The sequence below is a fragment of the Pyrus communis genome, chromosome 14, assembly GCF_963583255.1.
Source record: "Pyrus communis chromosome 14, drPyrComm1.1, whole genome shotgun sequence".
In the NCBI taxonomy this organism is placed as follows: Eukaryota; Viridiplantae; Streptophyta; class Magnoliopsida; order Rosales; family Rosaceae; genus Pyrus; species Pyrus communis.
In genome coordinates, this window is record NC_084816.1 from 7,928,241 (window position 1) to 8,071,452 (window position 143,212).

At 36.8% G+C, this 143,212-nt stretch overlaps 10 protein-coding genes, 1 non-coding gene and 1 pseudogene across 14 annotated transcripts in view; 10 read left to right on the forward strand and 2 right to left on the reverse strand.

Moving 5' to 3' along the window:
• Window positions 1-529: 529 nt before the first annotated feature.
• Window positions 530-6,308, forward strand: LOC137716488 (MLO-like protein 3). Its single transcript, XM_068455944.1, has 15 exons — window positions 530-749; window positions 875-932; window positions 1,098-1,309; window positions 1,438-1,554; window positions 3,388-3,448; window positions 3,623-3,717; window positions 3,821-3,895; window positions 4,031-4,122; window positions 4,412-4,461; window positions 4,551-4,591; window positions 4,689-4,862; window positions 4,971-5,006; window positions 5,256-5,323; window positions 5,471-5,531; window positions 5,747-6,308. Exons 1-15 carry the CDS (start codon window positions 621-623, stop codon window positions 6,122-6,124), a joined length of 1,647 nt encoding a protein of 548 aa, XP_068312045.1. The 5' UTR covers window positions 530-620; the 3' UTR covers window positions 6,125-6,308.
• A 36,874-nt stretch (window positions 6,309-43,182) lies between these two features.
• Window positions 43,183-48,407, forward strand: LOC137714902 (auxin response factor 4-like). Of its 2 annotated transcripts, none has more exons than XM_068454058.1 (12): window positions 43,183-44,058; window positions 44,147-44,203; window positions 44,380-44,562; window positions 44,655-44,739; window positions 44,816-44,906; window positions 45,406-45,570; window positions 45,926-46,045; window positions 46,133-46,208; window positions 46,534-46,696; window positions 46,773-47,518; window positions 47,605-47,795; window positions 47,943-48,407. In XM_068454058.1, exons 1-12 carry the CDS (start codon window positions 43,720-43,722, stop codon window positions 48,124-48,126), a joined length of 2,400 nt encoding a protein of 799 aa, XP_068310159.1. In that variant the 5' UTR covers window positions 43,183-43,719; the 3' UTR covers window positions 48,127-48,407. The 2 variants fall into 2 exon arrangements, with proteins under 2 accessions (XP_068310159.1, XP_068310160.1); XM_068454059.1 differs by having other exon boundaries at window positions 46,139-46,208.
• Window positions 48,408-48,532: 125 nt separating this feature from the next.
• LOC137714904 (isovaleryl-CoA dehydrogenase, mitochondrial) lies at window positions 48,533-54,506 on the reverse strand. The gene is made up of 14 exons (XM_068454060.1): window positions 54,195-54,506; window positions 53,453-53,594; window positions 52,639-52,763; window positions 52,495-52,539; window positions 51,907-51,955; window positions 51,684-51,793; window positions 50,954-51,030; window positions 50,642-50,692; window positions 50,471-50,535; window positions 49,718-49,872; window positions 49,587-49,627; window positions 49,428-49,482; window positions 49,247-49,303; window positions 48,533-48,984 (listed from the first exon to the last, which is right to left on the reverse strand). The coding sequence occupies exons 1-14, from the start codon at window positions 54,300-54,302 to the stop codon at window positions 48,838-48,840; spliced, it is 1,227 nt and encodes a 408-aa protein (XP_068310161.1). The 5' UTR covers window positions 54,303-54,506; the 3' UTR covers window positions 48,533-48,837.
• Window positions 54,507-63,390: 8,884 nt separating this feature from the next.
• On the forward strand, window positions 63,391-67,758 carry LOC137715702 (uncharacterized). Its single transcript, XM_068455043.1, has 7 exons — window positions 63,391-63,706; window positions 64,152-64,207; window positions 64,303-65,192; window positions 65,394-65,589; window positions 65,692-65,874; window positions 66,509-66,885; window positions 67,132-67,758. The coding sequence occupies exons 1-7, from the start codon at window positions 63,528-63,530 to the stop codon at window positions 67,270-67,272; spliced, it is 2,022 nt and encodes a 673-aa protein (XP_068311144.1). The 5' UTR covers window positions 63,391-63,527; the 3' UTR covers window positions 67,273-67,758.
• Window positions 67,759-68,329: 571 nt separating this feature from the next.
• Window positions 68,330-69,610, forward strand: LOC137714313 (pentatricopeptide repeat-containing protein At1g09220, mitochondrial-like; annotated as a pseudogene).
• TRNAK-CUU (transfer RNA lysine (anticodon CUU)) lies at window positions 68,357-68,429 on the forward strand. The gene has a single exon. It is a non-coding gene; the product is annotated as a tRNA-Lys (tRNA).
• Window positions 69,611-74,536: 4,926 nt separating the features above from the next.
• Window positions 74,537-81,011, forward strand: LOC137715758 (serine/threonine-protein kinase GRIK2-like). Its single transcript, XM_068455104.1, has 13 exons — window positions 74,537-74,628; window positions 75,084-75,292; window positions 75,665-76,049; window positions 76,127-76,201; window positions 76,291-76,335; window positions 76,581-76,655; window positions 76,989-77,076; window positions 78,155-78,279; window positions 79,005-79,100; window positions 79,626-79,692; window positions 80,137-80,252; window positions 80,365-80,443; window positions 80,592-81,011. Exons 3-13 carry the CDS (start codon window positions 75,729-75,731, stop codon window positions 80,750-80,752), a joined length of 1,248 nt encoding a protein of 415 aa, XP_068311205.1. The 5' UTR covers window positions 74,537-74,628; window positions 75,084-75,292; window positions 75,665-75,728; the 3' UTR covers window positions 80,753-81,011.
• Window positions 81,012-99,092: 18,081 nt separating this feature from the next.
• LOC137715109 (F-box/kelch-repeat protein At5g60570-like) lies at window positions 99,093-101,941 on the forward strand. Of its 3 annotated transcripts, XR_011065518.1 has the most exons (4): window positions 99,093-99,250; window positions 99,523-101,295; window positions 101,512-101,670; window positions 101,758-101,941. XR_011065518.1 is itself a non-coding variant. In XM_068454334.1 (2 exons), exon 2 carries the CDS (start codon window positions 99,882-99,884, stop codon window positions 101,049-101,051), a length of 1,170 nt encoding a protein of 389 aa, XP_068310435.1. In that variant the 5' UTR covers window positions 99,093-99,250; window positions 99,523-99,881; the 3' UTR covers window positions 101,052-101,435. The 3 variants fall into 3 exon arrangements, 1 of the variants encoding a protein (XP_068310435.1); XR_011065517.1 differs by having other exon boundaries at window positions 101,512-101,941; XM_068454334.1 differs by lacking the exons at window positions 101,512-101,670; window positions 101,758-101,941 and having other exon boundaries at window positions 99,523-101,435.
• Window positions 101,942-103,730: 1,789 nt separating this feature from the next.
• On the forward strand, window positions 103,731-106,731 carry LOC137716097 (probable E3 ubiquitin-protein ligase LUL2). Its single transcript, XM_068455492.1, has 4 exons — window positions 103,731-103,871; window positions 104,045-104,630; window positions 105,330-105,825; window positions 106,284-106,731. Exons 2-4 carry the CDS (start codon window positions 104,149-104,151, stop codon window positions 106,404-106,406), a joined length of 1,101 nt encoding a protein of 366 aa, XP_068311593.1. The 5' UTR covers window positions 103,731-103,871; window positions 104,045-104,148; the 3' UTR covers window positions 106,407-106,731.
• Window positions 106,732-107,288: 557 nt separating this feature from the next.
• LOC137714314 (uncharacterized acetyltransferase At3g50280-like) lies at window positions 107,289-108,665 on the reverse strand. The gene has a single exon (XM_068453554.1). It carries the CDS (start codon window positions 108,663-108,665, stop codon window positions 107,289-107,291), a length of 1,377 nt encoding a protein of 458 aa, XP_068309655.1.
• Window positions 108,666-124,861: 16,196 nt separating this feature from the next.
• LOC137715540 (zinc finger CCCH domain-containing protein 24) lies at window positions 124,862-130,324 on the forward strand. Its single transcript, XM_068454888.1, has 14 exons — window positions 124,862-125,427; window positions 125,512-125,604; window positions 125,695-125,976; window positions 126,103-126,175; window positions 126,330-126,462; window positions 126,539-126,692; window positions 126,856-126,939; window positions 127,134-127,256; window positions 127,506-127,679; window positions 127,769-127,903; window positions 128,351-128,446; window positions 128,671-128,997; window positions 129,706-129,749; window positions 129,833-130,324. The coding sequence occupies exons 1-14, from the start codon at window positions 124,897-124,899 to the stop codon at window positions 130,074-130,076; spliced, it is 2,493 nt and encodes an 830-aa protein (XP_068310989.1). The 5' UTR covers window positions 124,862-124,896; the 3' UTR covers window positions 130,077-130,324.
• An 8,439-nt stretch (window positions 130,325-138,763) lies between these two features.
• LOC137715946 (uncharacterized) overlaps window positions 138,764-143,212 on the forward strand; it is a 5,031-nt gene continuing 582 nt past the window's right edge. Inside the window, exons 1-7 of the mRNA XM_068455311.1 lie at window positions 138,764-139,206; window positions 140,851-141,345; window positions 141,509-141,671; window positions 141,818-142,115; window positions 142,281-142,353; window positions 142,433-142,523; window positions 142,793-142,872. Coding sequence (XP_068311412.1) covers window positions 139,126-139,206; window positions 140,851-141,345; window positions 141,509-141,671; window positions 141,818-142,115; window positions 142,281-142,353; window positions 142,433-142,523; window positions 142,793-142,872 — 1,281 coding nt within the window. The 5' untranslated portion in view covers window positions 138,764-139,125. The remainder of the gene's footprint in view (window positions 139,207-140,850; window positions 141,346-141,508; window positions 141,672-141,817; window positions 142,116-142,280; window positions 142,354-142,432; window positions 142,524-142,792; window positions 142,873-143,212) is intronic.

Below are 143,212 nucleotides of genomic sequence, written 5' to 3' on the forward strand. Positions count from 1 at the left end.
TAAAAAGTCTAAACATGTGACTTACACAGTTTTGTTTAGAAAGTATTTTTAGTAGGGCGATAGTGTTAGCACAGTTTTGTTTAAAAACGTATTTTTGGTAGAGCAATAGTGTTAGCGAATAAGACAGTTATAATTGTTAGGGGAGAGATGAATCAATGAGGACCAAACCAACACTAGTGCATAGACATGTAAATGTTTTCTGCCACATCAACTTGCTAGGAAGACAGGAATCAGCAAGCAAAAATGCACCCACAGGAAAAATATGGTTCCCAAATGGGACTTAACAACAACAACAAAGCCTTTTCCCACTAAATGGGACCTAAGATCCAATAAAAAAATATGGGACCGGAAACCCCCTTCAAACAAACCTTCATTATATATATATAAACTAAACCAACCGTGTCAAACCAAGTTTCATGGATACGACCTTCACAGGGTGCGGCTTTGTTTGGACTTGAAAGTCATTGCAGCATACATGCTTTGAACATTTCATCCCCTTCTTCTTCTCTATTTGTTTGGAGTATTTAAATTAACAAATTTTCTCTGTGCTTTCTTTCATCTCTTTCATTAATTCCTCCATTGATGCTGATCCATTTTCCCCCCAAGAAAACATAGAAATTATGGCTTCTGGAGGATCAGCATCCAGCCGTTCACTTCAAGACACACCCACCTGGGCTTTGGCAGCAGTTTGCTTTGTGTTCATATTTCTCTCTCTATTTATAGAGCACTTGATCCATCTCATTAGCAAAGTATGTACATATTACCCTTCGTAAGATATTACCATCAAATTTGTTGAAAAGAGTCATATGGTTTTTGAAAGTGGTTTCACTGATTTCAAAATTTCTTTAATTTGATCATACGTATTTTGGTGCAGTGGCTCAAAACTCACAGAAAGACAGCCTTGTTCGAGGCCGTAGAGAAGCTCAAATCAGGTAAGTTATTTCAGTTTGTTGGTATATTCATTGAAAAATGATCGAACTCGCCTATCCTAATTATTCTGACTATTCATTCAACGTCGGCAGTTTAATGCAGAATGTATGTTCTAGTTGATAATTTATAGAATTTGCTGAATCAAATTTTTATTTTTTTTGGTGCAGTGCTTATACTCCTGGGATTTATGTCACTAATTTTGACAGTATCACAAAGATCCATATCCAAAATATGCATACCCACAAAAGTTGCATATACCATGCTTCCCTGCAGAAAAAAAGCACCAACAAAAACCACCAAAGCACTTGGTTTTGAGCAAATATCAGTAGAAAGAATGCTTGCAGCAGCTGATACCAGTGAGGATCACTGTGAAACCCAGGTATGCTAATTATTAAGTATTTTGTTTTGATTTATATTTATATTTATATTTTTAGGATGAAAATTAAGGGTAGTTGTATTTTCTCCTTTAATTTAGTTTTATTTAATTAAAAAAATTTGGGTTTGCAGGGAAAGACCTCGTTTATATCTCAAGGGGGCCTCAATCAGCTCAACAATTTCATCTTTGTTTTGGCAGTTATGCAGATTGTGTATAGTGTTCTCACCATGGCTTTAGGAAGGGCCAAGGTATGCTACGCACCTTTATATATATACATACATATATATATATATATTTATTATTATTATTATTATTATTTTGCTATAATGCCTCTGACATTTGTAAGGATAAGGGAAAAAGTTTGATAGCTCTTACGGTCTTACCCCACAAAATTGATATAAATGTTTTAACTTAGGTGTATGGTACTTTTAGAATTGTCTTTATCTACACATGCAAGAGCTCAACACATCCACCACTGTGGAAAAGACCACTTGCAAGAGTTGTCATTTTTTGTTTTTTTTTTTTTTTTGTAAATATAATTTTTGTCCAATAAAGGCATCCTGCTAGACCAACGACGTTGAGAGTAAAAACCGTGTAACATGCACAACAATTGATCGTTCAATAATTGTCTACGAACAACAGTTTGGATGTTTATAGATCGCACCCAATGTTCTTCTAACCACACCCCCCATTAACAATGACCTCACCTTCAAGGAGCAGGTTTGAGAATCTGGTTGTTAAAAATAGTAAATCTTATTTAAATTTTTACACATTGACTTTTTTAAGATTTTGAGAATGCATCCCAACATGAAACTCAAAAGAATTAGGGAACGAAGTCCTTGTTGTACATGGAAAATTTTGCACTTTTGGGTGTGTGAAGTCAATTGCATGTACCCCATGAGGCAGTTGGGGAAGCTTTGAGAATTGAAAAGCAGAAAAAATGCATTAAGATTCGGATCACACACATTCCCCTCCAATTTTAAATTAATCATACGTCATTTCATAGTTAAAGGAAGAGTATATAGTTTTTCAATATTATTCTAATCCTATTTGTGTTACATATATATTATGTTACTACATGTTAATTAATTATAAAAATATTGTGGTAGCAAGTACACAAGTCGGCGGGCACTTCAATTTGTTGTGTTCTAAATCGTTCATCGAAAAATCATTAAAAACATATATTCTAGACTTGCAATCCGAGTAGCAGATCAAAATGTTTAGCTATCAGTAGCATTCGAGTCAGATCTAACCAATAGATCCTGTAGCTTTCCTGTTTTCTCTATTCCGGCATTAGAATGTTCTGATCCCTGAATGAATTTCTTAGTTCAACATTGAGCCAGCCCCGCTTTCCTCTCCCGCGGCATGAGCTCATTCACCAATTCCGAACTCCCATCCTGCCACTTAAGCACCTTGTGATTGTTGAGAAGATCATTACGAGCCTTTTCCTAGAATGTTTTTGTAGACATCGAAATTTTCATGGTGGATCAGGACGAGAATGAATCCGGGAATCCAGGGCATACTAATCCTGAAGCTTCCGCTCTCCTCTGGGAGGCTTTTGTTAGAATTTGAATTTAAATGGGAGATTTGTGTGCAATGACCTCACAACTTCTTCAAGAAGAAGTTACAGTACAGAGAATGAAGAATGATGAAAGAGAGAGAGACTGCAAGCAGAGAATGTGACTGCAAATTTTCATTCACACGCACAACATGAGCTTGCTAGCAAGAGTGTGAAGAATCCCACACACTTCGAACGGTGACATAGTTTTGGCAGTATTCAAGTTTACATGAAAGCAATTTCAGTCTTCCATCTTACATCCTATATAAGATGAAGATACATGGCACCTCACTTACTTAAGACCTATAAGACTTAAATAAGTAAAATTACATTTAAACCTGAGCTAATTACTCCAGCAATGTAAGCTAGGATTAATACAAACACTTAGCACATCAGTTCACGATTTATGCTTCAACAGCATTTAGTTAAATGACAGAGCACTTTTTTTACAACTATTATTAATTTAGGGGTTTTTTTTTTTGGCTACTTGGGTAACTGGTTTTGTGTTCAAATAAACTAATAGATGAGGCGTTGGGAGGCATGGGAAAAAGAAACTCAGACAGTGGAATACCAGATGGCAAATGGTAAGATAAACAATGACACAAATTCTTAATTTGATTCTTTAGGTGTAGTCTTAATTCGTTTTTGTGTAAACTAATCTAGCTTAATTTGTTTAATTTATGCCATGATCCGATTTCAATAAAATACAGCAGCTAATCCAACCCTGTTTTATTTCAATACTCAACTTTTGGGTGTAGATCCTAATCGGTTTAGGTTTACAAGGCAGACAACATTTGCTCTTAGACATATGAGTTCCTGTACAGGAAGTGGAACATCTGTTGGATTGTGGATTGTGAGTTGATTTCTTTTCACTTTAGGGGTTAATTAGGAACGGAGAGGAGGCACCTCTTAACTATTTATTAAATTTTGATTATTTTATTCTGGTTTTTCTGCAGAGGTGCTTCTTCCGGCAGTTTTTCCATTCAGTGGAAAAAGTTGATTACCTCACTCTGCGTCATGGTTTCGTTTCCGTGAGTATAATTAAATGCATAAACAAATAACTAAATAAGACACAAAACCATATCATTCAGTTCACTGTTATTTAGTTATCGTTTCTCACATTTCAGTAGTTCATATCTAAACTATGTTTTTCACAAATTTTGCAGACTCATTTTCCAACAAACAACAATGCATTCGATTTCCAAAAGTATATACAACGATCACTGGAGGATGATTTTAGAGCTGTCGTCGGAATCAGGTTGCCAACTGTTAATTTTTTTAATTTTTAATTTTTCATCAATTTTTTTGCTATTATTATCTACAATTAAAATACTGATAACATACAATCATATCTTTCACATCCATACATATATACATACATACATACATACATATATATATCACCTATGTAACCGGTATGTTCATATTCCATTTATGTGAGATATTCAATCAACGACTCCTTTTATAACAACTTCCTAAATATTGTGCGACTCCTTTTATAACAACTTCCTAAATATTGTGTGTTTGTGAAATGCATCGCTTGGCAGCCCTTTCATGTGGTTTATGGTCGTCATCTTCATCCTCCTCGACGTGCATGGTAATTAAGCAGCAACCAGTTTAATATACTTATTCAACATAGAAGTTTCAATTCTGGTTGGTATTAATTAATTTTATGAACTTAAACAGGTTGGCAGGTGTATCTCTGGGTATCATTTGTGCCACTGATTGTATGTACTAATTCTTAAACTAGCTCTTTCTAATCGTGGGTTTATTTTACTAATTCTTGTATGAATTAAGGGCTAATTAAGGATTATGTGCTCGTAGATAGTGCTAGTTCTTGGAACCAAACTTGAAGTAGTAGTGGCAAACATGGCTCATCAACTTCATGACCAGCATAATGTGATTCAAGGAGCTCCTCTAGTACAACCAAAGGACAGTCACTTCTGGTTCAATCAACCGCGGTTCGTCTTGACTCTTGTACATCTCACATTGTTTATGGTAAATATTGATCTTCTTTCTTAATTCCGGATGAGTACGTACTAATGCCTAATTAATCACTTCAGTTATTACTATGATCAAATCAACTGACATGATTCAACTTTTCAGAATGCTTTTGAACTTGCTTTCTTCATATGGGTCACGGTATGTCGTATTAATCCTCACTTGTTCGTTTTATTTAGTTAGAAATGTGAACAATTGACAAACAACTTCTTATGTTATACCATATATATATTATTCTTGACAATGTGACAATATAACATGTCAGACTGTTTAGTAAAACTACAGTATTCCTGTTTAGTCGACTGAACTAGTACTCAAGATAAAAGTCTTAGAGTTTCAATGAAAATTAAGATAAAACTAACTTACCTCTCCTTTCTTAATTATTTTCAGGTGCAATTTGGGATACACTCCTGCTACCATGAACACATACATATTATAATTGTACGAGCGGTTTTAGCGTGAGTACCAACGCTCATCTTCCTCTACTTTTATTCTCTTCATCTACATATTCACACTCAATTTTGCACATATGTGTGTCATTGTACAAATCAGGATGCTACTTAGTATTGTTCCACTAAAAGTAAATTGTTCACAAATTTCTGTAGGGTGACGGTTCAAGTGATGTGCAGTTACATTACTCTTCCTCTCTATGCTCTAGTGACCCAGGTAATGCATGCCTTTACGTGCATATGCGCATATATTTGCTTTCTCTTGTCAGATACATGTTTTGTTTCAAGCTATCAAACTGAATCACAGATTCGAATGCAAATCTAATTCATCAGCAGTTGAAGTTAACAGTTTGATAGCAGAACATATCGTTTGAGATCAGTAGAAAATATAACCCTCGTTAATGTACACCTAAACTCGGGTTATGCATGCAGATGGGATCAAATTTCAAGAGTGCAGCAGTGCTTGAAGAGCAAACAACAAATGTTATAAAGCAGTGGCATGCTGATGTGAAGAGAAAGAGGAAAAATAAATCACACTATACACAATCTGGTCATTACGAAGATTCATCTACGGTGGGAAGCAGCTGGGAAATCATGAATACCCCAGATTTTTCTTCTCATCGTCCCCAACTTTCTTTCCCTGAAATGAACCACAGTCACCCTAGAGAAACTGAGAATTTTTATGGTAACGAAGAAATTGTTGAGGATCATCAAGAAAGGGTTGGACAAAATGAAATTGAACTAGCTAGTAATGCTTCATCTACTGAGGTACATATAGGAATGCCGGAGGTCACCAGAACACAAACTTAAACATTTTATTGGCAAAAAAGAAAAAAAAAAAAAAAAGCAAGTATGATAAATAGGTTAGCCCATTAGAGGATTGGAGTTTCTCTAATCAATTTTAGCATATCTGTATAATTGGTAGTTTACATTTCTCTTTTTTTTTTCCCTCAAGTTTAATAAGCCTTTAAATTGTAACTTCCAATCTTATGATGAGCTCCAGATTTTAATTTTTGAATGCTTTGGTATCCCTATGTATCCATTAATTAACGTAAAATATTTGGCTCTTTACATGAGTAATAAGAATTTATCATTGCAGATAAATTACAGCATGATATGTGGGTAAAACCTTTTTCTTTTGCATATTTTACTAAGTTATTTTACATGTGTCAGACTGTGATTTGTATATAAGAAGGAATGCCTCCTTATATAAACGATTCAAGAACAATCCTTATCCTTAATTAACAGCTTATAAGGTAAAATTTTAAGTTTTGCTGGGAACAACGGAATTGGCTTGCAACTCTAGAAGTTGAGCTCGTTTGAATTTACTTTTAAAATGACTGAAAGTGCTTTTCGTGAAAATGTTTTTGGAACCAATTCTTAGTAAAAATGCAAGTAAATTTTGAAAAAACACTTTGTGTTTTTTGAACCAAAAAACATTTTCTCTAAAAGTACTTTCAATCATTTTAGAAGTACATCCAAATGAGTTCGTAGCTTTGTTTGCCCAATTCCCTAATTTAAAGACTAAAAATGAACATAGATTACAGGAAATCTCGTTTCTCTCCACTTTGGTGAGAGACTCTCTCTGTGACATTTTTCTCACCATGGTGTGAGTGGTTACCCTTTCGTCAATTTCCTATGCTACCGGCCCTAGCTATGGCCAGGGTCGCTGGTTGTCCCTTCTTTTACTCTTTTCTTTTTCCTTCCTATTGCTGTTTTCCCCTGGCTATCCTTCCCAACCAATAGTTGCTGTTTTCCCCTTACTTTATGGTTGCTGTTTTCCTTCCTTACCAATAGTTGTTGATCTTACTCGACTAAGCCCTCAAATCCGTTCTTTTCCTTCTTCTAATCCTTGCTATCCATCCATCTTCACGTCCTTTATCCATCCTCCCAATCCAATCTATCCCTTCACTCACTTCGTTCTCACCTACTTGGCTATGTCTTTCATCAATTCTATCTCAACTCAAGTCTGCAATCATTATTGACTAGGATTTGTTGCCGTCCATTAGAAAGGTGTGTACAGTTCTCGTATCCACACCGGCTCGAGTGTTCACACCGCCACAACCGTCTCTCTGCCTTTGTTGGCAGTTTCGCTCGTGGGAATCCCACTGCTTCTTTGGCTTCTTTTAATTGGTGGCTGCGATCAGAGAGGTGCTCTTTACTGGATGATAGAGTGAGAGTCTTCCTTCCTTCTATCTCTAGCGTTGTTTGGTTGGATTTATGGCGTTTGTTGGGTCTGTGGTTCGTGCTGGTAGTGAGGTGCTGTTGCGACGACGGTGGTGGCAGTCTGGTTTTGGGCCTCAACTCTTATTGGGCTCTTTGTGTTTCGCTTGGAAGGTCCACTTTTTCATTGTGTTTACTTTGTTTTGAGCCTTTGTGTAAATTTTGCTGTTGGATAAAGATTACCCTAGTCCAAACAAAGCAATGGCATTGCATAAGAGGAATTTGGCATTTTAAACTAATTCATTGCCAAGCCGGTCGACCCCAAGAATCATACGGTTTGGTTTAAGGATTTGAGCCTATAAGACTGAGACGGAACAAATTTTAAATGGCCCAACTAATTGTTACATGTGAACACATCTGCTAATGGTTTGACAAAAAAAATAAAAATAAAACACACATCTACGAATGGTGTACTTTCGTTGATGCCAATTTGACAAAAGGAGAAAGTTTTGTTCGGGAGAAGGACTTGCATGAATCGGGCTAAGTTGTTCTCTTAGGCCAGTGCCGACACATAGAGCAGCCTTCCCACGGAGCTGGACACAATATGTGGCGTCTCATTGAGAGTGATGCCTTATACATCAACGTCATATAAGAATTTCTTCCAAAAGCGTTCCATACAATTAAAAAAATAAAAGACAAAAGAAAAATCATTACTAATATAGTCTAGTGTTATTCCTTGTTACATATAGATGAGAAATCTCAAATTCGAGTTTCATAAATGAGAGAGTCGTTGCTTAACTTTTGATGTCCCTTTGTTTGGCTTTGTCCAAATCATCTTCTCTCAGTATCGTTGTATTACAATACAGGAAACAGAAGACAAACCTTATACAAAATTATTGACTTTAAAAATGCATCAGGGCAAGAAACATCAATCAGCTCCAAGATGTCCAATCATAAGATAAAAAACTACGGCAAGAAAGAAACCTTTGCTAGAAGAATCAAACATGTCGTGCTAGATAAGAGACAAGGGCAATGGCCCCTTGCCAATTTACGACAATTAATACAAAGGCCCACAGGCCCAAAGGCAGACCGAAAACACCAACCATTTTGGTGTAGAAATTGGAATCAATCAATCAAATCTTGGTGCGACAAAACATATGGTTAAAGTTGGAGACCCACTTGTGAAAGAAAATTATTAAAAACATGTTGGAGATTAGCTTTCAGCCTTGTTTGACTCGGATTGTTGCTATTGGGCCACTGGGACATCACATGAAGTTTATCAAGTATTTACATCACTCTCTCATGTTTATGAAATTACACATGTAGCCCTAAGGTTTAAAATCACTTTCACGCAACCGCTTTCGTCAAAACTCCAGTGAAAGTTGCTTGATTTAGTATTAAAAAAATACCTTTTAGGGTGTGTTTGGGTGAGAGACTTCCAAATTGCAAGGCAATTAGAAAAAGAAAGAAGAAATGGATCACAAAAAGTAAGATGGGTGGAATCGGAAAATACATTCATGAACATTAATTACAAAGACATATGATAGGGATTTGTAAATGGCTCCTTCAAAGTAATCATTTGCAGATCTCTTTATCATACGTTTTGTAATGTTTGTATGGTACATTTTTAATCCCCTCATATTAAACTTTTTGTGATCCAAAAATTTAAAAGTTTCTTACCCAAACATACCCTTAAGTACAAACGTACCCTTGTATTTATAAGTTTGATGTTTTCTATTTTCAAAATTGGTGATGAGTTTTAGTTATGAAATGAATGGGTTTTTTTTCAACTAAGGACGAATTGTAGTTGGCTTGTTTAATTTTTTACGAGTTCGACTTGCGTTAGGTTTTGCTTATTTATATATTATACGAACCGAGTTTAAGTGAGTTTAAAATTTTCAAATACTTTTTCTTTATATAAACATTACAAGAGTTGAGGATTTGACTAAGCCAGACAGTAATGACTTCTGAAGACAAGAGTTTAATGGTTTCACATATTGAACGAAGAATTAGTAGCTATCGAGAAAATAATAGAAATTGTTCTACATCAGCCCTTAAAAAGTCCGTCTCAAATGAGCTTAATTTTTGTAGTGAGTACTTTAAGAGTCACAAAAACGTCTTTTTTCTCATTAGATTGATGACTGGAACTTAGGGGGAGGTTAGGTTATCATACTTGTAGTTTCTTTAGAAATTAAAGAAGATGGAGGACATGATCTCAATCTCTATCTTAAAAAGTAAAGTCAACTTGAAGATGGCCAATCTAAACTTGGTAAAATTACCTAAACGCAATATGTCTAAAACAAAATCTCAAACATGCCCTTTTATTGTAAACAAACTTCTTAAATGTATTTTAGTTCTAGTTGTTTCATGAAAAATATGAGATGCTCACAAGTTTTACAAGCCAAACACACCAATATCATTCAAACTTGATTTGTTTCTTATCGAGCTGAACATAGACTTTATTTGTTTCTTTCGCAAACCAAATTTCACAAGCCAAACAAGATCCAAAATGCCAAAAATCCAATACAAACTCTGAAGTCATTTCAAACCAATTTACAGCCCTAGTTAAAAAGGCCATATTATTAGTTTTGGCACTGTGCCCCGTAATATAAATGTCCCTGCATGGATGACTCGGTCTCCTTTATATACACACACCCTCCCACGCATCTCCCAAATCATGGTCGCCTAAAAGGGCTCAATGGTTCCTACATGTTTGTCGAGTACCACAGCATCTATCCATTGCATTCACACTCCTACATTTAACTATTTGCGTGATGAACAAAAGTTGGTTGCACAAAGTGTATCCTTGTTACACAAATGTTCGAGCGACGGAAACTTCATCACGCAGAATTCGTCGAGCAAAGATTGTGAAGAAAAACTTTGCACGACGTAATAGCATTGGTCGCAAGAATGCGGCGCAACGATTTAGCCTTCGTCGCACAAAATTTTTAGAAACGAATGTGTTCGTCGCACAAAATACCAGGATACAAATGCGGGACAACTAATATTCGTCTCTCGAAACTTTGTGCGAAAACATTGTTACTTGCTAAAATTTTGCAAGATGAAGGTATTTGTCGTGCAAAAAGAAATATATATTTTTAATTTAATTTTTTGTTCTATTTTTTTTTAATTTTGTAATAAAATTAAATTGCAATTAAAAAATGTAATGAAGAGAAAAATAATTTATTTAAATGAATATAAAATGTATGTACAAGGAAAATAATTTGGCGTAATTTACAGGGTCGTCATTCGGAGGCAGCTGGAAGGTCTCGAGGTTGGGGACGGACTCAGAGGTCGAAGGGACAGAGTTATGGGCATGCTTGGGTTGGAGGGGCTCAGATGTCGACGGGGGACGAAGATTCGGGAGACGAATGCCGGACTGACTAAAGGCCTGTACAATCAGTGACATCTGGCTCTTATACGAGGAGAGCTCAGTCTTAAGGTCGGCCATCTCTGCTGTCAAAGCTGTCACCTCAATCTTTGACTGGGATAATGAAGAGGCTCAAGGTTCCTGCCGCCAGGCATTCCCCATCCCCTACAATACGTCACCGGCCTCTGCTCAAGAGTCTAACCCAAGGTCTCTGTAAGGATATGAAACCCCGTATCCTTTGGGGGATCCACAGACTTGAGCGGAGTCTTGGGAGGAAGCTGGGAGGCGGACTCCTAAAAAACCAATTGCCTCTTCTCCATCATCGTTGCATGTGTAATATAACATGAAATATTATTAATAACATTCAAATAATAACCATGATACTTAAATGCGTAGGATAGTAATTACAATTGAAGAATACTTACATAAAGGGACTCGGCCAACTCATCCCCAGGTCGAACATAAACGTTGCTAAAGACATCGATCTCTGGAAATTTTGAACCCCTCTAAATAGAACAAGAGAAGAAAAATGTTAGTACGAAAAAAAAAATTTAACATTATTGCATATTAAAAATTGAATATGAAAAACTTTATTGTTACCTGTCGCCGCGCCTCCATCCTATATGAGAAGGGTCTCGAACCGGAATGGTGGAAAATAGTATTCTTCTCCCAATTGCTCTTGTTGGCTTTCGCCTTCTTCTATTATACAAAAAATAAACGTATTAGTTCTAATTTAAATGAAATATAAAAAAAAATCAATAAACATTAATAAAAAAACCTATAATACTTTTAAACTTAATATAAAAAACGTACCACATAGCTAGGCTCTTGAAAATAACTGCAGAGCCACACCCAATTATCTTCCCAGTCCTCAAACTCCTTCGGGCAACTCTCCTCAAAAGCGACTTGCGGATCATCAAATGTCCCAAAATATTGGTGCAGGTCGCTCTACCACTGCTTATACCGTTCGGCGAAAAGCCTGTTGACGTACGCCAACATATCGTTGCTAATGTGGTCGAAATTGTAGTTCGTCTGCAATGTAACAAATTAATTACATACATTAAGTAATATAAATATATAAAATTTAAAAGGAAAAACAATTAAAAAGTAGGATACTTACCAACAACTGTGCGCGCACCTTCGTCCGCACGTCATCTGGCATTGCCTTCCAAGACTTCCATTACATAGGGCAATAAGTTCAAATGACATGACCAATGTCTCGGGCCAAAGTGCTATGCTGCTCCGCTGTTGATGCAGCCCGATGTCGGTTGTTGTATCCGATTATGATACGTTTGTTGCTCACCCAGGTGACCTTCGCTGTCTTCAATTGGCGACAAGGTCCCCGGGTATTTTTCTTTACTGAAAAAAAAAAAACAGTGAAACAAACACAACAAATTCAACCGAAATTTCAGCAAAACCTCCCCTAAAGTTATAGCAATGCCCAAACCCTGGACAATGTAATGAATAATATATGATATCCAACAACAATCACAACATTTGAATGCTTGAAGGCCAAGTGAAATATTACATAGAGTATATCTAGTTTGTAATCTATCCAGAATCAAAAGCCAACTAAAATTTTTAATCACATGAGAAACATTTAACTTCCACATTCTATTTAGCAACTCAGTTTTTAAGTTATTTGTTGTTACATTATTTTGAATTCAAGTCGCAGGTTTGACAGTAAATCGACCATTGGCATTCATGCTCCAACAAATAGAATCATTTATATCAAACACTGATAATAGAATATGGCAAATTTTATTAGCAATATAAATATTGACAAAATTTAGCATCAGAGATTTATTCGAATAGTTATTGGAAATAAAATGACAAACTCTCAGGTTGCAAAGCTTAATTGATCTTCCTGTATGAGATGGAATAGTCTATATGGAGAAATCACCAAGGCACTATAGAAAAATTCAGTTCTCAGCGTTTATCACATGTTTACCTTTTTGGGACCCCGAGGCATCAATATTGGATGCCGATATGTCAGGCGTGGGGAAGCGGTGACCACGCTTGGCGCTAACAAGTTGTGCCACTAAAGAGGTTGATGACGCTGACACCTGGGAGACCCCAGGACCAACCGGATCAACAGGATCGATCAAATTAACCGACTTGTGGTCCATTTCTGTTGGAGCAGTGGCGGCAGAAGTAGGAGACGAGGGAATCGAACGGGCAACAATCGACACCGTCTTACGACTTCTAATTAGATGTGACATTTGCACAATGAGAAGAAAATAAATTGCTCTCTGGACTGTTGGTTGTACAAGCAGCCAGTCATAATCTTTCTAAAACTTCTATAGTATTTATCAGATTAATCATATAAGCTTCTCCCATTTATATTAGAAACTTTAAAAATAATAAATAAAAAGAATAACACTGAATCAAGGACATAAGAAAAATTCTAGTTCTATTGGAAATTTGTGCAATAAAGTTTTGTGTTAAAGAAGAAAAACAGTGTATCAATTATGAAAGAAAGTAGACACACAGGATTTAAGCCACAAAAGCCTACTTACTAGATGCATCCAAGTAAATAAACCATTTATACCTTGAGGAGGTTTTTAGGGGAAATGCTTTTACAAGACTTTGAAACCTAGCATCATAGTTGTTTGAATTAAAATCAAGCAATTACAATAGTAAAAACGCAGCAGACTAAACCATTAACTCATTAAATTAAAATCAACATAGTAGTTTGAATCTTAGCATAAGAAAGATGAAATTTCAGATGGCTAACTAAACGGACTATATTAACTGGAAAATCCCCAACTCAAAGGACCATATTAACTGAAAAATCGCCAACAAAAAGTAGCAAGGACTTCCCTTTATTCCCAATGTAGAGCAGTATGCTTCATGTATGACAATAAGTTGGATAAAGTTGATATAAGTGTAATGGATGCTCTGATTACAATTCTAGTTCTAAAGCCTCAAGATGAAATTCGTATACAATTGGGAGAGTTCCACTTAGGTAGACATACCTAATAAACACAAGTGAGAAAGAAGAAAGCTCACCTTATACTTTTTATCTCTTTTTTTTTTTTTTTTGTTAGGGAAAAATGTGCATAACACCGTTGTGTGTGACCATATAACAATGCATGAATATAACAAATGATGAGGAATAAAGCAACACGAAACTTTATTAAAGAAAGCAACACAAATATGAACATGTATTTCATCCTTGTGTTCAATCAGTTAGTAGTATTCTTTGCCCAGGTGTTCAATCAGTTAACCTGAAAATATAACAATGCACGGATATAACAACTTGTAAAACATGTATTTCATTCTTCTTGTTAGGATAGTAAACCTTATTAAAGAAAGCAATTGCAATAAGAATTAGTTCGGAATCAAATCAACACAATACAAACATAGCATCCTTATCTTTACCCCAATATACCTAAACACTAAAGCAGCCCTCTATAATTATAGTGCATAATGTAGTGGGACTACACACATGTTTGTACAATTCATACACAAATGAACATAATGACTCAATCACTAGTGAAAAAATCATAACCATGGAAGAGCTTTGACCATGCTTAATAGTAGTAGCATCTACTATATTGATTTCAGAATTAGTGACAGGCTTAAACTTTAACTCATCCAATCAACATTTACATTCCCAACAGTCGACATCAAGATTTTAACACAACTTATACTTATTTACAATTTCAAAATCCTTTGGTAAGTTAGATAGTGATTGAACCATAAAAGATCATTGAACTATACAACAAACATCACCCAATGTCCACCTTAAAACAGGCAAGTTGAACTGTAGCTCAAATATAACAATGTTATCGATGTTATCTTCACCCAATCTCCACTTTACTTGACAAACAAAAAAATTATTCTACCCAAACTACTGTCGAGAAGACAAAATTTAAAAGAAAACTGAAATAAACCCATTGAATGCAAAAAAGTCAAGATGAACCAAGGTGGAAAATAAAAGTGTAGTTAAATAGATTCAACTGTTTCGCAAAAAATAACTCAACAACAGATTGCAGTCAAAGAAAAATTAGTACCGTCCTCAGACCAACTGCTAATGTTGACATGACTAGATTACAATTAAATATGTTTGTTGAAATGACCTCAAACAACTCAAAGGAAACCTTTCTCTGACCAATTGCTAATGTTGACATTTTTAACATGAATAGAAAAGCAATTAAGCATTTCATCCTATTGCTTTGTAGTTAATAGTCACATGGTAAGAGATTCGATCACCCTTCTATACTATCAGATTCCAGAGATGTTACCTAATTTTCCCTCGACTGCATGTTCATATATATATATATATATATATATATATGGTTTCCTAGGCCTTACTAAAGCATGTCGTTGATAATTGATTAAATTGTTGTAGGTATTCAATCCGTAAATTTGTCACACCCTCTTTCGATAGTAATAGAGTATAGCTCTTCAACAAGCACAACCCATTAATTTAAATTTCTAAACAACAGAGTGTAACTCTTCAACAAGCAGATGTTATAAATGGCACTGACATACTACCTTATCCCACCTACCATGAATTTGTAGTCGACATATTACGTGTATAAACATAAATTATAAAAATCCAAGCAATTATTAAAGCAGATTAGAACCCATATTCAAAGCAATAGATTTCGAGCAACCAGAAATCAATTAATTATAAAAATCGAAGGACATTAGAACCCTAAATCCTAAATTTACTAGAGTTAAGTAAATTGAAAATTACCTCAAAGAGAGAGGGTTGTCATCGGAGGAAGATAGAGGGATGTCGGAGTAGGAAGAGAGAAGGTTGTCGAATGAGGAAGAGAGAGTGTGAATGAGAGTTGAGGGCGATGGTTGTCGAAGGGAGAGAGTTTACAGAGATGAAGAGGTGAAAGGAAAGTGTTTGCAATTTCAGTTTCATCCCGAGGTTCTTGCACGGCGAACAGAAGATATTCGTCGCGCAAAACATTCAAATTTTCACAAAATTATTTTCGTGCCCGCTAGAAAGTCAAAATTTTCAACTCATTTCGCAATGAAAGGGAAATTAATCGTCGCGCAATGAGCTGAAAATTTAATTTGTTGGAGTAAAATTTTTTTTTTAATTTATATTTATGAAAATAAAAATAATTTATTTATAACATAAGATAATTAAATTACAAAAAAATTCCTTTAATATATTTTACATAGCAAGTCACAAATAAATTGCATTATTCATCATCTGAACTATAATAACTTTCGCTGTCATCACTTTCGGTCTCCCAATCCTCCTCCTCGATAGGTACGTCATCGTCGTCGTTCGGGCCCACTGCACCATCGTATCATGGAATATTACTGAGGTCAATTGTAATTAACTGAATCAGTATTTCAATTAAAACCACTCCTTGTATCTAAAACGGTTCTTGGATAAGATTTGTATCTCGAAGTGTTTCTGCATCATTTTTCATTGAAGATTCTAAACGTTGGTCAACGACGTTGTTGACATCGTCATTAGTAGGTCTTGTTCTAGTATAGCATACACGTTCCTCTAATCCATCTTTTGAACAACTTTCCAACCTCCCACGGCTTTAGGGTCATCTAAATACACAATCTGTTTTGCCATGTTTGCCAAAATGTAAGGAGTCCTCATCGTACCAAGTTCTATTAATGTTCACAAATAGTAAGCCATGGTTGATTTTAACACTTCCCTACCTATTTGGGTTTGTATTAAACTATTGACACTTAAACATGATCACTTGGTATCAGTTTCTGTAAAGCAATTGCATGACAGTTGTTAGTTTGCCATAGAAATCAATATACGTACTTTCACCTCCACATGGGACATGGACACCACTGTTTTGCGTACATAACTTGTAATCTCGTGCAGTCCCAAAAAACTTGACGCCGTTAACATGGCAACCTAAGAACAATTCAGCGCGAATCGGGTCGAACGCCAAGTTATATAACTCTTCACTGTAAGTGGGGGAATTTGATGCTTTCAATTTATTCACCTAATATTAAACAAAAACATACACATGTTAGTTTGAAAAAAATTAAATACTACTATATATATCACAAATACAAAACACTTATAAATTACATATTCGAGAAACCATTGTGGAAACAATTCTCGGTGTTTCTTGGCATACAAATAAGATGGATGTTCTTGCTTCATCATTTCTTCATGCTCATCTAGGTATGCCATTATCTCGTCACAATTGTTTAGTACGAACCAATGCACTACCTCCATTCATTTTTGGAAAACGACTTGCCTCGTACAAGATCTCCAAAAGGTCGTGTGCATTAGGCAAAAACAGAGTTTCTCCTTTCTCACACCCCCCCCCCGGTCATTATTGCACTGAGGACGATTGAAAGTCATCTCTGCATCTTTTAAATACATTCCACAAAAAGTAAGCAACTCATATTGAACCCAAGCCTCTATATTTGATCCTTTAGGCTTCGCCTTATTGCATACATTTTTTTTTCCACTCCCCCAGAAGCCTACCAAAATAAATTAGTAAACATGGGTTAATGATGCATAAACAAATGATAAGGCTGATATACCTTTTTATTGGATACATCCAACAATAGTTGACAAGACCAGCAAGCGATGCCTCTTCCGGTAAGTGAACCATCACGTGGATCATACTTGTGAAGAAAGCTGGAGGGAAAATCATCTCAAAATTGCATAGGACTTGGAAAATGTCATGGCGCAACTAATTAACGTTCATCTTTCGCAACGTTCTTGATGTCAATTAGGAAAAAAAATCTGGACAACAACATGATTAGCTTCACAACATCTTCCGGCAATAGTTGTCGAATACCCACAGGAAATAGGCGTTGCATAAACACATGGCAACCATGGCTCTTTAGTCCAGCAAATTTACCCTCATCAACATTCACGCAACGCGCGATATTAAAAGCATACCCATCAGGAAACTTTACAGACGATATAAACTTTAAAAACTCTTTTTTGTTATTCGGTTTCATGGAAAAAAAAAAAAAGCAAGATCCCTTCTGGCTTTATCACTGTCCCTATTCATCCATAAACCCCTCCGTATGCCCATTCTTTCCAAATCAAGTCGAGCTTTGATCGTGTCCTTTGTCTTACCCTCGATATCTGGAATGGTGCCCACCAATGTGTCAAATACATTTTTCTCAACATTCATAAAGTTGAGGTTGTGTCTCAATTTTGTTTTCGACCAATACGGGAGCTCAAAAAACATATGCTTGTGCGTCCAGTTCACATGTGTAGAAGGTCTGGTCCTACTCACTATTTTCCCAAACAAAGCAAAATCCAAATGGTTAAGCTGTTCTAAAATCTGATCATCGGCCATATTCTAGGTCTAAGGCGATGCTCTGTCTTTCCATCGAACTCTTTATCCTTTTCTCGCCACTTGTGGTCCCATGGAAACTATCTTCGATGACTAAGGTAACAAACTTTTCTGATGTGCCAACCAGATGTTACATCATCCGTGCATACAGGGTATGCCATATAACCCTTAGTGCTCTACCCAGAAACCATTGCATATGTGGGAAAATCGTTCACAGTCCACATAATTGCTGCATGCAAAGTGAACATCTTCCCAGGGCACTTATCATATATGCGCACACCGTTTTTCCATAAATCATTTAGCTCATCAACCAACAGCCTTATGTAAACATCGATTGACCTACCATGATCCTCAGTTATCAAAAGAGTCATCATCATGTATTCTTTTTTCATGCATTTCCAAGGCGGCAAATTATATGGGAATACGAAAATCGACCAAGTGTTGTGGTGTTGGTTTAGAACCCCGAATGGATTGAATCCGTCAGTCGCAAGTCCCAATCTAACATTCCATGAATTAGCAATAAACTCAGGGAACATTTGATCGAACTCTTTTCATGCCTCCCCATCTACAGGATGCCTCATCACATCGTCGTCTACTAGTTTTTCCTTATGCCATCTCATGTCGGTGGCAGTATTCGTCGACATATACAATTGATGCAACCTAGGTTTCAAGGGCAGATAACGCATGACTTTTTGTGGGATCTTAGTCGTTTTATTCTGAGATGTCATTTTGAACATCGACTTATTGCATACAGGGCATTTATCCAATGCTTTATTCTCTTTGTAGAATAAAATACAATTGTTTTTGTAAGCGTGAATTTTTTCATAACCCAATCCAAGACCATTCAACACCTTTTGCGCATGTCTATGGTCTTTCGACAAACAATTGTCCTTTGAAAGCATTCTCTTGAAAACCCCCAAAAAGTAATCAAAACATTGGTTCGACATACGATACTTTATTTTTCCGTGCATTAGTTCCACAAGGGCCGTGATAACCAAAAAGCTTTTGCACCCCGAGTATAACTCTTGGTTGACATTTTTTAATAGTTTTTCATATTGTTTGAACTCTGCACTATCCATTGGTGTAGGCACGTCATCTTCCCCTTCCTGATTGGTGTTTGTTGATGCAAATGGAAAAACATCATTTATAATATCCATGACTTGTTCATAAAGATCCACAATAGTTTAAACATTATCCACTCTTGTGGCGTTTGAAGACGAAGCATTGTCTAATTGTTCCCCATGATGGTTCTAAGTATTATATGTCTCAATCATTCCATTCCTTTCTAAATGAAATCGAACATTTTCAATTGTCTCCCTTAACATGTTGTTACAACTCCTACAAGTACACTAGATTCTACTTGCACCCGAGTTGTGTGTACATGCAAAGTCAATAAAATCCTTGATTCCATCCAAGTATTCGGGTTCCGTATCCACGTCTTGTCCATAATTCCTGGAGCCACAATAACAATACAACAATCATAACAACTTCATACAAAATGATAATGTCATCTTATGCCTCCGGTAAGGGTCCTATCCCATTCGAGAATGCATAGTCATGTCACATAATTTATGGCTACATCAGATTAAATTTCGACATGGATAAATTTCAGCAGCATCTTGATACAGTTTTTCAAGTGTACAATGTAGATATAAAATACCTATGTACCATGCAAATAACGTACAGAGACGACATCGAAATCTCCACAACAGAAACCTAATCCTTTAACCATAAACTACGCGTCATAACTGTGCATTCCTAAACTGTCCAAATAATGGGACAATTCAAGAATTAATTGGACCGTAGTCATGCTTTTGCATCCATGCGTGAAATCCAACTAATCCTCAAATGGGAAACTAAGTTTTACTAAAAATAATAAAACGAGTACAAAGATAATTTCAATTAACTTCGTACATCACAACACATATTTTTACGTCACATACAAATTTCACAACATAATATAAATATAATTTCACAACACAATATAAACATAGCAACATAAGTTCAACATAATTTAATTAATTTGATATTTTTAAAAAATAAAACAAAGAAAATTCCTTCTCAATCGTTCTCCACCAATCGCTAATCACACAGAATATCCCTATAAACAACGAAATTCATGGAGTTAGTATGAATTTACATTAATACTTTTACCCTAACAAAAAAAAAGCTTACTAGACACATCGAGACAGCTCGATCAACCTAGAGAAGAAGATGAAGGGAGTATTAGATGATGAAATTGAGAGAAAATGGAAATGACAGATGCCAGATTAAGCAAAACCGAAGGGGACGAGTGCAGAGGCTAAATCTGTAATTTTATTGTAGTTTGCCTTTGCAAGCTAGATGATAAAGTTCACTTTTGGACGAATGATTTTGGGTGACAAACACGGTCTTCGTCATGCAAATGTCTTTTGCGCGACTAATAGAGAATTCATCGTGCAAATAACCTTTGCACGACAAAAAAAAAAAATGAAGTATTCATCGCGCAAGTTTACCATTTTTATGTCATTTCTTTTACCTTATAATTTATTCTTTTCAACAAATTGCACGACAAAAACATGTATCGTTGCGCAATGCATATTTTTTTACTTTTTTTTTTAAGTTTTCCGTTTTCTTTTTATGTAATGTAAATTTTATTTTAATCTAAATTAAAAACACAAACCTAATTAAACATTAAATTAATTAACAAAACTAATTTTTTATCCCAAATACAAATTATAATTAATGTAAATATTAATACTCATCCACATAACATAAATTTATTAATTAAAATAAATATAAAGTCCACAAAATCTTATTCCAAAAAAAAAAAAAATTACAATTCAACTTCAATCCTCCTCCTCCGCCCACAACACATCAAACTTCCACTGCCGGAAACTCTACTTGAAAAGCCCATCCACATACTTCCGTTGCTTCTCATCAATTTCATCAACATCCGGATGAACCTACATTAATGCCAATAACAAAAAATTAGAAATTTAAAAAATATTACGTTTTCACAAAAATAATTATTCATTATTTACTACAAACTTACTGATAATTCCCTCAACATGGAATTCTTCAACTCCTCAAGGACCTTTTTCTAAGACTCAAACTCGACAGAACATTCCCTCCACACCAAACTCCCAATGTCATACCTAAATTGGGCGTACGCATCAACCATACTTTTGTCTTCAAAGTACGGCACTTGCTTCCATCGATACCTCTTTGATCACACTACAAGTTTCTTTTTGCTAGAACCTTCTCCAAAATTGTATATTCTTTTGAAACAATTTTTTTTTTTTTGAAAACCAGGGTTCTGAAACTGTGTTTATATAACACTATGATCCCTTTGCGCGATGAAGCTATTCGTCGCGCAAATACCTATGTTCTTCACGGAAAATGCGTCATAAATACGCAATAAGTGGGAAGGTTTGAACACAATTTGACCATACTTTGCGCGACGACAGTTGTTGTTCGTCGCGCAATATATGTCGCAACGGACAGAATGATTGCAATTATCAAGTTTATGTAAGCATACATATCGATGTTTACGTAAACTTTATAATTACAAACAAATATTCAGTTAAATATTTATTCTAAAAATAATTACTACCTTAAATATTTATTCTAAAAATAATTAATACCCTTATCCATTCATTTATTTTAAAAAAGCAAATAGGAATTAAAGCCTAATTAATTCCAAATACATACCTTATAAAGAAACCTTATATTGTCCTAAAAAACATAAATTTAAAACTACTATTTCGATTATCCTCCATTCCACTTGACTTCATAACGCCATCGATTGTAACCTCCCTCCAACGCATCCTCCATCAACTTCATCAACTTTTAGTTCGTATCATCATACTTACATTGTTACACATATATGCAAATAATTAATTCCAACATATAACAAAAAATTTCACAAAATTAATTATTGATCCATCAACATTATACTTCCTCATAATTCATCCATCACCGCATTCTGCGCATTCTCGGGCACATATTTCCAAGAACGCCACTCAGTAGTAGGACAATTATTCCGCATGGCTACAGCAAGCATGCGTGAACTCAAAATGTTGCCTCAAATCATTCGGGTCGACAGCGGGCACGCTCTAATCCTTGTTTTTATCCTTCATCCTAGAACGAACAGAATTGTGAAGAATAAGGAGAACATAATTGTGAAGAATAAGGACAACAGAAGCGCATGTTTATAGGAAGGTTAGGGCCTTTGCCTGACGAAGGCTTTATTGCGCAAACATTTGTAATAAATGCAGTACTGATTCCTCTTATTCACTTGCAGTGAATGTTCTGAGTGAAAACTGACAGGAACTTGTGGGACGAAACCTTTGTCGCGCAAAGGTCCCCTTTTTGTCGCGCAAGGTTTTCACGCCAATATAAATTACCTTGCGTTTTCTTGATGACTTTGCGCGACGACAACTATTGTTAGTCGCGCGAATTATTCTTGTGCGACAAAGGTTCTCGTCACCTTCGTTGCGCAAATTTTTTTTTTTTTCCTTTCCTGTTTCTTTTTGTGTGACGACACTGTTTTTTCCGTCACGTAAGTACCTCTTAAGTGACAAAATATCCTTCGTCGTGCAATCTGTTTTTTCTACTGTATCAGCATAATGTAGTTTTTCTTTTGATGTAGGGTTTGTTAACTACTATGTACGACAATGAAAACAAAACCTTGACCAAAATGTACTTAATAACTTAATATGATGGAACATCGTACTAACATGTAGCATTTGGTATTTTCCAAAAGAAAAATAAATAAACATGCAGCTTTTAGTTGCAGCAAACCAGACCAGCCAGATCAAAAAATGGCCCTTTGATATTCAACCCTAAACTCGATCGTCAAAAGTGATTAGCTGCCAACAGCTGTTGTGGATCTCTTTACAACATGTTCTTATCTGGAGTTACTTATTTTTTATAGTATATATCAAACTAAAATGCTTTCAGTAGCTCACAAAGAAAATGGTAAGAACAAAATATAACCATGCATCACTAACACATAGAACATGATGTGCGTTATAAACTCATAAGTTGGGGAGCTTCAATTAGGGTTTAGGGTTTAGTAAGGGTTGTTTCGCATATGTTAGTTCCCAGAGCAGAATTAAGAGCTACTGAGATGTGACAAAAGAGCTCAAACATTAACACCAAAGGCTACTTATTTGTAGAGTCTAATTAAAATGTATTTTAATTATCTAAACATCATTTTTTGGGGTCTTTCATAGGAGATTATACCTGAAAAAAAAAAAAAACCAAAATTTAAAAACATTTAACCATTAGATTAAAGGGTTGTGATTTTAGGTTTTTTTTTTTTTTGCCTGGAAACATGTGTTTGTCTACTTATTTCATCGCAATTGGATGCCTTAATAGTTTACGAATTGCCAATTTTTTTTTTCAAAGATGATCTATTATGAAAACTTGAAAATATACACTTAATTCGTAACCACCCCACAATTGTGTTCATGAATCCCCCAATAAAAGGGGACTAGTTATGAACTTATCATGAATAATGTGTAGTGTGTAGCCGATCGAGGATGTAATTCTTTATTTATTTATTTATTTTTTGTTAGGTTTCCTTTGAATGTACAAAAACAAATTAAACAAATAAAAGACAAGTTATATTTGTTTTAAGTTTTTTAGTTGGTTGTTGCACATCAAATATTATATTGCGCGACATTGTTAATCTTGATCTAACAGTAGGTTTTCGATATAGATTGGGTGTAGATCCCACTTCTTGGCTCTTGTTAATCCTTCTTTTATCATGATTAAGTGAGAGTAGGGACTCCAAAACAAATCTTAGCTCCAAACAACAAGATCTTCCCATCTATAATTCGGTTTTAAAAGTATACATTATCCATAAAATATGATGACTCTGTGGGGTGACCCCTTATTTTTTTATTGTTGTCCGTCACCACTCGCAGCTAGCTGGACTCTGTTTGTCATGCTCTAATTGCAAGCTCGTAGGTACTAGCCATGGGAATACCATTTGCCCCCCTACATAGGACCCGCCAAGGGCATCACAAACATATATCAACCAAAGTTCCTTGCCGCTGGTAATAGTGTGTCGGTGTGTGCGGCCATGCAATACTACAAGAAATTATGCGATGGGCAACGATTTCAAAAGGCACATATATATTATGTCCTTTTTACAATTTATTTTTTCCTTTTCAATAAGGCACAAAACCTAGATAGTCAAGAGGAACTCTCGCGCAGCATGTTGTATGAAAAATAAACGTCTTTTTCTCTCTCTCTCTTTATGTACAAGTTTTTTTTTACTGGGTTGTTCATATAAACAATAATTATGACGATTGTGAAGTGAATAGAGAGACAAAAACGATGTTTTATATATACAATATATTGCATGCAAGCTTTTTGTTGAATTGTACCATACATCAATCTCCGTGTCGTTTTCTAGGGAATGAAAAATTCCTTAATTTCCCAAATTTTGGTTTTAGGAAAGTAAATAACAATTGCCATTTTATTTCCTTTCCCATCGGTGATTTCTGCTTGAATTGAAAACAACTTATTTAGTTTTCCAATTAATATATCCTAAATTAGAAATCCACAAACTTTACAAACAAACAATTTTAATTAGGGTATGGGTTCAGAGGATGGGGGATTGGGCACATGTTCTTATGCTACGTCTCTGGGTTTTTGTTTCTTGGCTGGAGAAACAAGCCATTAACACAGACCTTGAACCCTTAAAGCGTCTAATTCACATATTATACCTTTTTCTTCTTTTTGTCGAACAAATAAGGAATTAAAAACGTCTTTAAACGAAGACATCGTGCCGTTGGCATGTTTAGACGTGTTTTTGGCTAGATATTGATTCTTCCCATCGTTTTAATAACGTGTAATCACTGTCAACCACCAATTAATGCTTGCTAGTTTTTCTACTTCTTACTAGTTTGTTTGTTTGTTTGGGGTAGGGGGTAAATTTTTCTACTTGTTGATATAATAGATCACACGCCTGGTCATCAAAGCCTTGGGCATAGGGAGAGAGAAGAAGACATTGACATATGAGAAAGGGGTACGATGAATGCGGGCAACAAAATAAAAGATGATGATCATGAAAAAGCCAACAACTAAATAAAGTCGAAAAAAAGACCTACAACATCAACAGACAAACACAAGTTGATTAAAGTCGAAACAAACAGTACTGACTGCTGCAGGGAAAGCAAGAGATCGAGTGATCAGTTAATTAAATTAGTATTTATTTTTTATTTCAACCTTTTTATTTTATTTGTCAAGAAGTGATGAGTGGAAGCAGCACACAAAGTGACCGGCATAACTCTCGAGGGTTTCTCTTTGATCACTCTTCTCTTTCTTTTTTCATTTCTGCAGATAATAAGACATTGAATGCCCTGAGACCTCAGCTGATCACGCACATGCACAAAAAGAGTTACTGCAGGCACAAATCACACCTTACTTGTTGATACAGTAGGGTCACTTGGGTCTGTGCCTTTAAAAAAGTCGTTCTAATTATATTAAGCGACAAACTTTAGTGTGGCATCTCAATACTTGAATTATGGTGTTATCCTTTTGAATCTTTTCTTCTCTCTCTTTCTCTTTTCAACACTAAACACACGCACACAACAAATTATCACCCGACTATTCAACACAATGCTATTCGCTTTCCTTATTTTTAATCATCTTTCTTTACGAATGCTTTAAAAGAAATGAAATTTTAAATTTTGAGCGCTGAATGACAATGTCGGAGTGTGATGTCCTGTATATATGTTGACATACTTGATACGAAATAACTAAGTAATACGTGCATTATAATTTTTTTTTTTTTTTTAGTAGAGTGATAGTGTAAGGGGTTTAAATAGTTAGTTGTTAGGGTGTGGGGGAAAATTGGTGGGGATCGAACCCACATCTAAATGCATAAGCATGATTACTTTATGTCACTACGGTAAAAACATCATATGAACGTGTGTTATTATTTGAGTGGATTTGAATGCATTAAATGTTAAGGAAGATATCTCAAATTGATTAAGTAAATATTGTCAATTGTCAATTGTCAATTTGTTATTTACTTACTTATTATGTATTTGACTTCCTTGTTTATAGGCTTTAGTTTAGGATCAGGAATGTATCTGATTTCATATAAAACTGTTTCGATCAATACAAGAAAGAAATTGTACCACATCACATTTCTTTAGATGGTACCAGAGTGATCGATCTAGGAAAAACACTAAGCAAGAAATACAAACCCTAGCAAACATAGCCATGGGCGACAAACCAGACAAGTTAACCTCTTCAGGCATGACTTTGTATCAGAAGTGGGAAAACCCTAACCAACCACTTTACCTCCACCACTCGGATGAACCTGGCGTAACACTTATGCAATAGCCACTCGTGGAAAACAACTATATGGTACATTGGCGCAATCCATGACCATGACCTTAATGGTCAAAAAAAAAAAATTAGGGCTTGTTGATGGAACGATCAAGAAGCCAAGTGATGAACAGATTGAAGAACAACAGCAATGGAATCGATGCAACAACTTGGTGAAAACGTGGTTGCTCGGTTCCATGTCAAAGGAAATCTCAGAAAGTGACATACACTGCAAGGATGCATGGTAGATGTGGCTCGACCTACAAGAGAGGTTTTCCCATGTGAACATTGTTTAACTATTCCATATAGAGAACGAAATCCATAACTGTGTGCAAAGCAACATGATAGTAAGCTCTTATTTTACTAAGCTTAAGAGCCTTTGGGATGAACGTGATGTCTTGTGTTCGATCCCGGCATACCGTTATGAGATGAAGGAATAGATAACGTCGTATATCGAAACTTAGAAAACAATGAAGTTCCTTATGGGTCTAAATGACTCATATGCTACGGTTCGTAGCAATACTCTTATGCTAGAAACGTTGCCCACCATTATCAAGGCTTATGCACTTGTTCTTCGCCATGAGAAACAAGTCGAAGTCTCAAGTAGAAAGAGCACTGCCCAACCAGAAGTTGTCGTGTTCGTTGTGAAGGGTGCTGGTCGAGAGACTGAATCCGAAAACAGTGGTCAGTGATGTGGAAAGTGCAACAAGACGAACCACAGTACAAAGAACTGTCGTGCCCAAGTGCACCTTATGTGGATGGAAGGGTCACTCTTTCGAGTTTTACCGTAAACGGAAGACGACGGTTGAAGCTGAACAAGGCCGATATTCTAAAGGCAACCAAGTCACGACACAAGACAAAAGGGATGTGATGCCTAACTTCCCTTATTCCCAGAAGGACTGCAAGCAGATTGTTCAACTATTAAACAAGAGCAAATCATCTTTCGCCAACCAAGTGGGTAATTCTTCGAACCATGAAGAACTTTTAGGTAAAGCATTTTCTTTCATACGTATTGGAAAGCAAACTATTTAGATTTTGGATAATGGAGCCACATATCACATCATGTGTAGCCCTGAATTCCTCATATCCTCGAAACGTGTTGAAACCCATAATGTCGAATTGAAATGGTTCCCTTTCTACGATGACTCATTTCGGCCAAGTGGTTTTCTCTCCCAACCTTGTCCTTGATAATGTTTTGTGTGTGCCGTTGTTTAGGTTAAACTTAATATCCATTAGCAAACTAGCCTATGATTCCCTATACATCACCATTTTTCTAAACCAAATTTGTGTCATGCGGGACCTACGCTTGGGGAAAATGATTGGGATGGGAATTGAATGGGAAGGACTCTACTATCTCGACCCACCAAGGAAAAGAACCTACCACACCATCACAACTGTGACTTCTAGTTTTTGGCACCAACACCTTGTGCACCCATCACATAAAATGTCCATGTTATTTCCTTTTTTGCACAATAAACCTTGTGATTCAAATAAATGTTTCATTTGCCCGTTGGCCAAACAAACAAGATCATCTTTTCCATTGAGTTCTATATCTACTAAGTCATGTTTTGAATTAATAGATGTTGATATTTGGGGTGGTTATCAAGTTGCTTCCATTTCAGGTGCAAAATATTTTGTCACCTGTAGATGATCATACTAGGTGCACATAGGTTTATATGATGAAACACAAATCCGATACACAAGATCTCCTTGTTCAGTTCATTCATATGGTAGAAAATCAATTCAACACTAAGGTTAAAGTGGTTCGAAGTGAAAATGGTCCCAAGTTCAAACTTGACCCATTTTATAACCTCAAAGGCATCATTCACCAAACTAGTTGCATCAACACACCACAACAAAATGGTCTCGCTGAACGCAAACATAGACACCTGCTCAATGTTGCTCAAGCCCTACTCTTCCAAGCCAACCTTCCTAAACTATTTTGTGGGGACGTAATCCTTACTTCTACCTATCTCATAAATCACACACATACGCCTCTCCTTCAATGGAAAACACCATACCAAAGATTGTTTCACAAAGAACCCAATTACACACATCTGCGTGTTTTTGGATGTTTGTGTTTTGCATCAACTCATGCACAAAAACCCTCAAAGTTTGACCCTCATGCACGACGTTGTATTTTTCTTGGTTATCCTTATGGTCAAAATAGTTATAAGTTGTTTACTATCACACTTCAAAAGGTTTTTGTGTCTCAGGATGTCATATTTTTTTATGACCATTTTCCACACCGCACCTCATATCTTTCCGCTACTCCTCGTTCTTTGCCTAACCCCACCTCTCCACTCTCCTTTGACATGTCCCCTACCATGTCCCACTTACCTCCCACTGACCCAACATCATATCCTTCTGATATCACCGACCCACACACATACTGCCAAACCATCCTTATCCAATGAAACCACCCCTTACGACACTACCTCACAAATACTACCTTCCTTACCAACTCACCTACACTTCCCACCCCAGTCAAACCCGCAACTGCTGCACCACCGTCACCGCATTGAGGCACATGCCCCACTAAACCTTCCACTTTTCTACAAGACTTTCATGTAGAGACCTTTCTCCTACCAATACCTGTTCCTTCATCTTCCACGAATATGGTTAAGTCATCAGGTACTTCTCATCCTCTCTTTCACTATTTATTTTACCATCGCCTCTCTCCGACCCATAAAACCTTTGCCACTAACGTAACAACCATCCAAGAACGTACCAACTTTTTGCCGGTTGTCCAAAATCCAAATTGGAGTGCTGTCATAAAGCACGAAATAGATGCCTTTCAGGCTAACAACACTTGGTCCCTCGTCCCGCTACCACCCTACAAACGACTGATAGGTTGCAAGTGGATGTATAAGGTGAAACTCAAACCTGATAGGACCGTCGAGCGGCACAAAGCATGGTTGGTTGCGAAGGGATATAGTCAAATAGAATGGGTTGATTATTGAGAAATCTTTGCTCCAGTTGCTAAATTAACCATTGTCCGTGAGTTCCTTAGTGTGGCTGCCGTGCGTGGGTGGCATTTACATGGTGATCTTGATGAGGAAGTTTATATGCACTTGCCTCCTGGTTTCAGACGAAAAGGGAAGACTCAAGTATGCAAGTTAAACAATCCTCGTATGGTTTAAAGCAAGCTTCAAGACAATGGTTTCTTAAACTTTCCACTGCTCTCAAGGCTGCTGGGTTTCACCATTCATGGTCTAACTACTCACTATTGTCCGAAGTCGTCAAGGTAACTTCATCGCTTTGCTGGTTTACGTTGATGAAGTAATCTTGGCAGGAAATAATTTGCAAGAAATTGAAGATACAAAGCAGTTTCTCTTGCAACAATTCAAATTGAAAGACTTGGGCCAACTCAAATATTTCTTAGGGATAGAGGTTGCACGGTCCAAACGTGCTATCACTTTGTGCCAACGAAAGTATGCATTGGATATATTAGACGATGTTGGGTTTTTAGGTGCCAAACCTTCACGATTCCCCGTAGAGCAAAATATTTGTCTCACGCAAACAGAAGGAAAGCTCATGATCGATGCTTCATCATACAGAAGGCTTATACGTAGATTAATCTACTTGACCATAACTAGGCTTAACTTAGCCTATGTCATTCACATGCTGAGTTAGTTCATGGAAAAGCCTCGACAACCACACCTTGAGGTAGCACACAAGGTTCTCAAGTACATCAAAAATGCACCGGGACAAGGTATTTTCTTGCCGTCTACAAGATCATTGCAATTAAGGGCATTTCGTGATGCTAACTGGGCTAGATGCAAGGACACGAGGAGATCGATAACGGGTTACTATATTCAACTTGGTCAAGCACTGATTTCTTGGAAAACAAAGAAGCACAATATTGTGTCTCGCTCCAGTGCAGAGGCTGAGTACCGTTTCATGGCCACTACATGTTGTGAGATTACATGGTTGAAGAACATTCTAAAGAATTTGAAGGTGAGTCATCCACAACTAGTCACATTATTTTGTGACAACCAAGCAACCATTTATATTGCTTAGAATCCGGTATTCCATGAAAGGACAAAGCATATAGAAATTGATTGTCATCTGGTAAGAGAGAAGATCCAAGGAGGAATGGTTCGTACAGCATACATACGAACGACTGATCAACCAGCTGACATCTTTAGCACGCCGTTGAGTTCAACGTAGGTTGAAACATTACTCAGCAAGTTGAGTGTAATTAACATACACTCCAACTTGAGGGGGAGTGTTAAGGAAGATATCTCAAATTGATTAAGTAAATATTCTAAATTGTCAATTTGTTATTTACTTACTTATTTTGTATTTGACTTCCTTATTTATAAGCTTTAGTTTAGGATCAGAAATGTATCTAATTTCATATAAAACTGCAATCCTAGTTTCGATCAATACAAGAAAGAAATTCTACCACATCACGTTTCTTTAGTTAAAAAAAAGAACACCATTATATCCTTCTCTTAACTCTACCTAAACCAACATCGATCTCGATCCATCTCACTCATACATAAAGGACACAATAATGGACCAGTAAGCTCCATGCATGCAACAAAGGACGTACTGGTTAGATTTTTTTACTTCTGTGAAAAATGCGTAAGTTTAGCATAATACTTTCCCATTTTTGGATCAAGCCTGTAAACCCTGTAAAATTAACTGCGTAAAAATTTGACAAAATGTTTCATCAGCTCTGAAAAAAAAACAGTAAAGCTTTTATGTGGGGTGTTTTCAATAATATGTGGAGTGTGAATAAAACAATTTAAACAAAATCATTTGTTAACTAAAGTTTAAATATATTCTTTCACTGAAAAAAATTCAACCATAAAGCGTCTGTATGTTGAATCCTGATTTCTTATGTTAGGTGGCTTATGATCTTCCTTAAATGATTTGATCCATACATATTATGGATACAATAGGGATGTACCATCCACACACCCCTTTTTACTTCTCACACACCCTTTGTCAATTTCTGTCCGTTGATCTTCTTCATTTCATCGGATCTGACAGCCGAAAATTAAAAGGGTGTGTAAAAAGTAAAAAGGATGTATGGATATCACACTCCATACAATATACGTGTAAAACTACAGTTGAAGTAAATAGAATATTGGCAATATCCGGCTGTAAAAAATTATTCTCTTTGATTGAGCTTTTCCGTTTAAGGGTCTTGTAGTACATCCTGATTTGGACGAAGCCGGTCCAATCTGGTATTTACATATTCCAAACCCAAACAGAGAGACAAACAGTATTATGTCATGTCCATTCCAAAGTTGTCTTTAATTCCATTTCTCATGTGAACCTTGAGAGCATCTCCTGACCTAAAAAGAAAAAAAGAAGCAATCTCAAAATGCAAAAATGCACATTTACTTTGATACCCAATAGTTAATTTAGGGTTCGGTCTCAAGTTAAGGATAAGAACTAACTCTTGGTTTCGTACTCTTTTCTTTTTCATCACATGATTGGTCACATAATGAGTGAGGAATAGAAAATGCAATATTAAACTTGAAACAACTAAGTTTTTTTACTAAAAGGGCGACTTCAAACCAACAAAGTTTCCCGCTTTGCAAGGATTGGGGGGATTACGGTCTATAGTACAAATTAATTCTTAAGTAACAAAGAGAGTTATTCAGATGATGCTTCTACTTGAAGATAATGCAGTAAATACAAATCTACATATATAAGATGCCCCAAATGGTTTCCATTGTTTTGGTAGTAATTTTTCTATTCTCAAAATGGAAAAGAAGCTGTGGCTGCCATTTTTTGTCCATTACTATTATCTGTAACTGCTGGCTGTTGTATTTGTTTGCCAAGTATAATAGTAACCGCAGGCTGTTGTATTTGTTTGCCAAGTTGCATTGCTACTTTCGCTACTCATGCATAGAACTCTCCTTCCACATTTGGACTCTAATGAAGACTGATATGTACTAGCAAGTAGCGCAAATCTAGTTTTTAAAAACAATGCATGTGGCGGAGTAGTAGATGAGAAAGGGTGCTATGTACTATTGGTATATATTGTAGTTACCTATAGTTACTTTTATTTTATCATGTCAATTTCAGTTTGGAGGAATGAGTCGTAAATTCGTAATTAGGTTATTGAGCTCATCATTTATAAAAGTCAAACTTGAAAAATCTCACTTACAAATAAAGAAAATCTAGTAAAGTACTAGACCGTAATACCATGTGACTATTCTTAATGTTCTAAAGGATTAATGTGTACTTAATGTAAGAAAACATATCTATACAAAAAAAAAATTGATGCTTTAGGCCATCTCCAACCGATAGGCCAAAATATAGCATTTTTTTTTACGCAAAACTCATCTCCAATTGAGAGCTCGGCACTAAGCCAAAATCCAGCCAAATGGCCGACAAGCTGGGCAAACATAGTCAGTCTGAAAAGTTGGGCCTAGTTGTGCTGCTAGTTGACATCATATAGCCTTTGTTTGTTTGTTTGTTTTTTTTTTTTTTTTTTTTTTTTTTTTGTAAGATGAAATATAAAAAATAAAAAATAAAAATTCTATTTTTTTTCCCTATAAATACCTAAACCATTTCTACACCCTTTCTCATATCCTTTTCACCCTTCCATACTATCTTATCTCATTTTAATGTCTAAGTTGTTAACTTGCAAGTAAAATTAAAATATTTAATAACATGAAACTTAAAACAACATATAGCGAGAAGTTACACTAAAAATATGTCTGGAAATCTTATTTTAATATGGTAGTTTAATTCAATTAACCAATAAAATTAAAGAACAAACTTAAAATAATAAATTATTGTAAGGGCTAAAAAAATAGCCCCTTTGGTTGGAGATGGTATTTAAATATGGTATGACAGTGTTCATTAAAAAATAATTTCTTAGAGTGTATAATCTAGATAAGGGCTAAACATAGCCCATTCGGTTGGAGATGGCCTTATATATATCTATTGCAACTTTAACATATCTGTACACACCCGACCCTTTGAAAGAAGTAGTTCTCACTTTACTACCCTCAAGTATTGTCAAACTCCAACTTTCATACGTAATTCTTTTTTTGTCCCACTTTGATGCCTAAACTTTGAATTTTGTGAGAATTTCATATTTATGTTAGCCTTTCCGTCAAGGGCTTTATTATTTGCTTAGGTGGACATCCCGAGCCTCATACATTTGTGTCTAAATAGGGTAATTCTCAATTTATTACCCTCAAGTATCATGAAATTCCAACTTGCATACATAAAGTTTTTTTCATATACCTAAAGTTTGAATTTTGTGCACTTTCATGCTTCCGTTAGCCTTTCCATCAATGGCTCAGTTAACTGATGATGTGGCACGCCACTAAACAATGAATGTTTAATTAGAAATGTGGCATTGTGGGCCCCACATGGCCATATCATTGTGCATAGTTGTTAGATCAGAAGGGATGGGAGGTGAAGAAGGTTGAGGAGAGGGAGGACTCGGTGGCAATGGAGAGGTCAATGAGGCGCTCAAAAACGGGCATTTGGTGGATGAGCTTGTGGATGTGAGGGACGTCAGTGGGGTGGGCTAAGCAGATTCAGGAAGAGAGTGGGTGACCCATTGGGGTCGAGCTTCGGGGTACGCTGTTGAAGGCCTTTGGGGTTGGGGTAGGTGGTGGTGCCGGGGAAAATGGTATTGGTGTGTGAGTAGTCAAAAAATTTTATTTTATTTGTTTTTTATACACATGACACAAATATTATGGGGCCCGTGACGTCTACATAGGTAGATAACAGAGCCCTTGATGAAAAGGTTGACGAAAGTATGAAAGTGTCACAAACTTTAGGTATGTAAGTGGGATAAAAAACTATAGGTATGCAAGTTGGAATTTACGATACTTGAGGGTAGTAAAGTGAGAATTTCTCAAAAAATATTGTATTTGTTTTTTATCCACGTGACACAAATATTATGGGACTCGCGGCCTCCACGCAGGCAAATAACAAAGCCTCTGACGGAAAGGCTAACGGAATTATGGAAGTGTCACAAAATTCAAACTTTAGGTATCAAAGTGAGATGTAAAAAATTTTAGGTATAACGATACTTAAGGGTAGTAAAGTGTGAACTATCAAAAAATAAATTCTTAGTGAACCCATTTCTTCTCCTAAGGTTTCTTGCCCTCAAACTATATTTCATCTTTAGGGATGGATGTATTGCAGTGACTCTTCTTAGGTTAGGGTTGATGCAATCCTATTATAGAATAAGCATCTATTGTGCAAATGAAAAAAAGGGGTGTTCAAATTAATTTCCAGGTACAAGTGAGAGTGTGAATATCTCTTTTCTTTACTCTTCATTAAGTGGTTAGGGGTGCAAAAATGAAAAATTAAGTTGTTTATGATAGCAATAATAAATAATAGGAATCAAACGTTGGACTGCTAGGCATAAGTAAATAGTTTCAAACTTATTGAAGGAAAATTAGGTTATTAAAAAAAATTTCCATGATAAGAAGGATTTCATTAACTATTTATAATCAAAGGGTTAATTACTTGACTAATCAAAATGCTAAGTTAAACGTCATAATTACATGTGGAAGAGTCCACCGAGAATACAATAGAACCTCGAGGCAAATAAAGAGGGGAATATAAAAGGGCTGAGAAGGGGTTCGGGAACAGCTTTGTAAAGTGAGCATTCTTACTTCTTCTCATAAACTATGGTGTAAACTCATCATACATGTGTTTTTTACTTAATTATAATTATTTTTTTTTAAATTGAAAAAGAAACATTTAATATTAAAATTAAGCATAAGTAATTGAAAAAACAAGTGTCAGATAAAAAGGTTTTAGTAAACATAAAGTATAGTTACTGTGATGAGCAAAAATGCTGTCTTTCTAAATACCCGTGCGCTGTCAGTCTCTCAGAAGCCCAATGGAGTGGCAGTTCAGTGAATACGAAAACGCACGAGCGGTAAATTCGGTACATCGGTTATCGAGGAGCGAGAGAGAATGCATGGGGTTGGGGTGGTGGGGGGAATGCGCAGCGCCAAAGGCGCAGGCCAAAGACATGAGAATCTCTTCCATGCGCTCTACGCTCCCGTCAGCGGCTGTGGATAAACATTGTCAGAAAACGTGGTGGGTGTTCAAAAGAAAACAAGGGTTGATGGGACTTGAGATGCAAAAAAGATGGGAGTGGGACTGCGGAAGGGAAAGGAAGGAGGGAAGGGATAGTCTTTCTCGTAAGAAACCGGATACTCTCTAAATCTAAATAAATTGAGTTTAAGGATTAAATGATTCAGATTGTTGAAATTTAATTCAACTGCTATAATTATTATAATTTTTAAAGAGCTCGCTGTTTATATTCTTTTAATCAAATTTCAACGACTCGAATTTTTTACTCAAGAGACTCAATTTATTTAGGTATAAAGGGAATCCGGCTCCTTCTCATAACAACACTCCCACCATATTTGCTGCCAAAATGTCCCAAGGGCCCCTCGTCTTTCTATTTTCCATTGACAACTCTCTCTCGTCAATGCCAAGATTCCTCTTTCGACAGTTGTGGGGTTGGCAACTGTTTAACATATTTTAATAACAGACACTATTATGACATGAAGTAATGCTAAAAAGATTAAATTTAGAAACAAAATGACGTGTTACTAATAAGAATAAATACGTTTATCAACGTGTAGGTTATAAAATAATCATTAATTTCCATGTCTTTGAATTTTTAAAACTTTGTCTAAAAATTTTAGTTTCTCTATCATTACTCATTACTTTATCATGATATGAGAAAAGCTAAAGAGACTCTTACAAAATAAAACTTTTCATGAATGATTTATAGAGAATTTGACTTTTAAGAAAGTCTCCTATGTTAAACTAAACACTTAAAATTTTAAAAATAAACTACTTTTTTGTTCAAAAAAAAAAAATATATATATATATTACTTTACCCATCTTATGGATCTCACATTTTTCCAAAAGAACCCCCCCGGCAGTCTATTAAATTAGAAAAAAAAAATTAATGGGGTTCGGGGTGGTGGTTGTGTTCAACTCTCTGTTGCACAATCAATACGAGAATTTCTCCGTAAAAGCAAAACCACTAGTCTCTTTCCCCAGTAATTGTTTGTTACTAATCACCACTAGTTATCACTAAACATTGTCTACTCGAGGCATCTTCAACGTACTTTGCTAATTTAAGCATCAAATGCTCTTCGGCCGGTACCACGTCGTGGTGTCCTTTAATACTTATTTTCTTCTCCTTGTTGAGTACTTAGGTCATCTCCAACCGAATGGTCCAAAAAGTTAGAGAGCCGAAAATAGCTCGAAAATCGTCTCCAACCGAGGACTAGACCAAAAAGCTTGTAGGCCCCACGAGACAAAAAAAGGCCAAAGGACCAACCGGCTGGCCCAACCCAGCCAGCCAGGGCAGAAAATTTGAATGCAACAGCTAGCTGTTATATTTAATTTTTTTTTTATACAAAATGTCAGCTAGTTGTTATATTTGATTTTTTTTTATACAAAATTTCTTTAAAAAAAATTTTTAATTCTATTTTTTTTTCCTATAACTTCATAACCATTAAACAACATTAAATAACATTAAGTAACATGAAATAACATTAAATAACAATAAACAGCATAAAAATAAAATAAAAAAACATTTAACAACATGAAACTTAAACAACATTTTTAAAAACATTTAACAACATAAAAAACGTCTACTTCATGCTTCCTTTGGCTCAAAGATGTGCAACAAGATCCTGTTATAGGTACTTGTTTGTGGCACGAGAACGTATTATCCTATAATGCCTCATGTACTTATTTAAAGAGATACTACCAGTTCTTGAATTCAAAGACAAATTAGGCCTATCATATATTTTTGCACAAAGGTAATCAATTATTTGCATGAAACATGTTTTTAATATTGTATGATTACTTAGAATGTGTAAACGATTATGGATGTCTAATCAACAATTTTAAATAATTTTCATCTTGAACGGTTAAAACATTATCGTCCACTCTTGAAAGTTCTTACTATTCCAATAATGTTGAAACGGCTTTACCTGCACGTTATTCATAAGTTTTTTTTTTTTTTTTGGTCGAAAGTTATTCACAAGTATGGGAATCGAGATTAAATCTATAATTATTAACAAATTATTAATTATAAAAAAATAAAAATAAAAACAAAATGAGGTGCAAGTAGTTCCAAATTCAAATTGTATGAAACCTGCTTCTAAGCCTATTTCAATTTTCATATTTATCCATTTCCTTAAGATATACGATTCTTTATAAAAAGTCATATTACTGTTGTCCGATGTTAATTGCAGTGCATGATTCTTAATTAGCAGATGTTAAAGATCAAAATATATTCATGAATGATTGCTGAGAAATTAAGGTTGCTTAGGCGTCGTTATAAACTTATAGTGAAGATATGAGAGGATGTTTATATACATGCAAGCTATATCCTTGCACGTAAAGGATTGGATATACCCTTTTTCTGTATTTTTTTTTAAATCTTTATCGCTTGTTATAATAGGATAGGGTAATACAAAGAAAAGTGTATCAATTCATGTTACATATAAGTTTCTAAAGTGAACGACCAATTTGGTCTCTCAATTATTACATAAGTGAAAATTAAGTTCCTCAATTATTATTTTTCAAAAAAAATAAGTTTTTAAACTATTAAAAACTACCAATGTCGTCCCTACCATTAGATTCGAAGATGTTCCCTTTAATCCAACAAATTTAAGTTGCGTGCCTTACATGTAAAACCCTTTAGAAGATAATTATTTTTTATTTTCTCACCCGTAAGTCTTTAATGTTGGATATAGAATGAAAAAATAAATGCTAATTTACGCTCCAAAGTTAACTTCATACACTATCTTTTTTAGAAAAAATAAGTCCTTGAACTCATTAAAATTAAAGTATCAATCTCTCCTTAAAAGTATATCATATGAATTACATTGACGAAAAATCGAATGAAATAACTTCGATTCTAATATTAAGGATGAAAATTGTTAATTTTTGATAAGTTTGCAGACTTCTATCGCTGAAAATATAATTTTGGGATTTAATTCCATTATGTAATAATAATTCAAGGTCTAAATCAGATGTGACAATAAAAATGAAATCAGACGTTAATTTTAAAAATTAAAAAACGAAAAACTATTATGAAAGTAAGAGACAACTCTCCAAATTATAATAAAATAAGATAAAGCATAAGAATAGTAACTGCACATAAAATAGATTTAACACCTACCTCAACAGTAGGATTACAAGAAATTATAATTGGAGACAAAACATGAAATAAACAAACTTCAATCAAAACTTAAAAATTCCTAGTTTAACAACAAACTTTTTTTTTTTTTTTTGGAGAAAGTTTAACAACAGACTTTGACATAAATAGTACACATGTCATTATAAAGGTGAGTTTGGTGACGTGACTATCCTCAAAACAGTAACATAAATTGTATTTTAAAGGCTCAAATATGAGCATGGAGTCTAAATTTGTAATACTTTGAATTTGCCGGCGTTTTGTGTTGTTCCGTGTTAACTCCGTCATTTGTTCTACATCCCTTTCTTCTCATGCAGCGAACTGAGGCGGTAAACTCAAGTGCATGCATGGTGATTATGTACACATACGGGGCCACGCATAGTCGTACCAGTAATACGTAGCAATACCAAATACGAATGTATAGTAATTATGTAGACTCCAACATGGCAACACTCAAGTCCCAATTAAGCCCATGCTTGGATGCTCGATGCTCTCTCTGCGGATGTTGTACCATATTGATCGCTCTCCTCTCATCTCTCTCAATAAGATAAGAGGTAGAAATTGCGGCGTTTAGTGAAAATTACAACATGTGGATCAATCTGCATCGTTCATCATTATCATCATCAGATTCATACTGATGATCTTCTCCAGTAAATGAGTACCGTAAATATGGAGCTCACCAGACCACTACTCGGTCAAAAGGTAATAATCAGAAACTTTCTAACACAAAATTTATCAAATCTAATCTTTATTTCTTTCTTTTCTCTTCCTTTAGATATTTGTAGATAAAGCGTATATGCACATGCATGTGGAGAATCCATACCTCTAATGACTTGTTCTTCTTTATATGATGACGTAATATTTTTTATTGTATAAATATTATAATCTGAATCATTGTTTTTATCATCATCAAAATATCATATTTACAATTATTTTTTTTTAATTTGAAGACTGATTAATGGTCGAACAAATCGATTGTCATCATAACATATAAGATCCTCACAATTAACCGTCTGCATGTTCTTAGTATTTCTGATTATTACCTTTTGTTCGACGAAATAATGTCACATCATCGTGTAAGAAAGAAACGCTTCTTACATGCAAGGAGTCAAGTAGTATAGCTTTATCATCAACTAAATTATATAATTGAAAAAGATCACTATACTTAATTGGGTAAACTGCCATTTGATCTCTTGAACTATTACTCTAGTTGAAATTGACCCATGAACTATTTCTTTGGTAAATTAATTGAAATCAGTCAATTGACATCTTGTCGGTAGATTTCATTCCCTGTTTCATCAAATTCAAAGGAAAATTAGTTTTTCCTTTATTAATTCTTGCTTCTCAAGTATAACTACCAATGAAATTATGACATGTGAAAACAAAGTAATGAGTAATGACAATGTGAGATTGTCTGTTATGTAAACGTTTGGTATTTTTATGTTTTCTCATTATGTTATATGTTTTTGAATTATTTTGTGTCCATATGTCAAAATTTTATTGGTGGTTATAGTTGACAAGTAATAGTTGATGTTGAAATGACTAATTTGCCCTTGAATTTGACGGAATTGATTCTACAATCTAACGGCAAGGGGTTAATTGACTGATTTTAAATAGTTCAGGGAGTTAATTTATAAAAATTAAAAATTAAAAAAAATAAAAAAAAAAAGTTTAGGGGGTCAATTTCAACTGGAATGATAGTTCATGAGGTCAAACCGTAATTTATCATACTTAATTTGATAATTTTCTTGGAAAATTTAAACAAACTTTTGTACTGACAAAAAAAAACTTTTGTAAAAAAAAGAAAAGAAAAGCCAAATGACATGGTTATTTGGTTTTTTTACTCTAGTTATTAGTCATTTTCCTTTTTGCATGAGAAGTGATAACTGCACATTTTCTTACACATTTTTATTTAATATTGTCTGTGTTTTCATTAAATTTGTGATATAGGTAAACTAAATGATTTAAGTTTTATTTTTAACACTATTTGATTTAGCATGAACATTTTCAAAACCTATGTTTTGTGTGGGTGACTTCAAACAAATTAAGTCATTTACTTGCTTACTTTAAGAACGAGGGAGATTTTTGAGCCTTAATTTTTGTTATTCAGTAAGGTAGCTTACTTAATAAAAGAGTAAGTCCTACTCGATTAAGGTTTCTTCAAAGGCCATTCTTTTATCACATGTCGTTTGACATTATGATGTTGTTTGATATCTGTTGAATGAAATCCAATTTTACCTTAAAAAAAGAGAGTAAGTTTTACTTCGTTACTCTAAAGATTAAGTGGTGCTAGCAATAAAACGTTGCCTAACTTGAACCAAGAATTTTGGTCTTTAATTGTTGCACGTACTTGTTTAGTTCTTAAACCATCCATAGATTTGATTGGGGGATGTTATGTAATCTGTTTAGTTTTCTTCATAAGAAAAGATAAATTCCAAAGAAAATTCATGAGGGCATCCTTCTCAAGAAATATCAAAATGAAGACTATAAAAGATTGTATTTGGAGCACGATAAACTATAACATGCGGAATAATATAATTGATGTTTGTAATCAATAATGCCATCATCATAAGTAATTAGGTTCTTGATGCTGGTGAATTACCTGATGGTGGTCAGAGAAAGGCTGAAATGTTTTTGTGAGTCTTCTCAATCCTTGAAAGGATAAACTGTCGTGGCTTCGCCACCAACTTGGTTCCTTTTTCTAAACAATAAAAGTAAATTTGCTATTTGATAGATGTGATAAGTATCTTCAAATGAAATAATTAGATGTGTAAAGTTCAGAATAACAATTTTCAGTTTTCTAAGGAACCTTGTATATGTTGCATGAATGAAATCAGTAAGCAACTTTATCGAAACCACTTATTCGAGATCCAAGCAAAACATCAACAACAAGAGGGGTTCTTCCATCTGAATCTCTCAGATAGAATTGAAGCAGCACGAGAGGATGTTAGAGTAGAATTAATTAGTTTGAAATTCTTGTAATTATTGTATGTATTATAAGAATGTAAGTTCCCTTGTAAGGTAGGATTCCTACCTAAATAGAAGTTTATGTAATTCTATATACATTTAACACTTTTCACAAATTAATACAATGAATCATATTTCTACAGAGAAGAATATATTTGTCTGAGTGACAAAGTTTTTTCGTAATTACATCATTCACTGATTTTATTAACTGTTGCTAATGTAGTTGAGATGACACTACTTTCTAATGTTCGTTTTTACTTTTTCTTCCCCTTAAATAAACGGATAACTATGAAATTCAACCAAATATACATTTATTTTCAAGCATAACATCTTGAACGAGATGCACATTGTTTACCTCACAAGATGCATATGGTTGAATGCCTATCCCAAAATTAGGGTAGTAATTTTTAACTCCCTTTTTTCTCTCTACATATGTTATGTTATTTTGTTTTCTTTGATTTATTCAATTTGAAAACTAAACAAAAGAAGAAACTAAAAAATTAGCATAAAGAGGTAGCATATCATATACCAGTGGGGTTGTCATTGTCTTTGGCTGGAAGTGACTCTTTTAGTGTTATTTCTGCCCTCCAATCAACTGATTTTGATCCTTTGGTCTCTTTGTACGCAGTGGTCTATCTGTTTAGACCGCATTCGGGAGATGGCCTTCTATGCATCTCACATATATTGCGAAGGCAATGCAGTTGCAAACAATTTTGCTAATATGGGCTTGTCTTCTCCAACTTTTGTATGGCATGATTCTCCTACAATGGCGGTTCGTGCTGCTTTGTTTTCAGACTATATTGGCTTACGTGGCTTCCGCTTTTCAAATTAATATGGGCTTTCCTTTTCATACAAAAACCCTAGGTCTAAAAACTTCAAAGTCGTCGGTCCCTTGTTTAGGCTTGGGGTTGGTAGCAGCCTTTCTCTAGTTTTCCTAGCCTTTCTTCTTCCTCTTCTCATATATTGTCGCAGTTTTTTTTCTTCCTGTTTTAGTATTTCCGTTTATAAGTGCCTCCTTAGTGGGGCTATTTGTGAGTATCTCCCGCTAATTATTTTGTTTTGTATTCGTGTGTTATCAGGTATTTTTTTGTCTACTTCACTGTTTCTTTCGCTATTTTTGATGGTTTCGCTAATGGTGTTGAGCACAAATTTCATGTTGGTATGGACATAATTGGTTCCTTGTCAATTTCTCTTTGGAGTCGGTGCTGCTCATTGTCAAAAAGTGCCTTCATGTTCTTTAATGCCCTTTTTGTGTGCATAGTTTCTCAAGTTACAAAACGCGAAGCATTTTTATTGCATTTTTAAGAATTTTATATAAGAAAATAGAAAATGGATGAAACCCCCTTTTTGTCTTTTCAATATATTTTCTTGCTAAAACCTTCCTTTTGTCTTTGGTGGAGGGCCTCACCCACGTCCCACATTCAGTAAGGGAGGATTACTAATTAAAAGGAAAAAAAAAAAGATAAAGCCAAAGGCAGTGCAAAAGCAGAGAGCAAGAAGAGAGAGAGAGAGACTGTGTTGGGTGGGGGGGACAGGCTAAGACAATACATTACCAACACTCTCGCTCGCTCTCTCTCTCTCTCTCTCTCTCTCTCTCTCCGTCTCTCCTGTTAAACAGTCGAAGTCGAAAAAGGCTTCACCGCATTGGCTTTTTTTGCCTTTTGTTTCTGTGTTCGTATGCAATTGTCTACGTCTACTGCTTCTTCTGCTCCCTCTTCTCACTACCTGCAAATGGGGGAGGAGGAAGTGAAATCATACTTTGAATTCCTTGTTATCATTTGATAATCCTATTCTTCTTCTTCTTCTTCCTCTCTTTCTCTCTCTCTCTCTCTGCCTTTCTCTCTCCCTCACTCGCTGAAATTTCCTCCAAACCAAACATGATTTTCTTCTTCTTTTCTGTTCATCTCCTCTTTTGGCTTTGTGGGTTCCCTTTAAATCATCAAAATTCCTTGAACTGATTTGAATTTCGCCTTCCCATTTCCAACTTTCCATTTCTGCTTTCTTGATTCTCCTCACCTTTCCCATTTAGTTACTCATTTTCTTGTCAAATTTTCTGGTGGAACTGCTTATCTGGGAAGCACTTTTTTTGTCTGAGCAATTCTGGGGAGCATTCATGGAAATTGATCTGAACCATGCAGTGAGTGAGGTGGAGAAGAATGCTTATTGCAATGGGGATTGTGGTGGTGTTTGTGTTTATTGCTTGTCCTCTTCAACTTCTTCATCTTCTTCCAATTCATCCTCAGCTCCTGTGGCTTCCTCAATTTATCTGGAGCTTTGGCATGCATGTGCTGGCCCTCTCATCTCACTCCCCAAGAAAGGGAATGTGGTTGTCTACTTCCCACAAGGCCACTTGGAGCAAGTTGCCTCCTCCTCCCCTTTCTCTCCCATGGAGATGCCCACCTTTGATCTCCACCCTCAGATCTTCTGCAAGGTTGTCAATGTCCAGCTGCTTGTAAGTACCTTCCATATAAAATTTTAAACTTCCATTTTTTTTCCAAATATGTTGTGGTTATTTAATTTGTTGTTTCTTGAATTAACAGGCTAACAAGGAGAATGATGAGGTCTACACACATGTCACTTTGCTTCCTCAGCCTGAGGTATGATTTTTTGTTGACACTTAAATTTGGAGTGGAATTGGTCAATGTGAATTCTTGAGTTTTTATGGTTGTACACTTTGTGTTGGAATGCTGTTTTATGGTACAGGCTGCTGAGTTTCATCCATTTATTGTGGTTATAATTACTAATTAGGATGTGGATTGTGGGAATTCTGTAGTTGGTAGGAACAAATTTGGAAGGGAAAGAGCTTGAAGAGTTGGGAGTGGATGAGGGGGATGGAGGATCACCTACAAAATCAACCCCTCACATGTTCTGCAAAACGCTTACAGCTTCCGATACCAGTACCCACGGAGGGTTCTCTGTTCCTCGCAGAGCTGCTGAAGACTGTTTCCCTCCTTTGGTATGAATCAATGCTTTTATTTTTATCTGGTCTTCGTAGACGAGCTTTTAGCTTTTGTAACTTTTAATAGATTTTGTTTATTTTTTTGGTAGGACTATAAGCAGCAGAGGCCCTCTCAAGAGCTTGTTGCAAAGGACCTTCATGGGGTGGAGTGGAGGTTTCGGCATATTTATAGAGGTAAACTATTTGTAATTCCTTTGTGTAGTTTCACTGAGGATTAAATTGATACAATTCTATGAGTTCTGCTCATCAGGTCAGCCAAGGCGACATTTGCTCACTACCGGATGGAGTATATTTATAAGCCAAAAGAATCTTGTATCGGGTGATGCTGTGCTATTTTTGAGGTAACTGCAATTAAGTGACTATTTTTGTGGCAACTGAGCATGGCTTAGTAATCATTCAAATTTGTTTGTTTACCAATTGGAAGGCTCCTTTGATCTTTTAAAAGGCGAGAAGTGGCCAAAATATAGGCCTTTTATATGAATTACGTTAATGCCTATTTTTTCCTCTTTTCGGAGATCTCTTTGTCAAGAAGCTATTAAACATTACTAGGAATCGTAAAAGTGTTGATTTGCCGTATAGTACTTGATTGATTATATACATGTATGCTTCTGTTTATCAGAATCTCTTTTTGTTGAAATGCAAATACTTCTTTACGTTCAAAGGCGAAAATAGGTTCTCACACATGATACAATATAAAGTTATATATGTATGCTATCATGAAAAAATATTATGTCTTTGGAACAAGAATAATTTGACTTCTATGTGGAGCTAAAAATTTCCGTGACTTTTTCATTGTCTGCTAACCTCGATAATTAAAACGATTTACAATGGTCTTTGTAGGGGTGAAAACGGAGAGCTAAGGTTGGGAATTAGAAAAGCTGTTCGACCAAGAAATTGTCTTCCTGATTCAATTGTAGGAAAACAGAATACTTATCCCAGTGTTCTTTCTCTCGTGGCTAATGCAATATCCACCAAGAGCATGTTTCATGTATTCTACAGTCCAAGGTAGTACAAGGGCCCTTTGGAAATATTATCATGTGATGTGTATTTTTTACTTCAGAATCTACCAAGTTGTTCGTCCTGTATTTTGTGCATGCGGTTCTTTAAGTATTATTCTTTCTTTAGATGGGTATGGTTACTTTCATTCATTGTATGCTTAATGGCAGTGACCCCTCTTTTCATTTGCTCAAATCATCTATCAATCAAACTTTTTTTTTTTAACCTTTAATCAAAGTTGTTCTTACAAAAACAAAAACAGATATTTCTTTCGCTAAGATTCGTAAACATGCATGGACCGGCTTATGCATTTTCCTAGGCATTGGCAGAATCTTTCTAAATCGTTTAAATTTCTGTGATGCAGAGCAAGCCATTCAGAGTTTGTCATTCCCTACCAAAAATATGTCAGAAGCATCGCTAATCCAGTGACCTCCGGGACAAGATTCAAAATGAGATTCGATAGGGATGATTCACCTGAAAGAAGGTATTTATAAGTTGATTCAACGGCATAGCCAGCCTGTATTCCTTGTTAGACTTTCTTTTGGACAATACAGATTTTGGTTTCTTGTAGGTGTAGTGGTGTAGTGACAGGTATCACCGACTTGGATCCGTTTCGATGGCCAAACTCAAAATGGAGATGCTTGATGGTATGCTTCGTATTTTATTTTCCTTTCATAAGATCCATAATGAACTGTGTGCCAAACGTTATTCATAAATTGTTCCCGTCATTGTATTTTAATTTCGTGATTTGCATTATTTGGTGCTATCATTGAATCGGTACCTTACATTATCTTTCATTTATAGTACTTGTGCAGGATGTATCAATTGGCACTGCTGATTCATTGAAATGTATTTATGCATGCACTGCATTTGCACTTTGTGTAAAGAATTGACAACTTCACAAACTATATTTCTATTACTGCGGTATTGCAGAAATTCTGATATTTACACCTTTATTTTTACGCTTACCAGGTTAGATGGGATGAAGATATAGGAAATGATCATCAAGAACGAGTCTCGCCATGGGAGGTTGATCCTTCTGCTTCTCTCCCACCTATGAACATTCAGTCTTCTCCAAGACTGAAGAAACTGCGGACAAGTCTGCAGGGAACCCAACCCATCCACTCCATCACTGGTACGATACTCCACAATAACGTTGCGAGCATATTTCACATTACTTATTTGTCCTCAATAAGTGAATTTTCTTGCAGCTGGAGGGGCTGGGTTTAAGAACTTTGAGGAATCAGTTAAATCCTCTAAGGTCTTGCAAGGTCAAGAAAATATAGGTTTCATATCACCCCTCTATGGGTGTGATACTGTAAACCGCTCGCAAGATTTTGAGATGCATGCCCCGGCACATCTAAGTCTTGCATCAAATGCAACACAGAAGGTTACTATTGATGAGCGTATGAGGGCTCGCCACACCTCTTACACAGGATTTGCGGAATCTGATAGATTTCCAAAAGTCTTGCAAGGTCAAGAAATATGCCCGTTGAGATCGTTGACAGGAAAAGCAAATTTCACCCTAGGTGATTGGGAATCCAACATTGGTTGCATGCCTTTCAACGTTTATCAACCGCCCAAACCAAATCATTTCTCTCTAGTTTCTGAATCCCTTCCAAATATGTACTTTCCTTATGGTGACGTTCACAGAGCCGGCCAAGAACCCACGATGTGCTCTAATGCTACTAACTTAACCAGAGAGAATATGCAAATCAACCCATATTCTATGCAGATGGGAGTTACAAGAAATGAAGTTGGACTGCCAAATAAACCTAGTGAGCATAAGACACAGGAGAGTACTTCTGCACTTCCCGCTTTAGTACCAAATCCAAGAAATCCAAATGATGAAGGCTATAACGGGACTGTAACTGGGTGTAAACTTTTCGGTTTTTCCTTGACTGGGGAAAATCCCTCTCCAAACTCTCAGAGTTCCAGTAAGCGGAGTTGTACAAAGGTAAGCTATAGTAGCCCTCAGGTTGGACTGTAACTTGCCATGCCTCGGACATCTTTGCCAACTGATGTTACATATATTGAGTGAAGGTTCACAAGCAAGGCAGCTTAGTGGGAAGAGCCATTGATCTTGCAAAACTGAATGGCTATGGGGACCTTCTGACTGAACTGGAGCGGCTATTTGGCATGGAAGGCCTTCTTCGAGATTCTGATAAAGGATGGCGGATCTTGTACACTGATAGCGAGAACGATGTGATGGTTGTTGGGGATGACCCATGGCAGTAAGTCTCTCTCTGAAGTAAAAAAATTTCCGTACCTAGTTCTTTTGCACGATAAACTCATGCATCTTAACTAATCTGTGTTTCTGAGCAGTCCATATTTATACTTTTTGTATATGACCTTTCGGAAATGATGGGTTCTTGATGCAGCGAGTTTTGCAATGTGGTCTCCAAAATCCATATATATACCCAGGAAGAAGTGGAGAAGATGACCATTGGAATGATCAGCGATGATACTCAAAGCAGTTTGGAACAAGCGCCGGTCATGCTTGAAGTGTCAAAGTCCTCATCCGTGAGCCAGCCGGATTCTTCCCCAACAGTAATCCGGGTCTAAACATGAATAAAATTCAGTGTTGTTATTGTGTTGTTGTAATCTTAAGTCTGCATATGCACCAGAACCTAATTATGTATTGTATGGAGTTCCGAGGCTTTGGTTGTGTAATTCCGGTTATCTTAGTCTTGAAAACGATACACCTACGGCCTTCGAGCGATCGACCTCTTTCCGGTTGAAACACGTTTGGCCTTCGGGGATCAACCTCTTTCCGGTTGACATTTGATTACGTAGCACTGTGACATTTTATGAGTATAAATTGTTGGATGTGTGCTGTTAATTTTTTTCTCTAGGTTTCCAACTTATAGATCATGCTGCCTTACAGAGATGAAACGAACTCTGAATTCTACGACTGCTGAACCTCATTGCTACCATGGGTAAAGACGATGAACATGGTTTTACAGCAAAGTGAAAAAGCAAATCAAATTTCCAAACTTTTACTGTTTTTATTACCTGAAGAAAACTTGATTCGCGTTTTCTGATCATGGATGCATCAGTTACTAAAACAATGAACGACCAAGTAAGATCAATCGGTTGGCCATTTGTTTACTGATCATGGATACACCAGCAACTACGAACCTTGGTGCTTCTGTATTCTGTAATCTGTGAGTGAAGGAAACTCAAATGACTGACTGCAACATCTGGAGTATCTTGAATGCAGTACTCAAGAGCTGCAAATATTTCAGCTCAGAAATTGAACACGTGCATCATCTCTCACTGATCTTTATATAGCGCACGGCCAATTATCATCCTTCTGATCTCACTAGTCCCAGCTCCAATCTCATACAGTTTGGCATCTCGAAGGAGACGCCCAGTTGGGTACTCATTTACATAACCATTACCACCTAAGCATTGTATAGCCTGCAACGTTCAAATAGATTTGTTCAGAGCAGCTCTGACTTGTTCTACAGATCCCGGTTCTAGTTATGATAAACTCTTGGAAAAAATCATGGCAACGAAAATTATCAACTTTGTTATGGGCATTCGAGCAATATGTAGAATACTATTCGTCTGGCCAAGCTAGGACTATATTGATTGGCCTGAATGAGGTTTATGTTTGAGTAGAAAAATTATACATCTGCACAAGTAAGAGATCAAATGGAATTTGTGCAGAATCTTTTACCTGCAAAGCAACCTGCGTGGCTCTTTCAGCCGTACATAGTATAACTCCAGCACAATCCTGAAAATTCATACCTAGAAGAGTTATTGTTTGCCTAAGCCAAATCGTTTTTTTCCAAATGCAAAGACGAACTTGTAAGATCACAAACTAAAGTGAAAAAAGAATTCAGAAACACCAACAGCACCTTAGGGTCAATTTTTCCATTGTCACACTCCCTTGCGACAGAATACACGTAGGACCTGAAAACGAAGGGGAGAGAGGAAGAAAGAGATGGATAACTCTGTTACCATTTGAATATTAGAAGAAAGAAAAGGCAGTCCAAGAAATAATACAAATCCGTTACCTTGATGATTGCAAAGAGGTATACATGTCAGCAAGTTTCCCCTGGAATTGAAAGCCGTTAACGCATAAAGGGTATAATTCAGATACAATGCTAGAAAACAGTAAGACTAGTTGTGAAATACAACAAAAAACCTGTATAAGCTGAAATTCTCCAATGGGTCGGCCAAACTGCTCTCGCTGTCGAACATAAGGAAGGACAGCATCCATACATGCCTGCATAATACCCAGGGGCCCACCTGCTAAAACAAGCCTCTCTAGATCCAGCCCTGACATCATGACATAGACACCTGAAAGAAAGGGCAATAACAATGTTCTGGTAAAGTGATATGATGGAAGCAGAATTTTTCTCCACAGCTGAAGCATAATCACTACAGCATCACACACTCATTCTACCAACACCTATGTGTTTAGGATAAATGATAATAATTGACAAGCTAAAGATGCTACTTCTTATTCCAATATCAACCGTATCTACATTCAACAAGAGTTGTCATGGGATCCAATTAATTTCTCGTCTACAGACCATTTTTCCCAAGAATTAAAGAGTAATCAACTTATCATTCAAACTACAAGCATAAAGTCGTCTATTTGCTTTAGGTGATAATCTGGGAGGTCAGTGGCGCAACAAAACTGTTGGCATCATATATTACCAGAACAAGTCTGGTTGAGCAGTTCCAGCAATACAGGAATAAGTCCCATGGTGAAAGTCTTTGCTAATGGTAAATTTTGATCACCCTAATACTAAACAGCAGCTCAGAAGCCATACGACAAATGAGGAATCAGGTTATAACTAACATATCAATTCTTGCTGCGAATTTTAGCATGCAACCAATCCAAATGATCTTTCCTTCCAATAACAAAGTTGTAATAAAAGCATCACTACACCTTTTCCTTCCTGCCCGAGAACATTTTCTTCTGGAACAAAGCAGTTCTCAAAGACAAGTTCACATCTGCTCAGAGCATTGCCACTATTAGTAATTTAGTAGAAAAAAGAGCAAAAGAAGAGAGAATGGACTCCAGATACAGATAATTTCACTTAAAGCATTGCCAACGTACGTATCACTTCCTCGCATGCCAAGTTTGTCTAATTTCTGGGCGGTACTGAATCTGCACGGGCATAAATAACTTCATAAAAAGAGAGATTTCATAATATTCCGATTGCACTTTGTTAGAATACTTTGATTTTATGTAATTACAAGCAGGAATCATTTTATTCTCCTGTGTCCTACCTATTTTGGGAGATTGGTGTCGCATTAGAAAGCAGGTGGAACACTCTTAACTCTATATAAATTTAGAGGGCTCTTTATTATTACTAGCTTATGCGTATGTACATCTGGTTTCGACCAGAATATAGCTGTGTGAACGTACCCGGGTGTTCCTTTCTCAATGATGAATGCTGTGATTCCCTTTGAGCCCGCTGCAATGTCTGTTTTTGCATAAATAACCTGATGGAACTCTAAATATCAGTTAAACGATATGATAAATTCATATGTACACACATACATATATCTAAAGGTTTTATATGTATGAACTTTACAATGAGATTATACTAAATATAGAAATGTAAATTTAGTACCATTAAAGTGGGTATGGTGCAGAAACTGCATTGAAGATTCCATACTAATAGCAACACACTAAACGATGACTCCTAATGAAGTGGGCCCCATATAAAATGTTAACAATTATAAGGTGATATGCTATAGAATATATGCCATTGACAGCTTCATCTCTTAGCAATCGTATGTGATAAAACTTAACCCTTCACATGTATGGCATTGGCAATAGCATCTTAGGCAATGAAGGTCCATGTCTTCTGCAGTTCAATGATGACACACAAATCTTGGGAGCATGCGTGGTATGTTAATGATCATCAAGAGATTGCAGCATACAGCATCATCTTGTGCATTTCCCTACTTTAAAAGTTCCTAATCCTAAATAAAGCTCTAGAAAATTCTCAATCTCTAGCATTCATGAAAAATGATGTTGGAAGCACATGCTACCTAACAAAGGTATAGCGTAATGTTGCTTGACTGAATTTCACATAGAGTGGTGACAATAGCCAGTAATAGCTAAAAGAAAGAGATTCTAACAAACATACCAATGTTTGAGCAACTGGGCCATTGGTGCACCACATCTTGTTCCCGTTTAAGACATAACCCCCATCTACTCGATCAGCCTTGCATTTCATGCTAACAACGTCAGAACCAGCTGGAAGAGAGAGAGGGGGTCAGCCTAATCAACTTAAGGAAACCTAGATTATACACAGAAAGTAAATACAAGATGAAACGTGTGGAGTAGTACACATAGTACGCATAAGTTACCATTGGGTTCACTCATTGCAAGAGCCCCTATATGCTCTCCACTGATAAGCTACATAAATAATTAGAATTTTTTAGTCAAAAGGAATAGAAGAAATTGAAAATTAACAATATTAAGAAATAACCTAGAACAGAGGAAAGACAGTTTCATGCGACATGACTAATGACCACTTGTATTGGTCTGAAAATAAGTGAGGAAAGAAGAAGGATATCAAGCTACCCAGGAAGTTTTCTGATCAATATTTAATTAGTATACACTGCTTTACCCGCACAAAAACTGTGGATAAATGACTCAAAAGTTCAAAACCGAATAATCCTTAATCATATCATGCCGGGTGAATAAAATTAGTGTTTGAATGTGTGGTGCCAACCAAAACAGTGAGCAATAACATGTGAGGCAAAATTTTATAAAAATAAAAAAATCAGTTTACGGTGTAAAAAGATGTCGAAATGCTTTACAAACTAATGATTGCACTGAACATTGTGGGTAGATAGAACTCGTCATCTATAATTAAGCATATCTGAAAACTGTAAATACTATGCTACATTACACTACGCATACATAAATATTTAATCAAATGAAAATGGAACCTTTGGCAAATACTTCTGTTTCTGAGTAGGGTTTCCATGCCTCACCTACCAAAACAAACAAACAACAAATGAATTAAATGGTAGAGTAAAAACTTACGAGATACAAGCACATGTTATCACAAATGCACACAGTCTTTTGTTTACCAATTGATTGATGCACAGGTTAGAATGGGCACCATATGAGAGGCCAACAGACCCTGAAGCACGGCTTATTTCTTCCATAGCTATACAGTGATACAAGTAACCAAGACCAAGCCCTCCATATTCCTCTACAAGACAACCCATAGTCAAATTTCTAAATTCATGAATCTGCAGTATATTGAATGAAAATGCATAAATACGATTGAAGAAGGAAAGAAATGACAATCCAAAGATTCTTAATAAATCAATCTAACCATTTCATTACTTGATAACTTCCTTCTACCAACCAATAAGATCAATAGAGCATTGATATCTTTTCCCTTCTCTTCATTATTCCCATTAATTTTTACCCATCCTACCAAACCGATGAATGAAAATTCTCATGATCCTACTACAGTTTGTGAATGAATATTAAGTCACTTAGTACCAACAAAAAAGACATGAAAACTTTTGTGTTAAATAACACGGCATCCTACAGCAATTTGCTATCTCACGGAATCCTACACTACAAGTTAATATAAAGACCTCATGGCCCTATACATCGGAAAACCAAAAATGTCGTGGGTAGAAGCACGCCCAAAGAAAAATTCATCCTTGATATATGTTTTCAATTAAAACAACAAAGAAGGAAAGGAAAGCTTCAGAGAATAAAGATAAAGGTACAAGCACACAGCATCATCACATTCACACTAAAAACATGCCTCTCTACACAAACACTAATTAGAATAAACTTTGAAAGGATAAGACAGTCAAAATCTCCAATAGAATTTAAACTAAGTAATAAGTAGAGCTCTTGTCTGTATGATGAAAACTCTACCTGGTGCAGTAATTCCATGAAGATTAAAATCCCCCATGAGTTTCCATAAGTTGACCTCCTGAGGTAAATAATTTGTGTGGTCTATTTTCGACGCATGAGGGGCGATGTTTTCTTGTGCAAACTGAGCAACACTTTCTTTAAACTGCATTCATAACAAACCAACAAAAAGAAAAAGAAAGACAGTTAATTCACGGAGTCACACAGAGCTGAACAACATATAAATTGTACTCTGGGACCCCTCTAATTGTACTCTTCTCCTGCTAAATTGACCACTCCAATCGAAACAGACGAAAACTTTTCACTGTTACTACAATTTTACTTCAATCGTCTGGCTGAATCAGCACTTCCTTTCTAAAAATTTACCCAGAAATGCAATCAACATAAATACTTCAATCCAATGTTCCTAGAGAGAGAATTGACAGAGGTCAAAAGAACACTACTGAATACATGAATTTTCAAATGGGCTCGTATTTTTATCTCGGAGCAATCTAATTTTTACTCTCCACCTGCTAAATTGACCGTTTCAAAGAAACAACTTCTTACTATTTTCCACAGAAATCACTTCAGTCGTCTGCTATATTAGCACTTCCATCACTGAACGGAGATTTCGAGATTGCTCTTGAAAGTTTTCGCAGAGAAGTGCAATCAACACATATAGTTTAATCCAATATTTATAACTTCTACTCGTGAATTTTAATTCATACATATATATATAGAGAGAGAGAGAGAGAGAGAGAAGGACCTGAATCTGAGTATCATCGAAAAGTAAGGCGGTAGAAAAAGAAGCAAACTTTCTCTGATTTCTGACAATCGCAGCGCATGTAGACCTCGCAGCAAATAGCCTTTGCATATTCACTGGTTCCTTTTTTTAGACAGAGAGAGAAAGAGAGAGAGATAGGAGGAGAGAGAGAGTTTCAGAGAAGAAGAAGGAAGAAGAAGATGGCGTGCAGAGCGGCAATGGATGCTAAATGCTAAAATGGGAGCTGCACGGGTGTCATTTCCGTAATTAAGTACTCAATCAATTCGTAATTACGTGTGGTGGGGGTTGACGATGCGTTAACAAGACGGATACGGAGACCATACCATGTCATTGTTGATCCATGAAACCATGCTGGCTTCCTTATCTGCGTTTGAGAAGGAAAGTTTTCAATTTTTTTAAATTTAGAAATTGAATCGGATAAGATTATAATTTATAAATTCCATCAAAATAATCTGAAAAATTTTATGAGAAATGTTATTAGCACTCGAAATATTTCATTCTACATTTCAAACTTTTTATATTTGAAAAGAAAAATACACTTGTAAGGAGTGTAGAATGAGATTTTTGGAGTGTCAATAACATTTTCCAATTTTATAATATAAATAAAAAATTCATTTAAAAAGGGGTAAATTACACTTTCATACCTCAGGTTTGGGGACTATTTCAATTCCTTACAACATCTTCAAAACATTTCACTTTCATACCTTAAGTATTATTTTATTTCAAAATAATACCTCTGTTACATTTTTCATCCATTGATCCGTTAAGTGCTGACGTGGCTACCACATATATGTCATGTGGCTGCCAAATGTCTGCCACGTGACAAAAAAAATATATTTAATTTCTTTTAAAAAAACCTGAATTTTCTTAAAAAAAAAATTATTTGAAATCCATCCCTACCCACCCCCAAAAACCTACAACCTAGAAGAAGAAGAGGAGGAGGAAAAAAAAAAAACCCCAAAAATCATCTTCCCCATCCCTTCTCTCATCCATCATCACCCACCCCAAAATCCCACCCGAGCCACCCCTTTCTTCCATCCCTCATTCCCCTTCCCAAAAATCCCCATCACCCACCTCCAAAGTGTTTTTTTTTGGGGGGGGGGAGGCGGGTGGCGCCCGGGTGGGGGGAGGCGGGTGGCGCCCGGGTGGGGGAAGGGGGAAGGCAGGTTCAAGCACTATTTTTTTTCCTCTTCTACTCCTTCTTCTTCTTCTTGTAGGTTTAGGGAAGTAGGGGTGCAAATTTATTTATTTATTTTTGAGAAAATTCAGGTCTTTTAAAAAGAAATTAAAAAATCATTTTTTTTGCCACGTGGCAGACATTTGGCAGCCACGTGGCATATATGTGGTAGCCACGTCAGCACTTAACGGATCAATGGATGGAAAATGTAACGGAGGTATTATTTTGAAATAAAACAGTACTTAAGGTATGAAAGTGAAATGTTTTGAAGATGTTGTAAGGAATTGAAATAGACCTCAAACCTGAGGTATGAAAGTGTAATTTACCCTTTAAAGAGAAAAGCATATCATACAACCAAATACCAATACCATCGAAAAGAAAAGCACTGTAGGCCACATCAGGAATACATGTATCCCAAATATGCGTATTTTGGAAAGAAAGATATGCACTCACAATGGCATCTGCTACAAAGTTTGCTTCCCTGAAGATACGAGCCCATTTGACCAATGAGAAGGAAGATGTCAACCAACGAATGTCCTCAATGATCTGTCTAAGTCTCCAAGGAACACCACAAAGTCCTTGAACCACATGGATAACCAGTTTTGAATCACCATGCACAAAAATCCGAAGAAGGCCTTTTATCTCGCACATTTAAGTGCTTCCCTTAATTACCACTGAGATAGTAGTTTCACCTCGGTTCAAAGCGCTCTAACAATGATAGGTTGACATTTATCACCCTTGATGCCCCTTCTTGACATTCTTAACATGGATGTTGAAATAATTCACATCTGCAACAACAACGAGAGTAATAGAATGAGCAGGGTTCGGACGAATAGCTTGGAAAATTAACAAATTTTCTATCATTCCAAAGTTGCCCACAAATTAAAAGAGTTGTGCTAAGAGGAGAGAGTTAGATCATCTTTAACTGAGCTGGTCATAGGATCATTGGCCAAAGAATAGCCCTTTTTGACACAAAATCCATCTCCGATAGAGGTCTAAGCAAAAAAATCTTGGGACCCATCAGACGAAAATTCAGCCATATGGCCAGCGGGCTAGCCATCTTTAGCTAGCCAGCTTTTTCAGTTAGGCCCAACTGGATTTTTTTTAAGACGAAATTAAAAGAAAATTTTAATTTCTAATTTTTTTCCTATAAATACCTAAAACATTTTAATACCATGTCTCCTAACTTTTTCATGCTTCCATACTATCTTAACTCATTTTATTTTAATTCTTCACATTTTATTTACCTTAAACACTCTTTTTCATTACCTATTCCAATAATCTTCCCTTTAATTTTTTTCAATAATTTTCAAATGGCCACATTTTTAAGTGGCATTCAAAATATGTTTGGAAGCTTATTTATTTAGCAACGAATGTCACTCAAAATATGTTCGGAAATCTTATTTTAATATAGTAGTTTAACTCAATTAACCAATAAAATTAAAGAACAAACTTAAAATAATAAATTATTGAGGGGGCTAAAAAATAGCCCCTTCAATTGGAGATGGTATATAAATATGACGTAGCACTATTTATTAAAAAATAATTTTTTGTAGGGCTATAATCTGGAAAAAGGCTAAACATAGCCCCTTCGATTGGAGATGACCTTAGTAGCCTTAGAGCTTGGCATCGATTCTAGCCAATCCAAGATATCAACACTTGAACTTGAGGTTTGCATTTTAGGGATCGTATGGAGCTAAGCTCCAAACATCCTTAGCATAATTGTAGTTAAGGAAGATTGTATTCCCTCATGTTCCGGTCATGGAATAGATGAAATAAATCAAAAAAATAGATTTTTGTTCAAGAATGAAATCTTATTGGAACTGTTGTTTTGATCTTCTTCTGCCATGCCACACAAGGGACACTTACTATTTAAATCTTGAACAAATCTATTAAGGCGTTTTCTCATTTATTATCTTCCTTTAATTAACAACCAAGTAAACATCTTCACCTTCTGCGGAAAGGTAAGCTTTCACATTTTATTCAAAACCTTATGCCTTGTATAACTTTAGTGATTTTCATTTTGTACTCAAGTAGCTGATTTAACTGTGAACTTTCTATTTTCAAATAAACCTCAAATGAACCTGTTTGAAGTGTCATGCAAATGAATGTATCCATTATAGTGATATCAAATTAAACAATTCAATAAGTTGATTTGTCACATCTAGATAGAATATCATATTGTAAAAAACATTAAATAACCATTTTACTTTTTTTTTAGTGGTGATATGCTCACCCACATGTCTTATCATTTGTAACTTTTAATATTGCAATGTCACTCAATACTACGGTTTGATTGTATTTCTTTTCACTTGTACATGAAAGGTCTTAGCTTAGGTTCGAATCTTGAGGTTAACAAATTCGATTAAATTAGGTTGTCTATTGTCTTCGCGTAGTCAAACTCCCCATCTTTGACCTTAGTGTAAAATACATACAACAATAGTGAAATTAATTTTTGAAAAATGGAAAACTCAAATGAAAGAATCGAAGGGCTGAGACTTTTTTTTTGGGGTCCAACCCTTTTAGAGGGGTTTTGGGTTGTGACTTTTTGGAGTTTTAGATCATTTTCAAATGAGATGTCAAATTATAATTGATGACTAATGTGGCAATCTGGAGTCTTATGTCAAATTTTGACTTCTCCAACCGAATTGTGAAATGTTATTTTATTATTTAAATAGATCTTTAAATGGCTGTAATTATTAAAAAAATGTTGAAATTTTTTTTTATTGGTTGAAATGTTATAGTGGAATAAGCGACCGACCATTAAAATGAATTAAAAATAAATTTGACATTGATGTCAAATTTGACTCCAAATCACTAAGCCCTCAGAACCAGTCAGCAAATAACATTTCGATTGGAAAGAATTTTGATGTCAAATATGTATAGGAACATTCCACTTAGAATTTTAACATCTCTTTTAAAGATGCTCTTAGACCATCTACAATCCTTGGGCTAAAAACCAAATTTTTTAGCCCGGAAAATTTAGCTTTTAACCCAAAAATAACTTTTTTGCTCCAACTCTTCTAACCTAAAATTTTAGTCCGTGATTATAAAAGAATGAACTTAGGCTAATTTTTTTCTTAAATTAAATTTTTTTTAAATAAATATGTAGACTATCGTAAATTAATTTTATAAACATTTTAATATAAAAATATTTAAATTTTGATAACTATTGAAAAATCACTAAATTTTCCACAAAACAAGTCTTCAACTTTCACCAAACTTTCAATTCACCAACCGTTCAACACCAAACTTTCAACTTTCACCAACCGTTCAATTTTCATCAATCATCTTCTATATAAACACATGTCCAATATTAGTTGATCACATAACCTTTCAACCTTCAATCATCCTTTATATTCACCAATCTTTCAACTTTCAAAGAGTTTTTATTTCCTAAAAATCATCAATATCTCATCAATAGGTGATGGAAAAAGGCATAGCATGACAATGCAGATGACACAATACCAAGCAAGGTTGAGATTGAGGATACTGAATTGATCAACGCCGAAACTGAACTTGTAAACTCGTTTATGCAATATGAGTGCCATGGTGAATCTAGCCATCATGGTTCTGTAACGGGGCATTCATTTGTGCAACGTAATACAAAAGAGTGTCATCACCGAATGATAAAAGATTATTTCATCAAGCGTCCGAAATTTCCTGCTCATGATTTTCAGAGGTGGTTTCGGATGAGGAGAGAGCTTTTTGAAAGCATTTTCAACGCAGTTGTCAATCATGACCACTACTTTACAAGGAAGATAGATGTCGGAGGCCGACAAAGTCTATCACCTCATTAGAAGCTCACATCTACTTTTCGCATGCTAGCTAATAGGTGCTCTGCAGACTCAACTGACAAGTATTGCCGACTTGCGGAGAGTACTGCTTTGAGAACCTAAAGCGTTTCTGTCAGGCAATTTAAGCCACATATAGAGCCAAATACCTTCATAAGCCAAATCGTGAAAACTTGAAGAGACTTTTACACAAGGCAGACAAAAGAGGCTTCCCTGACATGATACAAAGTCTCGATTGTATGCATTGGGAGTAGAAAAATTGTCTTACTGCTTGGGCTAGCCAATTCAAGGGCTGTCATAATAAGCCAACCATCATGCTCGAGGTTGTGGCGTCTTACGACACATGGATTTGGCATGCTTTCTTCGGCGCTTTTGGATTAAACAACGATATCAACGTTCTTTGGTATTCTCCTTTGTTCGATGATGTTGTCAATGGATGGGCACCAGAATTTCAGTACAAGGTAAATGATAATAGGTATGAGTTAGGTTACTACCTAACTGATGGTATTTATCCTAATTGGTCTACCTTTGTCAAAAAAATTTTTCATCCCAATAGTGCAATGAAGATGAGCCATTGTTAGAGGGCCTGCATGATTTTGGCAAACTGAAGACCTTCATTCAATCATGATGACGTTCATAATTTTGCACAACATGATTGTGGAATATGAGTACATCGAAATTGAAGAAGATTCAAACGAAGATGTGGATGATGACCAACCAACACATGCTAGAGCTATTGCAAGAGATGTTGAATATCTCGCTCCAACCACATATGAGACCCGACAGGATAAGGTTACCTTGAGTGAGTATATGAGACGTTTAAATAGAATTCAAGCTCCTCAATATCATGACACACTCCGCAAGGATTTGGTTGAGCATGTCTGGGGCTAAGAAGGTGAACGTTGATGATGTTGGTTAAGCATTTATGTAATAATTTTAAGTGTACTATGTTGTTATTTTCTAGTAATAAATTTAAGTGTCTTCTTGTGCAAAGTATTTTGTTTACTATGTTGGATAAATTATTGAATGGAGGTTGAATTATTGAAGGCATCTATTCTACATCAAAGTGTGGAATAATAAGTACAATAATTAATAAGACATAAATTTAATAAAGTACATAAACCACATAAACTTAATACAAACGATAATTCATAAACCACATAAACTTAATATAACCGATCATTCATAAACTACATAATTAATAAATTACATAAACTTAATACAAATGACAATTAATAAACTTAATTAATAAAGCACATAATTCATACACTACATAAACTTAATAATCATATCCACCATCTTCACTTGGTGTTGGACTTCGTGATTGACTTGGGATATAGGGTTCAGAGGATTCATTATCTCGAAACATACTCCTTGAGGCAGACTTTCGCAAAATTTCCTTTTGCTTACCACTTAAGAACTTCTTCCTCTCTGGAGTGTATTTGTTGAGGTCCTCCATCATGAAATTAATTTCAAACCTATCTTGCTCCCTATTCGAGATTTCCTTCATTTGCAAATGCATTTGGGCCGTTTCTTCTTGGTGAGTGCTAAGGGTTTCGTTCAATTTTGCAATTCCGGTAGCAAAGTATCCACTCATCGGATATTGGGACTTCCCTTTTCTCTTTGCTTCATTTTGCTTATCCCTTCCCAGGGGCCTTGCAAAATAAGGAGATTGGGTCATTTCATCAACACCTTCCTCGACACCTTCATCTCCGGCATTTGTTTGTGCGGCTTCACATTGAAATAATCTTCCCCATTGTTGGTCCGCATCAGTTCCTCACCTTGGACAATCCTTGAGGACGTCCCAAGCATGTTACAACTTAAAAACTTGATTTTTTGGTGTTACTCCTGTCTTGGAAATTTCTATTGCTTTGTCATCCTATGCAAAAAATACATAAAAATATTTAGTTGCAAACTAATATTATGTACATGACAAATAAAATATCAAGAACAAAACTCACAATTTTTGCAGCGTTCCTTCCACGAGCCATGCCAACCACGACTCTTTCCAAGCTTCCCTTCCATAAAGTGTATGCTTTGTTGATAGTTTTCCATCATAAACACCACCATCGTCCCGCCCGCCGCCGTTGCAGTTTTCTTGAAACTTTGCAATGATTTTATCCCACAAAACTTTTTTATTTTGATTTGTGCCAACTGCACCATCTTTGCTAACAGAAACCCATGCCAAGCATAAAGCAACATCTTCCTCACAGGTCCAATTACGACCTCTAATATGCTCTCTTGCCATGTTGAACAATTTGGAAATGGAAAGATGTGGTAGAAAGATAAATTGGAAGAATTGTAGGAGAAAATTGAGTTTTGTGTGGATGTTTGAATAAATACATAAGTATTTATAGAGTTTTTGGGTGAATTTTGAGTTAAATATATATTTTTTAATTATTTAGCCGTTGGATTTAAATTTGGGCCGTTAGATCTTTTTTTTTACTGTTAGATTTGATTATATTCGATCACAGCCGTTGGATTCAATGTATTTTAAAATAACAATTTTTTTTAAAAAAAAATTGAATCTGGACCGTTGGATCAACCAACGATCCTTAAATGATGGCCGTTCGATGCGCAAAAGAGCCGTTGGGCTCGGGGAAGTGGCCGACAGGGGCCTTGACAGTGGTCCCCATGATGTCAGGAAACAATTTCAAACCTATCGCGTGTGGTGCATTGGCGTGTGGGTGGGTTGAGACTGGCCCAAGTTCCAGCAAGTCCATGTGTTTGGGGGGGGGGGGTGTATTTGGCCCAGCTTTAGCATTTGGCTTGTAGCCCAATGTTTTAGCTTGGGTTGGGTGGTGTTTGGGGGAGGGGGAGGAATAAATGAGGTAATTTGGCTTTTAGCCCATGGTTGGAAAGAGTCTTAGGGGTCTTATGGAATTTCAGAACGGTTGGAAGGCCGTGCTGGTGAGCTGTATTGGGTTGGGTCACCTAATTAAATTGTCATAGTAAAGATATTTTAGAGATAAAGCGGGTAAAAAAAGAGTAAGATTTTTCTCTATTTTTTTAGATTTTTTTGGTGGTGGAAAAATAATAAATTGGAGTAGGTTCATTGTCACTTTTATGAAGTGTATTTAATTAAAATTTTGAAATATTTTAGTTCTTTTAATGGTTTAATCCGATTTTTAAGTGATTCTTTGAGGGGGCGTTTGTTGCGCCAGACTATCTCGGACTGGATTAGCTTCAAGGACTAAGCTGGACTGGCTTAGACTAGACTAAACTGGACTAACTTAGTGAAGCGTTTGGTGCAGTATTGGACTAAGAAGCTGGATAATAACAAATTCTAATATTATATTATTTAATATATAAATTATTAATATTTTATTATGATCTTATCTTTTTCTCCATCTTTTCCTACCATTTCCGTCCCACTTTTTTCCTCCTCTCTCATCGTCCCAACCTCTCCCTCTTTTTTTCCTCTTAGACCTCTCAATTCATGTCTCTTTCTCATTCCTGGTCAAACTCCTTATTGATTCCAGTCTCTATTTCTCTGTCCTCCCTCCCTCCCTCTCTAGCTATGCGTTGTTCGAACGGAACCTCACGGCTCCAATTTTCCCGACAAGTTGCAGGTTTCCCGATGTGTTTTCCGGCCAACCCTCGTTAAATTGGATGAAGTTAGCACCGCCAAAAAAATTCATCACATCCCTGGACCGAGATCTTAGCTTTGAATGCTCGAATCTGTCATGGATTTGAAGAAGCCCAAACAAGCCGAGACTTCCAGGCCATTTTCCGACCACATTCAACCACATTTTGGCCCTGATTCAGGTAAAATCGTAATCTTGTCACTCCCAGCTTCAATTTGGTATATTTTATATGAAAGTTGGTTGTGAAATGGATCTGAAAGAGAGTCGGAAAGTTAATGATTGATCTAGGTGACCGGAGATGACGAGGAGTCTGTCAGGAGTGGTCGTTGAGCATGATAAGGATGAGAAAGAGAGGATAGTCCCATGGTTATTGGGGGGTCTCGCTAAGACCTCTTAGTGAAGGGTTTTGTCCATGCTAGTCCACTTTAGTCTCATTAATGTTAGTCCCAGCATGGAACAAACACAGTATTGGACTAATAACTAGTCCAGTCCAATCTAGTCCAACTTAGTGAGGGCAAACAAACGCCCCTGCAAGAAAAAAAAATAATAATTCATAAATATATTAAAATCACTCAAACTAGTACACCCACTTATTTTGTTTGCTTTTGAAAATTTTTGTTTTTCAAACCGCAGCCAAACCGAGAGCGCCCAAAACCCACGAAGCTCACACCAATGTCACAAGGCGAGAGATTCAGACAGTCGCTGAGTGGGCGCTGCTAACACATTCGAAGTCCACTCACACTCCATCCCACCAGCCATGGATTCCAGAGACAAAGGCTCGCCTCCGCCGAAGCCCTCCAAGTTCTCAGTGTACCAGAACCCATCCTTCTCCGCTGCCCTCACCGCCAATAGCCTCCGCCCTTCCAAGCATGCAGTCCTCTGCATCTTCTCTTTCTCCTCCGCTACCGCCGTGGCCTTCATTGCGATGTTCTCCAGGTACCCAATTGCCGAATTTCAAAAACTAGGGTTTGAAGAGGGTTTAAGCCAAGATTTTTTTTTTTGGTTTTTTTCTTTTGTGTCTTTAGTTTGGGAACGTTGCTCTGTTGGATTGCTGATAAAAGGAAGAAAGAATGGGGATAGAATCTAAGAAACTGAATAATAGGAAGAAGAACAAAATAAAAACTTCAATTTTTGAATCTTGAGATTTGTTCTTTGGGTTTTGGGATTTTTAAGACCTAATGAGCAAACTATATGTGCATATCTTGTTCGAGTCTGTATTTATCTACCAAGAAGAAATTCAAGACTTTCATTGTTCGTATTATGTTTATGTTATATATCAAAGAAAGAATTTGAATAAGAAGAATGTGTTGGGCCATTGAAATTGGTTTCGGCTCTATATTACGTGTTGGCTAACGCAATAAACTGCCTTAAATTGTTGAAGGGAAAATGGGTTTATTGACAATTTGAAGCCCAAAAGTCTTTCCCAAGAGGCAGCCTGTAAGTTGTTAAATTCGAGCCAGATCCTTTGATTGGTTTGAACTTGATGCTTTGATTGGTCTAGCTTGTTTTGAACATCTTGTTTTGGCTTTCAGATTTGTTTGTCAAAGTAATACATACCGTGGTGGGCTTAGTATTTTTGGGAACTCTATTTGCACTCTTCAGAGCCATCTCATTGAGAAATGCCGCTTTCGTGCCAACTAAATCTCCCTCAAAAGGAAATGGCGATAAAAAACCCCTTACAAATCGCCAATTAGGACTTTTGGGAATTAAGCCAAAGGTTGAACAAGTCGTATCTGAGTCTTCGAAGAAACCTCCCAAGTCCAAACCCCACATGTCTTCTCCTTCAGATGTGCTCGTTCCACTTCATCAGCCTATCACCAGTTCAAGTCGTGTGTCCCGACTTGGCATGGATAAGTCAAACACCAGTGGAGGAACTAAGATGGGATCTATCAGTAACACTTCTAAATCACCTGGTTCTTCATCTTCTTTGTATCTTGTGTCAGGGGGTGTTTCACCATTGTCTTCTGTCCAGAATTCACCCGGAGTGGATTCAGTGCTCTCCACCCCTTGGTCAAGCAAGCGAGCCTCTACAAGAGAGATAATGTCAGAAGAACAATTTGAACAGTTCTTGGCAGACGTGGATGAGAAAATCACGGAATCAGCAGGGAAACTGGCAACTCCACCACCCACCATTAGAGGCTTTGGTGTAACCAGTCCCAGTTCAGCTAATACATCTGGAACTACTAGGAGTACACCATTGAGGCCTGTCAGGATGTCTCCAGGTTCCCAGAAGTTCAGCACTCCCCCAAAGAAAGGAGAGGGTGAGCTTCCTCCACCCATGTCCATGGAAGAATCAATTAATGCATTTGAGCGTTTGGGAATATATCCTCAAATTGAGCAGTGGCGTGACAACCTCAGGCAGTGGTTTTCTTCAGTTTTGCTTAATCCCCTGCTTCACAAGATTGAAACCAGTCATATTCAGGTTTATATTCACCAGTTCCACCTCCTGCGTTTTTTTCCCTTCCTAGTCTTATATCGAGGAAAGTGTAATGTTTGGTGGTTGGTAAGAAAGTGTAATGTTTCAACTGCAGAAGCTGAAATCTGATGACAAGATGAATAGATGTTTTTGTATAATGTATATTCTGTCTGATACTAAATCTATATAAAATTCGTAAATTTATAGGTAATCCAAACAGCTGCCAAACTTGGGATGCCGATCACAGTTAGTCAAGTTGGAAGCGATTTGCCAACTACTAGAAGTGCTACTGTGTCTTCAATGGATGGGACTAAGGAATGGCGGCCAACATTAACTCTTGATGAAGATGGACTTCTGCATCAATTGCGAGCTCGTCTTGTCCAGGCTATTGATGCTTCCACCTGTAAGTTGTTCAACTTGTTCTTCAATTACGATCACATTTCATTTAAAATTTTCTTAAATGGTTGTGACAATGTTATAATGTGATACTTCTCATCATATGCAGCCAAGCCTCAATTCAGTCTGCAACAAACCCCACCACAAAATGCATTGGTCCCTCTTATGCAGGAGTGTCTGGATGCTATCACTGAACACCAGAGGCTTCATGCATTAATGAAGGGAGAGTTGATTAAGGGTCTGCTACCACAGAGCAGTATTCGAGCAGAATATACAGTACAAAGGATTCGAGGTACTTAAGTTAGTGATTTTCATTGTGCATCACCTTTATGTGGGCATCGGCGTAGGATGGCTAGGGGGAAATATTGGGAGTTTGTCAATTAGGGTTTGATTGTTTAAGAAAGTTCTGCTTCAAGCCTCAAACCAGTAGGTCTTTTGGATCACTCCGAGAGGTAGAAAGACCACACTTAGGGTTCACTAGAGTTAAAATGGTTGCATGCTCAAATCAGTCTTCATTCATGGGAGTAGTCTGAATATGTATCCAGATTGTTACAACCGTAATCAGTATTCTTGAATAAAACAAGTCTTGAGCACATGATTGTAATTTGTCAAAGACAACTAAAAGATGCCCAACTGTTACAAAATGGACCCACAAAAAACCCTAAGTTACATGATATTGTAAACTATACTCAGGCTACAGTACTGTCAACACTGTCTTGCAGTAACAAAAATCCCGGGTCAGACCTCTATCAGAACTATCCACGAAATCAAAGCTTGAGATTGCCTAATCTGCCTTGTTCGTATTTCTAAAGTTTCAAGGGCTTATTCTAGTCTCCTAATTACTTATGTTAATTTGAGATATAGAGTTTATGGATATCATTTGCCTTTATAATATAAACTCAGTCTTTTCTGGGCGAGTTTCACAGAGCTTGCTGAAGGAACATGCTTGAAGAATTATGAATATCTTGGAAGTGGAGAGGTATACGATAAAAAGAACAAGAAGTGGACTCTTGAACTGCCAACTGATTCTCACTTGCTCTTGTATCTGTTCTGTGCTTTCCTGGAGCATCCAAAATGGATGCTGCATGTTGATCCTACATCCTATGCTGGTGCTCATTCGAGCAAAAATCCCTTTTTCTTGGGAATCGTACCTCCGAAAGAAAGGTTTCCTGAGAAGTACATAGCCGTCGTATCTGGTGTCCCTTCTGCTGTCCACCCAGGAGCTTGTGTACTCGCAGTTGGAAGGCAAAGTCCACCAGTTTTTGCCTTGTATTGGGATAAGAAATCACAACTTTCTCTTCAGGTAGGTACTTACTAGTATGTGCTCGCTTAGTTAAACATCGTCAGTTGGGAGAAGGCATAAATGTAACGATCAATGCCACTTTCATACCAAATTGAGTTCTTCTAAGTTGCTGGTGTTTTACTAGTCATTCAGTCTGTTTATTGTGCCAGTGCTATTGAATTTGTTCCATCAATCTACAAAGAATTTGGAAACAGCAGTTGTTTCATTATCATTTGAACTGACGAAGAGATACAATCTTTGTTTCAGGGAATGACAGCATTGTGGGATTCCATATTGCTTCTATGCCACAGGATTAAGGTTGAGTATGGGGGGATTGTTCGGGGCATGCATCTTAGTTCTTCAGCCCTGAGCATCCTCCCTGTTCTGGACTCAGAAATGGAAGACTGATGGACCCAAATCATTTCCTTGCAATTGCCTTCTATGCATTACCAAATGGACTCGTGAACATATCAACAACTCAAGGCATTTGTTTCAATGCTGAACTGCCGGAGAGGACTGTTTGAAGCTTGTTTAACGTTTTTTGATGTTGGATGATTCTGCAGACAGTTGACTTGGATTATTTGGAGATTATTCTTTCAGCCGGCAGATGATTGACTTTGATACCTGAGATTCGGCATCTCCATAGTCACAAGTTGGATTCCGTTTTGATGAGATAGATGAGAAGAAAGGAATTGGATTTGAGAAAATGAATAGGTTAGTTCAACAAGAAAAAGAAAATAACTATTCAATATATTTTGTATGGATTTAAAGTATTAGAACAATGTCATATTTTATTTCCATTTCTTTTTCTCATAAAAATGTGTTTGAACTCAAGCAAATTGAAGCTCATAAAAATGTGTTTCAACTCAAGCAAATTGAAGGACTTGTACATAAGCTGCGTCAAATTTTTCTGGATCTAGTTATTTGCATTGTGTTGCTTATATGATCATATCACCCAAAGAAAATTACTTGGCTCCTCACCTTAAGGAGTCTTTACTGCTTTACAGACAAATCACATGCGGGAAAATAAACGTTAAATCTAGTAGCAGTACTTCCACTGTGGTTATGATTTAAGACAGGTAAATGGTTGCACCTCCCTTGGTTTCCATCAAGTTATAGACCTACCACGAATGTCGTCAACTGTCCATTAGCGTGTTAGGTCATCTCTTAGTGAATTAAAATTGAATCCAAATCTCTTAATGGTAGTTAAACTTTGCTTCATCAAAATCCAACGAGGAGAACTCCTCAGGTATCGTTCTGGTAAGGCCACAAGCCAATAAAGGTTTTCGCTTTGCAAGGGTCGGAAAGGAACGTCTATCATTTTAGCAAGGAGTGAAAAAAAAACCGTAGGACTCAGATTGAAGTCTTTGGAGCAGAGGAGAACAAGGAATCTAAAGAAAATTGATCTGCAAACCAAAAGGAACAGGGGAAAAAAAATGGAATCACGAATTAAAACAAATTTAATATGTTTGGTTCCAATACTTCTTCAACAGCCCGTCTAGCTCAGTTGGTAGAGCGCAAGGCTCTTAACCTTGTGGTCGTGGGTTCGAGCCCCACGGTGGGCGTAATTTTTTATTTTTTTATTATTTAGATAAAACGCACTTTTTGTCGTTTTCTTCTTCATTGCCTTCACACCCAAGGCACAGCCACCCAGCAAATCCACTCCCACATCTCACCTTCGACTTACTCTTCTGTCATGATTTCACCTCCGCTTAACTTCTCCTCTTCAACACTGTCTTCCGCTGCTACTTCTCTGGCGACTTCCCTCACTAAGCTTGCCTTCTACAAACACCTCTGGCAGTATCATTTTTACTTTGACTTCATCACTTACTTCTTCCTTCTCTACGCCTCCATTGCTTAAACAACGTAAACCTTCCCACATCCAAGCCCTCAATCACAAACTGGATTTTCATTTCCATGTCTTTGTCGAAACTGCCCTGATTAATATCTATGCTTCTTATGGCTCTTTGGTGCTTGCTCTCAATGTGCAGAGGAATTCTGTTTGGTCAAATGAGGTGAACTTGAATTGGTTCGGTCTCTGTTTGATCAAATGTCGGAGCCTACTGTCTGTTGTATCCTGGACTGCCATTATTGATGCATACTAGCGTATGAATCAGTGCTGGGAAGATGTGGCTTTGTTTTGGAGAATGGTTGTTGAAGATCTTATTGTACCCACTGGAATTACACTTTTGGCCATATTTCCGGCTATTTCGGTTCTTCGGGCTCTTAAGATTTGTCAATCACTTAATGCTTATGGTGAGAAGAGAGGGTTTAATGCCTTTGACATAACTGTCGCGAATTTCCTTTTGGACTACTATGCAAAATATGGCTGCAAAGAGAGTGCATTGAGATTTTTTTAGGAGATACCTGCCTAAAGGAAGAATTTTGGTGTCATGGACGTCCATAATCTATGGTTTCGCAACGCACCGAATGGAGAAAGAAGCTGTCGAGAATTTTGCAAGTGTGGAGAAGGTTGTTCTCAAACCTAATCGAGTGACATTTTTGAGTATTTTCAATGCTTGCAGCCATGGAGGATTAATTAATGGATAAGGGGCTGAAATTCTTTTGGAGGATGATCAATGAGTATGAAATGGCACTGGATATCAAGCACTACGGTTGTTTAATAGACATGATAGGGAGGGCAGGGAGATTAGAAGCAGCAGAAAAAAAAATGGCTTTGAAGATTCCTTGCAATATTGTTAATGTTGCGATTTGGAGGTCAGTCTGTGGTGCTTGTGCCTTTTAACATCTTTGCTGGTGTTAGAAGGTAAACTGATGCATCTGCAGAAAAACCCTTTTACACCATTTGTTAAATAAGTCTCACCGCCCTTGATGTCTCGTTGTTGTTTAATAACCGTCGGATAATTGTGTTGTACGTGCAACCATTTGGAGAACAACCTTTCTCTTCCATTTGTCTAAGCAAGTTTTCTGCTTCACTTATTAGCTCCCCGTTACAAAATCCACTAATCATTATAGTATATGTCTTTACATCAGGTTGAATTCCTTTTGATGACAAACTGCGAAAGAGATCCCATGCATATCCAACTTTTTCAGCTTGCACAAACCTTCTACAAGAATACCATCTAGATCCAATTTCTTTCCCTCCATTTCTCTTAACAAATCCACTGTCATAGAGATTTGTTGGTTTTTACAAGGGTGGTGCTATTTACACACTCAGTTTTACCTCTTACATACTTCTCTCACTTTTCAACCGTTGGATTGAATGAATTGAAGAAGGTCAATGGACGAAAATTAACAAGAGTGTGTGAGAGATAAAAAATGATGTGTGGTGTCACATCCCGGCCCGGGGCGGATCACTTCCCAGGCCCGCTTCACCACTGTAGCACGATATTGTCCGCTTTGGACTTACCATTCCCTCACGATTTTGTTTTTGGAAACTCACGAGTAACTTCTCAATGGGTCACCCATCATGAGATTGCTCTAACCCCTTTCTTGCTTAACTTCGGAGTTCCTACGGAACCCAAAGCCAGTGAACTTCCAAAAGGCCTCGTGTTAGGTAGGAATGAGAATATACATATAAGGATCACTTCCCTGGGCGATGTGGGATGTCACAATCCACCCCCCTTAGGGGCCTGACGTCCTTGTCGGCACACACGTGACCATGGTTAGGCTCTGATACCAAATTGTCACATCCCCGCCCGGGGCGGATCACTTCCCGGGCCCGCTCCACCACCGTAGCATGATATTGTCCACTTTAGGCTTATCATTCTCTCACTGTTTTGTTTTTGGGAACTCACGAGCAACTTCCCAGTGGGTCACCCATCATGGGATTGCTCTAACCCCTTTCTCGTTTAACTTCAGAGTTCCTACGGAACCCGAAGCCAGTGAGCTCACAAAAGACCTCGTGCTAGGTAGGAATGAGAATATACATATAAGGATCACTCCCTGGGCAATTGTCACATCCCGGCCCGGGGTGGATCACTTCCTGGGCCCACTCCATTACCGTAGCACGATATTGTCCGCTTTGCGCCCCGACCATGCCCTCACGGTTTTATTTCTGGGAACTCACACGAGAACTTCCCAATGGGTCACCCATCATGGGATTGCTCTAGCCCCCTTCTTGCTTAACTTCGGAGTTCCTACGGAACCTGAAGCCAGTGAGCTCCCAAAAGGCCTCGTGCTAGGTAGGGATGAGAATATACATTTAAGGATCACTCCCCTGGACGATGTGGGATGTCACATGTGGGAGGTAAAAAGAAGGAGTGTGTGAATAACACTACCCTTTTACAAAGGCTATCTAATAAAATTGATAAAATTACACAAAACTACCTAAATTATGGGTCGAACCACAATCTCATATCTCATGTTTTAAACATTCCAATGTCATACTTCAACTTATGAAATCGTTGCGATGTTCGACCTCTGTTAAAATTTATGTCAATGTGGCTATTAAATATGACGTGGCAAGAGTGGGGCCCACTCCTTTGCCAACTGGAATAAAAAATTAATTAACTAAATTAATTGAAACAGTTAATTAATTATTATTAAATTATTAAATTTTCATTTAAAATAATTAAGATTAATTAAAAAATCTCTCTCTCTCTCTCTCTCTCTCTCTCTCTCTCTCTCTCTCTCTCCTCCCTAGATTGCCGTTCGTCTCCTCCCCTCATTCCCTCTTCCTCTATCACTCCCTCCTCTTTATACCATCCCAACCCCAATGCTACTTTAACTCGCAGCCTCCATCCCAACCCCAATGCTACTTTAACTCGCAGCCTCTTTCTTTTTCACCCCACTTATCGACCCTAAACTCTGATTGCTGACGCCTAGCCTTGACAAATTAGTCGAGCTCGGTCAACTTTGTCACCCCTAGACCCAAAAAGGCTCTCCTACAGCAACGGTCCCGATCTCGTCTTTATCCTATTCAACCCCATCGACGATGCCAAAATGAGAGACAATGAAGTTGCCAGCTCCACGCCGCCCCTGATGATGTAGACGACTTCTTAGTAGTTGTGCCAGTCGAGCTCGGGACTCTGCCTATTGAATCCACTACTATTGCTAGAACTAGTACTCGAGCCGGGTGAGTTATCTTTGGATGTGGATTTGAAATTTTGATTTTGCAGGGAAGGAGGCGCGAGGGGAGTAGATGATCGGAAATCTAGGGAGAAGATAGAAAGGGAGATTTTTTTTTTCAATTAATTTTAATTATTAAATATTAAATATAATAATTTAATTTTCATTCTAGTTAACAAATGAGTGGGTCCCGCTCCTGCCATGTCATCATTTAACAGTTTGACAAAAAATTTAACAGAGGTTTGACATTGCAACGAATTCATAAGTTGAGGTATGACATTGCAATGTTTAAAACATGAGGTATGAAATTATGGTTCGACCCATAATTAAGGTAGTTTTATGTAATTTACCCAGAAAATATTATAAGTATGAACATCTAGAAGTAGGCCACAACCTTGCATTTGAAAGAACAAGTTTCGTACATCTTGTGTTCTCCCCGTCCTGCTAAACCCATCCATAAAAGCGCTATAAGTAACCGCATCTGGAACCACTCCCTTATGAGACATCTTCAAAAAACGCTTCCTGGCCTCATCCATCCTTTATGCTTATAATAGCCATTTATCAATATATTATAACTATAAGCATCAACCATGCAACCATTACAAAACATTAGTTCTAAAACCTTGTTTGCCTTGTTCATCTCTCCTCGCAAGCAATAACCATCAATAAGAAAATTGTACGTAATTGTATTAGGTTCGATATCTCTTTGAATCATTATTTTGAACACTCTTTGCTTTCCCGACCATCCCCTGTTTGCAAAGTGTATCAACCAAAACATTGAAGGTGCACACATTTGAAAAGATACCTTTACTCACCATTTATTTAACAATCTTGTAGCTCATTCCCACTCCCTTAATTTGCAAACTCTGTAGAAACGAGAATAAATTAGTTTCAAACTCGCTATTAACGAGATTTCTGCATGGGAATTGCTCATGCTCTCGTAATACACTACCATGTATCATGGAATTAGGGTAGTAAAGTGGAAGGATGGAGCGCAAATTGTGTAACAATAATTTTGACATTGTTTTTGTGAAACTCCAACTTTCCATATGTAAATACATAATGCGTAATGTGCTCGCTTGTCATAATTTTGAGCGTTGAACATATTACTCATGAATACTAACAAATTTATATTATTTATGTGAAATATGAACGCACTAAATGTATTTTATATATTTTATTTAATGTATTTACATTTTTAGGATCTATCCGGACGTGACATAAGTTTGACATTCTTTAAATTGAGATCGATCAATATTCGTTTGCACACATAATCCACATCAAATGGATGGCAGGAAAGAATCAAATTATTTACGTGGTATATGAATGCACCAAGTATATTTTATATATTATTATTTAATGTATTCAAGATTTTAGGATCTATCTGGACGTGAAATAAGTTTGACATTCTTTAGATTGAGAACGATCGATTGATTTGAGTGCTACACACAGTCCAATTGTGGGTTCCTTCACAATCCACATCAAATGAGTTGCAGGATAGAATAAAATTGTGGGTTCCTTCACAATCCACATCAAATGAGTTGCAGGATGGAATAAAATTGTGGCCTACTCCAACCTTTTTCATCAATGTGTGTTTCTTCTTTTTTGTCTAAATATTGGTGTTGTGAAGGGAAAATAAATGGTTTCCAAAACTCAAAGACCTAAAAGAGAAAGATTTAAACAATAAACAGGTTCACTGTTATGTGACATTTCGTTCCGTCGACGTATTGTTATATGATAATTTTTTTTTTTCATATGAAAATGCATTATTAAATTGAGATGCTATATTGACGGTAAACATATTTACACAGAACCTCAAGAGAATAACATCAAACGGTCACAAATGACATCAAATGAGTTCATTGTTATGTGACGTTCGGTCCAACGATGCATTGTTACATGTTAATTCTTTTCTTCATATAAAAATGCATTATTAGATTGAGATGTTTTGTTGAGGGTAAACACATTTGCCATTCAGTACTACGGTTTGATTGTATTCCTTTTCACTTGGAAGTGAGAGGTCTTAGGTTCAAATCTCGTGGATGCCGAATTTGATACCAAATTAGGTTGTCCATTGTGTGACTTAACCAAACTCCCTATCTCCTTAATGTAAAAACATCAATGTACTACAAAAAAACACACATTTACTCAAAACCTGAAGAAAATGAAATCGAACGGTCACACACCTACCCATCTATCATTCCTCCATATTTTCCAATTCTCAACTTTTCCCCATTGAACGACAAGCCAAGCAACCATTTTTACACCGGATTAGAATTCTTTTCCCTCCTTTTTTCATTCTCTCCTCTCATATTCTTTTATTTTGTCTTTCTCTTGCTATAAAAAATTAATATAAGATGTTGACATTTCTTAATCGTGACTGTTCAAATAGGAAGAAAAGAAAGAGGGAAAAAAAAAAAAAAAAAGAGCAGAGAATCCTTTAACAGCACACCCTCCCCCAACTCTCCTCGCGGGGGCCCCCAACACGGCTTCTTCGGAAGCGCTTCAACCGCAAAAGCACTTTTCTTTGCCCACCTCAGCACCCCTGCCCCTCCTATATATCCACATTCCACAAATAAAATTTCCACAATTTGCTTCCTTGCCCTCAAGGATTTTTTTTCTTTTCAAATCCCTCCTCGCAACGACGCAACCCCCACCGCTTGCCCTGGGAAGAATTCAGTTCTCGCGATTGCATCATTTCTAGGGCTTTCGTTCCGGACGCCTCTCCTTCAGGTAATTGCCCATTTCACTACGAATATTCCGATGGCATCCTCCTTGATTCCAAATTAGGTGTTTAATCCCAAATTTTGCTTCTTTTTTTAGTTGTGGAGGGTTTGAAATATTTTTTTTTCTTTTCAAATTGGGTTGATTTGTGATGGAGTGGAAAATATTGGGATTTTGAAATTTTGGATTTTCCGTCAATCACACCCATATTTTCCTTTGAAAAATAAATGGTGGAATTGGGGTTTTTTATTTGTTTATTTTAAACTATATCGTTGTCGTAGGTGCTTGATGTGATGATTGTGGTCTGAGAGTTCCACGCAAACATGTCCTTCTGTAACTTTCTGCTGTATTTGTTTAATGTGGTGTGCTGTATTCGTTAATTTTTTGTTTTGTTTTTGTTGTTAAATCTTTAATAATTTGATGTTAAATTATTGAAATTCTGTGTGTTTGTGTACGTAATTCAGGACAGGATCAACGTATGGTTGGTTGGGGAAGGTGTGGGTAACAGCCTGCATTGGAGTATATATAAACTGGAGTCATCGCCATGCCGGGTTTGAATCGTGATGGCTTCAATATCACGAGCTTTTTCTTTCATTTGGCAGAATGGCATCCACTTGAATAGCAGAGCTCAATCGGGCTTTTGACGCCCTCTCCTCTCCCTCTGTTAACTCAGGTTTGGATTCACTGCCACAAACCCAGATAGAAAAATTGTGATCAGTAATGTGGATTTTTGCTGCTTCAGAATTAGTATTTAGCTTAACATGAAGAATACTTCGGAATGTACTTATCTGAAAAGTAAAATGAACAAGAAATTCTAACAGAATGGTTTGCTTTTGCTGCTACTTGATATGGCTATGCAGAAACTACTTCATGATCAAACGAACCTTTCTTTCTGAATTTCTGTTTCGGTTTGTTTGTATTTTGTGAAGGCTAATATGTTAAAGTTACTTCACATATATATGTGTATGTGTGTGCGCACACGTTACATATACATGCAGTAGGGAAATTTATGATTTGTGAAATTATTTGATGTGATATTGTGCAGGTTTCTGGAAACGTCTCGTTTTTTGGTGGGAGCTATAGTAACAACTACAAATATTGAGTTTCTCATGTTCCTTAAGAGTTCCTCTTTTGCAAGAATGATGGGTTGCTGCAATTGCTTTGGCTTCATCAGAATGCCCAAGCGGAAACCAAAGCCTAATTATGGATTTAATAATCACTGTTCCCAGGAGCGGTTGTTGGATGGTGATATAGAAGATGATGATGATGGTTCATACAATGGTGAGGTTACAAGAACTACTCACGCTGATGAAAGCGAGCCACAAAGCTGCGTTAATCGTTCTGAGGAGATTCTACACATCAGAGAACTGAATGGAATGATTTGTAGGCCATGCCCTGTGAAGGAAACCCGAAAAGTCGTTCGCACTGAGGTAAATATTTTGTTTGGGGTAAGGTAACATAGTTTTACTTGAATTCAATTCTCATACATTTTTGCATGAAATTTCAGGATGAAAATGGGAATAAGATGGTCAATGATTATGTTCGTGAGTGTAAGATTGGTGCTGGAAGCTATGGGAAAGTGGTAATTTTGTCACTGATAGGGTATTTTTTTTCCCGTTACTGCTTACTGGAAATGTTTCTTTACTCTTTTTGTATTGATGTGTGCAACAGGTTCTGTATCGAAGTCTTGTAGATGGACAGCATTATGCAATTAAGGTAGTTTTTCTTCGTATTAAATTACTGGCTTCAGTATTTTGGATGACAGAGATAACTATAGTTATGAGAAGTGTTTTTCCTGCTCCGAGGGAATTGCTGTGTAGTAGATGAAAACACTTTGGATTGATGATAACTTTGTAAAACTAATATATTTAGATAAAAGGTAAGGTAATATTTAGTATTTTCTTGGTATGTTTAAGGTAGAGATTTATTATAGAATTTAAAAGTGAGTTGAATTTTTACAGGCTTTCCATAAATCTCATTTATTAAAGCTCCGAGTTGCACCTTCAGAGACAGCTATGACGGATGTTCTTCGTGAGGTATGCATTTTCTGTCTTTTTGTCTGAGTTCATTTCTCTGTTCATAATTTTTGGGGGGGGGGGGAACTGTTGAACAGTTGTCTTGTAGATTATGATGGTATTATCTCTTGCCAGTTGCTTTTGTTTCTTCTTGTTCAGTGTCATATCAGTTTATTCATGTGCATCTATTGGGTCTGTGGGTGTACAATGTATATTTTTGTTGTTGTAGTAGTTCCCAACCATGCTGCATATGCCACTCTACTAGAGTCTAGTGTGTGTCGTACTTTCTGGTAGGCAAGTCAGATTCAATCTATTGATGAATGCTCACTAGTATTGTTTTCCTTTACCATACAGGTTCTTATTATGAAAATGTTGCACCATCCTAACATAGTTAATCTCGTTGAGGTGATTGACGACCCAGAAATAGATCATTTCTACATGGGTACTTATTGCCTACTCTTTCTCTCTCTCTCTCTCTCTCTCTCTCTCTCTCTCTCCAGTCACTTTTAAACTTATTTGCTTGATCATGCAAGGGTGTATGCTGCTATCTCAAAAGGAAAAATGATTTCAGAATCTGGTCTCTTGCAAGATTATTTTGGAAACCCTAATGGTTTTTAGTTTATTTATGTTTGAGTTCCTATGGAAACTCACCATATAAGTACAAAAAGATAAACAAAAATATGATCTTGCCAAAATTGAAGGGCACCACTGTCACATTTTAGTTTCTCTCACCAACATTATCATTATTTTTTTGAACTTTGAAGTATCAATATTTATATAAAGTTGGGATTTTTGGACAATTTTGGGGAAATGTATAGAATAAGACACATCCTAAGTAAAAATTATCCGGAAAGAAAAAGTAAAAGATCAACAAAAATATGATCTTGCCAAAATTGAAGGGCACCACTGTCATGTTTTAGTTTTTTCTCACCAATATTATCAAATTTAAAGTATCAATATTTATAGAAAGTTGGGATTTTTGGACAATTTTGTGGAGATGCATAGAATAAGACACAGACTAAGTAAAAACTATCCGGAAAGAAAAAGTAAATATCTTGTGTTTGTGAGATTATCCTATTGCAACATAGTTCACTTTTTCACATTGGGATTACTTTTCATAAATATAGTACAATGCATTATCATCATATGTTCTCATATGTAATTTAATACTTATCATGGGTCTTGTTTTATAGATCTCCACAAGTTTATTTTCAAAAAGCACAACTTTTATGACAAAATAAAATAAAACTGAAAAGGATTGGTTAGTGTTTTTCATTGTTAGACAATGACAATGGTGTTCTCGGTACTTATCCTATTTTTAATTGTTTGAGAATGACAATGGTCCTCCCGGTAGATGATGGGCATAACTGAAAAGGAAAAGTAATCATACGTTCTGTAGAAAAAATGGTGAGGGGGCTATAGAATAATTAAAAAAAGTAATTATGCTGAAGTGTTGAATATTTACCCGTACCATTTGTTTAGCTTGTGCTTGACTGCTACTTTTCCTTCTTTTGTTTCAGTTCTTGAATATGTTGAAGGCAAATGGGTTTGTGATGGCTCTGGTCCACCAGGTGGAATAGGAGAACATACTGCAAGGAAGTACTTGCGGGACATAGTTTCGGGGCTAATGTACCTCCACGCTCATGTATGATCCTTAAACTTCGGTTTTGTATATATTCTTGGCTGAACCCTCCTCCCCCTCTCTCTAGTTATCTATTGTCTGCTTTTGACAGGGATACATTTTGTAACGGAAATCAGTTTAATCCTTGTATCAGTTTGGCCATATATATTTGTGGTGGCTAACACAGGGTATTGGATTTTATTTAATTCTTAATAATGGAACCATCTTTTTTAAGAGATAAAACCATCTTAATAGAGCTAGCACAAAATTCTTTATATTGCAAGTGTATGTGTGCTTACTAGCTTGCATTGATGATGGAAACAGCTGAAGCCACATAGAAAGGACATTACAGCTCATTTTCACACACGCACACGCACACACATACTATAAATGGGGATGTTAATTGAGTTCTCTGGGTCACAGAACATTGCCTTTCACTCTTTACATTAAGGTACTTGGTTCTTTGTATATCTTGTTTGGGGCTGTCACTTTCTGATAGTTTTCGTGCATTTTTCTATTTGATTCTTAAAACTGTTTAATGATTATTTTGAAATGCGCACATAACTAAGAATGATGTCCCATTTGTGCAAATGCATGACAACTATTTAGGTTATCCCAGAAAAAAAAGGGACTACCCATACAGCACTGTAGCTTTTTCCCCATATATGTGTTATATCTTCACTTTAGCGTACATTGATTGATTTTCTATTATTACTGTTGTGATTTTCTTGTGGTTCCTTTGACAACAGAATATAGTGCATGGTGATATCAAACCTGATAATCTGTTGGTTAGTCGCGATGGTATGGTGAAGATTGGGGATTTTAGTGTCAGCCAGGTTTTTGAGGTAATGGAACTGCTGAATGTTATAAAATTTAGACACTCTAGGATTTTTCTTTTCTGCAATTTTGCTGAAGGTGACCATAAGAGCGATCCTGTTGTATTATGGCCATTGACTTGATGTTATTGTTGTGGTGGATGTACAACCTTAACCTATGTTTGGGTGGGGGACTTTCATGTTGCGAAGGAACTCTAGAGTGAATTGGTAAAATTGCACTATAAGAAGACTACCAATGAACTATTCAAACACTACAAAACTACTACTAAAACACTAGGACTGTACTAAAAAAGACTTTCATAATGACACCTATGAAGGAGTTATTTGAAAGTTATCTCAAATGTATAGTCATTCTGAAGCCGTATCTAAGTTTTTAGTACATTCTTACGAATTTAGCGCAACACAGGGTTAGAACAATAGATTGTTTTTCTGATTTTATATCTGTTTTGTTCTTTTTAACTTTTGTTTAAGCCAAGTTGTTTGGCATAATAATAGTTCACAACAATTGAGGTGTTGTATTGGTTTCACCTGCAGGATGACCATGACGAGCTGCGGCGATCACCGGGGACTCCTGTTTTTACTGCACCCGAATGTTGTTTAGGTTAGATTTTCTTGCTATAAGATATGTCAAATTTGCTTCTCACGATATAAAAATGTGCTAGTAGTTCTTCTAGTGGCCTGCCCAAGGGCACATCCTCCTCCTTGAAAAGTTTCTGGATTGAATCTATCTGGCATGAGTGTGCGGGCAATTAAAAAAAATGAGCAGTGTATATATATGTGTGTGTGTGTGTGTATTTGTGGTCTTAGAAGGCTAAATAATTATAAAATGTTGCTTATGCATAATTGCATATGCTATAATTGATTTTCCAACTATACTTAAGTCAGTTGGCTATGAATTTTTCCAGCATCTCGAATCATAACTCAGGAAGATTGAAAATTTTATGGTTTTGTAACTGTTAAAGTTCATAGAAGGATGATAGAAAATCTTATGGTTTAGTAACTCAGGGAGATGATTACCGTACAGTTATTTTATTGTGATCAACAGGGCTAACCTATCGCGGTAGAGCTGCTGACACATGGGCCATGGGGGTTACTTTGTACTGTATGGTATTGGGACAATACCCATTCCTTGGAGACACACTTCAGGATACATATGACAAGGTATGAAAAACACCAGTATTCCTGTGCAAAACCACTAATTATGTCATAAACTTTAAGCCCGGTGTTTACGGTATTTCCCTATTACTTATCTGATAGGAATTTCTCCTTGCAGATTGTTAATAACCCTTTAGTACTTCCAGATGATATGAACCCACTTTTAAAGGATTTACTTGAAGGTCTTCTTTGCAAAGGTTGGTGACATGCAATATTTTGATTTGTGGCTGGTGCTTCAGCTTTTCTGCAACTCTGTCATCTTTATTCTTCCCCATCTTTTTTGTTACCCGCCCCCGCCCCGCTGTTGTATGTCTCATGATTATGGCTTGATATTCTATTATGCAGACCCAAACATGAGGTTGACACTGGAGACAGTCGCAGAGCATACTTGGGTTATTGGAGATGATGGGCCGATACCTCAGTTTTCATGTTGGTGCAAGGGTAAGAGTTTGCGAGAGGAATCTAATGGGACGAAAGATGAGTGTAGCATAACCCATACTGACTAGAGTGTCTAGGTTGGATTTGTTTTTGGCTTTCCAATTTTGGTTTTCGAGTTGCAAACATCGTTCTGGTTACTCTGGCTCTCGGACTTGTCATGATTTTGGCGAGAACCTTTTTCTCTGTTGTGTTTCTTCTCTGGGTTTGCTTTTTTTCTTTCTGGTGTCATGTGTTATTTGTTGGGCTCGGTTGGAATCACACAGGTCAACCGTTTTTGAATCCATTTGTAGGAAATACTTTTGTTCAAAAGCGCTTTTGTTGATAGCAGTTTTCATAGAATTGATGCATCAGTTTCCTTTATTGCGAACCACGTAAAAGGGCTGTCTTGTCGAAAGCGTCCATAGATAGAATAAAGGTGCCACTGGCTTGTCGTAAAAGGGCTGGCCTGTCGAAAGCGTCCATAGTAGTTGGAAATGCTTTCATAATTCAAAGTATTCGAAGTTGAGAGAATCAAGCATTTGAAACTGCTTCTCGAAGAGCTGAAAGTGCTTTTTGACAATCAAAAGCTTAACTTTGGGGCAAACAGCAATCAAACCACATGGTTTTGTCAAAAATCCAAACCACATTGGTTAAGAACCGATCAAGTCCATCAGCTGAGTTCTGCCAGTGCGGTTTGATTTCGGTAGCGATGACTTGAATTTAGGTCCAAACTCGACGTGCTAGCATGCCCTTAACACCTATTTTTTGAAGAAGATTACAATATTATCCTACCAAAATGGTGGTATACAATCTGAGTAGTTACCAAGATTGTGAGATATGCATGGATTGGATGGGACTTCAAAGTTGAAATCTCAACGGATGCTAGCATGGCTCATGCAATGACATTTAGATTGTGCAGCCAAAAATCATTTTGAATTTTTATTATAAAGAAATCATTATGAATTTTTTATTTAAATTAAATATAAATAATACCTAAAGAAAACTGATCACACGATATACAATAAACGGATAAGATGTGAGAATATCTAAAATCCTCGTAAAGAGAATGCAGAGAGACCGGATTCTCATCTCATGGGATGGGACATGCAAGAGTAAAAGAGTTGTCGCCGCATTGGCACAACAGTGGTTGGGTTTTCCCTTGTATTAAAGTTAGCTCCATTTGAGCGTCGAACCAACGCATATCAATATACCTGACATTTTTACACGGATGATCTCTCATTTGGCCCTTTACTGGGTCGTATTTTGCTCTCATGCCGCCGGCTGAAAAAATGTGGTTGCCTAAACGCCACAACCCATGTGGATAGGAAGATCGGTGCCATGATGAATAACTCGTAAACTACCTTTGCAGGGCGACAAAGATAACACATCGCTCAATTGATAGAACGAATGACCCGTCAATTGTAAACAAGACTTTCTTTCCCATCTCACAAAGTTGAAGAAAGTTGAGGTTTCATCATAATTAGGTAGTAATACAGAGAGTAACTCAACGATTTATAAGTACATGGAATGTCCCTATTTTCTTTGATGTGGGTTTGATACTTTCTGAAGAAAGTTGACGTTCCACTGTAAAATTAATTGACAAATGGGGAGTAAGTCAATTATCTTATAAACCCTTGCAAGGTTTTTCCTTTCATCGATGTGGGATTCTTTTACCTTCATCATCACACACCTCCTCGCGTGTGACGAATTTTCAAGCCAAACACGTGGACAACACGAGTAAGTTGACGTAGAGCATGTGGGCTTTCTACTATGTTGGTGGTTTGGGTCTTGATTGGCTGGTTATGGATGTTGAGTGATGCTTCAAGTGATGTGTTTTTTGGTTTTTGCCTCAATATCTTGGGGTGTCTGGTAGCAAACCTCATTATGACTAGAGTTACTTGAGGTGTAGTAACTTTCATTTTGGGGCTGTTGGATATGGAGATGTTTCACATTCCCGAGCCCTTCTTGAGTTCTCTCATTGGCTATAGGTTGATGCTTTGGGATGCTTTAGACGTCGGTTTATTGCATGCGGCTGCCACCCCCAGTAATTGGCTAAGTTTTGGTATTATGACCTATGGTCCTATGGAGTAGGTTTTGCAATTTTCTTTTTATTGTTTTTCTTTATTTTGTTGGTGTGCTTTGATGGTTGGTTTCCTCCTAAACGTCCCTGTATATTCCGGACTAGATGGTGCCTCTATTTCCCATCAAATTACTTGCCTTCATTTCCCTCACTTACTGGTTCATTTAGAATGTCTAACCCTCAACTGGCTGCCTTTTCCTCTAGCACTCCGCCCAGGCTTAGAATCTGCTTTGAGAGCTATATACCTAATTGGGAGAATCATTTTCCTGTTCCTCAGCCTAAACAAGAACCAGTTGTTGTTGAAAGGGCTATGAGTACTTTTACCATGGAGTGTGGTGTGACTCGTGTTAACACCCATTTATGCTCGTCCATCAATGTGGAGCATATGTTGTCTAGGGTTCTCATGGGGAAGATATTCGGTTAGACCCTTGACGCTCGTTTGATCAAGTGGAAGTTGGGGCTGCTTTGGAAAAATAAGGTGAAGAACACTTTTTATTTAGACTATTTCAGAAGGAAGTGGGAATTCTTGGATGAGGATGACTTGAAATTCGTTATGAGGAATCGACCACGGTATGTTCGTGGATAAATTTTCCACTTGGAACGGTGGACAACGAACTTTAAGGACACCGACGTCATTACCAAGCTGGTGATCTGGGTTCGTCTACCTCGAGTCCCTGTGCAATACAAAAAGGAGAAGATTATCAAGGATATCACATAGCTGTTAGGTCATCATAATAGATGAGGTAATTTTGCGGTTGAACGACATGTTTGTAAAAGTCCTTTAGAAGTCGACTTACGTTTCCCTTTAAAGCGAGTCTTCATTGTCAACCATGAGGATGACTATCCAATCCTTATTAGTTATGAAAATATTTTTGAAGTCTGTTTTTATTGCGGGAGAAGAAGGCTTGAGGGGCATATGCAAATGATGGATGTTTCATGATTGACAAGGTTTTTGATGATGAATCGTCTGTATATCCGAAGGATGTGGTTATTGATAATGATGTTAAGGCGAGTTTAGAAAAGGATGTGATGCGTTGCTTTCTAAATCCCACAATTGTTGAGCAGAAGTACACGGAAGTTGAGGAATCTGGCAGCATGTTGAGGATACAAGGCCTGATGAAGAGGGCTGGACTATGGTTATTCCAAGATAGAGGAGGAAAATGGATAAGAGGAAAATGGGTGACAGTTCCAGGGATGACAGGTCGTATAGAGAAGTGGTTGCTAGGCCTAAGCCAAAGTGGGTAGCAAAGGCTGATATCATGCAAGACTGGAGAAGAGTTGGAAAATCAAAGGAGAGGGAGCATCAAGTAAGTGGGAATAAAGAGTTTTTTTTTAGGCAATGCAAATAATATTTCTCAAACTACCACGAAATTTATAATTGATTGGAATTTGTCTGATTTACAAATGTTTGATGATTTGGTTGAGTTATTGTTTCCGTTTGAGTCTTACCATAATGATGACTTTAGGCTAGGCAAGGTAAATTTCTTTGATGTAATGTGTGTTTTGATAAAAAAAAAAAAAAAAAAATCAGGATGTGATGATGTCAAACGTTGGAAGTGGTGAGTCCGAAGCTAAGGAGAGCTCGCGAAGCTTTGTTGCGGCCATGCTTGCGACTGAGGCAACTTCCATGAGTGCTTGGCCAACTGTTGGATTGATGAGTCCAAGAAAACAAGTCCGCGAGGAGGAAGATGCTGAAGTTGGTTCGTCTGCTTATCTTGAAGAACGATATCATTTAGAATTGTAGGGGTTGGGGAAGGCATGAGTTTACTAGTTATTTTAGTTTTCTTAATAGTTTGGTTAAGCTTGATGTCTTTTGTGTTGTAGAAACTAAGTCTGTTGTGGACAAGGCCCCCGTTAGTTGCTTTAGAAGGTTTTTTGATCAATCTTTTGGTTTTAACCTTGACGGGAGATCGGGAGGCATTTTTATTTGCTAGAATGCTAATGTTCTTAATCTGAATGTGATCGTTGCTTCTCCTTGGTATATTCATGCTTTAGTTAAAGATGTGCATGCAAATTTTGAGTACTACGATATTGCTGTCTATGTCTATCCTCAAAAGTCTTTCCAAGATAGTTTGTGGGAGGAATTCTCATCCCTAAACCCCGGCTATAAGCCCTGGATGTTGCTAGGAGACTTTAACAATATTACTTGCATTAAGGAAAAATGGGGAGGGATTCAAAGTGTTAATGCTAATTTGAATAAATTTGTGGATTTTCTGAACAATGAGGGGCTAATTTCATTACAAGCTTCGGGAGTTCCTTTCACTTAGACTAATAAACACAAGGATGACTCGCTTATTTTTGAGATATTAGATAGGGTTGTTGCCAATTCTTATTGGTTCGAATTGTCTCTCCAGTTAAACGTAGGAGGAAGTGTTTCAAATTTGAGGCCAAGTGGAACCTTCACCCTAAGTTTAAACAGTTTGTTAAGGGGGCTTGGAAATGTAGTGAGGAGCTTTCCTCTCTTGATCATTTCAGGGGTTGTTTAGGTACTTTCGCTTTTCTTGTTAAACATTGGAATTGCACGGTGTTTGGTCTGGTCAGGGAGAAAAAAGATAAAATTTTAATGGAGCTGGACAGTATCCAGAAGGAACTTATGTCTTCTAACTATAATGTTAACTCTTCAAACAATTTTAGTGAGAAAGTTCACCTAGAGGTTCAAATTAATGAAAGGCTAAACTCAAGTCCTTAAGGATGAGGAAGTGACGTGGACGCAAAAAGCAAAGTTTAATTAGTTAAAGCATGGTGATAAAAATACAAGATTTTTCCAATTGTGTGCGACTATCAGGAGAAAGCGAAATGAAATTAATAAAATCAGAGATGGCAATGGTATCTGGTGGTATAGGGGAAAGGGCTTGGAACAAGTTTTTGTGTAGGAATTCAAAATGGAATTCATCAATCGATCCAATCCCCCAACTGCTGAGCACTCGAGCTTAATCTCTCAGGTAATAAAACCATGCATTTCACATGATCAGAATATCAAGTTAATTGAGGTCCCTTCAAATGATGAGATTTGGAATGCTGTTAAAAGCATTGGAGCTCTTAAAGCCCCAGGGCTGGATGGTATCCATGCGAGTTTCTTTTAGAAATGCTGGGATGAGGTAGGGCTATTAGTGTGCAATATGGTGCCCAATATGGTTAAATATATATTTTTTTTGTAAATAACACAAGCCTAAAGTTAATCAACCATACAAATATTGCCCTAATCCCAAAAGTGGAGAATCTGAAAACAATCAATAATTATTGCCTAATTAGCCTCTGTAATGTTAGCTACAAGATTATAATGAAAGTTATGATCACCAAGTTAAAGCCCCTTTTGCAGGAGTGTATTTCGCCCAACCAAGGTGCCTTTGCTCCAGGTAGGTCAATACAAGATAATATTCTTATTGCTCATGAATTGTTCTCTAATTTTAATAGGAAGAAAGACAGAACCAGGGAGCTAGTTATCAAGCTAGACTTGGAGAAAACGTATGATGTCTTAAACTGGGACTATATTAAATGTGTGTTGGAAGGGTTTGGTTTTTGTATTAAGTGGATAAATCTAGTTACGGAATGTATATCTTCAACTTCATTTTCCATTAACATTAATGGTAAGTCTCATGGCTATTTCTGTGCAAGTAGAGGTATCAAGCAAGGGGACCCATTATCCCCCTATGTTTTCATTCTTTGCATGGAACCCTTGATTAGGAAGTTGAATGAGTTAGCGTATACCCAAAATCCCATATTGGCCTACTCACTTCCCCTTTTTGGCTACAAAGTTTCTAATCTTGTTTTTGCAGATGACTGCCTCATCTTTGGCAAGACATCTATAAGGGGTGCCAGAAAGGTCTTAGAAGTTCTTAACTGTTTTGCAAATGCTTCTGGTCAACAAATAAACTTCAACAAATCTTCTTTATACTTTTCTTCTAATACAACTAACTAGATTCGAAGTGAAATTGTCAACATTCTTCATATTCAGCACAAGATGACCATTGGGAAATATCTTGGTATACACAACATTGTATTTTGGAAGGACCCTCTAAATGGGAATGAGCTAATCAGGAGATTTAAATAGAAGTTAGCCGGTTGGAAGGCTCACACTCTTTCAAAGGCGGGAATACTTACTTTTGTTCAATCAAACCTTTCAGGTATGCTTAATCATATCATGTCTTGTTTTAAATACCCTTATAAACTAACAAGCCAATTAAATAGGAAGTGTAGACAATTCTTCTGGGGCAAGAGTCATAAGTGTAACCCTGTGAGTTGGAAGGAAATTTGTAGACCATAGAGTGCATGTGGTTTAGGTATCAGGAACCTAGACCATTTCAATAAGGCTTGTCTTGCTAAACTAGGTTGGAAAGTGCTTTTCTTAAGCATAATTGGTGGGCTAACATAGCCAGGAAAAAATACCTTAGACATGAGGGTTTTTTAGAGACCAAAACTAAATAAAACCACTTGCTTGCTTGGAAAGCAATCCTAGGGTCAAGAGACATTATCAGTAGGGGTATGAAGTGGGTGGTAGGTGATGGCAATGACATCTTGTTCTAGACTCACAACTGGGTTTTTCCTCACCCTCTCTTTCATCTAGGTCTGGCAATTTCTGACACGACCCGATAACCCGACACGACACGACACGAAATTAACAGGTGTTTGGATCGACACGATAACGAATCGGGTCGTTATCGAGTAACCCGATAAGCACCTGTTAAGATAACGGGTTGGTTCGGGTATACACGTGGGTAACACGATACACGATAAGCAGAATATTATTTTTATAATTTTATAACCCTAAAAAAATACTGTAATAATTATATACATTAATTTTACAATTTTATACCCCTAAAAATTATAATAAATATATATATATATTAAATTAACTATAAAATTTATAATAATTATAATAATTATATATACTATAATAATTATACCCCCCAAAATATTAAGTCTATCTATAATAATTATATATATATATATATATTAAATTTTATAAAAACTATAATAATTATTAATTAATAATTTAATATGCATGAATATGATGCATTGCATTGCATCCATTGAAATTTGATGTGATTTGTTTCCATTCAAATTTCAATAATGAATTTATTGCCGTTGCCAACTTGCCGTCCTTTTTGAAAAAAAAAATGGAGGGAAAATGAAAATGTTAAGAAAAGTTGAAAATGAAACAAAAAAGTGAGGGAATTAGGGAAAGATGTTGGAGGGAAAAGTGAAAATGATAAGAAAAAGTTGAAAAGGAAACAAAAAAGAGAGGGAAAAATGAAAATTAATAGAAGTGGTGAAAAATTTTTTTTTTTTTTTTTTAAAGTTATTAACTTTTTATCACACACATGACTGTCATGACATATCTCACTATTTTTATAATGACACACGTGACACGTGATGTATGTACTATTCCGTGTACCAGTCAATTATAATTTATATGTACAAAATAAATAGATTTAAATCTACTTAATAAATATATACACACACACACACACACACACAGAGAACTTGATTGATGGCATACGAATTCTCCAAAACTAATTTCAACGATCCCAACCGTCAAACTTGTTTCTATATGCTTTGAGATCACATCAACAAAAAATCATAAAAAATAAACATTCAGAGATCAAGTAACGGGACAAAGCTTTTCAACGGTTATAAACGAAAAATCACGATTTAACGGTTATTTTAACTCCGATTTTGATGATTTTTTATAACTACACTCCTTGACCCTATATGAATACAATGAATGAATTCGATCTTCAATTTAAAATATTTACACAAGTGGATACCACAAAATCTTATGTTATACTTAATAAAAGTATAAATAAACTCTAAGTGTTAGTCAATCTATCATTTTACGAATTCTCCAAAACTAATTTCAACGATCCAAACCGTCAAAATTGTTTGTATATGCTTGGAGATCACATCAGCAAAAAATCACAAAAAAAAACATTCAGAGATCAAGTAACGGGACAAAGCTTTTCAACGGTTATAAACGAAAAATCACGATTTAACGGTTATTTTAACTCCGATTTTGATGATTTTTTATAACTACACTCCTTGACCCTATATGAATACAATGAATGAATTCGATCTTCAATTTAAAATATTTACACAAGTGGATACTCCTTGACCCTATATGAATACAAAGAATGAATTTGATCTTCAATTTAAAATATTTACACTAGTGGATGTGGATATCACAAAATCTTATGTTATAATTTATATACTTAATAAAAGTATGAATCAACTATTTGGAAAAGGAGGTAATATATTTTTATATGGTATAGTATTATTATTTTATTCTTTTCATAATTATTTTGTTTAACTTTTCATAATTGAATGATTTTTAATGTTTGCTTTTTCTATACTTAGTTTATGCGGAAGAGAGTTCTGACGTGGAAAATCTTACTGAAAACATCTTCAACATAACTCTTGAAGGCAATAGATCAAGCTAAAGTTCCAATACAATTTCATGATGATCGATGTAAATTGAAGGTTTTGTAAATGGAGGTGTAAACTTTTGAGAAAGACTTACAATCTTAAAAACAAAAACTCTTTATCCTTGCACATTTAATATTTGTAATAGATTAGTAGTGTATGTATTATTTTTTTTATTAGGCTTTTATTTTCGAGTGTAGATATAGTACTTGAACGAGAAATGTTTTAATGTTTTGAAGTAATATTTATGTGGCAATGTGTGGTATGTGCAAATTTTAAAAAAATATATTTTTTTCTTAACGGGTCATAACAGGTCGGGTCACTTTACCCGTTGGGTAAAGTGACACGACCTGTTAAGGACCCGTTAAGATAACGGGTGTGACACGACACGACCTGTTAAGATAACAGATGTTACACGAAAACGACACGAACACGATAGACACGACCCTTTTGCCAGGCCTACTTTCATCTCATCCCAAAAAATCAAAGACATCAAATTCAATGGGGGACCAAGGTTGCTGATTTTATTGTGGATGGGCAGTGGGACAAGGCCAGTTTAATTCAAGTAATAAACACTTTTACATCAAATAAAATTTGTAGTACTCCTATTCCTATTTATTCCTCCAAGGATGCGGTTGTCTGGGGGCCTAGTAATAATAGTAAGTTCTCGGTTAAATCTACTACTTGGCTTTAAATGGAGGATCTTGGCCATTCCTTGACTCAAAACCTTATAAATAGAATGTGGAAGCAAGTCTTGCCTCCCAAATTAAAGTTATTTTCCTGGAGTCTCATCAAAGGTAAGCTTCAAACTAGAAAGAAACTTAGCAAGTTCATTCCTAACATAAATACTCAATGCCCCATGTGCAACAACCACGAGGAAGAGATCGATCATCTGTTTCTCCACTGCCATTATGCTAAGCAGGTTTGGAGTTGTGCTACTGATATGTCCTTATCAGATTTTGATAGCAACCTCATGATAAGTGAGTGGCTTGCAAACCTCTCTCACAATAATTCGAATGTTGTAAGCAATTTAAACAAAGCTGTTTCTATTTGCTGACAAATTTGGAATGATACAAATGGAAGCATTTTTAGGAACGTGAATCCTGTTCATAACAGAGCGTTCCTCCGTGCTATGGCTATGGTTAATGACTATTTCAAGGAAAATGTGGAGAGTTAGAAAAATACACAGGTAAGAAGTGATGATAACGTGATTAAATGGATTTACCCTTCGTACCCATATTTTAAAATAAATTTCGACTGCTCGGTATCAAACTTTATGGCGATGAGAGGTTTTATTATCAGGAATTGGAGTAGTAAGCCTATTATCGCTGGTGCTATGAGTTTGGAGTCTTCCACCATCAATGTTGCTGAGGCCATGACGTTACATGAGGCCCTAATATGGGCTAAGAGGAGAAACTTGATGTATGTGTGTGTGGAGGGTGACTTTAAGCTTAGTTAGGGCTGGAAAAAAAATCCTAGAAATCTCGAACCATACCGAAAAAATCCCGATCCCAAACAGAAAAAATTCCGAAAATTTTAGTACCAATCCCAAATCGATCCCTAACCATTCGGTACAAGAATCGGTCTCACACTTTTCTTTGTTCGGAAATCACAATTATATTTTTTTATTTCCAAATATAGAAAGTTTGAAGTGTAGAATGCGATTTTTGGAGTGCCAATTACAATTCCCATATATATATATATAATTTAATCAACCAAGCCGTTCCTCTAGCCAATGATATCTTTCTTCACCACCTTTTCTTTTTTTTATTATTTCGAAGGTTGGAGAAAGAGTTAGAAAGCTGACTAGAGTAGGGGTAGGGGGTAGGGGGCTGTGTATTGTCTGTCATCTTCATAGACTTCACTCACCATTACTTTCCCTATTTTTATTTCTTGATAACCATTCGCACTCCCACAGAGGCACAGATAGCCACCCATTCTCTCCGTCCACCGACTCCCTCAAATGCAGAAGCAAGCCTAAGGCTTCCAAATGCTTTCTCAATCTTCAAAAATAGCCACACTTGCAACATGTTCTTCCTCAAAAACCATACCCATTGCAGCCTTCGTCTGAGGAACCCAATCGTTCTTCCAAGACATCAAATCCATCGCTGCAAAGCAGAGTAGCCGTTTGTGGCAATTTCGTTCGGTAAGACATGGAAAAGCTCACACATCGACGAAGATCGGTACCCAATTCTATTCGATGCACTTCGCAAAGCCCTCCGACTCCTGTAGGCAGCAAAGACGAGCCCAGGAATGAGAGGGATGGAGATGGGTTGGGGAGATCGACAAATTTGGGATAAAGTGGTCGTGTGGGCTGGCAGGAAAGATGGGAGGTCGATGAATCCCAAACCATACCGAAATCCCGAAAAAATTTTGGGAATACCAAAATATCGGTTTGGTTTTGGTTTCTGAAACCTTGTCCCGAAAAAAATCGGTTTGGAATTTGGGATCTCATTTTCGGTTTGGGATCCCATATTGAACCAGCCCTAAGCTTATCATTGATGCCGTTTGTGGAGTTTGTGAAACGTCGTGGAACTTGAGGTCTATCATTGAAGATATCAGGTGGTGTGCCTCATTTTTCCAGGATATCAAATGGGGGCATGTTTTCAAGAAGGCGAACTTTGTTGCATATGCTATGGCGTCTATTGGGTTGAAAATGGATAATCTTTGTATATAAGATGCTTGTCTTCCTGTCAAAGCCAACTTAGCCTTGTTATTTGATTACACTGAGCTTTTCTCCTCTTTGAAGTCTATATTTTGATGCTAAAAGGTTCCTAATTGCTCTTTAGAGTTCCCTAGTTTCTAGGCTTCTCTAGGACAGAGGCAGCAGGAAGTTGCTTATGGTTGGGTCGATTGGCGAGGGTCGGGGGTTGGAGCAGGATAATTAAAATATTATGGGCACATGTTTTCCAGTTGTACTGGATTTGAATAATGTATTGGGTTTTGTAGAGACGTTGTTTGCCTCACTAGCTATCTCTCCTTTTCATGAGCCATTACTTTCCCGGTTTTCAGGTGGCTAGTCATGTGGTGGCCTTTTTTTTGGTAGATTTCACTTTGTATTTTGCCTTTGTTCTGTCATTTTGATTTTATGTGGAGTGCACCTGTTTGAAGGCTTTCAGTTGGTGGTTCAGGTTGGTTTTGCAGTGTGTGGAGAGGACTATGGAAGCCATGGCCGCTTGCTCTGCCGCATGGTTGACGCTCACAGCACGGCAATGGATATATGCTACATGTTTGGTGGGTGGAAAATTCCCTTGATTTGCTTAGGGATACCTTGTAATTTGCTTTATATTGACATTTGAGGATAGGTCATTGTTTGTGCGGGACGCTCTTTACTTCGACCGGGTTGAAAGCTTCGGCAAGGTTTTACTTCGACCGGGTTGAAAGCTTCGGCAAGGTTTTATTGAGGCCTAGTATGCATGCTATCCTTAGTTTGTACTTATTCTGCGTTGTTTGAATTGAATATCTAATATCGTTTTTCTCTCCAAACAAAAAAAAAATAAATAAATAAATTGGAAAAAGAAAAAGGCCTCGTGTGAGGGGTTTCTCTCTTAAATGAAGTTTTTTTATTGTTTTCTCATAAAAAAAAAAATAAAAGATTTTTTTATTAAAATAAACTTAACTCAATCAATTTCCAATAAAGCTCCCTATTTTTTAATGCAGTAATCATTATTGTGGGGATTGTTATTACCTACTTCTTGGTTTTTTGTCACATTTTTTTCATTAGCAACATCATTATTACCCCAAAGACAACTTTCAAAATAGTTATTAGCTATGATAGTTGTTGCTTACTTTACTTCTAGTGCCTAATAGGAATAGAAGTATAAAATTATTTTAGGAAAGAAATCTTAAATTAAATAGAAAAAATATTTCAAATTAATTATAATCCTAATAACTTCAAAATTTTTATTCATGAACTCTTGACTAATTTACTATTGCATAAAGGAAACTACAATGTAGAGCGTGTATCCAGATTGATTTATTTCAAAATATCAAAATATTTGATAAAGTAGCTGCCAACAACAGTATAAGTAATAGCATCAATCAATAATTAAGTAATAATCTAATCATCAACAATCACATCATATGATTTACAAAATTGGTCTTCTTAACATTACCTTTTTGCTTGAAAAGTCTACTAAATGGTTCTTCGTCTTGACGGTGGTGCGCCGCTTAGTGAAGAGAGTAGAAAATACATGGGGTTGTCGGGGTGAAGGTTTTCCATTGGTCGAGTCGGGTGGGGAATAAGATGAAGATGGGGGAGATCTGGGTTAGTTTTTGCCCTTACATTTTACAAAAGATGAAATTTCGATTTGACTATTATTGCTAACGAACTTCAACCTAAAGTATGAATTCAAAATTACTATATCACCACTTGAACTGCAAAAAATATTTGGCCTAAAAAGTTTAGGATCACCCCATGAACTACAAAAAATATTTGACCTTGAGTAATTACACTAACACGTATCGTAACCCCTTGAGTAAAAAAAATTCCCTAAGATTTTAATTTCCTTTCACGTATTGTAACCCCTTGAGTAAAAAAAAATATTCTTATGAATTTACTAATTTACCCTTATAATCAAAGAAAAGCTCTACTTTCTATTGAACAAGAAAATATTTATAAATACATGGAAAAAAGTATCAAATTAAAACTTATATGGTATCATATATGATGCATTTTTCTTTATTTTGTAAAACGTTGAAAATTTAAATCATTTAAGGCACCTTTTGAATGGGCAAGGGCTAGTAACTTAAGTGGTTTAGAGCGTTTATTTTGGCACCCTAAGTATGTGCTCAAATCCCTCTCATTTTACTTGTAAAGAAAATTTAGAAGAATTCGAATGAAAATATTTAAATTTGGAAAACTATGCTAAATTTTCTAGAAAATCCAAAAAAAAAAAAAGATTCCGCGCATTTCAAGTAGCTAGAAATGGTATACGTGTAATTAATTATTGAAAAAAATACTTTATTTTTTATTTTTTTGAGTAATCCATAACTTTATTCCTTTCATTCTAATTAACTTATTCTAATCAAGATATGTTACTATAATATCTCAAACATAAGGGAATTTTGTTAAAATACAATAAACCTCATCAAGTGTAAGTAAAAATAATGTGTTCGTTTAAACACATTACCATAATGGGTTTACTAATGCACATCAAAATAAAGGTAAAGGTTGATTAACAAGACTACAAAAACTTGCATTTGATAAAATAAAAGAAGAACAATACTAATTATAGAAGAACCAGAGAACAATGCTAATCAATTGTTCAATAGAAAAATATCGTGGTTTTATTAACTACGTAGATGGTCAATAGGGAAACAACGAGTGGACTCGCCGTCCACAAATGACCATAAGTCAATTGGAACGTCGACCTCAAGGTGATTCCTGGAAACAAAAGTTTTCCATTCACCATTAGAACCCAAGGCATATCTCCCACCTCCCATTTTAACCAACTTTATTAGGGAAGTATAACCTTCTAGTTCGACCTGCTTCACTGCCAGTGTATCTATAACAATGGCGAGTTTTATCTTGTCATCCAGGGAGAGAATAAGACTCGGTAGTAGTGCTTCATGTATTATTAAACACCTTCTGCATATGTCTCGTTGAAACTTTAAATTAAGTCGTCCAACGAGATTTAGGTGGCTGCCGTTCATCTCTTGGATCTTTTTCTTGGTGTCTTCTGTCAAATCAAAATTAGGCGTCTTTAAAATTTGATATATATTCAAAATATAATTAACCTTGTGGAATCGAGAAGATCAATAAGCAAACCGACTATTGTACTGTATATGATCACTATGCCCAACCTAATATAGCTTGACTCTGGGAAAACCGACCACCAATCCTTGTAGTCTAAATTAATTGCATGATCTTGCATGCATGTATATCCATATTACAAAGAAGCAATATAATCTTCTCTCAGTACAATTTGTAAGAAAATAATCTAAGGTTTAGTGACTTTTATACTACGTTGCTTGATTAAAAAAATCAATACTCCAGATTATTATCAAACTTTGTACTGAGTTTTTCTTTGTCACCATTCCTTCTGTATATATGAATATATAAAAGATCATGCAATTAATTTAGACAAGTAAGATTGGTAGTCGGTTTTTCAAGGGTGAAGCTATAAATAAGGTTGGGCAGTGTGAACATAGTACAATAGTTGGTTTGTTTATTAATCTTCTCGATTCCACATGGTTATATCTTGAATATATATATATATATATATATATATATATATATATATATATATATATATCAAGTTTTAGAGATGGCTAGTTTTGTTTTGACAAAGAACACCATGAAAAGGATCCATGACATGAATGGTGGCCAGATAAAACTAGTTGGACGGCTTAATTTGAAGTTCCAAAGGGATAATGTAGTAGGCGTTTGATAATACATGAAAAGCTTCTACTGAGTCTTAATTCTCTCACTGGCTTACAAAGAAAACCTCGCCAATGTTGGAGACACATTGGCAGTGAAGCTCATTGAACAAGAAGGTTATACTTCCCTAATCAAGTTGGTTAAAATGGGAGGTGGGAGGTATGCCTTGGGTTCTGAGGGTGAATGGGAAACTGTTGTTTCCAGGAATCACCTTGAGGCTGACGTTCCAATTGACTTGTGGTCATTTGTGGATGGCGAGTTCACTCGTTGTTTCGTTATAAATTATGTATGTGATTAATTAAACCACAATAATTTTCTATTGAACAATTGATCAACATTGTTTGTTGGTTCTTCTATAATTAGTATTGTTCTTCTTTTTAATTAAATGTAACTTTTGTTGTCTTGTTAATCAATCTATACCTTTATTTTGAAGTGCATTATTAAACTCGTTACGGTAATGTGTTTAAACGAACATATTAAATTTTTTTTGGGTTAATTTCACTTACATTTGATGAGGTTTATTGTGATTTCACAAAATTCTCTTCAATTTGAGAAATTATATTAACATTCATTGACTAGAATAAGTCTAATTACTCATTAGCATGAAAGGAATAAACTTATGGACTACAGAAAAAATTCTAAACACATAGTCGTTTAAAATTAATTCATTAAATGTATATCGCGTCTAGTTACTTGAAATACGTAGAATCTATGTTTTTTTGGATTTTGTATCAAATTTAGCATAGTTCTCCATATTCATATCATTTCATTCAAATTCTTATAAATTTTTTATTCAAAAAAAATGTGGGGGATTCGAATACAAACTTAGGCTGCCAATATAAACACTCTTAATCACTTAAGTTACAACCTCTTACCCTTCCAAAAGGAGCCTTAAATGATTTAAATTTTCAACGTTTTACGAATGAAGGAAAATGCACCATGCACGTGTGTGGGAATTGGGAACAAAGTGGAGTTAGAAAAATATTTAATTATTCAACTGTTTAATTTGTAGCTTAACATATATATACATTCTTGAAATTAAAACAATTTGTCATGGATATATATGCCATAATATGAAATGATCTCTTAATATAATAAGAGAAAATTGGTAAACTATGGTTTGATTGACATGGATGCCAATGATGTATTACATTTGTATTTAGTTCGATAATTAGTTAGTGGCTCGTTTACAGTTACATAAACCAGTAGACTCACCCAACTTCTATCCATGGGTGGAGCATATTCGTTGGTACAATTACACCATGAGGGCATTACTGCAGTCATAGTAGTAGAGTAATCTGGTCGAGAGGTTCTTCAGTTCAACTCTCAATGAAAGCACCAATTGTTGGAATCAAATTCGTGCACCGCTATGAGTGGTGGAGATGTTTGATTTGGTTTATGTGTAAAAGAAAACACAACCGTGAATAAGCCTAAGACAGGGGAGGGTGTGCCAGTTAAAGGATCTCAGATGATCAAGTTAGTAAGCAAAATTATGACTCAAGCAATGGGCAATAAAGTAAGTGTGCAACGTTTACGTTACCAAAGAAGAACCTAGAAAGGTCCATAAGGATATCTATGAAGTAGATATTACATCCTTTTAGGAGTATGATTACTTGCAGCGCACACCAACTCTTAAATTGTAAGGGCTCCAAATCATGTTGAATCCATACTAGATTAGGTTCCTGAAACTTGTGGAACAAGAATGGTCTATCTCAACAAAGTTGACGAACTTCGCTCATTGATTCTAGAGCAAATGATGGTGGCACCACTAATCCGTTTAGTCAGCCTCACAATGGAGACTGTTGAGTCCATGACCAGACCTCTGAGGTAGGCATACTCCTATCCGTCTTACTTTGGCCTTGAAAAATCATGGTCCCACAATACCAATGTAAGGTAATTCACATTGCAGGCTTTCTTTGTTTATTTTTCAATGTGTTTTGTTACTTTTGTAAGCTTTCAAAGTTTTATAATAACTAATGTATCTGGATTGTGTATATTGGCCAATTGAATTCAAGTATCGCCTCTCTTACTCTTAATCCACAACCACACAACAAGTTTGAAGGCAATCTCAAGCTTCTAGTTCACAAGGTTCAATGACCTCTCTTCCAGTGGTTTCACTTTCACAAGGCCTATGAATTGTTTTCTTTTTTTTTTTTTGGTTGAATGAAGAGCTGGTTTAGGATTGCCTAATTTTTTTTCAAAATATAGGTCCAAAACAACAGAAAGTAGAAGATAATTCTATAAAAATAAAAAATAAAAAATAATAAAATTTGTCATTAGAAACAAGTGAACGATACCAATTAATGAAACTTTCATATTGACAATCCTACTCTCATCCTTTTTTGCTAAAAACACTTTTAACGCTAAAATTTATCAAAGAGAAATTTTATTTGAACCCATATAACCTCTTTCTATACCTAACTTAAATTTTAAATATGAATTGTCTTTTTTTATTTATTTTTTTATTTTTTATTTTTTATCCTATTGCATAATTACTATCAAATACAATGTGAAAATAACAACAAAACTAAAATTCATAAATAAACTCATACTCAATAATTAAACCCCACCATCACACAATATTTATCCTACATTCATTTGCTAAAACCCTGAAAGCTCCCATATAGAAAAAGAAGTTTTTTTTATCGATGGATGGTGCTTTTGAAGTTTTGAACCCTCCAACTCAGGTATGAATCGATTTATGCAATTTTTTTTAGTTTGATTTTTTATTTTATTTTATTTTATTTTTAAGTTTGGAATATGGGTTTTTGAGTTTCCCTGGGTTTTTGGGTTTTGCAACTACACACCATGTTACCATTACAATTAGGAACTTGTACCCATCTCTCCTTCAAAGGTAGAGTTTGCAAGTAAACACGTTCCTCTATCCCAATCAGCTTAATTTTCATTCGTCATTAGTCCTCTTGTTAATAGACTTCTCTCCTTAATTTGTAAGCAACATTAAATTTGTAGAACCTCTTCAAAAGTCGTCATTTTTTTTTTCTTTTGAGAAAAAGTGAGTTACAATGGTAAAAGTCATGCACAAAAAAAAAGTTTGGAACGTCCTCGATAGTTACAAATCTATGCCATCAGTCAGTCAGAATAGCATTTTAGTAAGTAATCCGACAAAATCAAAGTCCTCGTGAGTTTCAATTCACGATAATCAAAGTTGAGAAGATGAGTTTTTGGGATTTTATTTATTAAACAGGTGTAAAGATAACTTTACATTTTGAATTGGATTTGTGATGGTAGTTTAGTTAGTAAATTTGAGTTGAAAGAGATATTAGTTTTTTAATTAAAAATAATACAGATATGGAGAGTAAATTAAACATAAAAAGAAGTTATACAGGTTCAAATAAAACTTCACTTTATAAAATATTTATCTGTTTCCTCACAACTGTTTATCCTCTTAAAGAAACAGTCAACTCCAAACTAGCCCCAAATCTTATCCATCATTGCCGTAAAACAGACTTAGTGAGTTTTACAAGTTACAAGTTGGAATCCACCCTATCCTTCTGTCCTCACTGCTCCGCTATATATATAGCACAGACTTCAACTCTCTCTCTCTCTCTCCCCCTCCCCCCCTTCTTCTCATCTCCTTCTTTATCCCTGCCGGATTCCGGCAACATGCCGACGGAAAAAAATTCCGGTAAAATTCGCAGGCGACCTTGCGATTGAGATCCGAAATCGATTATTCTCACTTTCTTGGTACGCAAACATTTCGTTTATTTTCGTCTTGATTCCTTGAAGTTGTTGTTTTTCTCGGCTCCTTTGGGCGAGATCCGATTAACTACCGATCCGGATCGTAATTTTTCAATCGGCATCGGATTCGGATTGGACCTTAGCTCTCTGAATAGTGTTATTGTTTTTGTTTGCTTGCTGTTGCTGTTGTGTGTGTATTATTATTATTATTTTATTTTTTTTTTGTAAAATTTGTGTCTTTGGTATTGAATTTGTGCTTGATTTTGTGGAATATGCAGATTTTTGTGATTGGATTGATGGAAATCATTCGAGAAAAGGTTCTTGGAATTCTTGATCGTTTGGTTTGCCATGTTTATTTGTATTGTGAATCCGATGGGGGATGGCTATGAGATTGTTCGAATTTCGTTTTCGATATAGAAATTGGTAATGGAGTTTGCCATGGAATTTTGACTATTCTTTAATGGAGGGGAAGGAGTAGGTCAATGGAAATCGATTGCCTGCAAAGATCGGAATTGTTTTTTCGGGTATCGGGTTGATAGATTTGGGATTTGTGTAATTGGGATTTTTTTTTGGAACCTGTGTGAAGAATGTTTTTTGTTTGGGAGTTTTAGTTGGGATATACTGAAGTTTTGTTAACATGAGAAACATGCCTTCCCAGTTGGCTAATTATACGAAGGAAGAAAAGGAAGAGAGAGTAAATGTTATTTCGAATGTGAATTTGAAGGGGACAACGAATGATGGTCGTCGAAGGTATGGATCAAGTGACTCGCTTGTCCCCGGTCTTGTTGACGATGTAGCTTTGAATTGCCTCGCTTGGGCTTCTAGATGGGATTATGCTTCTCTGTCGTGTATTAATACAAGGTTTAATAAGTTAATTAAAAGTGGGTATTTGTATGGGTTGAGAGAGCAGTTGGGAATTCTGGAGCATTGGGTGTATCTGGTGTGTGATTTAGGAGGGTGGGAGGCATTTGATCCAATGGGAAACAAATGGATGACATTGCCTAAGATGCCTTGTGATGAGTGTTTCAATCATGCGGATAAGGAGTCTTTGGCCATGGGAAGTCAGTTGTTGGTTTTTGGTCGTGAACTGTTGGATTTTGCGATTTGGAAGTACAGTGCAATACATCGTAGCTGGATAAAATGTCAGGGAATGAACCAGCCCCGCTGTTTGTTCGGGTCTGGTAGCCTTGGTTCAATTGCTATTGTTGCGGGTGGGAGTGATAGAAATGGAAATGTTTTGAAATCAGCGGAGATATATGATTCTGTATCGGGTAGGTGGGAAATGCTACCCAACATGCACACTCCACGTAGATTGTGCACTGGTTTTTTTTGGGACGGCAAGTTTTACGTTATGGGTGGGATGTCAAGTCCTACTGACTCGCTTACTTGTGGGGAGGAATATGATCTCGATATGAGGAAATGGAGGAAAATTGAGGGTATGTATCCATCTGTCAATAGGGCTGCACAGGCTCCTCCACTTTGTGCGGTTGTTGATAACCAATTGTATGCAGTTGAGTATTTAACCAACATGGTGAAGAAGTATGACAAGGGGAAGAACACCTGGGATGTTTTAGGAAGACTTCCAGTGAGGGCTGACTCTTCAAACGGCTGGGGCCTGGCCTTCAAGGCTTGTGGAAAGGAGCTTCTCGTTGTGGGCGGGCAAAGAGGTCCTGAAGGTGAAGGTATTGTTCTGAACTCATGGTCTCCAAAGTCAGGGGTCAAGAATGGCACCTTGGATTGGAAAGTTATCGGTGTGAAAGAGCATGTTGGGGTGTTTGTGTACAACTGTGCAGTTATGGGTTGTTGAAGATTCTTTTTAGATTTAACACAAAAGAAGGTACTGGTTTCTGCAATCTGACATGGCCCTTCCCTGTGCAGTTATGGGTAGTTCCTTGTGCATCCATCTGATTGACTAGAATTAATTGTTGCCGAGATAGCATTTCCCTGGCAAAGAAGTTGGTTCTCTTAAGATGCCTGCATCTGGAGGTGTTTTATTCTTCCATGATCCTGCATAAGATTTGCTCCAAAAAGAGCGAAGTAGGGACACATGGGTAGGATGCTCCTCCATATTTATTTTTCAAGTTGTGTTTCTCTTCTACAGTCAGTTATATGTTTTAATAAATTGAAAGCGTAATTGTTTAATGATTTGTTTTTATAAATTTGATGCTTGATAGTGTTCTGTTCGTCACAATTTATAGTTTTCTGGAGCAAGATAATGAATTCTTATCTATCAGCTTCTTGATTAGCCATACTGTTCTGTGCTTCAGAAGTGCGTCAATGCATATTCCCTTGCTAGCAGATATCTGGCCTACAATTATTCTAGAAGCCTAAAACCTCATATACATCGTGTCCATGAACCTGAAGTTGTCAGCCATTTCGTTTCTTATGATCTTGGTGGTGTTACTAGATTTTACAGTGTATTACTGGTACGTGAGTGTTCTGCTTTCTTGAAGCTTGATGGTGAATCTAGTTTGAGGTATTCTACATTGTGATCAAGATGTGTTTTCTTCTAGGTACTGAGATGTGATTCTTGCATTTCCGGCATATTTCTTTGGTGATACTTTCCTGGTTTAACATCTCTCTTTAGCCTGGACCAACATCTTCTTTTCCATGTTCATCTGGTTTTTCAATATTCAGTGTTGCACATAATTCAACATCTATGTTTCCGGGTAAATAAAAAACCATTGGCTAACTTTCCTTCTGCTGTTTTACGTATTTTTTGTTACATTGTCTCGATTTATCCATTCTGGATCGCTACTTTGACATCTGTTGTTTTCTTCATGCAAAAATGGTTGTGGTGCATCGTTGCATTTGACCGATATCTATGATCATTTTGTGTCATGAAATTGCACTTTCTGCCACCAAAATATAGTATACTAACACGCGAGCATTTGGTCTAGCGGCACCTGTTTTTGCTTTGTTAGAGGAGGCCGCGAGTTCAAATCTCATGACTCGAGTTTATGCTAGAAAACTCATTGAGTGAGGCTGTCAAATGCCTATATAATGTAGGAAAAATTTGAAAATTATCAAAATTTATCGAAGTCGTCGTTCACACAAAAGTACTCCTCGCCACAAATTGAAGCCGTCGTCGAGATTCTTGTCGGGCGAAGAGTACAGAACGTCAGTATTAAGTTGTTTCTTGCCTCCCAACTCTGCTGGCATAAGAGAAGGCATTTTCGAAGTCTGAAATTCCATAAGTATTTCATTAACGTAAAGTTGACTTAGCCAATGAACAATTTTTGAAAGGAAGGGATTAGGTAATGAGTATTGGATCCATGCATGATGAGCAAAATGAACAATTTTTGAAAATATGTTGGAAAGTTTCTCTTTAAATTTGTAGAAAGGACATGAGGGGTCTGTGTTAGGATAAAATTCACCCAAATTGCTTCTTGTTTTAAGCATGCTCTTAAGAAACGGTTGAAACGTTGAAGTGCATTACTAAAAATCATGCAAATCTAATATTATATGACCGTTGGATCAAATAATAGTCATTTTAGTGTTTCTTTGCATAATTGCATTCAGCCATTTTCTTTATTATATATGAATGTGCTAATAATTTTAAATTTGTATAATTTTTTTTTTTTTTTTACAGAAATAATCTATGAATGACAAAATTAATAAACAGTTCAGATTTTTTAAGAGTTGTGGACTTATAAACTGTGTGTAAAGAGAGGAAGTCATCCGATCTTAACCCAAAATGTGGAATCCCTCACTGTTAGAGAACTAATATATAGAGATATAAATCGTATTCCAGAATAAATCATAAAAAATCCATAACGGAATATTGTGGAAAGGGGGGAAGGGAGCCTATACTTGGAACCGGATCCCCTCCGGATATAAATATATTGAACTTGCTGAGTAAGGGATCTGATTGTTGAAATTTGATCTAACAGTTACAATTATTATAATTTTTAAGAGCTTATTATTTATAGTCGTTGGATCAAATTTTAATGATCCGGATCCCTTGCTCAACAAGCTCAATTTTTTTAATCCAGAGAGGATCCGGTTTCACTATATTTAATATTTTTAACTTTATTGTTGTAAATTTAACACGTAGTAATTAATAATAGTCTACAAAAAGTTGGCACACGGTATAAGTGTAAAAGATTTGATCTCATACTTCCGCAGCTTCAATTGTTATCGCTGCATCTGTCACCGCACTACCTCAGCAGCTGGGACCAACAAAATTAAAAAACAAACAAAATAGTTTAGAATTGATCCAAATGTGAGGACGTGGCGATAGAAGCGAGAAAAGGAGAGATTTTTGACATCACAAGATGTGGTAGATCACGTGTTTTTATATAAATAATAAATTATATGTGTTAAAAAATTAATAATTTAAAAATTAAAATTTTCGATTATTTACATAAAAATACGTGAAATACCATCTTATTCCCGCATCAACTAAAAATTTCCCGAAAAGAAGAAGTAGAAAGTTAAGTTAAGGCTTGTCTTTCCTTCCCAACTCCAAAGGTGGTCGTGGCGGACGTAGGACGTTGTCGTTGGTTGGGTCGGTGGACAGACAGACGCCCCAATATCCCATTTCCAGATTCATTCATTCAAAAATCTCAACCTCTCTCTCCTATATCTCTCTCTCTAGAATGCAAACAAGACATCCCAAGCCAAGGTGCGTTTTCTCTGTTTTTTCAATATCATTTATCATGTTACTTGTTGGGTTTTCATCATAATTTAATCTTCTCAATTTGTTTTGTGAATTTTTATTTATAAATGATTGATGGAAATGATTTGCTGATCTAACTTTTAACAAATTCCAATACTTTCATTGGGCTTCTTCTTCAGGTTTCTCATCTGCCAAACAGAAGATTCAGATTTGATGGTATTTTCTGCGTGTTTGTAATCGTTTAATAAATAAGTGGAAACTGAAATTCCCGAGTATAGAGACAATGGGTAATTTTGGAAGCAACACCTCCGGGGGTCGCCGGAGGCACCGCCCGCAACCCCAAATGTCTGGGGGCACTCATGTTTTTGCTGCTTCCACACCACCTCATCCGTCTCAATATCCAAACCGACCAGACTCCAATCCGCCGCAATATACAAATGGATCAAACCCCAATCCGCCCCAGTTCTTCCAATACCCCAGATTCTACCTGCCGCCGCCTGTGCCGGTACCGTATCCGCAGCCTTTTCACGGCAGCGGAGTCTATATGGGCCCCACTCCCGCCAATTGGGTTCACGGGCAGTTCCCTTTCGGTGCTGCTCCCCCTCCCCATCTCCCTCAGGGTGCTCCCTTTGTGGAACATCAGAAGACGGTCACCGTTAAGAATGCCGTGAATATCAAGAAAGACTCTTTGCGGGTTGAGCCGGATGAGGAGAATCCCGGGAGGTTCCTTGTTGCTTTCACGTTCGATGCTGCTGCGCCCGGAAGGTAAATTGCTCGTGTTTCATGGATGCATGTTTTATGAGAGTATTTTTGTATGTTTTGATCATTGGAGTAGTGATGTTTGACTAATGACTACGGCTTTTTGAAAAATGTAGTTCTTTGATGATGACATTAGATTAGTTGAATTTGTTTCGAGCTGATTATTTGGTTTATTGGTGATACTTGGTGGTCATGTTAGGCAATATTTATATGCCTTGATCAAGTCAACTGTTTGAAAGCATAGCATAGTCTTGTAGACCAAGGAGGAAAGCGTATAGCCTAGCTCGAGCTGTCTGTCAAGCTTATTACATGGTTAATATTGTCGAATTATAGAGGTTAAGGGCCTAAGGTAGATGAACTGCTAAATGAAGTTATGAGGCGTCTGCCCCTGCTGTAAAATGATTGACAAATCTGTCGGCGTTATTTGTGACATGGCGATTATGGGAGTCTAATATTTCTCGATTAGAGTTTAAACAAAACCTCTTTTCGTAATTGTCTAAAATTTCTTATTCAGTTGTTAAACACCTTCATACGATGTTCTTAGACAACATAATGTGTATGTGCAGCTAGAAAGGGTCTTCTCGTTCTTCTCAACCTTTTTTTTTTTTTTTTTTTTTTTTTTTTTTTTTTTTTTAGCGGTAGTGACGTTTCTTCTATTAAGTGTTCCTTTTTACTTAATTATTTATCCCCTGTTTTGTGCCACAGCATTACAGTTCTTTTTTTCGCTAAAGAAGATGTAGACTGTAAACTGTTAGCAACAAAGGAAAGCTTGCTTAAATCAGTTACAGTGCCTTTTGAGAAAGGACTTGGTCAAAAGTTTAGACAACCTTCCGGAACTGGGATTGACTTCTCAGTGTTTGAGGACATAGGGTTAAGTAAAGAGGGTGACATAGAAGTCTATCCTCTTGTGGTGAAGGCTGAATGCTGTCCCTTGAATGAAAGTGAGCGGGAATCGGTTGGAAATTCAGCTAGGAATTCTCAGATCACCCAGGCGGTGTTTGAAAAGAAGGAGAATGGGGAATACAAAGTGCGGGTGATGAAGCAGATACTATGGGTGAATGGTATGAGGTACGAGCTACAGGAGATCTATGGTATTGGGAATTCGCTTGAAAGTGATCAAAGTGGAAATGATGCTGGCAAAGAATGTATAATTTGCTTGTCAGAGCCTCGAGATACAACTGTCCTCCCATGCCGGCACATGGTATGTAAAGATTCTCTTCTTTCCCTCGTCTTCTATCTTTAGTTTGAATGAACAGATCTTTATGTGATGTCCTTTTTTATTTTGCTTACGAGAGAAATTGAATCTACGTTCTATCCTTATAAACCTCCACACAATTCCACTTGAACTAGGTTGTTTGGGGGAGAGAGACATCCCTAACTGTCATAACTTTTCTGGCTGAAAAAGTGCGTCATCCGCTTCCACCCCTGTCCCCTCCTACAGACTTCCATTTAGCCTCAGAAGTTAAGAACATATTGTTTCCCTCTTGGATGTATAAAGGAGTGTCGCAAATGGGCCAGAATCCACTTTGTATCACTCCCTATGTTTACGGTCTTTTGGTTGATGTTACATCTTGGGAGTTCTGCTCTGGTGTTGTAATTTGAGCATGCCCAAGTTTTATCTTCTTTTCTTCTGGCTAATATTTTGTCTTTTGACTGCAGTGCATGTGCAGTGGTTGTGCTAAGGTTTTGAGGTTCCAGACAAATAGATGCCCCGTCTGTAGGCAACCAGTTGATCGTCTCTTGGAAATCAAGGTGAACAATGGAGCTGATAGTTCAGGGTAGGATGCTATCAACACTGGTAAAATCTATAAAATCCAAAAGAAAACGGAAGAAGAAAAAGGAAAAACACGACCCGACTTTCTCACCTTAGTATTTAGTAACGACGGTATCGTGTCTTAACACAACGCGCTTTATTTACTTTTAACCTGTCTTGATCGTTGTCATGCTTTTCCTAATGACGCCACTGTGGATGCTTTTCCTAATGACGCCATTGACGATGCGAGATAGTCGTTACTTAACGTTATTTTTTCCTTGTATTTTAGTGCGATAGAGGGTGAGCACTATCGCACTAAAATACTCCTAATATTAAGTCCTTTTCCAACCTCTAAACAACTCTTATTTTTTCTTCAATTTGTGTAAATACTATTTTCTTTAGATAGTATTAAAGATTCAATTTGAAGGGTAAGCTCTCTAATACAGATTTTTCAGAACTATCAAATTCGACGTCCACCCCTATTAGAATACACGAAATGAGGTTTTTTTTTAGTCAAAATGGTCCTGGAGATTTGCACAATTCATCATTTTAGTTCTTGAGATTTGAAATCGATAGAAGAAGTCTTTGGGTTTGTTCACCGTTAAATCATTTTAGTTCTGTGAAATTCTTCGTTAAATAAGGACCAAAATGACAAAAAACACTTTCAGTTAATGAAAAACAAAGTATAAAAATCATCATTCATCCATTGTATAACATGTGACAATAGATGATGATTTTCACACTCATTTTCTCCTTACACACTCCTTATAGAAAGTCATTTTGATACATCGAAATCATTATACTCTCAAGTTGAGTTATTTTAAGCAACAACTCGTTTATTTGGACTCTAAAAATTACCAAGCACAATTGACACAGACTTTGAAGCTTACAATCAAAACTAAAAGCATAGGTCATGCGAGTATAGCTTGCATGAACTCTGCATCTTCTGCCATAGCTCGTAGAGTCTCTGAACAAAGACAAGCTTCAAAATCAATACTTCCTTCTTCAGCCCCAGGATACACCGTTAAGCTCCCAACCTTTCTTTCTTGAATTCCGCTTCGCACAGCAACCGGCCTTCCCCACCCAAAATCATTACCATACACATTGAACCGGGGCGAGCTTCCTGTGCGCAAATCAAGAGTTTCTGGATCCATTTGTAAATTTGGAAGAAATGTAGGAGCTTTTACCCAATCCTCCATGTACTTCCTCACTTCTTCAGCTTTCAGCGAACCAATTTTTTCGTTTATTCGGAAGGCTGCCCACCCTAGTCCATGTTGTACTAGCTCCCCTGCTGTGCACGTCACAAGAACGCCTAGAACCGCATTCCCGAGGTACTCTTTTGGCAACGGTGGCTCCATTCTTTGCCGCAATCCCACTGCAATCAGGTAGCGAACTTCTTGATCTGGGTTCAGATTTCTGGCACGCGTTACCGCTCGCCAAAGATGAGCCATGAGTGCTTGAAGGGATGAGATCGTGTTATTGTCCGTGGTGCCCATCTCAACGTTAGCCTTGGACTTGAGCTCTGCCACCTTCTCTTTAGGAAAATGAAATACTACCCTTTGTGAAGAATTCAAAGACGACGATCCATGTCCAATTACAGACTTCTTGGTCATGATTTCTTGAACGTAGGAGAAGGGTAGCTGAATTGGAAGATCAATCAAGCCGTCATGAAATTGACGAGCGAAAACAGGACGAGGTTGAGAAATTTTACCAGAAGGTTCAACACGAGAAATTTCAGACCACGTATTGAAGAAATGCCAGAAAGAGGTACCATCAACGACCATATGATTTATACTGCAACCAATAAAGATTCCGTCAACAAGCTCAGTGACTTGTACCGCAAGCAATGGTTTCGTAACACCCTCGTAGTTCCAAGCCTCCATCATAGAAAAGAGGTGGTTGACAATGTCATCTGCAAGATAAACAGATTCAAGGATATCCACCACTTTGACACCATCGGCAGCTGCATGGACAAACTCAGCTCCATCGCCATTACAGTCGATGAAGAAAGAACCAGTGTTATCGTCACCATTTTTAGTCAGGGCGAGCCGACCAGCGAGCGGGTAGAAAATATTCAAGGTCCGGGCAAGAGTGGATTTTAGGTGGTCTATCAAGCTGTTGCTCTCTTCCGTCTCTGCTGATTTCTTGAAGAGAAGCCCCTTATGAGTGTAATCAATTTGGATCAAGCGCAGATCCCACGGAGCTAACTCGATTCTGTGATTTAATTCATCATTGTCGTCATTCGTTGGTCGGATGGTGCTGGTGGAGATGTGCCGAATCGGAGTCATTTCAATTGATTGCAGCTCACAACGTTGAAAGGTGATGGTTATAGAATGTGGTGAAATAGTACGGTGGATTTGTTTACGATGGAAGATAGAACAACGAGATAAGCATGGAGGATTTTATAATCCTAACATACAAGAAAGATATGTAATTTGTAAACTAAAGGGGTCGTAGTCATTGTGTATTGAGAGGATTTAAAATTTATTTTTTTTTTAATAAGTAACAGATTTTAAAGGATTGTAGAATTTTTACAACTTTCAAAGAATTCTTAGGGATTTTGATTAAAGATTTGAAAGAATTTTTATGGACTTTGATTAAAGATTTGAATGGATTTTGAAAACACCATAGAAAACTTTCATTTAACCATAAAGACAAATAATTTCAAAAATATCAAGGTTGCCCTTGAAAACATTCAAACAACAATTGAATGCAAAAGATAATAAAGTATGGGCATGGACTCCAGGAGACAAGGCATGTAGGAAGTCCACATGCATTAGTTCACATGTCTTTCAAAACAAAAGCAAAAGAAGGCAAATAATTCGGTCCACTTTCAGAAATAGTAACACCAACAATTTTAAAAAACAGTGCAAAGTTACTATTTAAAAAAGTTGTAAATAGTTGTTTTCTTTTTGAATACTTGTTTTGTTGTATAGGAAATTGATTTGTATATAAGGGAGTCTTTCCTCCAATGCAGAGACACCTCAATACACACTACTCCAATACACCTCAAGCATAGAGCATCTGAAACATTCCTATCATTTGTAAACACTTCTTTGTAAACATTTTACATATCAATAAAAGTTCAAGTGTACATATTCAAGCAATCTCCAAGTCTTAAGAAAGCTTTCTTTCTTTCTTTCTTGCTTTAGTGTGTTTAATTAGACTTCTAGTCCAAAACAGGGAAATATTACTGTTATATTATTAATCTACTAAATTGATGATCATACTTTGTTCAAGCACTTTGTTATAGTTGAATGATTGCCATACAAATAACTGGACATTAACCAAGGTACCTCTAAGTTCTTCGTACATCTGAGTTCAGCCTTTAAGGCCTTATACCTACATTGTGAGTGGTTGTCATGATGAAACATGTCGAGTTCCATGTGCAAGGTTTTATGTCTAGTTGTTATAATGGTCATTCGACTATTTAACCGGGCCTTTGCTTTATGAATTTGGTATCAGAGCCAAGTTTAGCATTTTAATAGTATAGTTATAATAGTAAAGTACCTTGAGGTATGAAGTCATTAACACAACTGATATCACATATTTGTTTAATTGTATATGAACAATTCAATTAAGGTTCTAGGGTTCATTCTTTCTTTATTATGATTGTCCGTTAGGCGTCTGGTTGTAACGAAGTACTTTTAATCATCAACTTAACCATGGTGTCTAGTCTAAGTCAGTAATAAAAAATCCATAAAGTACAAGAAGAACGAAGGAAACCAAAAAGTGACTTAGCATGGCGTCTGCATCAACAACAATTCGTTCATCCAAGAGAGCTATCTCAAGGCTAATCATATGGTGTCTACTATAACCTTGTCTCATACATCTAAAAATTCATATTAAAGGTAGCTAATCAATAGCATAAACATAAAGAATGATTTAAGCACAATAAATGAAACTAGAAACCTTTGAATTGATAAAAGAATAAATTTAACTAATACATAGAGTCATCATGAAGGCTACATCAAATCCATAATAAAGAATTTAGTTAATCATAGCCATCAAATTACAGCAAGACATAATCATGACAATCATAAGTACAAAGGCTGAAAAGATGTAAAAAAAAAACCCTTAGAGGACCCCTTGGCTTCTAGCTTTTCCTTAGGTCAATCCTCTAAACAATCTGATGAAGTGAGTCTTCACCCCTTTCACGTCCAAGGAATATAAAGTTTAGGTAAACCTTTACCGCAATTGTAAAATTCTAGCCCAAACAGGAGTCCCAATATTATTAGACTTCGGTTTCCTGACTCAAATTGGACTCCAATTATTCATAATCGCGTAGAATTCCTGAACTGACATTTTCCCACTAAAGCAGGTATAATTTCTTCTAGAAGCATCAGAATCATGATCTGTAAAATTCTACCGAAACTAGACATCTAGAGCTTTCTGTAGTGGGACAACACCTAGTTCATCCTAATGAATTTGTAACATCCCAACGAAAATGACAGTTCTGCGTAGCCCCTTCTAGCTCCAGTTATAATTTCCAAACAGTAGCCATTAAAATTGCGGATTGAATAAATTAGCATCTTATGATCGTTGGAATACTTCTCGACTTCAGTTCTTCCTAAATTTGATCCTTTTTTGTCTTAAAATCACCAAAAGACTCCAATGTCTTCTCTAGAGTCCATTATCTACAAAACACGCACTAGACATATCAAACAACCAATTTCACAAAAAAACATAGCATAAAACTTTGGAAATATGGGCAATATGAATGTATAAATATTGTGTTATCACCATGTCTTTGTGATAATACAGAAAGTTGTATTTGTAAACCAGATGTTAGCATAGTTGTAGCCAAGATTAACATGAAAGATTTTAGACCATGACATTTTAGTTATGAGCATTAGAAAAAGCATAATGTAGTAGAAGCTACCCCAGCCTTGCTACTAAAGTTTGGCTATCTTGATAAAATATTCATTAACCATATTTCCCGACTAGAATCATTTCCTGAAAAACTTATAAAAGTAGCAGAAGATTATCTATAACAATGGAAAGAAATTTGCATAAGTTTTAATAGGAATCATCCAGATTGGTATGTACAAATACATAAAGAGAAAGCTAGACATATAACCATGATTATTGAATAGTCCTTTAGACTATCTTTTATCTTCCCACACAGGTGGACTCCTTCATACAAAAATATTATGAGATTTTGAGGGATCCAAATATTAGCCTTAGATGAGTTTGAAGATTTTAGGTATGATATGATATTAGTAGTAGAAAAAGAAATGTATATTTACAATAAGTCAAAAGCGTATCATATTGGAGGCCTTAAAATTTCAAAGGAGAAACAGAAAATATGTATTACGAGGTAAAAAAAAGATAGGGAAAAAAAGGCAGATCTAGTGGAAGGAGACGAACAATACTGGAACAATTAGACAGAAAAGGAGATGCTCAACATCGACAACATAATGGAAGCATGAAGAGCTGGCAGCAAATTAGGAAAAGAAAGTAGCATAAGTTGAATAGCATTGTGGATGCAAATTTCTTCCTTCTTGTTCTTGGACGTAGAGAATTTAGAGAATTTTGCAAGAAGCTTGGAATTGGGTTTTTGGAGAACATGGGGTGGTATTTATAGGGGTGTGGCCAGTCCCTTTAGGAGATATGGAAACCGGCCACATTTAGTGGTTTTTTGGGTGTAATTTACAATTAATTAGCTAATTAATAAATTAATTGAGTAATAAATCAATTCATTAGCTAATTAATATGATTTAGGAGAAATAATTTGGGCATCACCTTGTGAGGGAGATTTGATAAGGATGGATGAAATAGATTTTGAATAAATACCTATTTTGATCACTTTTGACCTTGATTGAGTGATGATTGTCTGCTACTCGCGCGTAGAAGTTTCGGTGTGCCTCGAGGGTAATTTTGTCTTTTTAACCCTAGAATCCACGTGTCGCCGCCATATTTTTCTCGATTATTTTTTACTCTTCAAATGCCCCCACACCAGTTGGGCTGCTCGTAGGAAAATACAGTAGGTGTAGAGATCTTGCTTTAGGAAACATTTGAGTGTTACCTATTTTGATGTAAATTCCCTCTTTACTTAGAAATTAGACCCTTCTAGGAAAAGGAAATAAATTTCTCCCAAAGCCTATTTAAGTCCACCTTAAGTGGATTATTAAATCAACTTTGGAGAGCGATTTATTTTTCCTACAAGAGAGAGAAAGCTTAGAGGATATTTGTTCCCCCTAGCAATCTTTTACATCTTGCCCGTGCAAAGAATAGTCTTTTGTTGCTTGCTTTATCTTTTCGCCACTTCAAGGTAAGAAAAATTAATTTCTTCTGTTTTCTTAATATTTTTTGGGAGCCTTGGGGCTTGAACTTAACCCGACGAATGTCTGAGGAAGTTTGAGAAAGTGGCTGAAAAGCCACGGTTCAAGGGATGTCATGGGGTAGCCTTGGTGTGATGGTGGCTTGGCTCGGGCTGAGGCCTAGTGGCTGGTTGGAGCTTGGGTGCTACGGTCTGGGCTTCCATTCCTGGGCCGTGAAGAGAGATGAGCCGCATAAGCGCGGGCCTCCTTTTTTTTTTCTTTTTTTCTTTTTTTTTGAAGGCTAGGCTCGAGCCCGTGCCTGGGAGAGAAGAGCAAGGAGGCTGAAAGGTATTTTGGGCCAAGGGCCCTGGAATGGTTGTTAAATTCTTGCAGCTTGGGCCGCGATTTTGGGCCAGGAAGGCTTAGTGTGCCGGCTGCTGCCTTTTTTATTTTATTTTTTATTTTATTTTTGGTGGGCTTGGGCCTGTGTCCTAGAAAGAAGAGAAAGATGTTGATAGCTGCTTGGGCCATGAGTCTTGTGGTGCCAAGCCTTTTTTTTTTTTTTTTTTTTTTTTTTTCTCTAAATCAGCCGCTAACGAATTTTCTTCTAATCATTGTAGAATTTCTTCAATCATGTCTTATTCGGGCCATAAGAGTGATGATGGCGTGCTGCCATTGTATCGTCAAGGCGGTGCTTTGAGCAAGGTAGGCTACTTTAAGGCTGCACACTTCAAAATTGGCTCTAATGACTCGTTTAGGGACTTTCTCGAGGCGTATAAGCACGCTATTTTGTCAAGAGTGCGAGTGAAGCATGTCAAAGATGGTAGCAGCTGTAGCCATATGGTGGGGCTCGGAGAGCCATCAAGTTCCACCCTTACTACTTTATTTTGGGATTTACTTTTCATATGCCTCGTTTCGTCCAGTAAGTACTTTGCTCTATGAAGTGTGCCCCCGCTCAATGTTCTCCGAATGCGGTCCTTATGATGTTGGGATTCTTCAATCTAAGCTAATTCTTTGACTTAGATCTAACCGTCAACAAATTTTGGTACTTCTTCGACATAGGCCACATCAAAAGAGTTGGGCAGCTGCGATCCCATTATAGGCTCTTCGATCATTCGAGTAAGGGAGATCATGACTGGGCCAATGAGACTTTGGAGATAAGTGGAGAATGGGAGTCTGATTCTTCCCTCGAGCTGCGTGTTCCAACGGTTTTCATATCCGATAAGTAGGCTGCTTTGTATTTGTGCTAAGCTGCTCTTTAAGTTTTTTATTGTCTCCCGCTGCTTTTGTAAATTTGGGGTTTAGCTCAACTCCTAAGACTTTTCTGGACATGAAGAAAGTGTATGTCGCTCTGGGTATCCTTTATGAGTATCGTGAGTGGTGTTGGCTACTTAGTCCTATTCGTAGAAAGAAAAGTGGGCTGCCTCCAAGAAATGAGATAAAGCAGATCAGGGCAGAAACATTAGCTCGTCCAATCGCCGTTATGGAGCCCACTGTAAGTGAAGGTGGGAAAAAAAACCTTCCCCGTCTACTCAAGTGATGTCAGTTGAGAAAAAGCCAAATACTTCTTCCGCTGCTCACGAGGGTTCGCCGGCAGCCCTTAAGCTTGTGATTGACTTAACTTCTCCCAATAGTGAGAAGGATAAGGTTGCTAGTCCATGTCGATGAAGCCTGCTATTCCAAATGTGGCTAGTTCGATTGGTGATAGGATTGCTCAGCGTAGAAGTTCCTCTATGCCTCCAATGCCAAAATTTGTGCCAAAACGTCTGTCTGGCACAAAGTCTTGTTCACTTTTGGAGAGGCTTGCTACTATAAAGAATGACAGGGTGCCTTTACCTACTACAATGGTGCCAAAACCCATTCCCTCTGTTGCTGAAACCGACTTTTTTGCTAAGAAGAATGAGACTACTCGTGCGGGCAGCTGTGAGAAATCCATCAAGTCTGTTTCCGAGGAAGCTGCTGAGATTTGTGCACTTTTAAGACCAAATCTGCTCGAGGACATGGATGTGTGCGCCAAATTTATTGATGGTGTCAAAGAGGTTATTGGCCCAAATTCCTTCGCGAAGCATACAATCGAGTATATGAGGATTGTTCTACTAGCCGTGATGCAAAAGATAATGATTCTCGCAGCTGAGTCTATGCTCATTGATCAAGAAGAAACCAAGGCAGCTAAGGAGGTGGCAAGAACTGTGGTAGCCGAAGCTTACTCCTCGGCCGAGAAAGTCAAGAAGCTGGAATCTGAGCTTTATGCTTTGAAGGGGTCTAATATATCTGCCCCCACTTCTCTGCAGCTTGAGACCACTCACCAGAAGATCGTGGATTTGAAGACTAGGCTTGATGTAATCCAAGTAAAGTATGAAAATACAAAGAAGGAGATCAGGTGTTACATACCTCAGATTCAAGACCTTGAGCGTGCCGTCTCTGAGCTCCGCTCCGTAGCTTACGCAAAGGATGAAGAACTGATCGATGCTTATAACCAAGTTATCCATTTCAAAAAGGTTGTTAATAGGCTTGAGCCTCAAGTGTTGGAACTCCAAGGTGCTTTGAACATCAACGACAGTCTAAGAAAAGAAGTAGAGGAACTGCAATGGGTCTATGCTTGTTTGCTCGAGGAGAATGAACAGTTGAAGGGTAAGAAAGATGGGTATGAAGCTTCGCTTACTTAAAGTCAAGCTGATTTCTACAAGCTGGGCTATGTAGACCATCTTTTTGGGCAGCCATCTGACTTTGAGTTTTCTGGTAAAGACTTCGAGACCTTCTCTATTTCTCCGGAAGACTTACTCACCTTTACTTTTGAGTCTTCTATTAGTGAAGTAGTTGGAGAGGTTGGTGCCCAGGCTAGGGCAGTTAGGTGTGAAGTGCCGAATGGTGTTGTTGATGAGAGTGTTGCGGCTGTTGAAGGTATGGCGATCGAGTAGTCGTGGGATGTCAAAGTTGTTGAAGAGTAGTCTTCTAGGTGGCCTTTACGATTTTCTTTGTTTTCCTTGTTGTTTTTGCTTTGCTTGAACTCATTCGGTCTTTGCTAGTTGTTTATCAATTTTGCTAGAAAATTTAATAAACTCATTTCCTAAGTTATCTTCGCTTCTTTTGTTCATGCCTTAACCTTTAGACTTTATAGACCAGTGGCAGGCATGCTACTTTTTTATAAGCAGACAGGCCCGCATAGTCTATGCATCCGTAGGTGTTGGTATAGAACTTTGCAAAGTTGTTAGTCATAGGGTTGGCAGCCGGATGCCTTACTTACATAAGTAAACAAGTATGCGTAACCATTAGGCTATTAACTTTGGCTTTCTCCAATTCCATATGTTGTGTAACAAGTATCACAACATTTTAGGACTTGGTGTAGGTCGTTCTGTGCTTGGTAATGGTGAAGCTTATCGACTACATAGCATGTTGGCAATGGATAAAGCTTTGTATATGCACGCTAACTTGTTTAACCTTTCACAAGAATGTCAGTTGTATAAGTCTAGTATGGTTTTACTACTCGAAGGGCAAGCCGTAGGCAGTCTTCCGGAAACCGTAGGCTACCTCAGTGCACTCGATAACAGCTTTAGGGTTCCAGGGCAGCTGTCCATAGGGCATACTGCGTTATGTGCCCCCTCCGTCTCTAGGGCCCAGTTTCTCATGGATTAGGCAAGAGACCCAAAATCCTTTAGTTCGCTAAGCCTTGAAAAAGACCATTGTGGCTACTTTTAGGAATCTCGGTGCAAGCCATCATGCATCTAGTTATACTAGGGCAGCCTGGCTTATCCACGTCTGGATATTCGGAGGGTAGAGTTTATCATTCCACTTTAGAGAGCAAACCCATGTGGGTGTCGGGGAATTGGTTTACCCTCTTACATTAGAGAGCATGGTTAGTCCATCGGGAGGTGTAATTCCTATGATGAGTCCCTAAAAAGGGTACGGTCTTTTTTTGAATGAGTGATCAGTTGTTGTAGACATGTAGTCGAGCCAAGTTGTAAATTACTTCTGAATTCCTCATTGAAAAACGAGTGAAACGAACGAAAACTTAGCGATAAAGTAGAGACTACATAACAACTGGATAATCCTCGACTCGCGAGGTAGGGCCCGTTTAGTTGCTCGAGTTCTTCGGGCTTTGATGTAGTGGGAGGTCACACATGGTACTTCCTCAAATTGTAGGCATTCCATTGTTTTTCCATCTATTTGGCGTTCATGGTGGCGATAGTGTAATTACCATTGTCGTCTACTCTGCTGATCTTGTAGCAGTGATGAAGGCTTTTCTTAATACTAGATCTCCAAGTTGGAACTGCTAGATCTTTGCCTTTTTGTTGTAACTGGAAAGGAGTTGCTGCTGGTAGGCTGTGATGCGGGTGATGGTTTACTTGTTTTTCTCATATGCCAGATCTAAGCTTGTGGTCATCTCCTTGCTTTTATGCTCAATGCTTGGCAATAGAGTGCTGATACTTAGCACTGACATTGGGAGGAATGATTGCTTCTGAACCAAATTCCAAAGAGAAATAAGTCTCACCGGTTGCTCGTTTTTTGGTGGTGCGATATGCCCATATACATCTGGGGAGTTTGTCTAGCCATTTTCCCTTCTTATCGAAGAGGGATTTCTTGAGGCAGTCGATGATCATCTTGTTGGATGCTTCGGCCTGTCTATTGCCTTGATGATATTTTGGCGTGGACATGTGCTGCTTGATGCGATACTTTTGGAAGAACTTCGCCAAATTTTTGCTCACTAATTGCGAGCCGTTGTCAGTAACGATAGACTGAGGAATGCCAAATTGGCAAATGATATTCCTCCATATGAATCATTCTATGTCCGTCTAAGTTGTGGTTGTCATGGGCCCTACTTCTACCCATTTGGTGAAGTAATCGGTTGCCATAATCATCATGCCTCTGCCCCCAGTAGCCGGCGGCATTGGCCCTACCAAGTTGATTACCCACTGCATGAACAGCTAAAGATTCGTCTACGGGTGTAGTTCGCTGGCAAACAGTGCTGGTATCGGCTTTTAGCATTGGTAACGGTCACACTTTTGTACTAACTCCTTAGCATCTTAGTGCATGGTAGGCCAGTAGTAGCCTACATTAAGAGCCTTCTGTGCTAAAGATCAGCTTCCGGGGTGATTTCCATAGACACTTTCGTGGATTAAGCTTAGAACTTTTAGGTTATCGGGAGGCGCTAGGCAATGGAGATGTGGTACGGTGTAGGATCTTCAGACGAGAATGCTGTTCCACATGTAGTAGCGTGTTGCCTTTATTTGGAGCTTTCTAGACTCCAATATTTTTGTGGGAAGTGTACCACTGGCCAGGTAGTCTATAATAGAACTTTGCCAGTTGGGAGTTACACTAACCTGTGACACTTCGGCTGCCAGCCCCACCTCTATGCTTAGCTTGTCTAGATATTTCACCAGAATAGAACGTTTGAGTTGGTGGTCGAGGGGGGAGCCTAGGTCAGCTAGCGCGTCCACATGGGTGTTGTCTACCCACGAAACTTAAGTAAAAGTGTAAGTCTAAAATGGTTCAAGTTGCTTGCGCACTTTCTCTAGATATTGCGCCATCCTCGGATGTTTTTCCTTCTACTCCCCAGTAGTTTGGTTAGTGATTGGCTGGGAATCAGAATGAATTGCGAGGCTTTTCACGGCCAAGTCTTTGGCTATTCGGAGGCCTACTAGTAGGGCCTCGTACTTTGCTTTGTTGTTGGATGCTTTGAAGCCTAGAGTAATTGCTTGCTCTAGCATTGAACCATTTGGGGTGACAAAAACCACTCTTGATCCCGTGCCTTTGTAGTTAGATGCGTCATTGACATGCAAATGCCAGAAGTCTCCGTTGGTGGGAACAAGCGCGGCTAAGGTGTGCTCAGTTACTTCTGGAGCATTGTTGGGTCGCTCTGTTACGTCGCCTAGGCTAGGCATGAATTATGCTATGAAGTCCACTAAGGTTTGGGCCTTTATCGCCGTGCGGGGTCGGAAAACTAAACCGTATTGGCCAAGTTCCAACGCCCATTTCATCATTCTTTGAGAAGCGTCCAGACCATGTAGGATTAATCGTAAAGGATATTGAGTCATGACGATGACTGTATGAGCTTGAAGGTATGGTCTGAGCTTCTGAGCCACAACAGCTAACGCCAAAATTAACTTTTTGATCTTTGGGTATCTTGTTTTCGTATTGAGAAGAGCTTTAGAAGTGTAGAATACCGACAATTGGGCCCCCAACTCTTCTCGTATAAGGGTAGAGCTCACTGCTACTTTAGAGACTGCCAAATAGATGTATAAGTCATCCGCTGCTTCCAGCTTGGATAGTAAGAGAGGTAATGTAAGATACTTCTTCAGGTCTTAGAAAGCTTTTTCGCACTCATCATCCCATTTGTCTCGTTATGCCCTTTTGATGGCCTTGAAAAAGGCTTGCATCGATTGGTAGACCTCGAAGAAAGCGGTTTAGGATGGTTGCTTGTTCGGTCAAGCTTTGGATTTCCTTCAAGGTAGTTGGAGATTTCATTTCTAGGATCGCTCGGATTTACTTGGGATGTACTTTGATTCCTCGTTGGGTCACTAGGTACCCTAAGAATTTGCCTGAAGATACTCCAAATTTGCATTTGGAGGGATTGAGCTTCATTGTGTCCTTCTAAGGAAGTTCAAAGTTTCCACCAGGTTGCCGCTTCATTAATCGTTGTGTTAAGCCTTGTAAATCGCCGCGGTCCTAATCCTTGAACGTTGGAATTTCCGTTCGTCGAGGTTTCTGAATTTCTTGCCTTTGTACTTTTCTTTTACTTCTTATCAAAGGATTTTTAGAAATAAAAATTCCAAGAATAAGAACGTACAACAAATCTACAAATGAACAAGAAAAAGAAAAACCTTGGATGCAAGAGTCTTTTACGAGTGTGTGACTCACCTCTCAATGAAAACACCAATTTGTGGATGCAAATTTCTTCCTTCTTGTTCTTGGACATGTACCTGCAAAAACAATTAACACTTTAGGTCAAGGCCAAGAGTCTCACGCATCCACGATGAATTGGGGGTGGGGGGGCTTTGACCGAAGAATCTCTGATGCCAAAATTAGAATTTTGAGGGAAAAATGTTTAGAGAATTTAAAGAATTTTGCAAGAAGCTTGGAATTGGGTTTTAGGAGAAAATAGGGTGGTATTTATAGGGGTGTGGCCAGCCCCTTTGGGAGAGATAGGAACCGGCCACATTTAGTGGTTTTTTGGGTGTAATTTACAATTAATTAACTAATTAATAAATTAATTGAGTAATAAATCAATTAATTAGCTAAATAATATGATTTAGGAGAAATAATTCGAGAGTTACCTTGTGAGGGAGATTTGATGAGGATGGATGAAATAGGCTTTGAATGAATACCTATTTTGATCACTTTTGACCTTGATTAAGTGATGATTGTCCGCTGCTCGTGCGTAGAAGCTTCAGTGTGCCTCAAGGGTAATTTTGTCCTTTTCACCCTAAAATCCATGTGTCGTCTTCATATTTTTCTCGATTAGTTTTGGCTCCACAAGCATCATGCAAAATAATGTATTTTAACCAGACAAAAAAGTCAACATCATTGTTGACCCCTTTACAATAATGAAATAATGGCATAAGAGTAAATAAAGAAAAAAACTTGATCCATTATAGAATTTTCATACCAAAAAAGTCCTTACGATTAAGATTGAATAGTGAAATGACTGTTTCATTAGAACTCCCAAAAATTAATGAAGAATTGTGCCCAGTTCTCTCGAGTAACCCCAATCCCCTATGGTCCTCTACCAACAAAAACATTCAACTACAAATTAAGCTTTGCAAAGTTACCTTCCACCATAATCATTCATGAAATGAGGATTCAAAAGGATTCCGGGGTTAGATAAAATGGTTGGGTTGAGGGCTTCCCGTTTATATTCAAGTCAACATAATGAACTCGATATATTTGGAATTAAGGCCATGATATATCATATAATAATACCAAGCAAAAAGAAGAGAAAAGGGCAATTAAGTAGTTGAGAAATTGTATAATGGTCAAATAGAATCAAATTCTATAAACCAAAATAATAATTTGATTATATAAAAATTAAAAAAAAAAAAAAAAAAAAAAGCAAACCCACATAAGAGATCTCATTCAGGTCACCTTGGTGGGGTAGGGTAGGGTGGGTGGCTGAGATGCTAGAAGGAAGGAATGATGGAAGGATGGGTTTCTCAGAAAAAATGGAGCGTGAGAAAGAAAGCTCGAGCTGCAAAGTGGAGAGAGAGAGAGAGAGAGTGAGGGGGTTGAAAAGAAGAAATCCTAGGTGTGGAGGTAGGATTTTGTTATGCTTACCATCCCTTCTCAAATCCTACAAAATCTCTTATTGAATGAAATCCTTCAAAATATATGAATATTTGAATACCTATAGATTTGCATGGACGCTATAAAAATCCTTTAAAATCCTAGTTGATTACACCAGGATTCTAGAGTCTTTTAAAATCTTTTAATTGACAATCCCTGTATTTGTTGGAAAAATTAGGGTCTAAATCCTATATTAAATCACATGGAAAATCAAGAAATAATTTATGCAATTATATATCAAAATAATGCATGCACATGAGTAACTAATGTTAAACGAGCATAACATAATGGATTAGAAAAACCTGAAAATACAGTCGAGACAAGTGTTAGACATTTTGTTCTTAAGACAAGTTTACGCCTCACTACGGTGCTCATGGTTGGATCGGCACATGACTCCTAAGATACAACGATCACGTCCTTGTAATAGTAGCACTCCAAATCACAAGGCTCCATGAACCACGATTGTGTTGAAAACTCTCTCATATGGACTTAATAAGACTCTCTAATATTTAATGCACTATATGTATGTATGTAAACAATGAAAAAAGTTATAATTGCTATCTCCGTGATTATAAGGGGTTTCCCTATTTATAGAATGTGAGATACCTCTTTGGAAAGCATGTGACTATTCATGAAGAGTCAAAAGTTGCAACACTTCATTTAAGTAAACATATCTTTCTACCAAAAGGCTCCACTTTCTAATTTCCATTCAATTAATAAATTTAATATAATAATATTATTAAATTTTCCAATAGTCTTTTAAAATCTTTTAAAATCCTAATTGACTACACCATGATTCTAAAGTCTTTTAAAATCCTTCTAAATCCTCATTTGACTACACCCCCTAATAATACTCACCAACCATTGATTTTGTTGTGTGGAGATGAAAGATATGAGACCAATAATTTTACAAGTCAAAATATGATAAATGAAAAAATCTAAATAACACAGAGGTTAATATTGGTTCTTTGTAAGCCTATATTTAGTTTCGAGACATCGGAGAAATTTCACTAAATGGAGATTGCTAAAGTTTTTGAGCTATCACAATCCAAATCGAAAGAGTGTTCCTGCATTGTCTAGGTTAGGACGACTAAGAGACATGGCAGCTCACCAAACTGGTGATGTAAACAACTTAAAGCTGCATGCTTTCTCAAACGAGTATTTATCAAATATAGCCAAATATTAGCCCTTAATTTTAAAAATATCAATTTTTATAAAAACTTTCAAATATATCCGAAATATCAATTAAACAGGCACAAATACTCTTCAACTTTAGAACCAAATAAATTAAAAAAACAAAACCCTATTAGATGAAGAATTTATGACGGCAAAACCTAAGAATGGAGACTCGTGCAGCCCTAAACGAAGGTCAGTGTCGATGGTTAATTTTTTGCATTTTTCCTCGTCTACGTTTTCTCTTTGTTTTTGTAGTTTCTTCCTTCAGTTGAATATTTATTGAAGAATGAACTATCAATCTTTGTAACGTTATTTACCTCAAATTTCCTTTGGATTATATGTGCTTCGTATTTAGTTTCCACACCTTGGCATTATTAAGGGTGTTGTCCACATTTGAATTCTGTTTTGAAGGTTATCATTGACTGTGGTAGTTAACCGAGAGATCTGTTGGTCTTAGAAAGTGCCAAAAAACATTTGGTCTTAGAAAGTGCAAAAAAAACATACTTTTAAGGTTTGGGGAATAGAATTCTTTTAGTGCATCTTTGAAAATTTTGGTTTCTTGTGTCTAATAGAAGATTGACAAATCTAATAGCATTTGCCAATTAGTTACAGGCAAAGCTAATAGAAATTCCTTTAGTGCATATTAGAAAAAGTAGGGTTTACGGAATAAATTTTTTTTCTTTCTTTGTGTTTTTATTCTTCTTAAATTAATTATTTTCAATTTGTATGTCACTTTTTTCTTTTCTTATTGTGTTGCTTATACTTCAGAAAAATGTCTAGTTTGACGACTTTGGTAAACTATGGTTGGAGGTGGGCCGACTCAACATACACAATTGCAAACTAAAAGGATTACTTGTTTCAAATAACATTACATTCGTGGAACTTCAGAAGAAAATACATGGTGTTGTCCATCGTAACTTACTCATTCCATGTATACGATGGATCTCATATTCGAGTTATGAATTTATAGAAAAAGAGTTGCACATGTGGACAATTTGGTCTTGACCAACTACCTTGCTCACATATTTTGTGCTGCATGTAAACACGTACAAATTTCATGTTATCCTATGTGTTCCCAATATTATACTACAAACTTCTTGGTCATTGCGTATGCAAAAGCTATATGGTCAGTTGGTGATCAGATCGCTTGGGTAGTAACTGATAATGTGCGTGAAAGAATTGTCCTACCACTAATTACACGAAGAAGATATGGTAGGTGCAAAGAAAAGAGGATCTCATCAAGTGAAAAGACAAATCAACTCGAGAGTGTTCAAAATGTGGTTCAAATGGCCATTATAAGCAAACTTGTAAGAATTCCGTTCATCCTACTTGTAGAAATTTTTTAAATTTGGAGTTTAATGAATAAAATTTTCTTTCCATCATTTTATTGTTTATTTTGATTGTAAAATCCTTTAAATTTGAGACAAGTAAAAGTTAATTCATTTTTATTTGTTCACTCTGGTAATTCACTTGCTACTATATGAATATGGTATATTACCCTTCTAATGTTTTCCGGTATGTTGCCCTTCTAGAGTCATAACACATTAAATTTCTTTATGTTAATTCCTAGCAAGATAAGAACAAAAGATCTGATAAGTTGGATATTAATATCCCATTCTTTGATTATTTATTAAAAAATAAAATTAAGAAACACCTATGGTCTTCATTTGACCAAGAAAAAAAAAATGAGAAAAATATTAGTGAAAGCAACACTTGATTATAGCACAAGAATCTTTTAATTAACAATTAGTTATTTGTATGAATTGAGTTTTCTTTTTTTTTCTTTTTTTTTATGACGAAGAAATTTATTAAAGTTTAAAACCTCTAATACAACCGTTTCCAATACAATCAAAATTAAAGGCCTCCATAGCCGGAAGACAATAATCCCAAAAATGAGGGTTGCCCAACAATGAGGCCCATATGAGCTAATGCATCTACCATGAAATTTGCCTCCCTATAAATATGCTTCCAAATGATATGTTGAAACCCAGAACCCAACCGTTTGATATTCTCTATGATAGGTTTAAGATGCCAAGGGGGAATCCAAACATCTTCCACCACCTCAATGACAAGCTTAGAATCTCCTTTCACCAACAACTTCTTCACACATTTGAGCTTGGCAAACAAAAGCCCTTCCTTTAAAGCAACAGCCGCTGCAACCGAAATGGCGGCGCCATCAAGGTTCAACGCCCCAGCACCAATAGGTTGCCCCCTCTTCATTTCTAAGAACAAAAGTAGCTACCGAGCGACCCGAACTAACAGACCTATCAACGTTTAATTTCACATAACCATGAGGAGGAGGACGCCAACAAATGGGGTGTTGGTGGCAAGCATCACCCCTACCCTAGAGATCCTTATAATTTACCTTAAAAAAAGATAAGCTTACACTTGCGGCAATGAAGATACTCCTAGTAAGACTAGGATTCATACTTCTAAAAACTTTAAGTAGGTTTTAAATATATTTGTATGAATTAAGGATGTTTGTGACTATTTAAGTAGGTTTTAAATATATTTGAAAGTCGTTATAAAAAAAATGATATTTTTGAAATTAAAAGTTAATTTTTTGGATAAATTTTCGTACGAGATTGTTATTAGCACTCCAAAAATCTCATTTGACACTTCAAACTTTTATAATTAAAAAAAAAAATACACTTATAAGGAGTGTAGAATTAGATTTTTGAAATGTTAAAAACAATTTATTTCTCGTAAAAAAATTACAAAGCATAGTTACAAAGTGCAAACCAAAAGTGTAAGGAACCAGTCCAAATCCAAGTTAGCGCAGACAGTTCCACTACTTTTCACAATGTCTTCAACTCCAACTGCCGAACCCTCCGTAACTCAACTCCTAAACTCACCGTCCCCTCTCAACGGTCACGATTCAACCGATCAACCCCAACCGCCCCAGGACCCCGCAACCCAACCGCCAGACGACGCCGTTTCCGGCGACAAACGCAAGCGAGAGGAAAACGACGACGTCCCCAACCCTTCCGCCAAGCCCCCTCTATGGAAGACCAGCCTCTGCTCCTTCTTCAGGCGCGAGGCCAAAACCTGCGGCCACGGAAGCGAGTGCCGCTACGCGCACGGCGAGTCGGAACTCCGTCCCCGACCCGACAACACGTGGGACCCGACATCCGAGCGCGCCAAGAAGCAGAAGTTGGAGGAGGAGATTGAGGAGTGCGTGGCTTTGGACAATGTGATGATGACGGAGGCCGTTGATGACGACGGAGACGGCGACAGCGATGCTGGGGGTTTGGATCCTGAGCTGAGCAAGTGCCTGGTGCATCTGCCGAGGAATTGGAAATCCGAGAAATTGAAAGAATTTCTCAGTGAGAAGGCGAGTCTTCTTTTTATTGATTTTTATTTTTCGGGGTTCGAATTTCGATGTTTGGGATTGTGAATTTTTGGTAATGGATTGCAGGGAGTCGAATTTAAGTCGGCGAAGAAGAAGAAAGGCATGGCTTTAGGGTTTGTGAGTTTTGAGAACGCAGAGCAATTACAAACTGCTGTGAAGGTATCCCCTGACTTGCACAAAACATAATTTCAAACTTTATTATGTGTAAATTGACATGATCACTGTCACTTGAAAATCTCTGTGCGGCAGGAACTGGAAGGAATATCAATTGGCAACAAAGTTATGAAGGTTGCGGACGTCATTCCCAGATCATTTGAGAAGAGAACTAAATCGATATTGGCACCTCGAATCCCAGGTGTTGGATTAGATGGAGAGAATGTGGAAGACTCTATGACGGCAAACGGGGCTGAGGATGGTGATGGGACTACTGGACGAAGTGCCCGTAAAGTCGTGACGCCTCTTGCTCATATGTCTTATGATGATCAATTGGAGCATAAAAAGAGCTCTCTTATGCAGATTCTCAAAAGACTTGTCAGTGGTGCATGTTTATAATATTTCTTTTAATATCATAATTTTTGGTATTATTATTAGCATCTATATAGTTATTCACACGCACCGAAAAATGAGTTAGTTACTGTTGCAACTGTTAATTTGCAGACAAGGAACGCTCGTAAAGCTTGTCCTGATGGTATTCCACTTCCAGAGTGGATTGTCAAGTCTAGGGAGTTAGGTAATCTTCATACATTACCTGTGAGCTTATTGAAACACTTTTGATTGTTTATTTTAATGTTTTCGAGATGAAAGTAGGTCAAAGCGCTTGATTGCTCTAATTTTCGCAACAAAATTTGACTAGGGGTTCACCCTTTGCATTTTGATGATGGTAGGTGGTCTTCCATGCGGTTTAGAGGGAATACTAGCATCCCCAGTTGTAAAAGGATATCGCAACAAGTGTGAGTTTTCAGTTGGGTATTCTCTACAGGGAAAAATAACTGTGGGGTTTATGCTTGGAAACTTTAGGTAATTCACTTTCAATAGACTTTTCTGCTTTTTTGGGTTCTTTGAATGGATTTTTCACTAAATTAAATATTTCCAGGGAGGGTGTTACAGCAGTTGAAGAACCTTTTGACTGCCCAAATGTTTCCAGAATTTCTTACGAATATGCTTCAATATTTCAAGAATTTCTGCAAAATTCGAGTTTGCCAATTTGGAACAGATTTAAGAATATTGGATTCTGGCGTCAATTGACAGTAGGTGTTGTAAAATTGAGGGTCTGCTTGAAATTTTTTTTTGTCTTACAAGTATCGCTGTCTTTCCAAGTACCTGATGCTCAATATACTGTTGATATGCACCTGATAAGTAATATTGTTTTCCCAATCACTGAATATGCTGTCTCGTGATTTTTCTTTTAAGGTTCGAGAAGGGAGGAGACCAGGCATTGCTACTGATTCTGAACATTGTGAGGCCAATATTGCGGAGGTCATGCTGATTGTTCAGGTTAGTGTGTGTGAACTTGCATCAGGATTTACAAGTGTCTTTTCTTTATTTCCCCCTATAAGCCTTATTTTATAGTTTGGGAAATTGAACGGTAAACTATAATATTCAGTCTGAGTTTGATAAAAAAAAATTCTGATAGAATCTTGTGAAACCATGTAACCGTAGTTTTATGTTTTCTCCCTCTCTGTAAATAGGTTTCCAGTAGTGGATTTGATGATGCACAGATAACCAGTGAATACGAGAGGTTGGCCCAAGCCTTCGCTGCAGGAGCTACTGGTAGCTCTCCAGCTTTGCCACTAACATTTTTAGTTATTCAGGTACTAAATCCTTATTTTTGGATAACCAGGTACTAAATCCTTGTAGTCTAGGTTTGTTATAAACTTATCCCAGCTGAAGGTAGTAAGAATGTCACAGCTGAATTCGACTCGATGATGTCTTAGTCTCATGACAGACCGCTTTCAAGAGAATATGTTGCTCCCCTTAATTTATGATAGAGCAATGTTGTCTTTTCAGTTTTTATATGTGTTGTGCTCACTGTTCGGTATGATGGTTTACTTTTTTGTCAGGACCACCAAGGAATATCAAATGCAGCTCCAGCTGATGCTCCACTGCACTCATTATCTATTCCTAAAGCAGAAGGTGGTTCCGAAAAGCAGGCCGCTGACAGTGTTGTAGAACCAAAAATTCATGACTATATAAACAATCTTAAGTTCTGTATATCACCAACCGCCTTTTTCCAGGTTGGTCATCAGCTTGCTATATTGATCAGCTCACCTGAAAAGATTTTTTCTTGCAAAACTAATTATTCCTGAATCCAACTATACTGCAGGTTAATACCCCTGCTGCAGAGAAGCTATACTCGCTTGCTGGGGATTGGGCTCAGTTGGGTCCTGATACCTTGCTATTTGACGTATGTTGTGGGACTGGAACAATTGGGCTGACTTTAGCACACCGTGTTGGTATGGTAATATTCAAAATCCTGGTTCTCATTTTTTGTCTTTTCCCCCTTCTGGAGTGGTTACATGCTTTTCATTTTGTACTAATTAAATCCCTCATTAAAGATTTAAGACTTTCATCATTGGAGAGAATCGTATAAAGTTGAAAAACGTATGTCATGCGGCCTATTGTATTGATGCTGTGAACTTTTCAGTCCTTATCGTTCATCATGGAACACAGAGAGGAAACAGAAACCACTTTTATGCAAAACAGTAGAAACCATATGATATTCCAATTTTTATTTCGTAAATAATCTGATCAGTCCGTGCCCTTCTTTTAGAGTCGGTAAATGCAAGAAAAATTATGACTTGTCAGAATGTCAGCTTCCATTTCATCTTCATATGAAAACAAAACTTGTTATTTCTTTATTTTTCCCCTGTTGACTAAGACTGTTCTCCCTACAAATATTTTCCAGGTTGTTGGCATTGAAATGAATGCTTCTGCGGTTTCAGATGCTCGTAGGAATGCTGAAATTAATGACATAAAGAACTGTAGATTTGTCTGTGCGAAGGTGAGAATTTGGGTTGTGATTTATATTAAGTTTTCCAATGCGCCTTTGGATCTTTTGAAAAATACAATACACCCTTGGAAGAAAATTGGAGATAATAAATCCTTATCTCCAATCAATTCACTAATTTTTTTGAAGACTTTTTAGTTTCTTTGAGTCCAGCAGTTGAAGGTAATAAAGTTTTTTTTTACTATTTATTTGTATTGTTGTCATCCATGAAACGACAGGCAGAGGATGTGATGCGGTCTTTGTTGGAAGAGTACTCAATTGCATCTCAGAAACAAGATGATAACGTCTCTGAAGGTAGTGACAAAGTTATAGTTACTAAGGACGAGAAAGCAATCTCAATGGACAATAAACCCAACCCTGAGGAGAATTCAAGCCATGAGCTTGAAAATGGAAACACTGCATCTGAGGGTTTAGAAATCGACAAGCAGGAAGTGAAAAGCCAACCTCACAGCAGTTGCACTTCTGAAAAGGGGAAAACTCCAGTCAATTGTTTCAGTAATGTTGTTGCTATTGTTGATCCTCCAAGAAATGGACTTCACCCCACTGTGAGTAACACTCGGTGCATTCCGTATGATATTTCTGAAAATTTTGCACCCTTTTTTACACTATTTGCTTTGCTCAACCAGCATGTGAATGCGATTGGAAAATTCAGTTCGGCCCTACTCAAGCCTGGAAAACCTTGACTTTTTTAAAGAGTGAGGTTTGTTTGGGCTAGCTTGCCCACTTGAAATTTTGATGAGAATATCAAAGACTGAAAAATATATGGAGGTAGCAAATTTGTCTATTGAACCATGTTGAAGTGAATGAGTGATTAATTTTGGAGACCCTTCCACTGGTAGCCTACAAGCTGTTTCTTGTTCTTATCAAATACACTTAATCATTTTATGAGTGCGTCAAAAACTCTTATCCATTACTGGTAATACTGCAGTTGTGGATTTTTTTTCCTAGGACTCAATAAATAAGCTCACTTCTGGAAATGTTTTGAGTAAACGTCCTTCCACGGGTCTATATAGTCTTTGAACTTCTTTTAAAATCTAGTAAACTGTTTATGCAAAAAAATTTAATTCTTTTTTGCTTATGTTTTCCGCTGAAAAAAAAAAATCCTAATTGGGTTTCTCTGATTGTGGACTGATACGATATTGGCTACTGACGTGAGCACTCAACAATGTCTATGTCTAGTGGCTTTTGTTGTTTGTTAGAGACAGGATATTTCCTGAGACTGTTGAGCCTGATGATTGGTCTGCGATGTGTAGGTGATCAAAGCACTGAGGACTCATGCTGATCTACGGAAGCTTGTGTTAGTCCGCAGACATTCCCCTATGTTCTTGCTTTCATTTATTTCAATACCAGAATCTAACTTTTTTCTCCTATTTGGTTTAGCTACATTTCCTGTAATCCTGAAACCTTGGTGGCAAATGCGATCGAGCTTTGCACACCATCTCCTGAGAAAATAGACAAGAACAAGAACAACAGAGCATGGAGAAACATGGGCAGTGCTGGCCTAGCACGGCACAGGACCAAGTCTATGCCTGCTTCAGAGCCTTTCCGACCGGTAAAAGCAATGGCTGTTGACATTTTCCCACATACCGTTCACTGTGAATTAGTAATGCTCCTTGAGAGGTAGGCAGCCTTGAGTCAGTCTGGGAAATTTCGTTATATGCATGCAGCTGATCACACCAATCTGGTTCAACAAATAATTTATTTCGTTTACTAACAAATTTTGACAGTAAATTCTACAGAGTTTTCTATTAGCATCTACCAGTTTTGTAGGATCGATGTATTTGCATTCTCGAATCATCAATTTGGTCCCAAAATGCTTCTGATTCATTTTCGCATGTTATGGGATCCCATGTGTTGTTGATTTTGGTGACATTCGTATGATCGCATCATACATTTTTTCGATATACTCTTTTCACGAGTGTATATTTTCGTTTGTTGAATGAGTGTGACCTGTGCATATTGATCCAACGAATCTTCAAAACAAAATCAAAGAAAATGGAGAAGAGGAAGTGGAAGAGGAAGCCCTAAGAGACTTATGAGTACACAGCGTTGGTCGTGGAATGTTCCGGCAAGGCTATGGAGCAGAGCGGGACGACGAGAGAGATGATAATCTTACCAATCCGCTGGTATTCGGTGGGTCTCACTAGAGCAAGTCCACCAGGAGTGGATTGCCCGGCACCCAGCACCCAAAACAGGTTGGCCCCCAGCCTAATAGGCTGGCACCCATGGAAAAACATCTTCAGTCCTAGTTACCAACCATCCAATATAATTACTATGATTATATTGATGTATGGACCAACATTTTCCTTTATCAAACAAAGGATTTTAGTCACTCATGGTCTATCAATTTCGACAAAAGATTCCGGCCAACGATCCCAGCTTGGTTTCCCAAGTGCTGGTCAACTCATGGCCCAACCGCCAATCTCCTTCCAGAGACATTAATGCAAAGAGTTAATCACTTTCAGTCAAGATTCAACAGGGACAAATTTGACGTAAAAATCCCTCTCCTCCTTATTTTCATGGCCAAATACAAGATTCCATGGATTTTGAAGTAGGGATACGAAGTTAAGAATGAAGAAGTCTACAAAGTCAGATCAGTTAAATGGCGGGATAAATTCAATCAACAGAGGATCATTGAACCGGTTCTCAAAGAATTTCCCATTGAACCACAACCAATTGTTGCAACTCGGTCACTATCAGAAATGTCTCCTTCATCATCCCTCAAGGGAAAAGCAAAATCCTCAAAATCATCCTCCTCAAAGGAAAAAGCAGCAAGACTCGAGGATTTAGTTCAACAGTTACTAGCACAAGCTGCCCGGTTACAAGCACAGTTTAACTCCAAAGAAAAAGATGACCAAACTTATGAGTCTTCAGATGCATCTTCACAACATCCAGTAAAACCAGAACCAAACAGTCAAAGCACCAGATGGGTAAACTATCAGGACTCTCAAGATCCGTTTGCATGACCAAAATAATGTGAAAGCAGCCGAAAGTAGAAACAGCTCTCATTCACAGTTACCGGTCCGTGAAGTCTCGAGACTTAGCCTATTTAATCAAGATTTGGGATGAGTAAATTCAAATACATATTTTCTAGTTTTAAAACATTTCTCTGAGAAACCTTCATATCCAGAGAAATTTGTAAACACATTAGTTATTATGCAAATCCAGCAAGATGTCTGCGAACATCAACAGTTACTTATTTCAATAAATTTGTACCACAGTCATCATTTGAAAGTAAATTATAAAGTAATTTCGAAATAGTATTTTCAATATTTCATTTGCATTATTATTTAATATATATACACACACACACACGCTACATGAACTCTAACCCTTCTTTTCGAGTGATGACGTATAGTTACTATCTCACCATAAGTTTTATTTTCTAATAAATAATCAATAATGAGCACTGCTTCAGGTGCGTCTCAAATAATGAGAATGCAAATATTTGAATTTATTAGTCTCGAAATGAGTCAAAGCGTATATAAGAATTTCTTCTCCCTTGATTCAAAATCCCACTTTTAAAAGAGTAATGTTATTTATATCATATTTTTTTATGACATTTTTATATCATCTTATATGTCATCTGATATGGACAGCCATATCATTTGAAAAATTTGCAAAACCCAAGGAAAGGAATAAGAAATACTCCTCGTATACTACAATAATCATTTAATTAACTAGTTTTTTTTTAATTATTAGTTTATTAAATAATGAACTAAATTTAAAAATCTGATTAATTCAAATGATGTGGCTGTCCATATCAAATGTCACCTAAAGTGGTATGAAAATATGGTACAAAAACATGGTATGAATAACATTACTCCTTTTAAAATTCCAAGAGTATACAATATATAAAGTGCAAACACTCTCCCTTTTAATTTAAATGATGTGGTTGTCCACATCAAATGCCACCTAAAGTGGTATAAAAATATGGTACAAAAACATGGTATGAATAGCATTACTCCTTTTAAAATTCCAAAAGTATACAATATATAAAGTGCAAACACTCTCCCTTTTACCTAATAAAAATTCTAGGCACGTAATTTGGTTGCATAATCAAATCCTAAAAATTTTATGCTATCTAGATTTCAGACCAAACAGCTAGATCGTTAATAGTTTGAATCTTTCTTTGGTTCTAACCATGATTCATACGACTAAAAAGTTCTCTCAGAGTGTGAGAGCTGTACTCTCTTCTTGAGAGTTTTTTCCACTTCTAGCGTGTGTAGCTTCCAACCCGTTGATTTCGTTGCCGTCGGCCCTCGTCGAGGCAAGGGTCAGTGGATGCTCTGGCCGCTTTCTTTCTCCTTCATCCTTTCGTTCGGTGGATGCTCTGACCGCTTTCTTTCTCCATCATCCCTTCGTTCCTTTTGCTTCCTCTCTCTCCCCATCTATCCTTCCCGTTTTATCCAGTCCGTTATACCTGAAGGGCATCCATCTTCTTCGACTTTTTCCGATCTGGTCTGCTATCAGCTTTCAACACGTTTTGATGCGCTCTTCCGAGAAAGTGTGTAGAATCCTGGTTATGCCAACTCAGGTGTTTACAACACCACCTCCTCCTCTCTATCTGCCTTTGTTGGCAGTGTTGTCCATGGTATTCCCATGGGCTTCTTTCATTTTCTGGCTAAGACCGGTGCAGTGATCGTGGTTGGGAGACAGGGTATCCTTTCGATTCATCTCTACGGTGTTGCTTGGAGGGAGTTGTGGAGTCGATTTGGGTAATTGGTTTTGGTTGATCGAGAAGCACTGTTGCGGTAGTGGAAGCAAGTTGGAATGTTCCAGAGCTCTGTATTTGAATTTGGACTTTTGTAAGATAGTTTGGGTGGCCCCTTTTTGTATTGTTAATATTTATTTGTGGCCTTTGTATTGTAATTAACTTTTAGAGTTAATCATTGTTTACTACTCTAATTTATTGGTTTTCAACATTTGGTATATGAAGTTTTTTTTATCTCAAAGTGATACTCAAAGTCATAATTTTGAAACAGTTTTATACATCCATTAAGGTTGCTATTAAGTTAACCGTTAAATAGTGACGTGGTGTCCAAGTAGATAGTGACTGAATACCACGTGTCATTATGGGCCCACGTGGATATTAAAAAATTATAAATTAAAAAAATTAAGAAAATTAAAAATTAAAAAAAATTAGAAAAATAAAATTAAAATTCTGGGCCGTTCACCCCCTCCCTCCCTTCTCCCTCCCTTAATCTCCTCAGCACCCACCCTCCCCACGTCTGCAACCCATCCCCGCGTCGTCATCTTCTTCTTCGCCCAGATCCCGCAAGAATCTTCTTCGCCGCCGACAACTCAGCCACCATCTCCATCCCCGCCTTCCCCTCCTCCGAACCCGACTCCTACCCACTTCCAGTTCCAATTCACCCTCTCCCAATTTGCCCTCTTCCTGTCCGATTTTCGCGACATTAATTACGCCTTTAGAGACATTAATTACGAATGAAATAATTACCTAATAAAGTTATAATTAAACAATTAATCGTGCAGCTAAGATTAGTTTTCAGATAACATTCGAAGAAATTGAGTAAGGAATATCCTTATTCATCGGTCCCCCAACTTGGCCGTCTTAAAAATAAAAGAAAATTAATGAAAATTATTTAAAATTTTTAAATTTTAACGATAAGGATAAAATAAAAAATAAATTGAATAGTACCAAGATTACTTTTTAGGATAAAAATATAATTTTTTATTAAAGTAAACAGTAAGTATATATAGAATTGAACGTATGCCAAAATTTACAAAGGCAATCATTCAAGTGCTTATCTTTGTTCTATCACAAAGTAGATTACAATTGTGCAAGTACATGTTAATACGCAAAGAGGAGTGCTAGGATCGATCAATGTTGCAGTCTCGACCCCACTTGATTTGGATGTCCCAAAAGCAAGAATGATATGATTAACCGATACAAATGTGAATGACTTATCTTGGCATTTTGAATTATGCATACTTCACTTTGTATCGACGGTGGAGTCATAAATTATTGAGTGAGTGAGTTAAGTAAAAATTATTACTACGAAATCAAATATTCAATTTTTTTTTTTATTGTTGCCTACATAAAGTTAAACAATAGTAAACTTGAAAGTAAATTTGAAGTAAGAAGTTTATAGTCTATTTTTAAGGCTTCTAACCTTCAAAACTTTAAAATGAATAAAATAAGACACCGTTGTGGTATAAAAGTTTTAATTTATTACTACTAAATTTTAGTATTGGTTAAAATGAAGAATTTATTTAACATTTCTTATTTTTCCTAAAAATAGGGATACCTCTTCGTTTGCTATGTGGGCTATGACAATTAAAAATAATAAAATAGCCTAAATGTTTAGTGTTTTAAGCTTAAAGAGCTAAAAGTCTTCCAATGCTATAGCCCGCAGAAACCTTGTACTTGGCTCTGCAGGTGCTTTGTATTTTAATTATCAATTTGACAACAATTAATCAGGTAGGAATGTTATTCCAATATATTTTCTCTGTTGTTGGGCTGATCCTCCGGATAACGAGATTATGTTAAAAAGATTGGAGATCAAAAGAAACCGGTGATTTAGTAATTTAGTAGGCTTAGTGCTCTCATCACTCATGGTGATGATATGATCGTTTATGATTCTGTAAGTCATCATATCTACCCCAACGTGCACTATCACTTTGTGCACCCATTTCTCTTTCTATATGATTCTTTTCACTAAGCAATTTAGTATTCATAGGTAAAAATAACTCTGCTTTTCGTTATGTAAGCTAGGTCAGTTTTGTAGGTTAAAAGGATTGACTCTTTTCGAGTAAGAAGTCAAGTAATGTCATTTTAAAAGATTTTTAATGTAATTGTCATTCAGACTATCATTAACGTTACTAGTTTATATATTATAATATAGACAATCATCGTGATTAATATACTTAAACATAATAGGTCAGATTCATTGTTATTTTGTAACATAAGAGCATCTCCAGCGTGCCTTTTGGCCGTATGGATAGGCTGCTCTGGCAACCCAATTGCCTGCCAAAGTGATTCCAGCCCATTCGGGCTATTGGGTTGAGGGGGAGCCCAAGGGAGAGCTCAGGCGCACATCCAAGGCCCAAGCGCCTGAGGGAGAGTGATGCAAGGCTAACGTCAGTCACGTTCTAAAAACATTTGCGTCAAGCGCATGGCCAACAAGCGCGCATAAGGGTAGGTCTCCGACACATTTTCAGACGCTGGGACTCGCATGCCAGCCCCGCTCAGATACCATTGAATATGGACCGTTGATCTGAAAATCAACGGTCTAGGTTTTTAGACTTTAAAAAATGAAACAAAAACCTGAAATGTTACAGTGGGCCACGTGTCACATTCTGAATTGTTGGATTTCAAATTTTTTGTAATCCAACAGTCCAAATTAGTTAAGTTAATATAAAATTTTAAAAATAATTAAAAATCCAAAAAATTTCAAAAAAAATTTAAAAAATTATAATTTTTTTTTTCCATAAGTACCTTACCATTTTCTCCCACCTTACACCACATTTCAATATTTTCAACGATTCTAAATAGGTAAGGACATGTCGCTCAACGGAATTGGTTAAAAATATTATCGTAATCTATCCACAAAAATTTTATTTTCAGATAATGACACCTAACGTGACCAAATCAGTTAAAATTTCTATTCGAAATTAAAATCAAATTATTTTTAATTTTTTTATAAAATAAAAAATACTAATATTTTGTTGCCTATTGCTATAGTTATTCAGTTTAGGGGTAGAGATGCAAAAGACAATTACTATTCACGTGAAGGGATTCAATTGCCCATTGTCATGGAGAGCCTTTACACACTGGAACTGCTCTAATGCAATGATCATAAAAGATTTGCACATCTAAAAGTTTGGATATTGAACATATATTTTAGTATAAACTCCAACCCCACAATAGATATAATATGTAATTAAAAGAATAAAAATAGGATCAAAAGACGGAATTGGATCCCATCCGGATTCACTTTGTAGGGATTCTAGAAATCCCCACATCTTAGTCATTCATCGTGTATCGTGCGGTCAGAAATCATTTTTGACCTTTTTTTTATTTAAAATTAAACACAAATATTATCTGACGAAAATTGGCCGTACGATGTTCAATGAACGATTAATATGTGAGGATTCCTAGGATCCCCACAAGTGGATCCGGAGAGGATCCTCTTCCTCAAAAAAACAATCACAAAAGCCTGCCAAGATCTATGGATAAGAGTTAATCCCAAATTCAAGGATCCCTAGGATCCTCACAAAAATGATCCGTAGAGGATCCTCATTGCAAACCCAATATTCCAATTGGATACCACTTTAACACTCTCAAATTACTTTGTTGAATATCAAATTTGAGATTTATGTCATAAGCGCATATGTGTGTGTGTGTCTGTGTGTCTATATATATGTATATAAAAGTTAGGGTTATTATACAAAATGGTCCCTATGATTTGCATGATCAATAGAAATGGTTCATGAGATTGAAAATCAATAGAAATGGTTCCTAAGATTGCCCACCATCCATGATTTTGGTCCTTCCGTTAAAAACGATTTTGGGCGATTTTTAAAGCCTTGTAACTCAATCGTTTCTTAACCAAATTTGACCCATAGTATATCAAAATGAAGATAGGAAAGTGTAGAATAAGATTATACCTATTTGGAATCCCAATTATTGCCGGAGATATCCAGAAAATAGCCTGAAAGGTGACTGGTCCGCGGAAAAATTGGAAAACTCGCCGGAAACAGGGTAAACTTTAAACGTTCATAACTTCTTCAATACTCAATGAAATCGAGTGATTAAAAAACAAAAATAATACTTCTTGATGAGACGAAGAGAATGATACCTTTTTTGAAGGCTAACTTGCCGTGATTTGGTCGGAAAACGGCTCGAAAGTGGCTAACCATTTTCGAATTAGCCAATTTCAAGCAGTTTTCCGGCCAAACCACGACAAGTTATCAGTAAAGAAATATACCGTTCTCTTCATCTCGTCAAGAAGTATGATTTTCGTATTTGAATCACTCGATTTCGTTGAGTATTGAATAAGTTATGAACGTTTAAAGTTTACCTAATTTCCAACGAGTTTTTCAGTTTTCCAACGGACCAGTCATCATTCAAGCTAATTTCCGGCCATCTTCGACAATCATTGGGCTTCCAAATAGGTATAATCTTGTTCTACACTTTCTTATCTTTATTTTGATATATTATGGATCGAATTTGGATAAGAATCAATTAAGTTATGAAGCTTTGAAAATTGTCTAAAGAGTTTTTAACGGAATGACCAAAATCATGGATGGTGGACAATCTCAAAGACCATTTTTATTGATCATGCAAATCTCAGGGATCATTTTGTATAATAACCCTAAAAGTTATTGACACTCTAAAAATCTCATTTTGCACTTCAAACTTTCTAAAATTAGAAAGAAAAATACACTTGTGATGAGTGTAGAATGAGATTTTTGAAGTGACTAATAACAATTATATATATATATATATATATATATATATTCATTAGTTTACATGAAATCATGTGCTAGAATAGTAACACCGACCATGTGAGATCAAATCAATGATAGGGATAACAAACAATTTCATGTGCAAAATGAATGCAAAAGATTTGAACTTGTAGCAGTATTATTGAGATTCTGAAAGGTCGAACCAAATGCACGTCCACTTCAATGTGGACGGATGAATTCTGAACCCAACGACATTGGCAGTAACTTGTGTCAAACCAAAATGAGAAGAACCTCCTTTTATTAAAAAGAAAAAGGTGTTGGTGTATCGGTATTTCTCTTTAAATGGGAGCAAAAATAACTTAAAGATAAAACTAGTTACAATATTAATTTATTTTAAGATAAGGTTATTTTAAGACGTGACACTCGATGACTCTTTTATCTCAGATCAACACTAAATTGTTATCATGTAGTTAATAGTTTACTTATTGTTGTTGATATAACATTTGTTTATTCACGTGACGTTAATTTAACATGTATGTAACAAAAACACAACCAACCAAGTGCTTCATAAGATGAGGAGAGCTAGTGTCACAGTGGAAATCAAGCACCCTTGTGACCCTCCTCACCTAGATCCGAGGCTCCTCCAACCCCCTTTTCTCCTTTTGAAGGAATCATTTATAAATTCGTCTCCCATGCCTTTTATAACACTTAAATAATGCATTTCTAGTCCCTCATGTCTAACATTTTGTGATCTATTTCTTAGTTACTTTATTGGAATTTGGAAGTTCTCTCACCCAAAACATTCCTAAGTGATCAGGGGTGACTCTCAATGGATAGAGTGATAAAGATGAAAAAATGTTGGAGTGGGCAAAGTATGTATGACGAGAGGGGTGAGAGTCAGCGTGTCCATAAAAATGACGGGAGTCCGCGGGCACTATGAATGTGACACTCACTGCTGAGGACGGAAGGACAGAGTGGGTGGCAGAGTCGGCGGAAGTAGGCCACCCCTCTCCACTCCACCCCACCACCACCTTTTGTCATAAATATGCATTCGGAAGCGTCTCCAATCTTCCCTTCCTCTCCTTTACTGCTACTTCTACTTGATTTTCCCTTCCCTTCCCTCCCTTCCTCCCCACTCCCTCACACACCCCAAGAAACCTACATCTCCATAGGCTTGTTGTTTGTAAGGTGTTCTGATTGGGTTTTGTTTGGTTTGTGGGATTGTAGAGAGTGAGAGAATGGGAACTGAGGAAGAAAAGCATGATCATGATCAAAATTCATGCCAAGGGCAAGGAGAAGTTGTTGTGCCACTTCACAAGGTACAAACTTTCTGCTTCTATTTACAGTTTACAATTTCACTCACTTTGTAATCCAGCAATCACCATTTCCCCCGTGTTTTGAGCTAATCGTGAGCTAGATTATAAGTATAATACCCCTTCAATTACCTCGGATGATTAATTAATTGCGTTTTTCTTGTATTTCTTTGGATCATCTGTTTCTGATGATCTTGTTCTCTGTTATCTCATAAGCCAAAGAAAAAATAAACAGGAAGTTAGGGACTCTGTCCCAAAATTTTGATCTTCTTTTCTTTGATTGATGAGTATTGTGAATCATTACGCTGTCAAGAGTCCGTTGCCGCGCATTTCCTTTGATTTGTATGTGCTGTTAATCTCTAATCCAGTTGCCAAATATGTAATGTTTGTCTACAAAATCAACAGTTGTAACTTTAAATAATCAGTGATGCATAGCAGTTTTGTCTGTGAAGTTTGAGAAGAAAAGTATTAAATTTGTATAGGTCTACAATCTACCTATTGAAATGAGCCGAAGACAGACCTGATGTGTTAGTTCCCCAAACATGAACACAACAACAACAACAACAACAACAACCACAAAGTCTTTTCCCACCAAGTGGGGTCGGCTATATGAATCCTAGAACACCATTGTGCCCGGAGTTCCCCAAACATGAACATGTGCTATTATTTTAAAATCATCATCCTGTAAGTAAACTGGATTAACATTTCATACTCTGAAGGACAAATTGTGGGTGTCTTACCAAAATGAGTAGCTGGGATTTTAGTATCTCTCAATAAACTTAGCCGCATCCAGTTTAAGTAGTTTTTAGTACAAATGTGAGTGCGCGTGAATCTAAATCAAATGATAAATTGTTTTATGTGTTTCTGATAATACAGACTATGGTTACATACCTAGTAGTGGTGCATTTAAACATACCCACGTTGTATTACTACTACTCTCCAAGTTCAAACAATTTAAAGCTACAATGTGTTGGATTTAAATTGTGAAATTGGCTGATATAAGAAATTCATAGCTGCAGAAGTTTTCTAGTGTATATTCAGTTATTAAACGATTCACATCACTGAACTACACTGCAGAGTAGGCCCCTGATCCCCATTTGTCAGAAACAATGGGGATCCCTCTCATGCAGCTGCCTGCAGACACACACACATGCACAGATATATGTATGACTTACCACCGAAACAGGAATCTCCGTATATAAATGATACAAGGAAATATACCTAAATCTAGTTCAGAAAAGATTGATCAAGTACATCAGATATTACTGATTGTGATTCTGTCCATTATGTTTCATGGATGAAGCTGTTTTCTTTTTCCCTGATTAATTTCTGCCTACAAAAAGAAATCGTACATAAAAATCTTGGAAAACATTTTCGAATAATGGATACAAAAATGTGGGTTCTAAGCTAGCTGTATGAGTTCTGACTTAATACAACACTTCTGTCTGATACAGTTGGTTACTTCTCTCTTTCAGAACAGCTATCTTTTCTAATCATATTAATTATTGAAAAACCTGGAAGAAGAAAAGATTGCTAAGCTGGAAAATAAACATATTTATGTATATAATGTATATGTATATATGTATATATATTGCCTTCTGCTTCTATTTTACATCCTCTTCAATTCATATTATATCCTCGTTTGTTCAGGTTGAAGATTCAGTGGGAGTAGCTGAAGAAGCACCCCAAGTTCATCCATGGAAGCGAAAAAATCTCCACCTGGAGATACCCACGAGAACATCCGAAGATTGTGTCAAGGATTTTGTTGCAATAAAGATGCCTCCAACACCAAGTCCTACTCCTAGGAAAGTGAATTTTCTTTTGACACCTGGTTCTGTAGACGGAAGAATGAGTGATTCGCCAGGGCCCTCTTCAGCAAAAGGAAAATCATCTATAAAATCTATTTTTCCAAAACTAAGCTTCAAGTATCGAAGTTCTGCTGATGCCGAGAAGGCATCCAACCTAGCTGCAGAAGGTTCGTCTACAGGAGCTCGGGAGAAAGCTTCCATCTCAAGGTCACTGTCTCTCACAAAACTATTCACACCGAGGATGAAGACAACATCATCCCTACCTGTAACTCCAATTGCACTTGCACACCGAGAATATGCACATGGCGGAAGTGTTGGTGGCTCTCTGAATTCAATTGTAAGTTCTGGACATTATTGCTCAAGAATGTCTAATCGAACCTAGTTGATCAACCCACCACCACTTGGTTGCTAGCATACATGTTAACTAGGCCACCAAACATCTCAGTCATGTCCATCTATAAACATGTGTATTTTACAGTCGTGTTTCTTTTATCTTACAGAGGAAAGAATCCCGAAGACAGATAGCTCGCTCACTTTCAGTCCCAGTCAACCTTAAAGAAATGAACTTAAAGATGATGGATTCATTTTTCCGTGTAATTCCTTCAACTCCTCGAGTCAAGGAAGGGGATGGTGTATCGATTAGTTCCCCAACTGTAGATGCTGGTATTTTTCTTGTCTACGATTATGTCATGGACACTGAATCCTGATCGAGTTTTATATGCTAACGTTTCTGACTTATAACTTTGTTGTATAACAAATTTGCTTAGGCTATTTTTTTAATTCTTTATCTTATTACTCTCATGGTTCAGGGAAAGATGATGATAATGGTGAAGACATACCCGAGGAAGAGGCCGTCTGTAGAATTTGTCTAGTGGAACTGTGTGAAGGGGGTGAGACCTTCAAAACGGAATGCAGTTGCAAAGGCGAACTTGCTCTGGCCCACCAAGAATGTGCTATTAAATGGTTTAGTATCAAAGGTAACAAGACGTGTGATGTTTGTAAGCAAGAGGTTCAAAACCTGCCTGTCACTCTATTACGAATTCAAAGTGTTCGAGCTCAAAATGCTGGAGCAAGTTTATATGAGCAGGAAGATGCTAATGGGTTCAGGCAAGTGGCTTTGCATATATACAGTTTTTATTGTTCAATGCCTCACAAACAAACCTGCTTGTTTAATTATCTTGCATCCCGTAAGCTCAATAAAAGAATCTCGCTGAAAAAATGTTCCATAGAAAAACATTCATGCGCTAATATTGTTAGTTCATATCTTTTCAGGGTTTCGCAGGAAGTGCCTGTGCTTGTCATTGTCAGCATGCTTGCCTACTTTTGTTTTCTCGAACAGCTCCTGGTAAGAGTGGAAATCAAAACTGTGGCGCTTGTCATTTTATAATTTTCTGACTCATTCATAATATGTATGTTCACTGCAGGTGAAGAAGATGGGTACTGGAGCAATTGTCATCTCTCTTCCATTTTCTTGTGTACTGGGTCTTCTCTCATCCGTGACTTCATCAACCATGGGTAGGCTGGCAATCATCATTTCTCTTTAATTTGTGCAATCTTCTATGCTAATTTTTGGTGTGAAAAACATACGTTCTAAGTTTATAGGTTACAAGTAATTCTAACATGCATCGCCCCGAAGGCAACTAGCTACGAGAGCAATCATTTAATGTTAGAATATTAGCCATGATATATTTTCATGCACCCGTGGCAGTGAATTGTTACCATATTCTTTTACGGCTTATGGATTGTTGATTCACCACACTAACTTTTGAATCTTCTGTGTTCAGTGAAAAGAAGATTTGTTTGGGTTTACGCATCGGTTCAGTTTGCTTTGGTCGTTCTATTTGCACATATATTTTACTCTTTGGTAAGAAACTTTTTCCACAGCAAGTTCTCTTTTCTTCGTTTTCCATAGGTTCATCCCGCACTTTTCTTTTAATCGAAGTGGAACCTAAACAACCTCTTATTTATAGTTATTCTGCTCTCAGTGTGGCTTACAGACCTTTATGGACATAAATCAGATCATAAATATCGATAAACTTTTTGCACTAGTATGAACACTAAATGGCTTTGTGCTAGTTTTTTGGACCTTTAATCACTTTGGGACAACAAGCATCCGATATCCCAAGATCTACGTTTATTTGGAGACAATATGCTGCGCTTCTTTTCCGAATTTCTTGTTGAAATAACTCTAGCATTCGAAGTCC

Bases quoted from the DNA above. Each gene is read 5' to 3' on its own strand.
- LOC137715540 (XM_068454888.1), top strand. From the start codon at position 124,897: ATGTCTTCAACTCCAACTGCCGAACCCTCCGTAACTCAACTCCTAAAC. The intron at 126,940-127,133 runs GTTAGTGTGTGT...CTCTGTAAATAG, and splicing joins AGGTCATGCTGATTGTTCAG to GTTTCCAGTAGTGGATTTGA. The intron at 128,447-128,670 runs GTGAGAATTTGG...ATGAAACGACAG, and splicing joins GTAGATTTGTCTGTGCGAAG to GCAGAGGATGTGATGCGGTC.
- LOC137715702 (XM_068455043.1), top strand. From the start codon at position 63,528: ATGGATTCCAGAGACAAAGGCTCGCCTCCGCCGAAGCCCTCCAAGTTC. The intron at 64,208-64,302 runs GTAAGTTGTTAA...TTTGGCTTTCAG, and splicing joins TCTTTCCCAAGAGGCAGCCT to ATTTGTTTGTCAAAGTAATA. The intron at 65,193-65,393 runs GTTTATATTCAC...GTAAATTTATAG, and splicing joins TTGAAACCAGTCATATTCAG to GTAATCCAAACAGCTGCCAA.
- LOC137716488 (XM_068455944.1), top strand. From the start codon at position 621: ATGGCTTCTGGAGGATCAGCATCCAGCCGTTCACTTCAAGACACACCC. The intron at 1,555-3,387 runs GTATGCTACGCA...ATAAACTAATAG, and splicing joins TGGCTTTAGGAAGGGCCAAG to ATGAGGCGTTGGGAGGCATG. The intron at 3,449-3,622 runs GTAAGATAAACA...TTTTGGGTGTAG, and splicing joins GGAATACCAGATGGCAAATG to ATCCTAATCGGTTTAGGTTT.
- LOC137716097 (XM_068455492.1), top strand. From the start codon at position 104,149: ATGGGTAATTTTGGAAGCAACACCTCCGGGGGTCGCCGGAGGCACCGC. The intron at 104,631-105,329 runs GTAAATTGCTCG...TTTGTGCCACAG, and splicing joins GATGCTGCTGCGCCCGGAAG to CATTACAGTTCTTTTTTTCG. The intron at 105,826-106,283 runs GTATGTAAAGAT...TTTTGACTGCAG, and splicing joins TCCTCCCATGCCGGCACATG to TGCATGTGCAGTGGTTGTGC.
- LOC137714314 (XM_068453554.1), bottom strand. From the start codon at position 108,665: ATGACTCCGATTCGGCACATCTCCACCAGCACCATCCGACCAACGAAT.
- LOC137715758 (XM_068455104.1), top strand. From the start codon at position 75,729: ATGTTCCTTAAGAGTTCCTCTTTTGCAAGAATGATGGGTTGCTGCAAT. The intron at 76,336-76,580 runs GTAGTTTTTCTT...GAATTTTTACAG, and splicing joins GACAGCATTATGCAATTAAG to GCTTTCCATAAATCTCATTT. The intron at 79,693-80,136 runs GTTAGATTTTCT...TGTGATCAACAG, and splicing joins TGCACCCGAATGTTGTTTAG to GGCTAACCTATCGCGGTAGA.
- LOC137714904 (XM_068454060.1), bottom strand. From the start codon at position 54,302: ATGCAAAGGCTATTTGCTGCGAGGTCTACATGCGCTGCGATTGTCAGA. The intron at 53,595-54,194 runs GTCCTTCTCTCT...TTATGAATGCAG, and splicing joins TCGATGATACTCAGATTCAG to TTTAAAGAAAGTGTTGCTCA. The intron at 51,031-51,683 runs GTATGTTTGTTA...GAGTTCCATCAG, and splicing joins GCCCAGTTGCTCAAACATTG to GTTATTTATGCAAAAACAGA.
- LOC137714902 (XM_068454058.1), top strand. From the start codon at position 43,720: ATGGAAATTGATCTGAACCATGCAGTGAGTGAGGTGGAGAAGAATGCT. The intron at 44,740-44,815 runs GTAAACTATTTG...TCTGCTCATCAG, and splicing joins GTTTCGGCATATTTATAGAG to GTCAGCCAAGGCGACATTTG. The intron at 44,907-45,405 runs GTAACTGCAATT...TGGTCTTTGTAG, and splicing joins GATGCTGTGCTATTTTTGAG to GGGTGAAAACGGAGAGCTAA.
- LOC137715109 (XM_068454334.1), top strand. From the start codon at position 99,882: ATGAGAAACATGCCTTCCCAGTTGGCTAATTATACGAAGGAAGAAAAG.